Source organism: Phyllobates terribilis, unplaced genomic scaffold (genome assembly GCF_046119375.1).
Source record: "Phyllobates terribilis strain yellow unplaced genomic scaffold, ASM4611937v1 Scaffold_155__1_contigs__length_4435156, whole genome shotgun sequence".
NCBI lineage: Eukaryota > Metazoa > Chordata > Amphibia > Anura > Dendrobatidae > Phyllobates > Phyllobates terribilis.
Window position 1 is genome coordinate 2,811,009 of NW_027362915.1, and position 144,179 is coordinate 2,955,187.

The window sequence follows — 144,179 nt, forward strand, 5'->3', positions numbered from 1 at the left end:
ATAGTATCACACAGGATATGATTAGATGCACAGCTCAGCAGACAGTATCACACAGGATAGGCTTAGATACACAGCTCAGCAGGCAGTATCACACAGGAAAGGATTAGATACACAGCTCAGCAAACAGTATCACACAGGAGAGGATTAGATACATAGCTCAGCAGACAGTATCACACAGGAGAGGATTAGATACACGGCTCAGCAGACGGTATCACACAGGATAGGATTAGATACATAGCTCAGCAGATGGTATCACACAGGATAGAATTAGATACACTGCTCAGCAGACAGTATCACACAGGGCAGGATTAGATACACGGTTCAGCAGATGGTATCACACAGGATAGAATTAGATACACGGCTCAGCAGACAGTATCACACAGGAGAGGATTAGATACACTGCTCAGCAGATAGTATCACACAGGAGAGGATTAGATGCACAGCTCAGCAGACAGTATCACACAGGAGAGTATTAGATACACGGCTCATCAGACAGTATCGCACAGGAGAGGATTAGATACACAGCTCAGCAGACAGTATCACACAGGAGAGGATTAGATACATAGCTCATCAGACAGTATCACACAGGACAGGATTAGATACACGGCTCAGCAGACAGTATCACACAGGAGAGGATTAGATACACAGCTCAGCTGACAGTATCACACAGGAGAGGATTAGATACACAGCTCAGCAGACAGTATCACACAGGAGAGGATTAGATACACAGCTCAGCAGACAGTATCACACAGGAGAGGATTAGATACACAGCTCAGCTGACAGTATCACACAGGAGAGGATTAGATACACAGCTCAGCAGACAGTATCACACAGGACAGGATTAGATACACAGCTCAGCAGACAGTATCACACAGGAGAGGATTAGATACATAGCTCATCAGACAGTATCACACAGGACAGGATTAGATACACAGCTCAGCAGACAGTATCACACAGGAGAGGATTAGATACACAGCTCAGCTGACAGTATCACACAGGAGAGGATTAGATACACAGCTCAGCAGACAGTATCACACAGGAGAGGATTAGATACACAGCTCAGCAGCCGGTATCACACAGGAGAGGATTAGATACACTGCTCAGCAGACGGTATCACACAGGAGAGGATTAGATACACGGTTGAGCAGACAGTATCACACAGGGTAGGATTAGAGATACAGCTCAGCAGACAGTATCACACAGCATAGGATTAGATACACAGCTCAGCAGACAGTATCACACAGCATAGGATTAGATACACAGCACAGCAGTCAGTATCACACAGGAGAGGATTTGATACACAGCTCAGCAGACAGTATCACACAGGAGAGGATTAGATACACGACTCAGCAGACAGTATCACACAGGAGAGGATTAGATACACAGCTCAGCTGACAATATCACACAGGATAGGATTAGATATACAGCTCAGCAGACAGTATCACACAGGAGAGGATTAGATACATGGCTCAGCAGACAGTATCACACAGGACACGATTAGATACACAGCTCAGCAGACAGTATCACACAGGAGAGGATTAGATACACGGCTCAGCAGACAGTATCACACAGGATAGGATTATATACATGGCTCAGCAGACAATATCACACAGGATAGGCTTAGATACACAGCTCAGCAGGCAGTATCACACAGGAAAGGATTAGATACACAGCTCAGTAAACAGTATCACACAGGAGAGGATTAGATACATAGCTCAGCAGACAGTATCACACAGGAGAGGATTAGATACACAGCTCAGCAGACAGTATCACACAGGAAAGGATTAGATACACAGCTCAGCAGATGGTATCACACAGGATAGGATTAGATACACAACTCAGCTGACAGTATCACACAGCACAGGATTAGATACAAAGCTCAGCAGATAGTATCACACAGGAGTGGATTAGATACACGGCTCAGCAGACAGTATCGCACAGGGCGGGATTAGATACACGGCTCAGCAGACAGTATCACACAGGATAGGATTAGCTACACAGTTCATCAGACAGTATCACACAGGAGTGGATTAGATACACGGCTCAGCAGACAGTATCGCACAGGGCGGGATTAGATACACAGCTCAGCAGACAGTATCACACAGGAGTGGATTAGATCCACGGCTCAGCAGACAGTATCGCACAGGGCGGGATTAGATACACGGCTCAGCAGACAGTATCACACAGGATAGGATTAGATACACTGCTCAGCAGATAGTATCACACAGGATAGGATTAGATGCACAGCTCAGCAGACAGTATCACACAGGAGAGGATTAGATACACAGCTCAGCAGAGAATATCGCACAGGAGAGGATTAGATACATAGCTCAGCGGACTGTATCACACAGGACAGGATTAGATACACAGCTCAGCAGACAGTATCACACAGGAGAGGATTAGATACACGGCTCAGCAGACATTATCACACAGGAGAGGATTAGATACACAGCTCAGCAGATGGTATCACACAGAAAAGGATTAGATACACAGCTCAGCAGACAGTATCACAAAGGATAGGATTAGATACACAGCTCAGCAGCTGGTATCACACAGGATAGGTTTAGATACACTGCTCAGCAGATGGTATCACACAGGATATGATTAGATACAGGGCTCAGCAGACAGTATCACACAGGAGAGGATTAGTTACACGGCTCAGCAGATGGTATCACACAGGATAGGATTAGATACACAGCTCAGCAGACAGTATCACACAGGGCAGGATTAGATACACGGTTCAGCAGACAGTATCACACAGGGTAGGATTAGATACACGGCTCAGCAGACAGTATCACACAGGAGAGGATTCGATACACAGCTCAGCAGACAGTATCACACAGGAGTGGATTAGATACACTGCTCAGCAGACAGTATCACACAGGATAGGATTAGATACACAGCTCAACAGACAGTATCACACAGGAGAGGATTAGATACATGGCTCAGCAAACAGTATCACACAGGATAGGATTAGATACACAGTTCACCATCACTGCGTCATAATAGCACTGCAGTATGTGGTGAGGGACTACAACTCCCAGCAAGTGACAGTGCAGGCACCGATCATGTAACTAAACCATCACTGCGTCATAATAGCACTGCAGTATGTGGTGAGGGACTACAACTCCCAGCAAGTGACAGCGCAGGCACCGATCATGTAACTAAACCATCACTGCGTCATAATAGCACTGCAGTATGTGGTGAGGGACTACAACTCCCAGCAAGTTTATTTCTTTTTATTTTACACGCTGCTGTTTTCCACAGTGAATTACCAGAAAGATCTGCACCATAATCATGGAGTGCAAATTTGCTGTTGTGGATTTTCTTGCGGATTCTTGCTAATTTGCTCTGATTTTCTATGGAAATCCTCCAGGAACAATCTGCCACATTTGAACAGATCTTCAGGCCTCATTCAGACATCTGTAGTTTTCTGGTACATTAAAAAAAAGGAAAAAAAACAAAACTGATTTTCATCAAAGGGATCGATCCGAATTGTATCAATGTTTGTTACTATATGCAAATAAAAAAATATATATATATGGATATGTGAACTGCCCCATAGATGATAAAGGTGCGTATTATGTCTGTCAATAACATGGATGTAAAAAAACAGACGTCTGAATGAGACGTTCACCCCACAAGATCATCTAGCAATAGTGCAGCTCTGACCTGACACATCGCATTCACAGAAAGGCTCCTGATCAGCACATATGATGTCTGTGATCTATAAAGAGTCCTCCACATTGTACCCACTACATATACATTCACAATAAAGCTGCCCCCGTAACATCAACTGCCCCACACCTACCACATATAGCCAGGTCCCCGCTCCCCCACACACAGTATATAGCCAGGTCCCCGCTCCCCCACACAAAGTATATAGCCAGGTCCCCGCTCCCCCACACACAGTATATAGCCAGGTCCCCGCTCCCCCACACACAGTATATAGCCAAGCTCCCCGCTCCCCCACACAAAGTATATAGCCAAGATCCCCGCTCCCCCACACAAAGTATATAGCCAGGTCCCCGCTCCCCCACACACAGTATATAGCCAGGTCCCCGCTCCCCCACACAAAGTATATAGCCAAGATCCCCGCTCCCCCACACACAGTATATAGCCAGGTCCCCGCTCCCCCACACAAAGTATATAGCCAAGGTCCCCTCCTCCATGTATAGCATATTTATCCAGGTCCCCGCTCCCCCACACACAGTATATAGCCAAGATCCCCGCTCCCCCACACAAAGTATATAGCCAGGTCCCCGCTCCCCCACACACAGTATATAGCCAGGTCCCCGCTCCCCCACACAAAGTATATAGCCAAGGTCCCCGCTCCCCCACACAAAGTATATAGCCAGGTCCCCGCTCCCCCACACAAAGTATATAGCCAGGTCCCCGCTCCCCCACACAAAGTATATAGACAAGGTCCCCGCTCCCCCACACAAAGTATATAGCCAGGTCCCTGCTCCCCCACACACAGTATATAGCCAGGCCCCCGCTACCCCACACAAAGTATATAGACAAGGTCCCCGCTCCCCCACACAAAGTATATAGCCAGGTCCCCGCTCCCCCACACAAAGTATATAGCCAGGTCCCCGCTCCCCCACACAAAGTATATAGCCAGGTCCCTGCTCCCCCACACACAGTATATAGCCAGGTCCCCGCTCCCCCACACAAAGTATATAGCCAGGTCCCCGCTCCCCCACACAAAGTATATAGACAAGGTCCCCGCTCCCCCACACAAAGTATATAGCCAGGTCCCTGCTCCCCCACACAAAGTATATAGACAAGGTCCCCGCTCCCCACACAAAGTATATAGCCAGGTCCCCGCTCCCCCACACAAAGTATATAGCCAAGGTCCCCGCTCCCCCACACAAAGTATATAGCCAGGTCCCCGCTCCCCTACACAAAGTATATAGCCAAGCTCCCCTCCTCCATGTATAGCATATTTATCCAGGTCTCCCTCCCCCACACAAAGTATATAGCCAAGATCCCCGCTCCCCCACACAAAGTATATAGACAAGGTCCCCACTCCCCCACACAAAGTATATAGCCAGGTCCCCGCTCCCCCACACAAAGTATATAGCCAAGGTCCCCGCTCCCCCACACAAAGTATATAGCAAGGCCCCCGCTCCCCCACACAAAGTATATAGCCAAGCTCCCCTCCTCCATGTATAGCATATTTATCCAGGTCTCCCTCCCCCACATATAGCAAAGAGAACCAAGTCCAGCACCCCCTCCCCCACCACACAGCATACGGTATATAGACAAGACCCCCACACACAGCATACGGTATATAGACAAGTCCCCCACACACAGCATACGGTATATAGACAAGACCCCCACACACAGCATACGGTATATAGACAAGTCCCCCACACACAGCATACAGTATATAGACAAGTCCCCCACACACAGCATACGGTATATAGACAAGTCCCCCACACACAGCATACGGTATATAGACAAGTCCCCCACACACAGCATACAGTATATAGACAAGTCCCCCACACACAGCATACGGTATATAGACAAGACCCCCACACACAGCATACAGTATATAGACAAGTCCCCCACACACAGCATACAGTATATAGGCAAGTCCCCCACACACAGTATACGGTATATAGACAAGTCCCCCATACACAGCATACGGTATACAGACAAGTCCCCCATACACAGCATACGGTATACAGACAAGACCCCCACACAGCATACAATATATAGACAAGTCCCCCACACACAGTATACGGTATATAGACAAGTCCCCACACACAGCATACAGTATATAGACAAGTCCCCACACAGCATACAGTATATAGACAAGTCCCCCACACACAGCATACGGTATATAGACAAGTCCCCCACACACAGCATAAGGTATATAGACAAGTCCCCCACACACAGCATACAGTATATAGACAAGTCCCCCACACACAGCATACGGTATATAGACAAGTCCCCCCCACACAGCATACGGTATATAGACAAGTCCCCACACACAGCATACAGTATATAGACAAGTCCCCCACACACAGCATACGGTATATAGACAAGCCCCCCACACAGCATACGGTATATAGACAAGTCCCCCACACACAGCATACGGTATATAGACAAGTCCCCCCCACACAGCATACGGTATATAGACAAGTCCCCCACACACAGCATACAGTATATAGACAAGTCCCCCACACACAGCATACGGTATATAGACAAGTCCCCCACACACAGCATACAGTATATAGACACGTCCCCTACACACAGCATACAGTATATAGACAAGTCCCCTACACACAGCATACAGTATATAGACAAGTCCCCCACACACAGCATACGGTATATAGACAAGTCCCCCACACACAGCATACAGTATATAGACAAGTCCCCTACACACAGCATACAGTATATAGACAAGTCCCCCACACACAGCATACGGTATATAGACAAGTCCCCCACACACAGCATACAGTATATAGACAAGTCCCCCACACACAGCATACAGTATATAGACAAGTCCCCACACACAGCATACGGTATATAGACAAGTCCCCCACACACAGAATACAGTATATAGACAAGTCCCCACACACAGCATACAGTATATAGACAAGTCCCCCACACACAGCATACGGTATATAGACAAGTCCCCCACACACAGCATACGGTATATAGACAAGTCCCCACACACAGCATACGGTATATAGACATGTCCCCCACACACAGCATACGGTATATAGACAAGTCCCCCACACACAGCATACGGTATATAGACAAGTCCCCCACACAGCATACAGTATATAGACAAGTACCCCACACAGCATACAGTATATAGACAAGACCCCCACACAGCATACAGTATATAGACAAGTCCCCTACACAGCATACAGTATATAGACAAGTCCCCCACACACAGCATACGGTATATAGACAAGTCCCCCACACACAGCATACAGTATATAGACAAGTCCCCCCACACAGCATACAGTATATAGACAAGTCCCCCCACACAGCATACGGTATATAGACAAGTCCCCCCCACACACAGCATACGGTATATAGACAAGTCCCCCCACACAGCATACAGTATATAGACAAGTCCCCCCCACACAGCATACGGTATATAGACAAGTCCCCCACACACAGAATACAGTATATAGACAAGCCCCCACACACAGCATACGGTATATAGACAAGTCCCCCACACACAGCATACGGTATATAGACAAGTCCCCCACACAGCATACGGTGTATAGACAAGTCCCCCCCTACACAGCATACAGTATATAGACAAGTCCCCCACACACAGCATACGGTATATAGACAAGTCCCCCACACACAGCATACAGTATATAGACAAGTCCCCCCACACAGCATACAGTATATAGACAAGTCCCCCACACACAGCATACGGTATATAGACAAGTCCCCCACACACAGTATACAGTATATAGACAAGTCCCCCCACACAGCATACGGTATATAGACAAGTCCCCCACACACAGTATACGGTATATAGACAAGTCCCCCACACACAGCATACGGTATATAGACAAGTCCCCCACACACAGCATACAGTATATAGACAAGTCCCCCATACACAGCATACGGTATATAGACAAGTCCCCCATACACAGCATACGGTATATAGACAAGTCCCCCACACACAGCATACGGTATATAGACAAGTCCCCCCCACACAGCATACGGTATATAGACAAGTCCCCCACACACAGAATACAGTATATAGACAAGTCCCCCCCACACAGCATACAGTATATAGACAAGTCCCCCCCACACAGCATACAGTATATAGACAAGTCCCCCACACACAGCATACGGTATATAGACAAGTCCCCCCCACACAGCATACGGTATATAGACAAGTCCCCCACATAGCATACGGTATATAGACAAGTCCCCCACACACAGCATACAGTATATAGACAAGTCCCCCACACAGCATACGGTATATAGACAAGTCCCCCACACACAGCATACGGTATATAGACAAGTCCCCCACACACAGCATACGGTATATAGACAAGTCCCCCACACATAGCATACAGTATATAGACAAGTCCCCCACACACAGCATACAGTATATAGACAAGTCCCCCACACAGCATACGGTATATAGACAAGTCCCCCACACACAGCATACGGTATATAGATAAGTCCCCCACACACAGCATACGGTATATAGACAAGTCCCCCACACATAGCATACAGTATATAGACAAGTCCCCCACACACAGCATACGGTATATAGACAAGTCCCCCCCACACATCATACGGTATATAGACAAGTCCCCCCCACACAGCATACGGTATATAGACAAGTCCCCCACACACAGCATACGGTATATAGACAAGTCCCCCACACACAGCATACGGTATATAGACAAGTCCCCACACACAGCATACAGTATATAGACAAGTCCCCCACACACAGCATACCGTATATAGACAAGTCCCCCACACACAGCATACAGTATATAGACAAGTCCCCCACACAGCATACGGTATATAGACAAGTCCCCCACACACAGCATACAGTATATAGACAAGTCCCCCACACACAGCATACGGTATATAGACAAGTCCCCCACACACAGCATACGGTATATAGACAAGTCCCCCACACACAGCATACGGTATATAGACAAGTCCCCCCCACACAGCATACGGTATATAGATAAGTCCCCCACACACAGCATACGGTATATAGACAAGTCCCCCACACACAGCATACGGTATATAGACAAGACCCCCACACACAGCATACAGTATATAGACAAGTCCCCCACACACAGCATACAGTATATAGACAAGTCCCCCACACACAGCATACGGTATATAGACAAGTCCCCCACCTCCCACACACGGTATACAGACAAGTCCCCCCCACACACACACAGCATACGGTATATAGACAAGTGCATAGCTGTGGTAGGGTAGGAGTGGGAGGAGCCTTCCTTCTCTTGTCAGTTCTGGCCCTGCAGTGGGGCCCACCGGGGAATTCCCCAGCAGGCCAGTCCGAGCCTGGTCACATGCTGGCTAGAGTCTCAGACACCTCTCTGAGTAGCCCACTGATAGAAGTGGATGAGAATCTAGTCGGCATTTGACCTCAACTATTACATCATAACACCGGCTTTATCTTTTTAAAGCTTTGTAACCTTTACTCACTTTATGAATCAGCCATAGATAAAACTCAGTAAGGATGGGTTGCTACTGTGTGCAATTTGCCAGCCAGCCCAGAACAGCGGTGACCTGAGCCGACAGCAGCGACTTGAGTAGACTGTGGCCACCTGAGCCAACAGCAGCATTTAAATTGAGCTATCGCCAGGAAATGGATGACAATGGCAGTCAGGGGAATGGTGAAGGCCTGCATGGCTGCCATCTTGGTACTCCTGTGAAGTTCATCCACAGTCTGGACTTAATCTTATAAACTGTACACTGCATTACTAGAGGATTACTGTATATAGAATAAGCAGTCAAGAGATCGCAGGTTCAAGTGCCCTAAGGGGACATAAAAAAATAAAGTAAAAATGGAAAAAAAAGAAAAAAGTTTTACAAAGGAAAAAAAATAAACAAAAATGTTAAATCACCCCTTTTTTCCAAGGTAAAAAAAAAAGAAATTAAAAAAGAAACATTTTATATTGTCGTGTCTGTAAAAGTCCAACCTATCAAAGCCCAAATTATTTAAACCGCACGTTAAATAGCGGAAAAATAAATGAAGAAGCCAGAATTGCCGTATTATGGTGTCACCAAACAGTAATAAATAACCCGGTATTGTGTCACCATTTTGTGAGACCCGGCATTTGTTCCATGTTTCTGCTGATGAATCTGGGCGAGGTTCGCTTTCTGCTCGCCGACCTGCGGGGGTTATTGATGCCATTCTCTGCCGTCTACAAACTTTTCATCTCTTTTTGATGCATTTTTTGGGAGGTAAAATTACCCAAAAAGAAAAAAAAATTGGGTGTTTAGATTATCTTTGCTGTTGGGCATTTGCTGTAGGGGTTAATATATTTATGATTTGATAGATCGGACTTTTTGTCAGTTTGTCAATACTAAATAAATAAATATATATATATAATCTTTTAGTCTTGCTTTGTATTGACAAATGGAGGTAGGAAATTTAAAAGGATTTTTTTTATATATATAAATTTCAATTTTAATCCTTTTCTATCACATTATTTTTTGGTCCCGTTGGGCAACTTGAACCAAAAATCCACAACTCATTGGAATTGCGACACTTAAATTCTGAGGATGTCGGGAAGGGGATAAAGAGAATAAAGTAACTGCAGAATGCTTCCGTTTTGTGTACACAGCTCCTGTGCTGACTTAGTGTTCTCTTTGGTTACACCACACACCCATTCTGTGTCCGGCCCCCACAGATCGCCATCTCCATATATATGGGGGGATTTCCTCATGTGACGACCCCTCTGCCGATGTATACAGATCACATGTGGCTTCACCTTCAGCTTTGATCTCCGCAGTCTTCAGTTCCGGATCCTCCAGGATGAGGGATAAATCTTTCTTGCTCTTCATTCCCCTCCGTGGCTGATACAGCAGCTCCACCGCGCCGACGTTCCCCTCATAGGGAGGAATCGCTCCGCAAAGACTGTTCTCAGCCACAGGACGATCCGCCGGATACAGGAGGAAAGTTCTCGTCTCTGCAATGAAGGATTATTCCACTTTTCTGCCATTTGTAAGATCTCTGCTTGTTGTCTGAGAATAAAATCATTCTTGTTAATGTCCAGAACCTGAAAAAAATCTAATCCTGACAGCAGCGGAGCATTTATTACAATGGTATTCAGTCTAGACGATCCCCCTCCTGTCCTGACCGTTTGCTACAATGTATCAGTGCAGGGAAAATCTATCAGTTTGGACTTGGTTTCCCTTACAGAGGATTGTCCAGGCCAGACACCATTGTACCCAGTGGCGTCCCTCCAATGGCGGCAGGCCACGCGACTGCTATGGGGCCCGTGAGCTGGGGGGGCCCCATAGCAGTCGCCTGCACTGTGTACCCCCGCATCGGGTCCCCCTCCTGCACCCAGGCAAGAGGCGGGGCCCTGAGCAGGCGGGGGGCTTACTCGCCGTCGGGCATCCCAGCGTACTATGGGCCCCCCCGCCTGCTCAGGGCCCCGGCCGGCACAATACTTACCTCTTCCCATGTCCTAGACGCTAGAATGTATGGGATCTTCCAGGTGTGATGTCATTTCCGGGGGCGTGTTCTAGTTCAGCAACAGACGCCAGAGTCTCATGCAGAGACAGAGCTGCCGGTGAAGCTGCAGGAGGAGGTCAGTATCCTAAGCTGAGAAACAGGAGATTGTTCTATTAATTGCTGGTCTGATGTCTTTTCTTCTTGTTGTTTTTGGGGTGAGGGGGCTTGATACTTGCGAGTGAGGGATTTGGGGGGTTAATGCTGGAGGGCAGTCTGGTGGGGTTAATTAATGCTTGTGGAGATCTTAGGGGGGCTCTGGGGAATAATGCAGGGATAATGCGTGCTTGTGGGGGCCCTAAGGGAATGCTGCGGGCTTATAAGGGCTCTGGGGGGGATGCTGCGGGCTTGTGGGGGCCCTAAGGGGGATTCTGCGGTCTTGTGGGGGCTCTGGGGGGGGGGGGTGCTGCGAGCTTGTGGGGGCCCTGGGGTGGGGGGATGCTGCGGGCTTGTGGGGGCTCTGGGGGCGGAATGCTGTGGGCTTGTGAGGCCCTGGGGGGGATGCTGTGGGCTTGTGGGGCCCTGGGGGGGATGCTGTGGGTTTGTGGGTGCTCTGAGGGGGATGGTCCGGGCTTGTGGGGCCCTGGGGGGGATGCTGTGGGCTTGTGGGGGCCCTGGGGGGATGCTGTTGGCTTGTGGGGCCCTGGGGGGGATGCTGTGGGCTTGTGGGGGCCCTTGGTGTGATACTGCGGGCTTGTGGGTGCTCTGGGGGGGATGCAGCGGGCTTGTGGGACCCTGGGGGGGATGCTGCGGGCTTGTGGGACACTGGGAGGGATGCTGTGGGCTTGTGGGTGCTCTGGGGGGGGGGGATGCTGCGGGCTTGTGGGTGCTCTGGGGGGATGCTGCGGGCTTGTGGGGGCTCTGGGGGGGATGCTGCGGGCTTGTGGGAGCTCTGGGGGGATGCTGCAGGCTTGTGGGAGCTCTGGGGGGGGTGCTGCAGGCTTGTGGGGGCTCCAGGGGGATGCAGCAGGCTTGTGGGGGCCCCGGGGGGGATGCAGCGGGCTTGTGGGGCCTCTGTATGGGGTCCAGCCTGCATATGGCATTACATGGGGACCAGGCAGTATTCTCTATGGTGAATTATATGGGGTCCAGTATTTTGTATGGATCATTATATGGGGCTCATAATACTGTATGGAGGACTATGTGGTGCCCATAATATTGTATGGAGGACTTAGTGGTGCCATAACACTGTATGGAGGACTATACTGTCCGGTCTGCACTGTGCGCTGTGAGGATTCACCGGTTTCTGAGCTATTGTAGAATTTACAATAGATATCACTCATGAAATGTAAGAAGTCAGTGAAATGTTTGGCATTGTACTATATCTATAGCTATAATTTCTCTGCTGTATCTGTGCATCATGAATGGTTGGATGTGTTAAAGGGGCCACTGAGACTCTTTCGCCCGGGGCCCACGAAAACCTGGAGGAGGGAGCATCATGTGACACTCCCTCTCCCATCATTCCTCCTCTGCGTCTGACGCAGCGGCATGATGACGCGCCACGCTGTGTCAGACAGTGGAGCTGGCAGCTTCCGAGGTGATCAGCTGCAGAGACTGAAGCAGCAGGGAACGAGGAGCGGTAAGTATGTATTTATTTATAAATCAGTGTGTACTGATAATACTGGAGGACTGGGGCTGCATTTTACCCTACGGGTGGTTGGGACTGCATTTTACCCTATGGGGGGCTGCATTATACTGCGTACAGGACCATGGGGGAATGCATTATACTGAGTGGAGAACCATGGCGAGTGTCTTATACTGTGTGGAGGACCATGGGGGAGTGCATTGTACTGTGTGGAGGACCATGGGGGAGTGCATTGTACTGTGTGGAGGACCATGGGGGAGTGCATTGTACTGTGTGGAGGACCATGGGGGAGTGCATTATACTGTGTGGAGGACCACGAGGAGTGCATTGTACTGTGTGGAGGACCACGTGGGAGTGCATTATACTGCGTAGAGGACCACGAGGGAGTGCATTATTCTGCGTGGAGAACCATGGGGAGTGCATTATACTGCGTGGAGAACCATGGCGAGTGCCTTATACTGTGTGGAGGACCATGGCGAGAGTCTTATACTGTGTGGAGGACCATGGCGAGTGCATTATACTCTATGTAGTGTGGAGAGGTGTGGTGCAGTTGGGAGATCATACTGTGTTGTTGTCATCATACTTTACCCTGGGAGTTGAGGTCGGGTACAGTAGGGTCATTATACTGTGCATATGGAGGAATTCACCATGGGGGTATCATACCGTGTTTGGGGGGCACTTTTGTTGGCACCACACTTTATGGGCAATGAAAAAGGGATCTAGGACTTCAGCAGGAGGAAAATTACTATGTAAAGGCTGGAAGGTTGTGAGATCTGCTCTTCTGTGACCCCGACAATTATTTACATTTTTACATTGTTTTGTTGGGGGGGGGGGCCCAATTAGAACTTCTGCTCTGGGACCCCATGATTCCTATGTACGCCCCTGATTGTACCAAATCCTCAGCTGTGCTGGTACTAAGGATTTGGACACTCAGACATTTTGGGCTAAATATATACATACAAATATTTTTTCAATAACGTTTCATAAACAATTTGGCTTTTTTATTTCCTTTGCATTGCTAGTTGCAGAATGAGCTCACTGAGAATTTATCAGTGAGCTCATTCTGACCTTCTCTGTGCTGATTATGTTCACAGACCAGCATGAAAGTTGGGCTGATCTCTGATGCAGTCATAAATCATCGCAGAAATAAAAGCGCTGGAAACTCCACATCATAAGGAGCTCACTGACTGAATCTCAAGTTAACTCATTCTGCAGCCATCAATGTGCTGCTGGGAAACAAAAAGCTGGTAAAGGCCGAACAGAGCAAATGTTACAAGAAGTAAAATAGTAAAAAGTCTTTTTAGACCAATGTACATGTATTTAAAGGGATTGTCCGGTGTGAAGCTGAAGGCTGCAGTCATCTGTGTGACTCTCTGTGACTGCAGACTTGTAATCCTCACATCATGTAGACTGCGCGCTGCCAGCATTATTCTCAGCCCAGAGATGGCAGAAGCCCCTGTATCATGTGTACAGGAATTGTGCCCCCTCTCCCCGAGGAGCAGCAGTGCCTCGTCCTCCAGATACATGAGGGTCCCATCGGGGAGATCCGCATGTACCGGCCATGATGTCATCTCCATGGATACGGCATCAATGTGCAGAGCAGAAGACCCCTGTAAGGGAGAGCTCAGACGTGGGGGGATTGATGTGGATGTGAGGAGCAGATCCCCCCATATTCACAGATTATCGCACAATACATGTGGCCTTGCACAGGAAAAACTGTGAGGAAAGAAGAAATCAGATTTCTTACAATATAGAATAATGTCCTCCTGCCCTCGCTCATGTCCAGTATTATTTATCCCCTGACCTTTTGGGTGGGGAACCCCTCCTGAGCCCCCTCCATTATATAGGAGCCATATATCTGCTCCATTACTGGCAGAAGGTAAGGAGCCAATCACACTGCACGGCTTCTACTTCCTGCTCTAAGCCCCGCCCACCTGCCTTCCCTTGAGATCTCCATGACAACCCTTGTGTGACTACAGTGACAGGCCACGCCCCCGAGGATTCTGACCAGTGCGGATGTCTCCATATTGCTGAGGACTGTGAGCGGCTGATGGGCGGAGCCAGCAGCGATGTGAGGGGCGGAGCCAGCAGCGATATGAGGGGCGGAGCCAGCAGCGACATGAGGGGCGGAGCCAGCAGCGACATGAGGGGCGGAGCCAGCAGCGATATGAGGGGCGGAGCCAGCAGCGATATGAGAGGCGGAGCCAGCAGCGATGTGAGGGGCGGAGCCAGCAGCGATATGAGGGGCGGAGCCAGCAGCGACATGAGGGGCGGAGCCAGCAGCGACATGAGGGGCGGAGCCAGCAGCGACATGAGGGGCGGAGCCAGCAGCGATATGAGGGGCGGAGCCAGCAGCGATATGAGAGGCGGAGCCAGCAGCGATGTGAGGGGCGGAGCCAGCAGCGATATGAGGGGCGGGGCCAGCAGCGACATGAGGGGCGGAGCCAGCAGCGACATGAGGGGCGGAGCCAGCAGCGATATGAGGGGCGGAGACAGCAGCGATATGAGGGGCGGAGCCAGCAGCGATATGAGGGGCGGAGCCAGCAGCGATATGAGGGGCAGAGCCAGCAGCGATATGAGGAGCGCTCACAGCACTGACAGGAGCAGGTGTGTATGCAGCCAGTTCCTCTGCTGTGGGTGTTGTGTTGTGTGAGCTTCGCCGTGTATATATTATACACATATATATATATATATATATATATATATACATACACAGTTGAAATCAGAAGTTTCCATACACTGTATAAATAGACACATCTGCAGGTTTTTCTCAATATCTGACATGAAATCAGAATAAACCTTTCCCATTTTAGGTCAATTAGGATTACCATCATTTTTAATATTTGCCAAATGCCAGAATAATGAGCGTCTCTTGTAAGGGGCATTAAAAGAGTCTTGTTATACCACTCTGACCTCCACGTGTCTTGTAAGGGGCATTAAAACCGTCTTGTTATACCACTCTGACCTCCACGTCTCTTCAGAGGGGCATTAAAACCGTCTTGTTATACCACTCTGACCTCCACGTCTCTTCTGAGGGGCATTAAAACCATCTTGTTATACCACTCTGACCTCCACGTCTCTTGTAAGGGGCATTAAAACCGTCTTGTTATACCACTCTGACCTCCACGTCTCTTCTGAGGGGCATTAAAAGCGTCTTGTTATACCACGCTGACCTCCACGTGTCTTGTAAGGGGCATTAAAACTGTCTTGTTATGCCACTCTGACCTCCACGTCTCTTGTGAGGGGCATTAAAAGCATCTTGTTAAGCTACTGGGACCTCCACGACTCTTCGAACGGGCATTGCATTTCCTCATAATTTTTGGAAGCTTTTGCTTGGAAGGCATAAGCAAATACTATGGGAGACCCACTCCCCAATAATGGGAATAATGTTTTTAAGATGCTGTACTGTATGGCTCTTGTAAGGGGCATTAAAACCATCTTGTTTAGCTACTGTGACCTCCACGTCTCTTCAAAGGGGCATTAAAAGCGTCTTCTTAAGCCACTCTGAACTCCACAGCTCTTCCAAGGGGCATTGAAATGTTGTTTTTAATTACCTTACCTCTAATCTCCACGACTCTTCCAACGGGCATTGCATTTCCTCCTAATTTTAGTCAGCTTTTGCTTTTCAATGCAAAGGTGAAAACTAAGGGAGACACACTCCCCAATAATGGGTAGAAGGTTTTTAGTACGCTGTAATCCACGTCTGTTTCCAGGGGCATTGCAGTTCCTTATAATTTTTGGAAAGCCTTCCATTCACTGCTTAGGCCAACAGTGCACAGGAGACCCAGTTGCCATAAATGGAAAAAAAGGTTTAGTTAAGGCCCTCTGACCTCCATGTCATTTCCAAGGGGCATTGGAGTGCCTCAAAAGTTTTGGTAGGCATTGCACTCACTGTATGCCCTATAACTGTGTAGCCGAACCGCTCCTTTTGTTACAGAAACATATCCTACAAGACATATGTGGTTGACTGGCCTGATATTGATGTGAATGGTACCTGTTCCTCCTGCTCTTTCTCCTTTGTCACTACCTCATCCATCATTTATCACTTGAAGCTTTGTTTTAACGAGAGTCATAGAACTTGGATAGTAGCAGGAAAACATCCAGCAATCCTCGGAGGAGGTAGGATATGCGCCAAAACGCTGACCACCTCAGGCCTAGCCGCTACTACATACATGCGCTTGCATTCCTTGAAAACAAAGCAGATGCTAACTTCTATCATCCTCATCATGCTCCTCACCTTGGCACTCTCAACTCCCCTGATAGAGAAGCCAGGGCCCACCGGAGAAGTCGGGTTCTTTGGTGGGCTCGTCCAATGCTGCCCTAAAGCAGGCCAGTCTATGGACACCTGGCCGCGGGGCGGCTGGGGACCGAGTGTGGACACCCGGCCGCCCCCTGGCGGTTGGGGACCGAGCATGGACACCCGGCCGCCGGGCGGCTGGGGACTGAGTATCGATACCTCGCTGCCGAAGCAGCCATGAGGTAGTGGCCAGCTCTGGCCTCCACATGCCTAAAAGGCCCAATTTCAAGTGCACGCATGCTAGCAGTATGGTATTGCAGCCTCGGGGTGGGTTGGTGGCAGGTTGCACACTTATGCTTGCATTCCAACAAAACAAAGCAGATGCTAACTTCTATCATCATCATGCTCCTCACCTTGGCATTCTCACCTCCCCTGATGGAGTCGGGTTCTCTAGTGGGCTCGTCCAATGCTGCCCTAAAGCAGGCCAGTCTAAGAAAAGTGTGTGGGGATGTTCCGCGGAGAAATCGGGGTGGCTGGGGACCGTCTATGGACACCCCGCCGCCCCCAGGCGGCTGGGGACCAGGTGTGGACACCCGGCCGCCGGGCGGCTGGGGACTGAGTATGGATACCTCGCTGCTGAAGCAGCCATGAGGTAGTGGCCAGCTTCGGCCTCCTCAAAACTAAAAGGCCCAATTTCAAGTGCAAGCTAGCAGTATGGTATTGCAGCCTGGGGGTGGGTGGGTGGTTGGCTGCATATTTGCGCTTGCATTGCAAGGAATGGGGGAGGTACAATTGAACACTGCCCCGGGACAAGGACTTGCACGGGGATAGTTGCAAGTCTGCATCTTCTGATGCGGCAAGGATCACTTCTGATGGGCACACTTTTAGGCAGTGACCTGGGAGTCAGAGATCCTTCCAGGGGTCTTCCCCATGCTGTTCCCATGTCTTTTCAGCACTGTATGCATGTGTCACACAGCACATGGCCAGATAAGGTTGTAAAATGTTAAAATGACATTTCCCGGTGAATGCATTTGTCACAGTTGAAAGCAATACAAAAGTGCAAAAACGCATAAAAAATGCTACTTGTGAACATAGCCCAAGGTGTGGAGGAGTATTTTTGTTTTTGGTTATTTATTTTACCTTATACACAAGTCTTTACCCTGGAAAAGAAATTCCTTAACATATTTCACAGGAAAAAAGTTTCACTTTCGTTTTTGAACATTTTCTTATGAGCCTGTAAAAGTGGCTTAATACCTCTGACCACGTTGTTGACAACAGTGACCTGGGGGTCAGAAATGCTTCCTGGGGCGATCCCCATGCTGTCCCCATGTCATCTGAGCACTGTCACTATCATTTTGGGCACTTTTTAGGCTTTCTACAGACTGCCGGGGGTGCCGCCGCAAAAATGCTCGGGTCTCCCATAGACTAACATGGGCTCGTTGCTCGGGTCGAGCACCCGAGTATCACGGCGAGCTCGGGCCGAGCTTCGAGCACCCGAGCATTTTAGTGCTCGCTCAACACTATTTATAATGGGAGCACAAGCTAGTGACTGATTTATATTCTCAGTGGAGCAGGATTCATTGTGGTGAATGATATACTCATGGGCACAGTGTGGCACATATTTGCATTTGGTGGCACAGTGGGCGGCATTATTTATTTAAGTCGCTTATATTTGTAACATTTTTGTTTTTCAGGAGTGCGGTGATCTGCTGAAAAGTGCGGAGCAGCCGAAACCTGGACAGCAAACTGCAAAGACGAATCATGGCGGGAAGTCGTCACGAAAGACTGGACTAGGTAAAGAAGAGAAGAAAGAGAGCGACTGCAGTGTATAAACTGGAGGGTTAGGTGGGGCCCATTATATTATAATAAATCTATGTGGGGCCCATTATATTATAACAAATCTATGTGGGGCCCATTATATTATAATAAATCTATGTGGGGTCCATAATATTATAATAAATCTATGTGGGGCCCATTATATTATAATAAATCTATGTGGGGTCCATAATATTATAATAAATCTATGTGGGGTCCATAATATTAAAGGGACGGATATGTGGGGCCCATTATATTATAATAAATCTATGTGGTGCCCATTATATTAAAGGGAAAGCTATGTGGGGCCAATTATATTAAAGGGAAAGCTATGTGGGGCCCATTATATTAAAGGGAAAGGTATGTGGGGCCCATTATATTAAAGAGAAAGCTATGTGGGGCCCATTATATTAAAGAGAAAGCTATGTGGGGCCCATTATATTAAAGAGAAAGCTATGTGGGGCCCATTATGTTAAAGAGAAAGCTATGTGGGGCCCATTATATTAAAGGGAAAGCTATGTGGGGCCCATTATATTAAAGGGAAAGCTATGTGGGGCCCATTATGTTAAAGAGAAAGCTATGTGGGGCCCATTATATTAAAGAGAAAGCTATGTGCGGCCCATTATATTAAAGAGAAAGCTATGTGGGGCCCATTATATTAAAGAGAAAGCTATGTGGGGCCCATTATATTAAAGAAAAAGCTATGTGGGGCCCATTATATTAAAGAAAAAGCTATGTGGGGCCCATTATATTAAAGGGAAAGCTATGTGGGGCCCATTATATTAAAGGGAAAGCTATGTGGGGCCCATTATATTAAAGAGAAAGCTATGTGGGGCCCATTATATTAAAGGGAAAGCTATGTGGGGCCCATTATATTAAAGGGAAAGCTATGTGGGGCCCATTATATTAAAGAGAAAGCTATGTGGGGCCCATTATATTAAAGAGAAAGCTATGTGGGGCCCATTATATTAAAGAGAAAGCTATGTGGGGCCCATTATGTTAAAGAGAAAGCTATGTGGGGCCCATTATATTAAAGAGAAAGCTATGTGGGGCCCATTATATTAAAGAGAAAGCTATGTGGGGCCCATTATATTAAAGGGAAAGCTATGTGGGGCCCATTATGTTAAAGAGAAAGCTATGTGGGGCCCATTATATTAAAGAGAAAGCTATGTGGGGCCCATTATATTAAAGAGAAAGCTATGTGCGGCCCATTATATTAAAGAGAAAGCTATGTGGGGCCCATTATATTAAAGAGAAAGCTATGTGGGGCCCATTATATTAAAGAAAAAGCTATGTGGGGCCCATTATATTAAAGAAAAAGCTATGTGGGGCCCATTATATTAAAGGGAAAGCTATGTGGGGCCCATTATATTAAAGGGAAAGCTATGTGGGGCCCATTATATTAAAGGGAAAGCTATGTGCGGCCCATTATATTAAAGAGAAAGCTATGTGGGGCCCATTTTATTAAAGAGAAAGCTATGTGGGGCCCATTATATTAAAGAGAAAGCTATGTGGGGCCCATTATATTAAAGGGAAAGCTATGTGGGGCCCATTATATAATAATAAAATCTATGTGGTGCCCATTATATTAAAGGGAAAGCTATGTGGGGCCCATTATATTAAAGAGAAAGCTATGTGGGGCCCATTATATTAAAGGGAAAGCTATGTGGGGCCCATTATATTAAAGGGAAAGCTATGTGGGGCCCGTTATCTTAAAGGGACATCTACGTAGGGCCCATTATATTAAATGGATGGCTATGTGGGGCCCATTATATTAAAGAGAGAGCTATGTGGGGCCCATTATATTAAAGAGAAAGCTATGTGGGGCCCATTATATTAAAGAGAAAGCTATGTGGGGCCCATTATATTAAAGGGAAAGCTATGTGGGGCCCATTATATTAAAGAGAAAGCTATGTAGGGCCCATTATATTAAAGGGAAAGCTATGTGGGGCCCATTATATTAAAGAGAAAGCTATGTGGGGCCCATTATATTAAAGGGAAAGCTATGTGGGGCCCATTATATAATAATAAAATCTATGTGGGGCCCATTATATTAAAGGGAAAGCTATGTGGGGCCCGTTATCTTAAAGGGACATCTACGTATATGATAAATTCTATATGGGGCCCATGATATTTAATGGAAGGCTATGTGAGGCCCATTATATTAAATAGAGAGCTATGTGGGGACCAATACATTAAAAAGAAAGCTATATTGGGGCCCACTATGTTATCTGGAAGGTTTTGTGGGGCCCTCTGTATTAAATTGAGGGCTATGTGAGGCCTATTAAATTAAATGGAAAGCGTTGCGGGGCCCATAATATTATATGGAGGGCTATGTGAGGCGCATTTATCAAATAAAGGGCTATGTAGCGCCAATTATATTAAATGGAAGCCTATGTTTTGTCCATTATATTAAATAGAGATGTATCTTGGCTCCATTATAATAAATGGAAGGCAATGTAGGGACCATTATATTAAATGGAGGGTTATGTGGGGCCCATTATATTAAATGGAAGCCTATATGGAGCCCAGTAAATTAAATGTAAAGCTATGTGGGGCCCAATATTTTAAATGGAAGGTTAAGTGGGGCCAATTGTATTAAATAGAGGGCTATGTGGTGCCCAATATAAAACATGGAAGGCTTTTTGGTGCCCATTATATTAAATAGAGGGATATTTTGGCCCCATTTTATTAAATGGAAGGCTATGTCAGGTCCAATATATTAAATGGAGTCCAGTGCGGCCTATTATATTAAATTGACGGTTATGTGGGGTTCAATAAATTAAATGAAAAGCTATGTGGAGCCCAATAAATTAAATTATAGTACATGGAAGGCAATGTGCGGCTCATTATACTATATAGAGGGCTATGTGGGGGCCATTATACTTTATAGAATTCTATGTGGGGGTCCATTATACTTTTGCCAATGGCAAATTGTGTGTTCCGGTGGCACTCCAAAGGTAAAGGGTGTGCTCCGGTGGCACTCCAACGTCATAGGGTGTGCTCTGGTGGCACACCAATGGCAAAAAGGCCAAAGAGTAGACTCTGGTGGCAGACTGAGCAGCCCTAGAGTGCGCCCCAGTGATAAGCAATAAGGCCAAAGAATGTACCCTGGTGGTAGGCTAAAAAGCCCTAGAGTGCGCCCCAGTGGTAAGCAATAAGGCCAAAAAGAGCACCCCGGTGGCAGGCTAAAAAAGCCTAAAATGAGTGCCCCGGTGGTAAGCAAAATGGTCAGAGTGTACCCCGGTCGCAGTTAAAAAGCCCAAGTTGGGTGCCTCGGTGGTAAGCTAAAAGGCCAAAGAGTGCACCCCGGTGGAAGTTAAAAAGCCCAAGATGGGTGCCCCGGTGGTAAGCAAAAAAGGTCACATATTGGGCCCCTCTGGTAGGCCTACGGGAAATAGAGTTCTCCGATGGCACACCAACGGTAAAGGGTGTGCCCGATGGTACTCCAATGGTAAAGGGTGTGCTTCAGTGGCATGCCAGTGGCAAAAAGTGTACTCCGGTGGCATGCTAATGGTGAAAGGTGTGCTCTGTTGGCACCCCAACTGTAAAGAGTGTGTTCCAGTGGCACCCCAGCAGCCAATGCTGTACTTCGGTGGCAGACCATCGGGAAATGGTGTGATATGTAAGGCTCATCATAACAAAAGGGAGGGCTATGTGGGACCCATTATTTTATATGGAAAGCAAGGTGGGGCCCATTATATTAATTAGGGGCTTATGTGGGGCTCTTTATATTAAATAAAAACATATGTGGGTCCCATTAAATAAAATGGAAGGCTATGTGGACCCCATTAAATTAAATGGAAGGCTATGTGGACCCCATTAAATTAAATGGAAGGCTATGTGGGGCCCATTATATTAAATGGAAGCCTATATGGGGCCCAATAAATTAAATGAAAAGCTACAGTATGTACAGCAATAATAAAAATGGTAATAATACAGGGTGGGCTATTTATATGGATACACCTAAATTAAATGGGAATGGTTGGTGATGTCAACTTCCTGTTTATGGCACATTAGTATATGGGAGGGGGAAACTTTTCCAGATGGGTGGTGACTATGGCGGCCATTTTGAAGTCGGCCATTTTGGATCTAACTTTATTTTTTTCAATGGTAAGAGGGTGATGTGACACATCAAACTCATTGAGAATTTCATAACAAAATACAATGGTGTGCTTGGTTTTAACATAACTTTATTCTTTCATGAATTTTTTACAAGTTTATGACCACTTATAAAATGTGTTTAAAGTGCTGCCCATTGTGTTGGATTGTCAATGCAACCCTCTTCTCCCACTCTTGACACACTGATAGCAACACCGCAGAAGAAATGCTAGCACAGGCTTTCAGTATCCGTTGTTTCAGATGCTGAAAGGTTATATGGGGCCTATTAAAATAAATGGAAGACTATGCAGGACCTCTTGTAATAACTAGAAGGCAATTTGTGGCCCATTATATTAAACTAGATGGTGGCCCGATTCTAACTCATCGGGTATTCTAGAATATGTATGCGGCCGGCCGCGACCAATCAGCGAACCGTGTTAGTGAGGACCGGAGAGCATGTTTAAATTTGGCGCCAAAACCGTTGATTGGTCACGGCTGGCGGCCGCGACCAATCAGCGAATCGTATTAGTGAGAACCGGGGAGCGGGTACTTCCACTGTGAGCAGCCGGGAGATGACCGGCTGCTCGCAGCAGAAGTATCCCGACCGGTGGCGCCGCTCCCCGGTCCTCCCTTCACACTTTCCGTCGGAAGATCAGCGGCCCTAACCGCTGATCTCCCGACGGTAGCCGCATGGAGGTCAGCGGCGCCGCTGGTCGGGGTACTTCTGCTGCGAGCAACCGGGAGTTGACCGGCTAGCGCCGGTCATCTCCCGGCTACATCGCCGCTGACCTCCGTGCGGCAGATGAGCTGCTAATGGCCGCCATCTTTTTCTGAAATCCCACGTTGCTGATTGACCACGGTCGGACCAATCAGCGACGCAGGACTTCCTGGACAGAAGGACAGACAGACAGACATGATAAGACGATTATATATATTAAATGTAAGGTTATGTAGTGCCCAATATATTCAATGAAAAACTATATGGGCCCATTATATAAAACAAAAAGCTAAGTGTGGCCCATTTTATTAAATGGATGATGGCGTGCTTCCGGTGGCAAGCCAGCGGGACAGTGGCGTGCTCCGGTGGCAAGCCAGCGGGAAAGTGGCGTGCTCCGGTGGCAAGCCAGTGGGAAAGTGGCGTGCTCCGGTGGCAAGCCAGCGGGAAAGTGGCGTGCTGCGGTGGCAAGCCAGCGGGAAAGTGGCGTGCTCCGGTGGCAAGCCAGCGGGAAAGTGGCCTGCTCCGGTGGCAAGCCAGCGGGAAAGTGGCGTGCTCCGGTGGCAATCCAGCGGGAAAGTGGCGTGCTCCGGTGGCAAGCCAGCGGGACAGTGGCGTGCTCCGGTGGCAAGCCTGCGGGAAAGTGGCGTGCTCCGGTGGCAAGCCAACGGGAAAGTGGCGTGCTCCGGTGGCAAGCCAACGGGAAAGTGGCGTGCTCCGGTGGCAAGCCAACGGGAAAGTGGCGTGCTCCGGTGGCAAGCCAACGGGAAAGTGGCGTGCTCCGGTGGCAAGCCAACGGGAAAGTGGCGTGCTCCGGTGGCAAGCCAACGGGACTGTGGCGTGCTCCGGTGGCAAGCCAACGGGAAAGTGGCGTGCTCCGGTGGCAAGCCAACGGGAAAGTGGCGTGCTCCGGTGGCAAGCCAACGGGAAAGTGGCGTGCTCCGGTGGCAAGCCAACGGGAAAGTGGTGTGCTCCGGTGGCAAGCCAACGGGAAAGTGGCGTGCTCCGGTGGCAAGCCAACGGGAAAGTGGCGTGCTCCGGTGGCAAGCCAACGGGAAAGTGGCGTGCTCCGGTAGCAAGCTAACGGGACTGTGGCGTGCTCCGGTGGCAAGCCAACGGGAAAGTGGCGTGCTCCGGTGGCAAGCCAACGGGAAAGTGGCGTGCTCCGGTGGCAAGCCAACGGGAAAGTGGCGTGCTCCGGTGGCAAGCCAACGGGAAAGTGGCGTGCTCCGGTGGCAAGCCAACGGGAAAGTGGCGTGCTCCGGTGGCAAGCCAACGGTAAAGTGGCGTGCTCCGGTGGCAAGCCAACGGGACTGTGGCGTGCTCCGGTGGCAAGCCAACGGGAAAGTGGCGTGCTCCGGTGGCAAGCCAACGGGAAAGTGGCGTGCTCCGGTGGCAAGCCAACGGGAAAGTGGCGTGCTCCGGTGGCAAGCCAACGGGAAAGTGGCGTGCTCCGGTGGCAAGCCAACGGGAAAGTGGCGTGCTCCGGTGGCAAGCCAACGGGAAAGTGGCGTGCTCCGGTGGCAAGCCAACGGTAAAGTGGCGTGCTCCGGTGGCAAGCCAACGGGACTGTGGCGTGCTCCGGTGGCAAGCCAACGGGAAAGTGGCGTGCTCCGGTGGCAAGCCAACGGGAAAGTGGCGTGCTCCGGTGGCAAGCCAACGGGAAAGTGGCGTGCTCCGGTGGCAAGCCAACGGGAAAGTGGCGTGCTCCGGTGGCAAGCCAACGGGAAAGTGGCGTGCTCCGGTGGCAAGCCAACGGGAAAGTGGCGTGCTCCGGTGGCAAGCCAACGGGAAAGTGGCGTGCTCCGGTGGCAAGCCAACGGGAAAGTGGCGTGCTCCGGTGGCAAGCCAACGGGACTGTGGCGTGCTCCGGTGGCAAGCCAACGGGAAAGTGGCGTGCTCCGGTGGCAAGCCAACGGGAAAGTGGCGTGCTCCGGTGGCAAGCCAACGGGAAAGTGGCGTGCTCCGGTGGCAAGCCAACGGGAAAGTGGCGTGCTCCGGTGGCAAGCCAACGGGAAAGTGGCGTGCTCCGGTGGCAAGCCAACGGGAAAGTGGCTGCTCCGGTGGCAAGCCAACGGGAAAGTGGCGTGCTCCGGTGGCAAGCCAACGGGACTGTGGCGTGCTCCGGTGGCAAGCCAACGGGACTGTGGCGTGCTCCGGTGGCAAGCCAACGGGAAAGTGGCGTGCTCCGGTGGCAAGCCAACGGGAAAGTGGCGTGCTCCGGTGGCAAGCCAACGGGAAAGTGGCGTGCTCCGGTGGCAAGCCAACGGGAAAGTGGTGTGCTCCGGTGGCAAGCCAACGGGAAAGTGGCGTGCTCCGGTGGCAAGCCAACGGGAAAGTGGCGTGCTCCGGTGGCAAGCCAACGGGAAAGTGGCGTGCTCCGGTGGCAAGCCAACGGGACTGTGGCGTGCTCCGGTGGCAAGCCAACGGGAAAGTGGCGTGCTCCGGTGGCAAGCCAACGGGAAAGTGGCGTGCTCCGGTGGCAAGCCAACGGGAAAGTGGCGTGCTCCGGTGGCAAGCCAACGGGAAAGTGGCGTGCTCCGGTGGCAAGCCAACGGGAAAGTGGCGTGCTCCGGTGGCAAGCCAACGGGAAAGTGGCGTGCTCCGGTGGCAAGCCAACGGGACTGTGGCGTGCTCCGGTGGCAAGCCAACGGGAAAGTGGCGTGCTCCGGTGGCAAGCCAACGGGAAAGTGGCGTGCTCCGGTGGCAAGCCAACGGGAAAGTGGCGTGCTCCGGTGGCAAGCCAACGGGAAAGTGGCGTGCTCCGGTGGCAAGCCAACGGGACTGTGGCGTGCTCCGGTGGCAAGCCAACGGGAAAGTGGCGTGCTCCGGTGGCAAGCCAACGGGAAAGTGGCGTGCTCCGGTGGCAAGCCAACGGGAAAGTGGCGTGCTCCGGTGGCAAGCCAACGGGAAAGTGGCGTGCTCCGGTGGCAAGCCAACGGGAAAGTGGCGTGCTCCGGTGGCAAGCCAACGGGACTGTGGAGTGCTCCGGTGGCAAGCCAACGGAAAAGTGGCGTGCTCCGGTGGCAAGCCAACGGGAAAGTGGCGTGCTCCGGTGGCAAGCCAACGGGAAAGTGGCGTGCTCCGGTGGCAAGCCAACGGGAAAGTGGCGTGCTCCGGTGGCAAGCCAACGGGACTGTGGCGTGCTCCGGTGGCAAGCCAACGGGAAAGTGGCGTGCTCCGGTGGCAAGCCAACGGGAAAGTGGCGTGCTCCGGTGGCAAGCCAACGGGAAAGTGGCGTGCTCCGGTGGCAAGCCAACGGGAAAGTGGCGTGCTCCGGTGGCAAGCCAACGGGAAAGTTGCGTGCTCCGGTGGCAAGCCAACGGGAAAGTGGCGTGCTCCGGTGGCAAGCCAACGGGAAAGTGGCGTGCTCCGGTGGCAAGCCAACGGGAAAGTGGCGTGCTCCGGTGGCAAGCCAACGGGACTGTGGCGTGCTCCGGTGGCAAGCCAACGGGAAAGTGGCGTGCTCCGGTGGCAAGCCAACGGGAAAGTGGCGTGCTCCGGTGGCAAGCCAACGGGAAAGTGGCGTGCTCCGGTGGCAAGCCAACGGGAAAGTGGCGTGCTCCGGTGGCAAGCCAACGGGAAAGTGGCGTGCTCCGGTGGCAAGCCAACGGGAAAGTGGCGTGCTCCGGTGGCAAGCCAACGGGAAAGTGGCGTGCTCCGGTGGCAAGCCAACGGGAAAGTGGCGTGCTCCGGTGGCAAGCCAACGGGACTGTGGCGTGCTCCGGTGGCAAGCCAACGGGAAAGTGGCGTGCTCCGGTGGCAAGCCAACGGGAAAGTGGCGTGCTCCGGTGGCAAGCCAACGGGAAAGTGGCGTGCTCCGGTGGCAAGCCAACGGGAAAGTGGCATGCTCCGGTGGCAAGCCAACGGGAAAGTGGCGTGCTCCGGTGGCAAGCCAACGGGACTGTGGCGTGCTCCGGTGGCAAGCCAACGGGAAAGTGGCGTGCTCCGGTGGCAAGCCAACGGGAAAGTGGCGTGCTCCGGTGGCAAGCCAACGGGAAAGTGGCGTGCTCCGGTGGCAAGCCAACGGGAAAGTGGCGTGCTCCGGTGGCAAGCCAACGGGAAAGTGGCGTGCTCCGGTGGCAAGCCAACGGGAAAGTGGCGTGCTCCGGTGGCAAGCCAACGGGACTGTGGCGTGCTCCGGTGGCAAGCCAACGGGAAAGTGGCGTGCTCCGGTGGCAAGCCAACGGGAAAGTGGCGTGCTCCGGTGGCAAGCCAACGGGAAAGTGGCGTGCTCCGGTGGCAAGCCAACGGGAAAGTGGCGTGCTCCGGTGGCAAGCCAACGGGAAAGTGGCGTGCTCCGGTGGCAAGCCAACGGGAAAGTGGCGTGCTCCGGTGGCAAGCCAACGGGAAAGTGGCGTGCTCCGGTGGCAAGCCAACGGGAAAGTGGCGTGCTCCGGTGGCAAGCCAACGGGAAAGTGGCGTGCTCCGGTGGCAAGCCAACGGGACTGTGGCGTGCTCCGGTGGCAAGCCAACGGGAAAGTGGCGTGCTCCGGTGGCAAGCCAACGGGAAAGTGGCGTGCTCCGGTGGCAAGCCAACGGGAAAGTGGCGTGCTCCGGTGGCAAGCCAACGGGACTGTGGCGTGCTCCGGTGGCAAGCCAACGGGAAAGTGGCATGCTCCGGTGGCAAGCCAGCGGGAAAGTGGCGTGCTCCGGTGGCAAGCCAACGGGAAAGTGGCGTGCTCCGGTGGCAAGCCAACGGGAAAGTGGCGTGCTCCGGTGGCAAGCCAACGGGAAAGTGGCGTGCTCCAGTGGCAAGCCAACGGGACTGTGGAGTGCTCCGGTGGCAAGCCAACGGGAAAGTGGCGTGCTCCGGTGGCAAGCCAACGGGAAAGTGGCGTGCTCCGGTGGCAAGCCAATGGGAAAGTGGCGTGCTCCGGTGGCAAGCCAACGGGACAGTGGCGTGCTCCGGTGGCAAGCCAACGGGACAGTGGAGTGCTCCGGTGGGAAGCCAACGGGACAGTGGCGTGCTCCGGTGGCAAGCCAACGGGACAGTGGCGTGCTCCGGTGGCAAGCCAACGGGACAGTGGCGTGCTCCGGTGGCAAGCCAACGGGACAGTGGCGTGCTCCGGTGGCAAGCCAACGGGACAGTGGCGTGCTCCGGTGGCAAGCCAACGGGAAACTGGCGTGCTCCGGTGGCAAGCCAACGGGACTGTGGCGTGCTCCGGTGGCAAGCCAACGGGACTGTGGCGTGCTCCGGTGGCAAGCCAATGGGACTGTGGCGTGCTCCGGTGGCAAGCCAACGGGAATGTGGCGTGCTCCGGTGGCAAGCCAACGGGAAAGTGGCGTGCTCCGGTGGCAAGCCAACGGGAAAGTGGCGTGCTCCGGTGGCAAGCCAACGGGAAAGTGGCGTGCTCCGGTGGCAAGCCAACGGGAAAGTGGCGTGCTCCGGTGGCAAGCCAACGGGAAAGTGGCGTGCTCCGGTGGCAAGCCAACGGGAAAGTGGCGTGCTCCGGTGGCAAGTCAACGGGACTGTGGGGTGCTCCGGTGGCAAGCCATAGGGACTGTGGCGTGCTCCGGTGGCAAGCCAACGGGACTGTGGCGTGCTCCGGTGGCAAGCCAACGGGACTGAGGCGTGCTCCGGTGGCAAGCCAATGGGAAAGTGGCGTGCTTCGGTGGCAAGCCAACGGGAAAGTGGCGTGCTCCGGTGGCAAGCCAACGGGAAAGTGGCGTGCTCCGGTGGCAAGCCAACGGGAAAGTGGCGTGCTCCGGTGGCAAGCCAATGGGAAAGTGGCGTGCTCCGGTGGCAAGCCAACGGGAAAGTGGCGTGCTCCGGTGGCAAGCCAACGGGACTGTGGCGTGCTCCGGTGGCAAGCCAACGGGACGGTGGCGTGCTCCGGTGGCAAGCCAACGGGAATGTGGCGTGCTCCGGTGGCAAGCCAACGGGAAAGTGGCGTGCTCCGGTGGCAAGCCAACGGGAAAGTGGCGTGCTCCGGTGGCAAGCCAACGGGAAAGTGGCGTGCTCCGGTGGCAAGCCAACGGGAAAGTGGCGTGCTCCGGTGGCAAGCCAACGGGAAAGTGGCGTGCTCCGGTGGCAAGCCAACGGGAAAGTGGCGTGCTCCGGTGGCAAGCCAACGGGACTGTGGCGTGCTCCGGTGGCAAGCCAACGGGACTGTGGCGTGCTCCGGTGGCAAGCCAACGGGACTGTGGCGTGCTCCGGTGGCAAGCCAACGGGACTGAGGCGTGCTCCGGTGGCAAGCCAAGGGGAAAGTGGCGTGCTCCGGTGGCAAGCCAACGGGAAAGTGGCGTGCTCCGGTGGCAAGCCAACGGGAAAGTGGCGTGCTCCGGTGGCAAGCCAACGGGAAAGTGGCGTGCTCCGGTGGCAAGCCAACGGGAAAGTGGCGTGCTCCGATGGCAAGCCAACGGGAAAGTGGCGTGCTCCGGTGGCAAGCCAACGGAAAAGTGGCGTGCTCCGGTGGCAAGCCAACGGGAAAGTGGCGTGCTCCGGTGGCAAGCCAACGGGAAAGTGGCGTGCTCTGGTGGCAAGCCAACGGGAAAGTGGCGTGCTCCGGTGGCAAGCCAACGGAAAAGTGGCGTGCTCCGGTGGCAAGCCAACGGGAAAGTGCCGTGCTCCGGTGGCAAGCCAACGGGAAAGTGCCGTGCTCCGGTGGCAAGCCAACGGGAAAGTGGCGTGCTCCGGTGGCAAGCCAACGGGAAAGTGGCGTGCTCCGGTGGCAAGCCAACGGGAAAGTGGCGTGCTCCGGTGGCAAGCCAACGTGAAAGTGGCGTGCTCCGGTGGCAAGCCAACGGGAAAGTGGCGTGCTCCGGTGGCAAGCCAACGGGAAAGTGGCGTGCTCCGGTGGCAAGCCAACGGGAAAGTGGCGTGCTCCGGTGGCAAGCCAACGGGAAAGTGACGTGCTTCGGTGGCAAGCCAACGGGAAAGTGGCGTGCTCCGGTGGCAAGCCAACGGGAAAGTGGCATGCTTCGGTGGCAAGCCAACGGGAAAGTGGCATGCTCCGGTGGCAAGCCAACGGGACTGTGGCGTGCTTCGGTGGCAAGCCAGCGGGAAAGTGGCGTGCTCCGGAGGCAAGCCAACGGGAAAGTGGCGTGCTCCGGTGGCAAGCCAACGGGAAAGTGGCGTGCTCCGGTGGCAAGCCAACGGGAAAGTGGCGTGCTGCGGTGGCAAGCCAATGGGAAAGTGGCGTGCTCCGGTGGCAAGCCAACGGGAAAGTGGCGTGCTGCGGTGGCAAGCCAACGGGAAAGTGGCGTGCTCCGGTGACAAGCCAACGGGAAAAGGTGTGCTCCGGTGGCAAGCCAACGGGAAAGTGGCGTGCTCCGGTGGCAAGCCAACGGGAAAAGGTGTGCTCCGGTGGCATGCTAATGGTAAAGGTGTGCTCCAGTGGCATTCTAACGGTAAAGGTGTGCTGCGGTCATATGCTAATGGTAAAGGTGTGCTCCGGTGGCATGCTAACGGGAATAGGCGTGCTCCGATGGCATGCTAACGGGAATAGGTGTGCCCGGTGGCATACTAACGGGAAAAGGTGTGCTACGGTGGCATGCTAGCGGGAAATGGCGTGCTTCGGTGGCATGATAACGAGAAAAGGGGTACTCCATTGGCACCACAATGGTCAAGGGACTTGGAAATGTCACATGTGAAGTCATACTCGCATAGTGTCTGTTGTTGCAGGGATCAAAAGAGCGACCCGGTGGAACAAGATGTGGACACTGTGCGGCAGATGGTGGTTTAAGGACAGCAAACAGCAAAATAAGACCAACCAACAGCAAGAAAACAATCCAAGAATTACCGCAGCAGACAAGTAAGTGATTGTGATTCTTTTAAACGGTGATGTATGATCAGATGAAGTGGAATGCAGTAAGTTTGGAAATATGATTAACATGTTAATAAAGTGTCTGAAATGTATGAGCGAGAAAGAGAAAAAGGTGGATTGTTACAGGGGGACAGCTGAGAGTAGGGAGTTGCAGAGAAAGTCCTTGTGACAGGTTTAGGATGTATACGGCTGTTTATTGCCTCCTCCACATACAAAGGCAGGAGATGAGACTATCAAACTATTGAACTTGGAGTTGTCAGTAATGTTGGAGGTGAAATTAATAAAGCAAGTAAAATGGGAAAGAAAAAAAGGGGTTGTATGTTTGCCTGGTCAGAGGGATGTTTGCCTGGTCATGGGGATGCTTGTCTGGTCAGGGGGATGTTTGCCTGGTCAGGGGGATGTTTGCCTGGTCAGGGGGATGTTTGTCTGGTCAGGGGGATGTTTGCCTGGTCAGGGGGATGTTTGTCTGGTCAGGGGGATGTTTGTCTGGTCAGGGGGATGTTTGTCTGGTCAGAGGGATGTTTGCTTCACGTTGGGGAAGAGGGAAAGGACTGAATGATCCGGCACCTGTCCTATCCACAGGATGGTCAGCTAGTGCCGCCATTGGGAAAGAGCTGACCTAGTGTCACTATCAATCATCAGAGTCTGCAGTACAACTGATTAGGGGTCCAGCAGGGGGGCGCTGATGACACAGGTGGACCTTGGGGCGGTTTTCCGGTTGCAGACGCTGCACCTAGAGGGTTTTCTTCATGTAATTATCCTCCTCACATTGCAGACTTGTGAACTTTATACATTTTCTTCATTTGCTTATTTTCTTCCTTCTCTCCCAAACACGTTGCTGAAGTGCTGTCTCACCCCCACTGCCCCCATCCAGAAGCTTCTTGTGGCTGCTGTTCAGTGAGATTTGTCCTCTATATACTAGCAGTCTGTGTATGGGCCTGTCTCTGTCTGATCCTCTCTGCTCTCCACCCCTGCACTCAGACATGGGAAACCCTGTACTCGGATTACTTCACATCTTGGTGAACAACTGCTGAAAGGACCCTATAAAGGAGCCTGTACCAGGCAGGTGACAGCGGAGCAGCATTGTGCTTGTGGGGGCAATCGGGCGGTGGAGTCAGAAATTGGGGAATACTTGGGTGCTCTCTGGACGGACAATATTAGTGCTGCAGTAATTTCCCACAAGTTTTTGCACAGAGCGGCCACTAATATAGAATAAAGTAAAACAATTGTGCCCTGTAAATAATGGCTGTGCTTTGCTACAAATGCTTCATGTTTGCAGGAGGTTTTTTTTTCTTTAATAAATTTTATTTAGTTTATAATTGATTTTTTCTCTTTCTGCTAGATATCAGGACATGATAGAGGCCGTACGGGACTGGTATAAGAAGTTCTTGGCTGAGAAGGAAAGAAGCTTCATTCCTCCATAAGCTGCAGTTCTTTGTGTCCAGTCGGGAGCTCTATTAGTAAGTAGATTTTATCACCGGCGCAGACATTTCCGGGAAGGTTCCAATTGGCCGAATACAAAATGTTCATTAAACTCTTCATTTGAAATAAACGTCTGGTTATCATCCACAATACTTAATACCGGTCACTTGTCACAAATTTGTATATTTTTTACCTGTTATAAAATGCTGCTGATCCCTTGAATCTTTTCTTTTTTTTTGTCATTTTAGTCCCAGGTCTTTTCACATCACTCGTTTTGCAGGTTCTTTAATGCTACAGCACTTATGTTATTGGGGTCATTTTTGTGCAGTTTGCAGTTACATGATTTTTTATACTTGTTTTTTTTAGCTTTGTCTTGTTATTACATCACATTCATCTTTTTCCTCTCTTGCTTTCCTGGACTGAAGGAAACATATCTCCAAGTCATTCTGAGCTGCCGGCAGGAGAGATGGACCCTCAGGAGCCTCCTAGTCTTCAGAATCCACATGAAGGAGAAGTCCAAGAACAAGAAAGGCCTCTGACAGCAGAGCAACCTGTCCACCAAAAAGTCCCAGAAGAAGAAGCGATGGTCCCGCAGCTCATCGGTGTTTTTCCTAAATGTGGTTTATACTTTTACTGATTGTAATTTTCTTGGTCGATACCAGATAAAGTTTTGGATGACAACTGTCTGTACTTGTGATTTATTTTACATTTCTCCTTTTTTCTTCTTGCTTCCCCTCCAGTGAGATCTGGCTTAGGTGATAAAAGCCTTTCTCTATCCGGCATTTTTTCAGCAGGCTGGAGAAAGACTTTCTGGATGATAACTTGCCTTAGTCTCAGATGCCCATACACTAGTTAGCTTTAGACCGGACGCTTGTCCACACAACACATCCCGACTCCCCCATATACATGAATGTGGTTATATGTGTGGGGGAGATGGCCCCATACACAGCACATGGTTGGCTGCTCCAGCAAAAATCCTTGGGTTTGACCTACCTTCCTGTAATATATATGGGGGGCCATTAGTTGGATGTTTGCAGGACCCCTCTTTGTCCGACAGCTTCCCTACCCCACACATAGCAAGCAGTGTACATACAAGCTCCCTTCCCGCACATACAGTATATATAGCATATAAAGAAAAAACCTAGAAGTCTGAACTGAAACATAAATTGATGTGCATGCAAAATGTAAATGCATGTTCACACAAGGCCACTAGACAAAGAAAAACCAAAGACAAGCAAAATACACAAGTAACCGGAAGTGAATGGGTAAATCGCAAAGTGCAAAAATAATAAATAATGAAGGGTATTTAGTTAACATAATTTTGATAAAAATAATGCAAAAGCTATCCCGCCACATCACGGCAACCCTTATGGGACAGTCCTAACTCTAATATTAAAACCTTACCATTTGTCAAGTGACGTACATATGGATAAGGGCAGAGAGACTGACCCCCTAGTAGAAGCATAGACCTGAGGCAGAATAAACATTTCAGCTCAGACAAAGGGTGGCCACACCCTAATATGCACTAAAGCACACTGAACTACAAAGAAAAAAACCTAGAAGTCTGAACTGAAACATAAATTGCAGGCAAAATGTAAATGCATGTTCACATAAGGCCACTAGACAAAGAAAAACCAAAGGTAAGCAAAATACCCAAGTAACCGGAAGTAAATGGGTAAATCGCAAAGTGCAAAAATAATAAATAATGAAGGGTATTTAGTAGTGAAGAGCGAGCACTAAAATGCTCGGGTGCTCGAAGTTCAGGCCGAGCTCGCCATGATACTCGGGTGCTCGACCTGAGCCACGAGCCCAATGTTAGTCTATGGGAGACCCGAGCATTTTCGCGGCTGCATCCCCGGCTGTCTTTTAAAAGCCTAACAAGTGCCCAAAACGATAGTGACAGTGCTCAAATGACATGGGGACAGCATGGGGATCGCCCCAGGAAGCATTTCTGACCCCCAGGTCACTGCTGTCAACAATGTGGTCAGAGGTATTAAACCACTTTTAAGGGCTCACAATAAAACGTTCAAAAACTAAACTGAAACTGCTTTCCTGTGAAATATGTTAAGGAAGTTCCTTTCCAGGGTAAAGACTTGTGCATAAGGTAAAATAAATAACCAAAAAAAAAAATACTCCTCCACACCTTGGGCTATGTTCACAAGTAGCATTTTTAATGCGTTTTTGCACTTTTGTATTGCTTCAACCGTGACAAATGCATTCAACGGGAAATGTAATTTTAACATTTACAGCCTTATCTGGCCATGTGCTGTGTGACACATGCATACAGTGCTGAAAAGACATGGGGACAGCATGGGAAAGACCCCTGGAAGCATCTCTGACTCCCCGGTCACTGCCTAAAAGTGTGCCCATCAGAAGTCATCCTTGCCGCATCAGAAGATGCAGACTTGCAACTATCCCCGTGCAAGTTCTTGTCCCAGGGCAGGGTTCAATTGTACCTCCCCCATTCCTTGCAATGCAAGCGCAAATATGCAGCCAACCACCCACCCACCCCCAGGCTGCAATACCATACTGCTTGCTTGCACTTGAAATTGGGCCTTTTAGGCATGTGGAGGCGGAATCTGGCCACCATGTCATGGCAGCGTTGGCGGCCTGGTATCCATACTCAGTCCCCAGCCGCCCGGCGGCGGGGTGTCCACACTCGGTCCCCAACCGCCAGGTGGCGGCCGGGTGTCCATACTCAGTCCCCAGCCGCCCGGGGGCAGCCGGGTGTCCATAAACGGTCCCCAGCCACCCCTATTTCTCCTTGGAACAACCCCTCACACACTTTTCTTAGCCCGGCCTGCTTTAGGGCAGCATTGGATGAGCCCACCAGAGAACCAGACTCCTCCGGTGGGCCCTGGCTTCTCCATCAGGGGAGTTGAGAGTGACAAGGTGAGGACCATGATGATGATGATACAAGTTAGCATCTGCTTTGTTTTCTTGGAATGCAAGCGTAAGTGTGCAGCCTGCCACCCACCCACCGCCAGGCTGCATTACCATACTGCTTGCTTGCTTGCACTTGAAATTGGGCCTTTTTAGGCACGTGGAGGCGGAATCTGACCACCGAGTCATGGCTGCATTGGCGGCCTGGAATCCATACTCAGTCCCCAGCCGACCGGCTGCCAGGTGTTCACACTCGGTCCCCAGCCGCCAGGGGGCGGCCGGGTGTTCACACACGGTCCCCAGCCCCCTGGGGGCAGCCGGGTGTCCATAAACGGTCCCCAGGGGCCCCTATTTCTCCTTGGAACATCCCCCCACACACTTTTCTTAGCCTGGCCTGCTTTAGGGCAGCATTGGACGAGCCCACCAGAGAACCAGACTCCTCCAGTGGGCCCTGGCTTCTCCCTCAGGGGAGTTGAGAGTGCCAAGGTGAGGACCATGATGATGATGATACAAGTTAGCATCTGCTTTGTTTTCTTGGAATGCAAGCGCATGTATGTAGTAGCGGCTAGGCCTGAGGTGGTCAGCGTTTTGGCGCATATCCTACCTCCTCCGAGGATTGCTGGATGTTTTCCTGCTACTAACCCAGTTCTATGACTCCCATTAAAACAAAGCTTCAGGTGATGAATGATGGATGAGGTGGTGGCAAAGGAGAAAGAGCAGGAGGAACAGGGACCATTCACATCAATATCAGGCCAGTCAACCACATATGTCTTGTAGGATATGTTTCTGTAACAAAAGGAGCGGTTTGGCTACACAGTTATAGGGCATACAGTGAGTGCAATGCCTACGAAAAATTTTGAGGCAATCGAATGTACCTTGGAAATGACATGGAGGTCAGAGGGCCTTAACTAAACCGTTTTTTTCTATTTATATCAACTGGGTCTCCTGTACACTGTTGGCCTAAACAGTGAATGGAAGGCTTTCCAAAAATTATGAGGAACTGCAATGCCCCTTGAAACAAACGTGGATTACAGCGTACTAAAAACCTTCTACCCACTATTGGGGAGTGGGTCTCCCTTAGTTTTCGCCTTTGCATTGAAAAACCAGGGGAGGAGTCCTGAGGAGATAATTTGCATATTTCCACTGCATTTTGGGGTAAGTGAAGAGTCTCCGCGAGCTCAAAGAACACTGGATTTTGGCTGTTGGAGCTGAAAAGAGGACATCGGTAAACCAGGGGAGGAGTCCTGAGGAGATAATTTGCATATTTCCACTGCATTTTGGGGTAAGTGAAGAGTCTCCGCGAGCTCAAAGAACACTGGATTTTGGCTGTTGGAGCTGAAAAGAGGACATCGGTAAACCAGGGGAGGAGTCCTGAGGAGATAATTTGCATATTTCCACTGCATTTTGGGGTAAGTGAAGAGTCTCCGCGAGCTCAAAGAACACTGGATTTTGGCTGTTGGAGCTGAAAAGAGGACATCGGTAAACCAGGGGAGGAGTCCTGAGGAGATAATTTGCATATTTCCACTGCATTTTGGGGTAAGTGAAGAGTCTCCGCGAGCTCAAAGAACACTGGATTTTGGCTGTTGGAGCTGAAAAGAGGACATCGGTAAACCAGGGGAGGAGTCGTGAGGAGATAATTTGCATATTTCCACTGCATTTTGGGGTAAGTGAAGAGTCTCCGCGAGCTCAAAGAACACTGGATTTTGGCTGTTGGAGCTGAAAAGAGGACATCGGTAAACCAGGGGAGGAGTCCTGAGGAGATAATTTGCATATTTCCACTGCATTTTGGGGTAAGTGAAGAGTCTCCGCGAGCTCAAAGAACACTGGGTTTTGGCTGTTGGAGCTGAAAAGAGGACATCGGTAAACCAGGGGAGGAGTCCTGAGGAGATAATTTGCATATTTCCACTGCATTTTGGGGTAAGTGAAGAGTCTCCACGAGCTCAAAGAACACTGGATTTTGGCTGTTGGAGCTGAAAAGAGGACATCGGTAAACCAGGGGAGGAGTCCTGAGGAGATAATTTGCATATTTCCACTGCATTTTGGGGTAAGTGAAGAGTCTCCGCGAGCTCAAAGAACACTGGATTTTGGCTGTTGGAGCTGAAAAGAGGACATCGGTAAACCAGGGGAGGAGTCCTGAGGAGATAATTTGCATATTTCCACTGCATTTTGGGGTAAGTGAAGAGTCTCCGCGAGCTCAAAGAACACTGGATTTTGGCTGTTGGAGCTGAAAAGAGGACATCGGTAAACCAGGGGAGGAGTCCTGAGGAGATAATTTGCATATTTCCACTGCATTTTGGGGTAAGTGAAGAGTCTCCGCGAGCTCAAAGAACACTGGATTTTGGCTGTTGGAGCTGAAAAGAGGACATCGGTAAACCAGGGGAGGAGTCGTGAGGAGATAATTTGCATATTTCCACTGCATTTTGGGGTAAGTGAAGAGTCTCCGCGAGCTCAAAGAACACTGGATTTTGGCTGTTGGAGCTGAAAAGAGGACATCGGTAAACCAGGGGAGGAGTCCTGAGGAGATAATTTGCATATTCCCACTGCATTTTGGGGTGAGTGAAGAGTCTCCGCGAGCTCAAAGAACACTGGATTTTGGCTGTTGGAGCTGAAAAGAGGACATCAGTAAACCGTGCGCCGGTTTTGAAGCTTTTTTTTTAAGCTTTTTTCACTGTTTTCAGAACATTAACAGTAAGAACATGGAAGAGTCCAGGAGCCATTTGGTGAGCTGCATATCCTGCTACATGTTCACAGACTTGCCAGTGGAAAAGCCAAACTTCACATGCCAGAAATGCAAGCTTGTGTCCCTGTTGGAGGAAAAGTTGCGAAATCTAGAAGAGAGGTTAACTACCTTGAAAATCATTAAGGAAGGTGAAGAGTTCTTAGACAGAGCAGAATTATCTCTTCATGATTCAGAAAGAGAAGAAATTCGAACTGCACCTGAGGAAACAGAGGAATGGAAGCATGTGACCCACAGAAGCAGGAGGATCGAGAGGCAGTCAGCACCCATACTGCTCAGGAACCAGTACCAGGCTGTCACGCAGGAGAACCATGAAGAAATACAGCAAGATAAGACTTTGCCAGCAATGAATAACCTTGTAAGCCCTCAGAATCCTCCTGGATGGAGAAAGAAGAATGTTGTGAAGAAAAAACGGAGAGTGGTGGTCATGGGGGATTCCCTGTTAAGAGGAACAGAGGCCGCTATCTGCAGACCAGACATAACCTCAAGAGAAATGTGCTGTCTTCCAGGAGCAAAAATTAAAGATGTGTCTGACAGGATATCAAGACTCTTCAGACCTACAGATCACTACCCATTCCTGCTAATACATGTGGGGACAAATGACACCGCAAGAAAGGACCTGGAAACCATCTGCAGTGACTTTGAAGACTTAGGCAAGAAAGTGAAAGAATTGGGAGCGTAGGTGGTCTTCTCATCCATCCTCCCAGTGGATGGCCATGGAACAATGAGGTGGAATAAGATTCTACAGGTGAACAACTGGCTACGTCGATGGTGCCATCAACAAGGATTTGGATTTCTGGATCACGGAATGAATTACCTATACGATGGACTACTTGCTAGAGATGGGGTGCACCTTACGAAGACTGGAAAACATGTATTTGGAAGTCGCCTTGCTACACTCATCAGAAGAGCTTTAAACTAGAACAATGTGGGAAGGGAAGCAAAAGGCCAGAAAAAGCCATACAGCTGACAAATACTATTGAGATCTCTGCTACTGGAAGTGGAAAGGAAGAACAAAGACAAAACAATTTAAATAATAAAAATATGGGAGGAAGAGAAACCAATCACAAACTAAAATGTTTTTATACAAATGCACAAAGCATGGGCAACAAACAAGGAGAATTGGAACTACTAATGCAGGAAAAGAAATATGATGTCATTGGAATCACTGAAACTTGGTGGGACGATACACATGATTGGAATAAAAGGCTAAAAGGATACAACTTATTTGCAAGAAACAGACTTGATAAACGAGGAGGAGGTGTTGCATTGTATGTTAGAAAAGCGTATATCTGCACAGAGACTGAAGCTTCAGAGACTGGGAGTTCTGTGGAAACTGTTTGGGTAAGAATACAAGGAGAGAACAACGGAAAGGACACCATTGTAAGCATTTACTACAGGCCACCTGGGCAAGCTGAAGATATGGATGAACTTTTTATGTATCAAATGACCAAGTTCTCCAAAAAATATGACGTAGTGGTCATGGGAGATTTCAACTATCCAGACATTTGTTGGGAATCTCTCTCAAGTAAAACTAACAGGTCAAGCAAATTCTTATCCTCTCTTGCTGACAACTTTATCTTCCAAAAGGTAGGGGAGAAAACAAGGGGATCTGCTACTTTGGATCTAATCCTTATAAACAGGGAGGAAATGGTTGAGGAGGTAAAGGTGGCTGGGACCCTAGGAGGCAGCGATCATGCTATTATAGAATTTTGGATAACTAGAGGAGGAAGACATGTGAAGACTCAAACTTCAAGGTTAGATTTTAGAAAGGCAGATTTTAAGAGACTCAGAAAGAGAATAGGAGGGATCCAATGGCTGGATGTCCTTAAGGACAAAAATGTCCAGGAAGGATGGGAAATTTTAAAAATGAGATTCTCAAAGCACAATCGTTAACAATCCCGAAAAGTAGGAAGAATGGGAAGCATTTAAGGAAACCAGGATGGATGAACACAGAACTTAAACACATGCTAAAAAGAAAGAAAGAAATGTTTATTAAATGGAAAGAGGGAGGCATATCTAAAGAAGATTATAATGCAGTCTGCAGATCCTGCAGGGCACGTATCAGGTTAGCTAAAGCTGACAATGAATTAAGGCTTGCAAGAGATATCAAAAGCAATAAAAAAGAATTTTGGGGGTATGTCAAAAGTAAAAGAAAAGTCAAAGATGCTATAGGATTTTTACAGGATGAAAATGGAGAAATGGTAAGAGAGGATGCTGAGAAGGCCGAACTTTTTAATTCCTATTTTGCATCTGTTTTCTCTCAGAAAGAAAATGTAACATCAACTGATCTTCACTGTCCTTTCAAAGGAATAGAAGAATCCAAGTTATCTGTAAACAGAAAGATTGTGAGGGAATATTTAGCTAACATAAATGAGTTCAAGTCTCCAGGTCCAGATGAATTACACCCCAGAGTACTGAAGGAGATCGTAGAAGAAATTTTAGAACCACTCTCCATAATCTTTGAAAATTCTTGGAGAACAGGAGAAGTCCCAGAAGACTGGAGAAGAGCAAATGTTGTTCCTATCTTCAAAAAGGGGAAGAAGGTGGACTCAGGCAACTATAGGCCGGTGAGTCTGACTTCTATACCAGGAAAGATCTTTGAACAAATTATTAAACAACATGTATGTAAGTACATGGATAAGAATGAAGTGATTAACCAGAGTCAGCATGGGTTTGTAACTAACAAGTCATGTCAGACTAACTTAATTTCCTTCTATGACAGAATCACTGACTGGGTGGATCAGGGAAATGCTGTAGATATAGTATATCTTGACTTCAGCAAAGCATTTGACAAAGTATCTCACACCATCCTTATTGAAAAAATGACCAAATATGCAATGGACCAGGCAACTGTTAGGTGGATTCATAACTGGCTTAGTGATCGGACTCAAAGGGTGGTTGTAAATGGCTTCACATCCAGCTGGCTGAATGTCTCAAGTGGGGTACCACAGGGCTCCGTCCTGGGACCTGTATTGTTCAACATCTTTATCAATGATTTAGATGAAGGAATTGAGGGTAAACTGATTAAATTTGCTGATGACACAAAGCTAGGAGGGATAGCTAATACTAGAGAAGAGAGAGAGAGGATTCAAAAAGACCTAAATAAACTGGAGCAGTGGGCAGCAAACAACAGAATGTTTTTTAACAGGGAAAAATGCAAAGTACTACATCTGGGCAATAAAAATGAAAAAAGCATATACAGAATGGGAGGAATAGAGCTAAGCAACAGTACATGTGAAAAAGACTTAGGTATACTAATAGATCATAGACTGAACATGAGTCAACAGTGTGATGCCGCAGCAAAAAAGGCAAATACAATTCTGGGATGTATTAACAGAAGCATACAGTCTAGATCACGTGAAGTCATTATCGGTCTTTACTCCTCTTTGGTCAGACCTCATCTGGAATACTGTGTACAGTTTTGGGCACCACATTTTAAAAAAGACATAGACAAACTGGAGCAAGTTCAGAGAAGAGCGACCAGAATGGTGACTGGTCTGCTAACTATGTCCTATGAGGAACGGTTGCAGGATTTGGGAATGTTTAGCTTGCAAAAAAGAAGACTGAGAGGAGACTTAATAGCTGTCTACAAATATGTCAAGGGCTGTCACATTGTAGAAGGATCATCTTTATTCTCATTTGCACAAGGAAAGACTAGAAGCAATGGGATGAAACTAAATGAGAGGAGACACAGATTAGATATTAGAAAAAACTTTTTGACAGTTAGGGTGATTAATGAGTGGAACAGGCTGCCATGAGAGGTGGTGAGTTCCCCTTCAATGGATGTCTTCAAACAGAGGCTGGACAGACATCTGTCTGAGATGATTTAGTGAATCCTGCTTTGAGCAGGGGGTTGGACCAGATGACCCAGGAGGTCCCTTCCAACTCTACCATTCTATGATTCTATGATTCTAATACAGGGATCACCAGTGACATTATGCACAGCTCTGTGTAACGGGTCTGGGAGGCGGAACCTCTGAGCAACTTATACAAGGGGGCGGTCCTTGTAAGGAAGCGGGTGGCGACCAGGGAAGACAGGCAGGTAGTCACAGCAGGTGAGCGGGACAGTCTCTGGGTAAACGGGCAGGAGGTCACGGCAAGTGACCGGGACAGTCTCTGGGTAAACGGGCAGGAGGTCACAGCAAGTGACCGGGGCAGTCTCTGGGTGAACGGGCAGGAGGTCACGGCAAGTGACCGGGACAGTCTCTGGGTAAACGGGCAGGAGGTCATGGCAAGTGACCGGGACAGTCTCTGGATAAAGGGTAGGTACGACCTGTGACGGCTGAGCCTCCAGGTAGGCTAGCAGGCAGATGGCAGATGTGTGCTCCCAGGTGAGCAGGCGAGAGTCTCTGGATAAGCAGGTGGTCACAGCATGTGACGGCGGAGCCTCCAGGTAGGTTAACAGGCAGGTAGCAGATGAGCGCTCCCAGGTGAGTGGACCAGAGTCTCTGGACTGGCAGGTGGTCACAGCACGTGACGGCGGAGCCTCCAGGTAGGCTAACAGGCAGGTAGCACATGAGCGCTCCCAGGTGAGCGGGCAAGAGTCTCTGGACTGGCAGGTGGTCACAGCACGTGACGGCGGAGCCTCCAGGTAGGCTAACAGGCAGGTAGCAGATGAGCGCTCCCAGGTGAGCGGGCAAGAGTCTCTGGACTGGCAGGTGGTCACAGCACGTGACGGCGGAGCCTCCAGGTAGGCTAGCAGACAGGTAGCAGGTGAGCGCTCCCAGGTGAGCGGGCAAGCTGGTCCATAGACAGACTGACAGATGTCGGAAGGCAGACCGTCGGACCTCAGGCTAGCAAACAGGTAAGCGGATAACAGGCAGGAATCAGACAGCAAACTGGCAGGAAACTGGCAAGTAACTGAAAACGGGACCTGAGGGCTGAAGCAGAGTAGTGAACAGTGCAACAACATTGCTCGGGCACCTCCATTTTGGAGGAGGTGCCTTATATATGGTGAAGTCCTCCGGCCATTGGCCGGGGACTCCTTAGGACGGCGCGCGCGGCCCCTTTAAGAGGGGGGGAGCGCGCACGCCCTAAGCACCGTGGCCGGGAAGGAGCGCGCGCTGCCAGCAGAGCGGGAGGAGGACGCCGGGCTCGGAGCGGAGAGGTGAGGGGAACAGCGTCCCTGCCTAGCAGGAGGCAGGGACGCCGACGCTACACTCTGTATATAGTGTCAGTGTGTGTGTGTGTGTATAGGAAATACAGGGATCACCAGTGACATTATACACAGGAGCTCTGTATATAGTGTCAGTGTACAGGTAATACAGTGATCACCAGTGACATTATGCACAGGAGCTCTGTATATAGTGTCAGTGTGTGTGTGTATAGGTAATACACATACTCACCAGTGATGTCTCTAGGTGAAGTTCTTTAACTGCAGACTGATATATCACATCTTCTATACAGGACTTATTTCTGCAGAAAATAACCTAGTTAGATATAACTGATCACTTCCAGAGCACAATCCACACTTTTCCCAAGATTTCTACACTGCATGAAATGACAAAAAAAGAAACATAGCACTGCACTACACAGTAACAGTGATCCAGTGTCATTCTGTGCCTGCTCATCTGTCAGCAGACATATTTGTCTGATGGCAAAGATCTAAGAGAGATGAAGACAGAAGACCTATGGATTCCATTGGGAGTGAGGATTTTTCTTTATTAAAGACGGAGTCCCTAAATGTGTTTTATTTTTAATAATAAAAAAAAAAAATTCTGTCTTTTTTTTTTCTGTTTACTAGAAATTGATGGTGACTATGTCTAATTTGGCGTGAAACCATGAATTTCGGGCTTAGTACCAGCTGATAAGGCAAAGATGGCCTGGTACTAACCCTATTATTACCCAGGTTGCCACTCACCACCAGGGCCGCTGGAAGAGCCGGGTAAAGCACCTGGAAATGGTGCCATGATGAATGCGCCATTTTCAGGGGTGGCTGCGGGCTGCGATTTTCAGCGTGGAGGGCCAAGAACGCTTGGGCCTTACCATGCTGCGAATCCCAGCCCCCAGCAGCCTGGTTTTATCTGGCTGGCGATCAACATATGGTGGGAAAAAAAAAAGTTAAGTTTAAAACAAATATTCGGCTTCTCTGTCTTTTGATCGCCAGCCAAGGTAAAACCAGGCAGCTGGGGGTGGCAGTACGTAGCTGTCTGCTTTATCTGCGGTGAGAATCAAAAATTCATTTTTAAAATTTTCTTTTCACACTTTTATATGTGACAGACCCAACAGTCAATCGCAGATGCTGTCAAAGAGGATGGGCTTCTGTGATTGGCTGTTTGAGTAATGTACAATCAGCCCATACATTCTAGTATGGTACTATGTATGGGCAGCTTTCAGGTTACTCAAGCAGCCAGTCACAGACACCCATTCTCTGGGTCAGCCTCTGTGATTGGCTGTTGGGACTGTCACATATAGAAGTGTGAAAATAAATAAATAATAAAACAAAAATGACATAGCGCTCTGCAGAATTTTTGATTCTCAGCGCAGATAGAGGTGGCAGCCCGTAGCTGTCTGCTTTATCTGCCTGGTTTTACCTTGACTGGCGATCAAAAGTCAGGAAAGCCCAATGTTTTTTTTAAATTATTTAAAAAAATAATAAAAAAAAAATGCGTGGGCTCCCGCCATATTTTGATCGGGGGGCTGGTGGCTGGGATTCTCAGCATGGTAAGGCCCAAGCATTCTGGGCCCCCCACGCTGAAAATGGCAGCCTGCAGCCACCCCTGGAATTGGCGCATTCATCGTAGCGCCATTTCCAGGCACTTTATCCGGCTCTTCCAACGGCCCTGGTGGGGGGTGGCACGCTGGGTAATAATGGAGTTAATACCAGCTTTGTATTATCAGCTGGCACTAAGCCTGAAATTCATGGCATCACGCCAAACTACACATGGCCACCATGAATTTCCAGTAAACAGAAAAAAACACAATTTTTTAATAAAAATAAAACACAAAACACATGTAGGGACTCCATCTTTAATTAAAAACAAAATCCTCGCTCTGACGTAATCCACGGATCTTCTGTCTCCAGCTCTGCTACATCTTTGCCATCAGACAAATATGCCTGCTGACAGAGATGAGCAGGCACAGAATGACACTAGAACCCAGTTGTCAGAGAAGTGCTCAGCTGGCCTCCAGCCACCGACCATGTTTTCCTGTGCGTTGCAAATAATGCATACTTTCAAACGCATGCCTATTTTTGCTATGCAAGTCTACGGTACATTGCGTCTGCACTGATTTACAACGGATCCGTTGTAACGCACAGCATAAACGCAATGTTAACCCAGCCTAACAGCAGCGAGAAGGGGAGACGGAGCCCTGGAGACCGCCTAGTCAGTCTACTGGTGGTACTATCATGCCCATTGCCCAGTATGTACTGCCAGCCTCTGTGGTATTAGCATTCAAGCTCACATGGCATGTCCTGCCAGCCAGCCACTGGTGTTAGTACTAGCATGATAGTACCACACCACCAGTGGCTGGGCAATGGGCATGCATGATGGTACCACCAGTGGCTGGCAGGACATGCTGGGCATGATTCATGCCTAGTATGTCCTGCCAGCCTCCTTGGTACTATCATGCCCACCCACTATGTCCTGCCAGCCCCTGGTGATAGTACATGCTGCTGGGCATAGTACCAGTAACCAGAGGCTGGCAGCAGGACATGCTGGGCAATGGGCATGATGAGAACCATGCCCATTGTCCAGTAGTATTTACTGCCAGCCCCGGCCAGGGGTCCTCCCAGTCACCCCTCCCCCCTATCCCTTCCTCCCCTCCCCTCCCCTCCCCGTTTCATACTGACGCGTCGAGATGAGCGGCAGCCGCTGCCTGGAGCGACGCAGGGTCCGTACTCCACAGCGCGCACAGGAAGCAGTCCCAGGGCAATGACGTCATCACCCTGAGACTGACCTCCTGCGCACGCGCCGGCAGTGTCGCTGCGCAGAGGAGGCAGAGGGCCCATCACTAATCATATCGGCAGTGCTGCGAACCGGGGGGGGGCCCTCTGTTCTCTGTACAGGGCCCAGGGGTGTAGGGGGCGGGGCCATCGGGACCCGGGGGTTTTCCCGATCCTCCGGTGGGCCAGTCCCCCTTGCAGAGGGGCATATGTATACATGCAGGTCGGCCACATCCCAGTGGTGCAGACACATCCACACTGCACCCTGTATACTTGTGCACTGCCGTCTGCTGCAGTGGTAGGAGCCGCCTGAATGCATCTTCTTCCTGCCGGAGAGGAGCTTGTGGGCCTGTGCGGTGAGGAGGTGGACGCTGCGCACCTCCTGAGAAGTATATGGCACTCCATGTATCTGTGCACATAGTATACCACTCTAGTGTATAGCAGAAAGGAGACATCGACCAGTCCAGGCATGTGGGTGATGCACATAATTATTATATTGATAACCAGGTGGAAGAGGAGGAAATGCAAAAAAAGGGGGGAATTAAAAACTATACGCAAAGGGGACGTCGAGACAGGAATTACAATTAACACCAGTGGGAATGGATCATGATTAGAACAGCAAAGGGATAATACAGAGAATCAAGCCACAAATTAATCCAGTATATAAAAATATATATACATATCATTAGTTAGATATATCTGTACATATGATTGTTTAATTATCATAAACTTTCCATAAAGTGCAAGTGCCTCCAAAGAATAAATCTACATAAATTATATATCTCATATGTGAACAAATACAGGTGTTTCTCACTAAATTAGAATATAATCAAACAGTTATTGTTTATTTCTGTTAATGCTGATGATTATGGCTATACGAGTTTCACTTTTTTGTATTGAAGAACTGAAATAAATTAACTTTTTGATGATATTCTAATTTAGTGAGATGCACCTGTATATGTATATATACAAGGGCTGGTCCCTTATTATTTGGATGTCGGTGTGAATCCTGTAGAGAGTAGTGCACTGACTTGGGCATATGTGCTGTTGACAGATATGTATTTGTATCCACTTTAAGCATTTTTAAAAAAGGTGACCACATGTGCATTGTACTCACGCTATAGCAGATGCAGATCCCACTCCTGAATGGCGTCCACCCGACGTATGTTTCGGCTTCTTGTCTTCGTCAGGGGGTGGCATCATTCGGAAAGAGCTAAGAGTTAAACGGCCAACTATAGCCAATCAGGATGGAGGTATGTCTCCACCAACCAATGGGTGCTGAGGAGGCGCGGCGCGATACACAACGCGCACCAACGCTACGAGGAAACTATGTGACCTGTGATGCTGCGAGCACGTGATGGAGACACTTGATCGGGGGTCACGGGGCACATATAGATACAGTCGGGGAGGATGATGTGGAGACGTTCATGTGTATTGCCTCTTCAGCAGACATCTAATCTACTGATTGAGTGTGGATATATCGGATAAAGTGGAAAATCTTCTTAATTTATAATGATGGATAACGAGTATAGGTTACATATTACAGCAATACACAGGAATAGGGGGTAGTGAGTGTTACATGTATATAAGCATAGGCGGATTATAATGAGGACGATCTGGGCTACCGCCCGGGGCCCCGAACCTCCAGGGGGCTCCGGGGTGTCTATGGCCAGATTGTCCTCATTATATGTGCGGCGCCACGGCACATACCGGCAGACAGTGGGGGGGGGGGGCCCAGGATCGCTCCCCCAGCAGCGGCACACAGCCGCTGCTTCTTCTTCGGCCGGGCCAGCACTGCAGCAGTTAACTTCCCTGTGCTGGCCCGGCCGCGTCACTGCTAGGAGACACGGCCCTGTGCGCGGCCGTGTCTCCTAGCTGTGACGTCACGCAGTGCGCACCCGGCCTGCAGTGCTGCACCGGAAAAGAGCTGGAGCCGAGTCGGGGGATGGTGAGTGTGTGTGTGTGTATGTATATGTATGTATGTGTGTGTGTGTGCAGGCAGATGTCATTGTGTGATGTCTGTTTATATGTATTTTTATGTTTCAAATGTGTTTATGCGTGTATGTACAGTACAGACCAAAAGTTTGGACACACCTTCTCATTTAAAGATTTTTCTGCATTTTCATGACTTTGAAAATTGTACATTCACACTGAAGGCATCAAAACTGTGAATTAACACATGTGGAATTATATACTTAACAAAAAAGTGTGAAACAACTGAAAATATGTCTTATATTCTAGGTTCTTCAAAGTAGCCACCTTTTGCTTTGATGACTGCTTTGCACACTCTTGGCATTCTCTTGATGAGCTTCAAGAGGTAGTCATCGGAAATGGTTTTCACTTCACAGGTGTGCCCTTTCAGGTACAATAAGTGGGATTTCCTGCCTTATAAATGAGGTTGGAACCATCTGTTGTGTTGTGCAGTTGTCTGCTGGATACACAGCTTATAGTCCTACTGAATAGACTGTTAGAATTTGTATTATGGCAAGAAAAAAGCAGCTAAGTAAAGAAAAACGAGTGGCCATCTTTACTATTAGAAATGAAGGTCGGTCAGTCCGAAAAATTGGCAAATTTTGAAAGTGTCCATAAGTGCAGTTGCAAAAATTATCAAGAGCTACAAAGAAACTGGCTCACATGAGGACCGCCCCAGGAAAGGAAGACCAAGAGTCACCTCTGCTTCAGAGGATTAATTTATCCGAGTCACTAGCCTTAGAAATCGCAGGTTAACAGCAGCTCAGATTAGAGACCAGGTCAATGCCACACAGAGTTCTAGCAACAGACACATCTCTTCAACAACTGCTAAGAGGAGACTTTGTGCAGCAGGCCTTCATGGTAAAATAGCTGCTAGGAAACCACTGCTAAGGACAAGCAACAAGCAGAAGAGACAAGTTTGGGCTAAAGAACACAAGGAATGAACATTAGACCAGTGGAAATCTGTGCTTTCGTCTGATGAGTCCAAATTTGAGATCTTTGGTTCCAACCACCGTGTCTTTGTGCGACGCAGAAAAGGTGAACGGATGGACTCTACATGCCTGGTTCCCACCGTGAAGCATGGAGGAGGAGGTGTGATGGTGTGGGGGTGCTTTGCTGGTGACAATGCTGGGGATTTATTGAAAATTGAAGGCATACTGAACCAGCATGGCTACCACAGCATCTTGCTGCATCATGCTATTCCATCCGGTTTGAGTTTAGTTCGACCATCATTTATTTTTCAACAGTACAATGACCCCAAACACACCTCCAGGCTGAGTAAGGGCTATTTGACCAAGAAGGAGAGTGATGGGGTGCTACGCCAGATGATCTGGCCTCCACAGTCACCAGACCTGAACCCAATCGAGATGGTTTGGGGTGAGCTGGACTGCAGAGTGAAGGCAAAAGGGCCAACAAGTGCTAAGCATCTCTGGGAACTCCTTCAAGATTGTTGGAAGACCATTTCTGGTGACTACCTCTTGAAGCTCATCAAGAGAATGCCAAGAGTGTGCAAAGCAGTCATCAAAGCAAAAGGTGGCTACTTTGAAGAACCCAGAATATAAGACATATTTTCAGTTGTTTCACACTTTTTTGTTAAGTATATAATTCCACATGAGTTAATTCATAGTTTTGATGCCTTCAGTGTGAATGTACAATTTTCATAGTCATGAAAATACAGAAAAATCTTAAAATGAGAAGGTGTGTCCAAACTTTTGGTCTGTACTGTATATGTCTGTATATGTTTGTGTGTGCGTGACTGCGTGCGGCCTCCTGCTGAGTATATATGGCGCCGTGCGGCCTCCTGCTGTCTCTGGGGGGGCGCCGTGCGGCCTCCCGCTGTGTATAGATGGCGCTGTGCGGCCTCCTGCTGTCTATGGGGGGGGCGCCGTGCGGCCTCCCGCTGTGTATAGATGGCGCCGTGCGGCCTACTGCTGTCTCTTGGGGGGGGCGCCGTGTAGCCTCCCGCTGTGTATATATGGCGCCGTGCAGCCTCCCGCTGTGTATAGATTGCGCCGTGCGGCCTCCCGCTGTGTATAGATGGCATTGTGCGGCCCCCTGTGTATAGATGGCATCGTGCGGCCTTCCGCTGTTTATAGGTGGCGCCGTGGGGCCTCCCGCTGTGTATAGGTGGCGCCGTGCGGCCTCCCGCTGTGTATAGGTGGCGCCGCCCGCTGTGCATAGGTGGCGCCGTGCGGCCTCCCGCTGTGTATAGGTGGCGCCTCCCGCTGTGTATAGGTGGCGCCGTGCGGCCTCCCGCTGTGTATAGGTGGCGCCGTGCTGCCTCCCGCTGTGTATAGGTGGCGCCGTGCGGTCTCCCGCTGTGTATAGGTGGCGCCGTGCGGCCTCCCGCTGTGTATAGGTGGCGCCGTGCGGCCTCCCGCTGTGTATAGGTGACGCCGTGCGGCCTCCTGCTGAGTATAGATGGCGCCGTGCGGCCTCCTGCTGTCTTTGGGGTCGGGTGCGCCGTGCGGCCTCCTGCTGAGTATAGATGGCGCCGTGCGGCCTCCTGCTGTCTCTGTGAGGGGGGCGCTGTGCGGCCTCCCGCTGTGTATAGATTGCGCCGTGCGGCCTCCTGCTCTCTCTGGGGGGGGCGCTGTGGGCCTCCCGCTGTGTATAGGTGGCGCCGTGTGGCCTCCCGCTGTGTATAGATGGCGCCGTGCGGCTTCCCGCTGTGTATAGATGGCTACGTGCGGTCTCCCGCTGTGTATAGATGGCTACGTGCGGCCTCCCGCTGTGTATAGATGGCTACGTGCGGCCTCTCGCTGTGTATAGATGGCTTAGTGCGGCCTCCCGCTGTGTATAGATGGCTACGTGCGGCCTCCCGCTGTGTATAGATGGCTACGTGCGGCCTCCCGCTGTGTATAGATGGCTACGTGCGGCCTCCTGCTGTGTATAGATGGCTAGGTGCGGCCTCCAGCTGTGTATAGATGGTTACGTGTGCTCAATATTGAGTCATACAATTAATGTAAGGCTATGTGCCCACGATGCAGAAATGCTCCGGATTTTTTTTGAGCGTTTCCGCATCTCCCTGGCAGAAAAAACGCATGTGGATTGTACATGCGGATTGTACATGCTTTTTTCCTGCCTGGGACTTGCTGATGTGAAGCGTTCTTCACTTGCATTTCCGCATGCGGGTTGACAAGCGCTTTCCAAGCGATTTTAGCATCACTTGAAAAGTGCTTGACAACTTGGTCACACTATATAAATACATGCAACCGGCATGGATTTATATAGTGTGACCATAAAAGAATGGTAAAAAAATAAATATATAATTACCTTCTGATGGCCTGCTGACGTCAGCGGTCGCGTGACCCGTCACATGACTAAATGACGTCACGGCAGGTCCTTTTCAGACCATCGCGAGCTGCTGGCAAGCCAGGACGCATCGGATAAAGACACCGGGGGCCATCAGAAGGTAAGTATAATATTTATTTTTTATTTTATTCTTTTTTTACAGGTTCTATGGTACCCGGGTCCGGAGGAGATTCTCCTGTCCTCCACACCCGGGTACCATCCGCACATTGAAGCGCATGGATTCTGCATGTACAGATCCAGTGATGCGGATTCCATGTGTTCTAATGCAAGTCAATGGCGGCGAAAGCGCCGTGCTTCCACAAAATAATTGGTAGTGCAGCGGATTTTTCCGCAATGATAATTCGCAGCGGAAATTTACACAGCATGTGCACAGCACATGCGGATTATCATTGGGGAACATGGCCGACCTTCTATCAAGCGTTTTTAAGCGTTTCTGCAGCGGAATTGCCACTGTGGAAACGCTTAAAAAACGCATAGTGGTCACACAGCCTAAAAAAAATTATTATAATTAATATTGTGTTCTCCCCGCCTCAGTCCTCACAGCACAACGCAGAACACGAGCTCCTCATCACCAGTCCTCCTGTCCCGGCACAATGTGCGCACTGCTGCAGCTGCAGGTGGAATAGTGTCCACTGGACTGAGAAGGCCCCGCCCCTTCCGGTGATGTCATGATTCCATGAAATCACTCCTCCCCCTCAAGAAATCAACTCCAATCTAGACGCTCCGCTGCTGCTGAGGCGTGGTGACGCTGTAGCTGGGTGATTGCAGTCAGAGTAGTGGTGTTTGGTGTCTGCACTACAGGTAAGAAGATGGGAATGTGCCAAGGTGATTACTACATTCAGGACAATAAGTAGCTAGCTGTAGGTGTGCAGAATCCCACTCCCAATATTGTCAGGGTCTCGCACCCCCTCGTGTCGTGGGCTGTCAGGCTCCCGCACCCCCTCGTGTCGTGGGCTGTCAGGCTCCCGCACCCCCTCGTGTCGTGGGCTGTCAGGCTCCCGCACCCCCTCGTGTCGTGGGCTGTCAGGCTCCCGCACCCCCTCGTGTCGTGGGCTGTCGGGGCTCCCGCACCCCCTCGTGTCATGGGCTGCCAGGCTCCCGCACCCCCTCGTGTCGTGGGCTGTCAGGCTCCCGCACCCCCTCGTGTCGTGGGCTGTCAGGCTCCCGCACCCCCTCGTGTCGTGGGCTGCCAGGCTCCCGCACCCCCTCGTGTCGTGGGCTGCCAGGCTCCCGCACCCCCTCGTGTCGTGGGCTGCCAGGCTCCCTCACCCCCTCGCGTCGAGGGCTGTCAGGCTCCCGCCCCCCGTCGTGTCATGGGCTGTCAGGCTCCCGCACCCCCTCGTGTCGTGGGCTGTCAGGCTCCCGCACCCCCTCGTGTCGTGGGCTGTCAGGCTCCCGCACCCCCTCATGTCGTCGGCTGTCAGGCTCCCGCACTCTCCCCTTGTCGTTGTCTGTGGAGAAGATTAATACATATTTTCATTTTTCAGGTTTTCTCTTATAAAACAAGATCTCTGAGCTTCTGTCTTTGACCGAAAAAATTGCGTCTGACAAGTCGCTGCTGTCTGCAGAAATTAACACAAACATGGAGGAAGCGCTGTATGAACAGATGCTGATGAAGGTACGAAGATGAATTGGAGAGGCCAGCAATCACCGGGTGAATGTCTCCTCCGTCAGCCGCCGGGGGCGCGGCAGTCTCCAACATTTACCTAATGTGTATTGTTGGCTTTAGACCCCTCACAGTTGTACTATTTTGGTGCAGGAAAAATCAGTTTGCAGAACCATCCTGTTCATGTTACTCACTGATTCTCACTTGTTGCCTCATTTCAGGCCAAATAGGAGATGGAGAGCAGAATACTGAACTTACCAGAAAGCAGACAGATCAGACCCCAGCCGGGTGAGATGGGCGTCCTCTGATTATTATCCAGATTACTTTGTGCATATTATGTGACAGATACCACAGTGGGGCAGTGGGGTCTTATTGACTGCAACGGTCACATGATGCAACCAACGTGGGGGGTCACATAATTTCTTATGCAGTTGATTACATGTAAATGCTGCTTGGCTTTTGCCGATTTTATTGTGTTTTTGTTCACTTTTTGTTTTTATTTCTGTGTTAGGTTTCTGCATTAAAACTCGCACATCCAAAAATACCAAAATCTTTATTAACATCTGCAAGTCGAACCAGATCCCAGCGGCCCCGGACCTGACGGAGCAGGAGTTAGTCAGCATCCTGGAATCTGATGATCCCTCCGGCTATCGAGTCCCCATGAGCCTTGGAGAGCCCCACGTTGAAGTTGATAATAGTACGTTTTTTTTTAATACAGCGCTTCTCTTTTTAAAGGGATAGTCCAGAGATATCCTTAAAGGGGTTAAAATAGCAAGTATTACAACTTACTAATCCTCAATGGTCAAAGATACCATCTCCACAGGTTCTGGTAGGTCCACTTCCAGTCTGCGGAATAAAGTTTGACATCTTGTTGTTGACTTTTGAACTTTTTTGGTTTAGATTTGGGACTTAGAGGGATTGTCCACTACTTGGATTCCCCTTTAAGAACTTATACCACTTATTCATAGCAGCCCTACTAAGGTCAATGGATTGAGTCGGCACCGCAAAGTATCTAAGTCCTGGTGCACTTTGTCCTACAGGTAGAGGCGGCTGCTCGGCGTACGACATAGTGATTAATGGCACCTTCTTTGAGAAAATTACGGTAACTGCAATTGCTTATTCCGACATACGAGCTGTCTGCTCTCCTTTGTGTCAGCTCCTTACTTTGTATTTTTTTTATTAGAATAATGAGCTTTTCAGGGAATTTTTTATCACCGTGGCCATGGAGGGACTAGAGAACAAGTACGAAATGGAGCTGTCAAGAGGTAACGACCGCATCACTGATCTTTTCCTTGATTTTTCCATCGACCACACAAGGACTTGTTCTTTCGTGGAGCAAGTTTACCATATAATATATTGAACATTTTTATGTACCAACCTGTTGTATGGCACCGTATCAAATGCCTTTGAAAAGTCCAGATAGACAACATCCACTAAGTTTCCCTGGTCCAACCTGAACTTACCTCCCCATAGAATCTTTTCAGATTAGTTTGCAGGACAGATCCCTCATAATCATATGTTTAGGTTATTCTTATTGAGGTGCTCCAGGTTAGTATCTCTTAGAAAACCCTCAAAGTTGTTGCCCACAGTACAAGTTAAACTTACCGACCTATAAATTCCAGGCTCAGATGTTATCCCCTTCTTGAATATTGGTACCACATTTGCTATGTGGGTGTAACCCTGGTGGATATGGACCCACTGCCCCACGGGAGGGTTGTGACTAGGTGTCTACTGGGTCTCCACTAGAACCTCTGGTGGTGAGGATAGACTGGGCCTCCGGTAGACACCAGGTACCACTTCAGTGCAGTTCCCGGGACTGCAGCAGCATTCCGGAGGTACCAGGGTACCAGACTCAGGAGAGCGAAGACAAGGACTAGGTCAGACAGTCCGAGATCAGGGCAGGAAGCACAGGTTCAGGATAGAGAAAAATGGCAAGGGGGACAGGGGTTTTTGATACCAGAAAACTCCTTTAACGCTTGCAACCTCTGTTGCTTGACTGCTACTCAAACAGTCAAATCAGTCAGTAAGAATTTAGGGAACTTCCATGGCGATATTTTGCATCAGTATTTGTTAGCAGACGCCAGGAGTGGATCCAAAACAGAAGAGGTGAAAGTGTTTCAGTTACTATTTTTCACTGTGTTTGTTCCCCTCTGGTTTTCAGCTTACAAATACTGATGTAAATTAGTGCCCAAAATACTCACTGTGTGAATGAGACGAGGAAGCTGCTTGTAGTACTGTAATAGAAGTCCTTATTCTGAGGATGAGTTCTGTAATTCTTGTCTTCTCTGCTCCATCAAACTCCCCAGAGCAGGGGCAACCCCTGGAGCAAAACTTCTGGCGGCAGATGTCCAGACGTATGACTCAGTGATGTGTGATGGACCCCGACTCCCAAACAAAATGAATCAGACACATACAAAATAAATACACAAATCATTGCAATTAGGTGTCAAACGTTCTCAACTTTATTTAAATTTACATGACACCGAAAATGGCACAACCCTCGACTCACGAAGAGTCACCCTCCAGCTCTCAGGAGAGGAAAACCCCCTGTGGAGGAAACCTCTAGGGAACCATGGCTGGAGGGCTGCCCTTCCCTTGGGCTTAGAGAGTTAGTGCCGATATATGACGGAGTTTTAGAATTTCTACATATTTACAGAGAACGACATAACAAATATAGACTATTAATGTGATAAACTGGATGTGGGAGAGATCTGGCTGCGATATCTGTCACCACATTTATTGCTGGAACGAATTTAGTTGATCTGATTTCCCAGGTGGATCTACCACTTCTCCCTTACAGATCCAGCTCCGTCTCTCAAGATGTTGGGTACTTGGTTACAGGGGTTGCTCATTATGGATAACCCCTAATAGGATGAGTATCCCCTCCCCCTCCCAATTTATCACCCATTAAAGTCAAGGATCCATCTATGAACTCCCAAAGAAGAGCAGCTCTTTGTACATAGTAACAGAAGGGGATCCTGTTTTGGGGACCCCCCCTCTGTTACCTTCCCTTCCCCCCGGGGTGTCTAAGAAGACAACCCCTTTCCCTGCTAGAACCTCCAAATTACACCAACATTGGCACATTACGTGGGGTGGTCAAGCTCAAGGTCCTCAGGCGCATCATCAGTAATGGCGCTGATCATGGCAGCGCGGCATTCTTTTATGGAATCTTCTTTATGACACTTGTTTATGCCCTCACAATAGTTGTCATGGTTACTACAAGGGCTATTACTGATGCAGGGTCCAAGTATTAACCCTTTCATCATTGGTAATTCACTTTCATTATGGAGGCAAATAACTGCACTTGTTACCAAGCAGGAGTCTTATCATTACGGCTTCCCTTAGGCACCATAAGAAATAAAGATTATAGAACATACGTACAAGTGTTTCAGGAGTGTTTTGCACTTTTTAGATCCATAGATTGGGCTTATAACTAGCACTTTACAAAGCGGAAAATTAAGAGGAAATTACTTGTAAAATAATATTATAGGGAATTGCATTTCAAGCATTTTCCTAATGTGCATTCTGCATACTTGCATAGTTACATAGGTTGAAAAAGTTTTAACTTTAATGTCCTTGGTCTATCTCCAAAGTTATACATTTTCTATTACTAGATTATTTATAACCCACAATGTCATGTTTTGTTAAAAAAGTATCCAGCCCTTCTACAAATGCTGTTATACTATCTGCCATTACTATATCTTGTGGTTGGCATTCCACAGTCTGACTGCTCTAACTGTAAAGAATCCTTTCCTATTAAGTTGCCAGAATCGCCTCACCTCCGCTTGTTATGAATGTTCCTGGTGCTTTGTAAGGTCCTGGAAAGTGATAAGTCATGTGCCAGTACTATGCATTGACCACATATGTATTTATACATATAAATGTATATTTATGAAGGAGATGATAATTACCCTTCATAGAGGTGTTATGATCATTCATAAATTGCTTTCATAGGTTTGATCTCCAGGATTAGGAGAGATTTGGGGTGTAAACGTAATAAACAATGAGTAAAACATCAAAGCAAACGAAAAAGGGTTTGTGACCCAAACTGGTAGGTGAGACCGGCTAGCCCCATATTATACAAGGTCACAACCAGGTTTCGCCTGAGGAGGGCAGCACTAATGAGTCCTCAGGAGCGCATAACCCTGAAATATGCAGCGATTCTACACTACCCATTATAAAAGGGTTTCATATGCTACTTACTACCATGTTTTAGCTAAGATACAAGGCATACTTGTAAGGAGAGATGAAAAAGGTGATGGGGGACAACATATAAATATACTGAGGAACTCTATACACTAGTGGCCAAAATTGAGGCAACACCCCCAAGATTTATGAATTTTTAGCATTTTGCCAATACAAATACAAATTTCATGAATGTTTTTGATTTCACAGTAAAGTTTTTAAGTAGAAATAAAATCTCATATAGAAACACAATATTAGCAGGAAATTTGTTCATTTGTCAACAAATTGGAGACTATTGTCACTCAGATGACTGTGGGAGAAAAGCCATTGATTTGTCCTATTTTCATATCTAACACTAAATGTTAATACTCAGTTGGACAGCCCTCGGCCTTGATGACTGCCTGGCATCTACTTGGCATGCTATCTACCAGTTTGTGTAAATCAGATGGTGTGATGATATGAAGCCATGATTTGATGATGGCTGCAATGAGTTCCTGCTTGTGTGAAGCCCGCTGTTTTGACACCGCTCTTTTGAGCCGAGCCCAGAGATTCTCAATAGGATTGAGATCTGGGCTGTTTCCTGGCCAATTCAATAGCTGGACATTTTTGTCCTTGAACCAAGAGAGACATTTTTTAGCTGTATGGCATGGGGCTCCATCTTAAAATAAACGGTGTCCCTTCACCAAATACATCACGTGCCGAAGGAATGAGTTTAGGCTGAAGGACTTCCTTGATGTACTTTTCAGCATTAACTGTTCCTTCAATTACCTGCAGCCTACCACCTGCATCTCTGGACACGCAGCCCCCTACCATAACACTCAGAGGAGGCTTCATGGTGGGTACTGTACCCTCTGGCAACCAGTCCTCTCCAGGTCGTCGTCGAACGTAGCGGACACCGTCGCTGCCAAAGATGGATATGCGTGTCTCATCGCTCCATATAACATTTCACCATTGTTCAATGGTCCATTTACAATGTTCTTTGGCCCCTGCAGACGTTTCTGACGCTGTGAGGCATTCAAAAATGGCTTTTTACCTGGTATTCTGGCTCTTAACCCTGCATTTACCAATCGTCGTCGAACCGTCCGATCGGACACTGTCACTCCGTTGTTGACAAGCTCCTTGTTGATGTTAACAGCCGTTTATTTCCTGTTATTTAGGGCGATTCTAACAATTCTTCTATCAGTCTGAGGAGTTGTAGCCTTCTTCCTTTCTCTACCTGGTTTATTCTTTATCGAACCAGTCTCTTGAAACCGCTTACACACTTTGAGAACGAAAACATGTAATTGCTTACCTTCTGATGACAAACTGGCTTTAAAATATAAAAACCGCATTTTAATCGCACAATATCTGTCTTACAACCCACACCCAGGTCACTATAAACCAACATAGAATACATATGGTAGAAGAGGGCGTGTGTACAAGTAAGTAGGTCAGTGAAAGCCTCCATTAAATATTGGTGATGGTGAAAAGCTGAAGGTGTTGCCTCAATTTTGGCCACTAGTGTATAACACAAAATATAAACAAAAAAGAAAGGGAAGAACATTTCTGCACAAAAAACGTATCGCTCGGCAGGAAAATCCCGTTGATGTTGCGTTTTTTGAGATTTTTTTTCCCTTTCTTTAGAAACGCTGCAAAAATACTGAAAGAATAGACATGAAACTGCTTCAAATCTGCAAGGATTCACTTTTCCTGCTTTTCCTGGTACTATCAAGCATAGCGTTTTTGGGAACTTGGAGCTCTATATTACAAATATGTCCGTCCCTCCAGTTGAAAGAAATTAACATTTTCCTGGAGGGAAGTTTATATTTTACATTATGTCAGTTTTTGTCTATCGATGATAAAGTGCAGTTTGCAGCAATTTTTATTGTGACATATACCCAAATCATTCATGAAAATATTTCACATTCAACGCGCGTCGGGCGGGCCTGCGTCCTCTCACATGCCAGGGCTGAGTTTCAGTTCCAGTCCGACCCTGTTAATCATCTATGGTTTCCCTTCAGAGTGGAAAATGCTGAAAAATCGGAAGTTCCTGGGATCCATTTTTGAACAGAATATCAGAACCAAATCAAAACCGATGATTCATAATAGGGGTAAGTCCCAACTCTAAGGTACAAGTCTATGGCATACAGTCTGTAAAAGACGACAGAGTAGGGTGCTGTTGAGCATCGACGGCTTCTTCTCTGATGTTCCTCGCTCATCCATGCAGTACATAGTCGGCCATTCAATTGATTGGATATCTTATAATACCACATTTCCCCTAGGGACACAAAGTATGACGAGCGCCACTCCTCCTGGTGATAGGTTATACCCAACAGATGGGGCAGCGCCACTCCTCGTGGTGATGGGTTACACCCAACAGATGGGGGAGCGCCACTCCTCGTGGTGATGGGTTACACCCAACAGATGGGGGAGCTCCACTCCTCTTGGTGATGGGTTATACCCAACAGATGGGGGAGCGCCACTCCTTGAGGTGATAGGTTATACCCAACAGATGGGGGAGCGCCACTCCTCGTGGTGATGGGTTATACCCAACAGATGGGGGAGCGCCACTTCTCGTGGTGATGGGCTGCACCCAACAGATGGGGGAGCTCCACTCCTTGTGATGATGGGTTACACCCAACAGATGGGGGAGCTTCACTCCTTGAGGTGATGGGTTATACCCAACAGATGGGGGAGCGCCACTCCTCGTGGTGATGGGTTATACCCAACAGATGGGGGAGTGCCACTCCTCGTGGTGATGGGTTATACCCAACAGATGGGGGAGCCCCACTCCTCGTGGTGATGGGTTAAACCCAACAGATGGGGGAAGTTGCAGAATGGCTTGTTATGGTGCAAGAACAATGTGGACATTGTTTTTTTTGTTTTTGTTTTAACTATTATGCCTTTATGTTCTTTATTTTTTTCCTACAGACCCTCCCAGCTAACTCCAAGCAAGTCCCTAATCTCAGAAGTTGAAAGGTTTGGGTTTCTTTGAGGTTTAATGCATGCATTTACTTTTTTTAGAATCCCATCTTACAAAAGATATAGGATATCCAACTTCTTGGACTCCAAGAATAAGGGGGCTGCAGCCTGGAAGTAACCCCGCTGCCCTTTTTAAAGAATATGCTGGTGTGGGGCAGCTACCCGGATATTCACTATGCAGGAGAACTGCAGCTAAGCCCATTCACTTTGCTGGATCTATGCTGTCGTTCCGCTGCACAGTGGAGGCCATGATGCCAATGTGCAGGGAATGACTGTGAAAGGGGCTGTTCCTCATTACCAGCATCAGTGCCCCTTTATTATATTAGAGATCGACCCCAACAGATCATAAATTGATGGTGTACCCTTGCAATATACTGCTGCCTTCCTTTTTTTTATCAGTTCACCCGTGAAACCAGATTACATGATTGTGGCGGAACCTCCTGTAGGACACCCAAGTTTTCTGGTGGCTGAAATCTCTTTACCTAAAGTGGTGAGACCCTTAGATGTGGTTTAGGATTGTGACCTTTTTGTATTTCATGTGATTTCCAATAGTCTTCCCTTATTAAAAGTCTGTGCCAACCTCGTGCTACCGGTCCTCCTCTGCCAACTTTTATCATCACAGCTTTGATGTGTCCACAGTAGCCAATTGCTGGCAGCTGTGACACATTTGCTGGATGATGATGATCTAATTTTTTTTTCATACCATGGTGGGTTGTTTGCAAGCTGTTGGAATGGGAAAGAAGATCTCTGTAAACGACTCTGTCAGCAGAGAACAACTGTTCAAACCAAGCACAGACGCCCAGTGCTTCACGGCGGGACCAGTCATTTATATAAGCCTTCCCCCCTGCTTGTTTCCCCTCCATCTCCACCATCACCTCTTCTTTGACAGTTCTGGCTTCATAGATCCAGAGAGGAGATAGAGGGAAAACAAGCTGGTGGGAAGATGTATATATTATTATTGTTATTTAATTATATAGTGCCATTGATTCCATGGTGCTGGTGCATATAAATGATGTTATAATGATGATAGAAATGATGAAAGAGGCTTGTTGCAATAGTGTAGAACACACCGCTCTTTATTTTTTCTATATTAATGCGACATTTGGAGGAATCGCACAGAAAATGCTTTAAATGTATTTATTTTTTAATTTGATTTTTCTCACGTCCATGATTCACATTGCGTTAAATGAGGCATAATGAAGATTAAGAATGTTTCAGCTAATGTAGCCTTCATCAGACAGGATAATGTAGCTTGAGGGGACCCACTTGGTTAAATATAGGGGTCAGTTCTGGTCTTCCCAAAAAGCAGATTAAGTAGTCACCACACGGGAATCTGGTGATTACTGGGTTTGCTTTTGGGGACCCCAGATTTCTTCATATAACCGAGTGGGCCTTCTGCCTAATGAAGGCTACATTATGTGAAATTCTGGTACCATTCATTATGCCTCACTTAAAGGGGTTGCCTGGCACTTTAATATTGATGACCTATCCTAAGGATATTCCATTAGTATTAAAGTGGTGGACAACCCCTTTTAATGCAGTGTGAATCCTAAAAAATATTTTTCAGCCTTTTCTGTGAGCAGTTCCTCCACGTGTCAGATTTAATGTAGGAGACGTGTGGAGCTACACAGTAACTTCTAGTTGGCCACGTATCAAGATAAAAGTTTAGATTTTTGTGCACTTGTTGGTTACAACTTTCTTTCCCGTACAGAAGCATTCAGCGACATAAGCGTCGTTACCACGCTGGTCTTCTCTTTACAGTCTTCTGCTAGATCTCTTGTGTTGGACTTGGGTGAAGACAGAATAGTCAGACGTCCCGATTTGTATCATCTAGACGTCTTCATTCCTTACAATATCATCCAAGAACAAAGTGGAGCTCAGTTCAACAAGGACAGTAAGGTGAGACAATTAAGCAAAGCTGGACATGTCTTATAGCCCATTCTGAAATCATCTTCTTAAAGAGGTTCTCTGAGAAAATGTATAAAATAAAATTTTAAAAAATGTATACATTTATTTAGCAAAAATAAATTGTTTTAATTAGTGAATAATTCTATGTGAATACTTTTATGCCCAAAAATGGCAAAAGTATTCTCGGAGTGATACCTTTATTGGCTAACCAGAAAAAAAAAATATATATGCAAGCTTTCAGAGCACAGAGGCTCCTTCTTCAGGCAATATTACAAATGAATTCATAACATTTGTAATCCTGCCTGAAGAAGGAGCCTGTGTGCTCTGTAAGTTTGCATATATATATTTTTTTTCTGGTTAGCCAATAAAGGTATCACTCCGAGAATACTTTTGCCATTTTTGGGCATAAAATTATTTCCATCAAATTTTCTGGCTAACACGGTACCACAATATAAATTTGTATTGTACATCACAATTAGGGGATAATAATTGCGTATGAACATAATGGCCAACGATGTCAGCAGCCATCCATCCTAGATGGGTGAAAGTAAACTGTTTGAGACGGACTTCTCTGACCTACCTGTCGGAATCAAGAACGTGCATCTATGTCATCGATTGACTGACTGATCACGTCCATGAGTCAACATGTTGTAAACCTGTCATGATGAGTGAGCAGATAGGATGCTGCCCCTCACCCTGACAGGCACTTATCTATCACAACATATAGTTGCCCAGAGACATCTGAATGCATCGGCTTTCCTTTATGCCATTCATCAAACATGTCGTATATTTTGTGTATAGCGAGTCACAAGCCTCACACTGCTCTGCGTCTTATCATTTGGTTCTATGAGCTGCAGTAAAACGTGACGTATATTCCAGGTGCTGACGATCACAATGCCGGTCCAGCCAGCATAGCGGTGGGCTCAGAAGATCAGCTTTGGAAAATGTTCCTCTTATATAGATCCAGTGGATCCTACTTACATTTGCTGCTGTTTACATTGTATGGTTACAATTCTATTTACACTTCATTATGACTCCAGAATAAATTTTTGTCTTTCTTATACTTGCCGTATATTTTTCCCAAGGAAGGGGTTTAGGTATTGTGCTTTTTTTTTTTTTATTTCTACTGTAATATTTCATAATATCTGTGAATAAGTCTTGAAAATAATTTGCATTGAAAAGGTTGAGATCCTCTGAATCTACAGGGATTTTTAGGAATTAAAAATCTACAGCAGTAAATCTGCAGCAGAATTTACATTTTGCACCATGTCTGGATTTAGTAGCAGCTGCCCCTTTAAATGGAATATGTCAGCAGGTTTTTGCTATCCCATTTGAGAGCAGCATAATCCGAGGCCCTGATTCCAACGATGTATCACTTACTGGGCTGCTTGGTGTTATTTTGATAAAATTGCAGGTTTTTTTTCTCATGCAGATCTCTGAATGCTGAGCTCTGTATAATAACCCCACCCACACCTCTGATTGGCAGCTTTCTGTGTACACTGTATATAAACTGCCAATCAGTGGTGGGGGGCGTGGTTGGACTACCTGGCTGCAGGTTTACTAGTCCTCTAGTGATAATCTTCTGCTAATAAAAGTGTGATTTTTATCAAAACTACAACAAGCAGCCCTGTAAGTGAGACGTCCCTAGAATCAGGGTCTTTGTCTCTACATCATGCTGCTCTCAACAACAACCAATATATAGTACATCCGACAAGGGGTCAATGTGTTAAAAAAGACCTTTATTATAATAATTTGGGTACATGGCGGGAAAGAAAAGAGCACACACACATATATATAGTAATACCATATAATAGTGAGGAGGTGTAATGTAAATATTTGAATTGCAGAGACACCAGGGCTAAATAGTAGTAGCTCCAATTGTGCTAATGCATACTGATAGTATATCCTAGGTCACATAGTAAAAGGATATAATCCCAAATAATAAAAGCCAATATAGGCATTCCCAAGATAATGACCTTATGGTATATACATATCAAGGGATGTATTATATCCAAGTAGGTTAATTCCCAAGTAACAATAATGTTGTATTGGATTCATTCATACCTGGTATATATTGTCTGCACGTCTTGCCATAGCTCTGGGCTCGGTGGTCCTACTCCTAGTGTGGCGCTCACCCCATCATGCTGCTCTCAGAATAGCCAAGAAAAACCTGCTGACAGATTCCCTTTACAAATAGCTGAAATGGCTCCTAGATACCAGAGAAGGAAAACGTTATTAAAACGGTTTTGTTTCCTAAATAGGAAAGCAAATTAAACACCACTGGATAATGTGGTGTGTGAAACCGTCCATTGGATTGCTGTTTCGGGTGGGCTCAGGAGCAGAGCCCCCATCCTACACAGCTGACATCTTGCTGTAACAGCAGCGGCCAGAGCGGAGCGTCAATCACTGCTGTTTAACCATTTATATGCCGTCAATCACTGATAGCAAGTTAAATAGCGCAATCGCCGGTACGCTATACAATGTTACTAGAATTTTTTTTTTTACTTTTCCATTTCCTTGAATTACTTGTTGTGATTTGCGGATCCATTGACTGGCCAAGTGGAAGGGCTGCAGCCGATCATTCATGTCCGTAGCAGATACACATTTACATGTGGAAATAGGCCCTTATAGAAATCAATCAATAGAACGTATACCTGGATATCCAGGTTTATCCTTTGCATACATTTAAAGAGGTATAAGTCATGGCATATTACTAGGATGTCATTCTTGGGGGTCTGACAGCCTAATTTAGAAAGAAGTGGATGCATTATTTTTTTCGCGCTCCCAATTTAACAATTTGAGTACAGTTGGATCTATTGTTTTTTTTATTTTTTGCACTATGGGTGGGTGGTTGGGAGCACAGCTGTGCAGGAAAAAAAAAGCTTACAGGTTCTCAATTCCTTCATTCTTGGGATCGGTGGCGGAACCACAGGTCGGACCATCGCCAATCAAGATATTATATCCCTTCACACTCATCATTGCTCACAATTAACAATTTGAGTACGTGCATTTTTTTAGGGTATTTTTTTTAGGGTATTTTTGCTCAATGGGTGGGAGCACAACTGTGCAGGAAAAAAAGCTGATAGGTTCCCCATTTCTTCATTCTCAGAATCAGTGGATGGAACATCGCCAATCACAATATTATATCCTTCACACTAATCGTTGCTCCCAATTATCAATTTGAGTACGGTTATACCTATTGTTTTTTTAGGGGTTTTTTTTGCACTGTGGGCGGTTGGGAGCACAGCTGTGCAGGAAAAAAAAAGCTGATAGGTTCCCCATTCCTTCATTCTCAGGATCAGTGGTGGAACCAGAGGGTGGATCATCTCCAATCAAAATATTATATTATTCACAATAATCATTGCTCCTAGTTAACAATTTGAGTACGGTTGAACCCATTGTGTTTTTTTAGGGTTTTTTTTTTTTTGCACTATGGGTGCAAGTTATAGTAATATGTGTCACCTTAAAAAAAAAACTGATAGTGTCTCCTGATTGTTCAGACACAAATATATCTGTTGAAAATAGTCTGGTATTCACCAGTAAATTATAACTGTGGTTTTGCTGTTCCACGGTAAAAAATCTCTATTATCCTGCTTTTGGCATTTTTTGCCGCAAAGAAAAACAGTAATAGTTTCTCCCTGATTGTTCAGATTGTTTAAAAGAGTCGGGTGTAGGCCAGAGAAATAGAACTGTGATTTTCCTCTTCCACGGTTCTAATCTACTTTATTACCCTTTTTCCATTGATAGTGCGAGTGTAAGCTATTTTACTTACTTTACAATGGGCAAGGCGCGTGGCAAGGGACATGGAAGTGGACGTTCTGGTGATGGTACATGCAGAGGACGGGGCCGTGGCCAAGGTGAAAATGTGCCACAACCAACAGCCATATCTTCTCGCTCCCACTTCTTGACCGAATTACTAGGGAAGCACAGAACAACACCAGTATTGCGAACTGATCAGTGTGAACAGGTTATTAATTGGATAGCAGACCACCACTTCCGGTCTGTCTTCCACACGGTCAACTCTTAGTAGCCGTGAGTCTCGACCGCATACTCCTCCTCACCCTGATGCTCCTTCCTCCCACCATGCCGAGTATCGTCAGACAGCAACTGATCCCACACTTGGACACTCTGAAGAGCTGTTCACTGGTCCATTTCCAGATTTGTGCCCCTCGCCTGCTCCGCTTGAAGTGGTGGAAGAGGAGATCCCATGTAGAGATGCCCAAATATTTGAACAGCCACGGCCACAGGAAGTCAACGCTGGCAATTTGTCACAAGAGGTTGACGATGACGAAACACAATTGCCAAGAAGTGAGGAGGAGGATCGTGGTGCGCAAGTGGAAGAGGAGGAGGTGGTGGATGATCCAGTAACTGACCCAACGTGGCAGGAGGACATGCAGAGCAAGGCCAGCAGCAGACCGGGTGAGGGAGACAGAGTACCCCAACAGGCAGGAAGAAGCAGTGTGGTGGCCGCACACAGAAGGCCGGCAACAGTTCCCCGTAACACCAACACGAGGGACGTTGCCAGTACAACATGTGGGTCTTCCAGAGTCTGGAATTTTTTTAAAGACTCTGCTGATAACCCCAAAAAGGCCATTTGTACCACCTGCCATGCCAGCATCAGCAGGGGTGACAAAACTACCAGCCTGACCACCACCAGCATGATCAGGCACATGGCAGTAAAGCACCCGACTTTGTGGGGCGAACCCCAGGGTCCACGACCAGTGTCAGCAGGTGTCACCTGTTGTGTGTGCATGGCAATCCCCTGTCCATACTGCATGCAAAGATGCCCCCTCCTCTCAGTCTTTATGGCAGTCTCTCAAGTGTGTGCAAAGCAGTCATCAAAGCAAAAGGTGGCTACTTTGAAGAATCTAGAATATAAGACATATTTTCAGTTGTTTCACACTTTTTTGTTAAGTATATAATTCCACATGTGTTAATTCATAGTTTTGATGCCTTCAGTGTGAATGTACAATTTTCATAGTCATGAAAATACAGAAAAATCTTTAAATGAGAAGGTGTGTCCAAACTTTTGGTCTGTACTGTATGTACCATCTTGACCAACTTTGAGGAGTCCACCAAGATGGTGAGTGGCGATGACTCCATCATTAGCGTCAGCATTCCACTTGTCTGTCTTTTGCAATGCTCTCTGCAGAGAATTAAAGAGGAGGCATTGCAGCCAGAGTATGATGAGATGGATCAAGAAGCCGTAGCGGTCTATTACACACAGCCCAGCCTCATCTCATCCCAACGTGCATTGGGGGACAATGAGGGAGAGGAGGAGGAAGAACAGGAGCTTGTATCATGCGCTGTAGGCGGTAGTACCTGTACAACTGTCATACCGTCGGTTCAGCGTGGGTGGCCTGAGGACAGGGGGGAGGAGGAGGAGGAGAGCATGGTCATTCGTCATCTTGGTGTGGACACGGAAGTCTTGCCCGTTACCAGTCTGGCGCGCATGGCTGACTTTGTTACTCTGCCTTAACCGTGACCCTCGCGTTGTCAAAATGTTGGGTGACAGTCATTACTGGTTGGTGACACTTTTAGACCCCCGCTACAAGGAGAACGTTCACTCTCTTATTCCTGAGGTGGAGAGGTCTACAAAAATGGGGCAGTACCAGAAGGCCCTTGCTGCAGAACTGTTAAAAAAAAATTCCATCTGAAGACACTAGCGGCAGAGGTCACAGTTCGTTGACCAACCAAGGCGTACAAGCGAGAGAGAGGCAACTCCAATCCAGCAGAGGCAGGGGAACACTGTCAACATTCTGGGACAGTTTTCTGAGACCTGCCCAGCTTACAGGCCCTGAGGCGCGGGGTACTCTCACAAGGAGTGGAAAGTTTCAAAAGATGGTGAGGGAGTACCTTGCCGACCGTACCAGCGTCCTCCGTGATTCCTCTGTGCCTTTTAATTATTGGGTATCCAAGCTGGACACTTGGAATGAAATCGCTCTGTACACCTTGGAGGTCCTGGCCTGCCCTGCCGCTAGCGTGTTATCGGAGCGTGTTTTTAGTGCTGCTGGGGTAATTATAACTGATAAGCGCACTCGCCTGTCAGCTGACAATGCTGACAAGCTGACCCTTATCAAAATGAACAAGAGCTGGATTGGGCCAGACTTCTCATCACCACCAAATGACAGCAGAGTAACATAAAGTCAAATCCACTGTGTTATTTCGGGAGGTGTATTCAAATGCACCACTTCACACCCACACATGGGTATACGCTTCCTCATTTCGGCTGTTTTATGTTCTTCTCCTTATCCTCAGCCTCCACCACCACTATACCACCAGGGTGACCGTGGTCCGTGTTGCCATTATTGAAAGTTCCTCAGTCCTTATTTTTGTCAGCTTTTGCTTGGAAGGCATAAGCAAAGACTGTGGGAGACCCACTCCCCAATAATGGGAATAATATATTTAAAATGCTGTACTGTATGGCTCTTGTAAGGGGCATTAAAAGCGTCTTGTTAAGCTACTGCGAACTCCACCACTATTCCGAGGAGCATGAAAAGCGTCTTGTTAAGCTACTGTGACCTCCACCACTTTTCCGAGGGCCGTTAAAAGCGTCTTGTTAAGCTACTGGGACGTCCACCACTTTTCCGAGGAGCATTAAAACCGTCTTGTTAATCTACTGGGACTTCCACGTCTCTTCCAAGGGGCATTCAAACCGTCTTGTTAAGCTACTGCGATCTCCACCACTTTTCCGAGGGGCATTAAAAACGTCTTGTTAAGCTAGTTGGACCTCCACGTCTCTTCCAAGGGGAATTCAAACTGTCTTGTTAAGCTACTGGGACATCCACGTCTCTTCCAAGGGGCATTCAAACCGTCTTGGTAAGCTACTGCGACCTCCACCTCTTTTTCGAGGGGCATTAAAAGCGTCTTATTAAGCTACTGGGACCTCCACCACTTTTCCGAGAAGCATTAAAACCGTCTTGCTAAGCTACTGGGACCTCCACGTCTCTTCCAAGGGGCATTCAAACCGTCTTGTTAAGCTACTGGGACCTCCACGTCTCTTCTGAGGGGCATTAAAAGCGTCTTGTTAAGCTACTGTGACCTCCACCACTTTTCCGAGGGGCATTAAAACCGTCTTGTTAAGATACTGGGACCTCCACGTCTCTTCCGAGGGGCATTCAAACCGTCTTGTTAAGCTACTTGGACCTCCACGTCTCTTCCGAGGGGCATTAAAAGCGTCTTGTTAAGCTACTGTGACCTCCACCACTTTTCCGAGGGGCATTAAAACCGTGTTGTTAAGCTACTGGGACCTCCACCACTTTTCTGAGGAGCATTAAAACCGTCTTGTTAAGCTACTGGGACCTCCACGTCTCTTCCAAGGGGCATTCAAACCGTCTTGTTAAGCTACTGGGACCTCCACGTCTCTTCTGAGGGGCATTAATAGCGTCTTGTTGAGCTACTGTGACCGCCACCACTTTTCCAAGGGGCATTAAAACCGTCTTGTTAAGCTACTGGGATCTCCACTTTTCTTCTGAGGGGCATTAAAAGCTTTTTCTTAAGCTACTGTGACCTCCACCACTTTTCCGAGGGGCATTAAAACCGTCTTGTTAAGCTACTGGGACCTCCACCACTTTACCAAGGGGTATTAACACCGTCTTGTTAAGCTACTGGGACCTCCACATCTCTTTTGAGGGGCATTAAAAGTGTCTTGTTAAACCACTCTGAACTCCACAGCTCTTCCAAGGGGCATTGATATGTTGTTTTTAATTAATTCTAACCTCCACGACTCTTCGAACGGGCATTGCATTTCCTCTTAATATAATGTTTGTAATATGCTGTACTGCATGGCTCTTGTAAGGGGCACTGCGAGTTCCTCTGTCCTAATTTTTGGCATCTTTTGCTTGGAAGGCATAAGAAAAGACTATGGGAGACCCACTCCCCAATAATGGGAATAATGTTTGTAATATGCTGTACTGCATGGCTCTTGTAAGGGGCATTGCAAGTTCCTCCGTCCTAATTTTTGGCAGCTTTTGCTTGGAAGGCATAAGGAAAGACTATGGGAGACACATTCCCAATAATGGGAATAATGTTTGTAATATGCTGTACTGCATGGCTCGTGTAATGGACATTGCTAGTTCCTCCGTCCTAATTTTTGGCAGCTTTTGCTTGGAAGGCATAAGCAAATACTATGGGAGACCCACTCCCCAATAATGGGAATAATGTTTGTACTATGCTGTACTGTATGGCTCTTGGAAGGGGCATTCAAATCGTCTGGTTAAGCTACTGGGACCTCCACGTCTTTTCCGAGGGGCATTAAAACCATCTTGTTAAGCTACTGTGACATCCACGTCTGTTCAAAGGGACATCAAAAGTCTTCTTAAGCCACTCTGAACTCCACAGCTCTTCCTAGGGGCATTGAAATGTTGTTTTTAATTACCTCTTACCTCCACGACTCTTCCAACGGACATTGCATTTCCTCCTAATTTTAGTCAGCTTTTGCTTTTCAATGCAAAGGCGAAAACTAAGGGAGACCCACTCCCCAATAGTGGGTAGAAGGTTTTTAGTACGCTGTAATCCATGTCTGCTTCAAGGGGCATTGCAGTTCCTCATAATTTTTGGAAAGCCTTCCATTCACTGCTTAGGCCAACAGTGTACAGGAGACCCAGTTGCTATAAATGGAAAAAAACGGTTTAGTTAAGGCCCTCTGACCTCCATGTCATTTCCAAGGTACATTGGAGTGCCTCGAAATTTTTGGTAGGCATTGCACTCACTGTATGCCCTATAACTGTGTAGCCAAACTGCTCCTTTTGTTACAGAAACATATCCTACAAGACATATGTGGTTGACTGGCCTGATATTGATGTGAATGGTCCCTGTTCCTCCTGCTCTTTCTCCTTTGCCACCACCTCATCCATCATTCATCACCTGAAGCTTTGTTTTAACGGGAGTCATAGAACTGGGATAGTAGCAGGAAAACATCCAGCAATCCTCGGAGGAGGTAGGATATGCGCGAAAACGCTGACCACCTCAGGCCTAGCCGCTACTACATACATGCGCTTGCATTCCAACAAAACAAAGCAGATGCTAACTTGTATCATTATCATCATGGTCCTCACCTTGTCACTCTCAACTCCCCTGATGGAGGAGCCAGGGCCCACCGGAGGAGTCTGGGGACCGTTTATGGACACCCGGCTGCCCCCAGGCGGCTGGGGACCGTGTGTGAACACCCGGCCGCGGGGCGGCTGGGGACCGAGTATGGACTCCCGGCCGCCCCCTGGCGGCTGGGGACCGAGTGTGGACACCTGGCAGCCGGGCGGCTGGGGACTGAGTATGGATTACAGGCCGCCAATGCTGCCTCGACGCGGTGGTCAGATTCCGCCTCCACGTGCCTAAAAAGGTCCAATTTCAAGTGCAAGCAAGCAAGCAGTATGTTATTGCAGCCTGGCGGTGGGTGGGTGGATGGCAGGCTGCACACTTTGCTTGCATTCCAAGAAAACAAAGCAGATGCTAACTTGTATCATCATCATCATGGTCCTCACCTTGTCACTCTCAACTCCCCTGATGGAGAATCCAGGGCCCACCGGAGGAGTCTGGTTCTCTGGTGGGCTCGTCCAATGCTGCCCTAAAGCAGGCCGGGCTAAGAAAAGTGTGTGGGGGGATGTTTCAAGGAGAAATAGGGGCGGCTGGGGGCCGTTTATGGACACCCGGCTGCCCCCAGGCGGCTGGGGACCGAGTATGGACACCCGGCCGCCCTCTGGCGGTTGGGGACCGAGTGTGGACACCCCGCCGCCGGGCGGCTGGGGACTGAGTATGGATACCAGGCCGCCAACGCTGCCATGACATGGTGGCCAGATTCCGCCTCCACATGCCTAAAAGGCCCAATTTCAAGTGCAAGCAAGCAGTATGGTATTGCAGCCTGGGGGTGGGTGGGTGGTTGGCTGCATATTTGCGCTTGCATTGCAAGGAATGGGAGAGGTACAATTGAACCCTGCCCTGGGACAAGAACTTGCACGGGGATAATTGCAAGTCTGCATCTTCTGATGCTTCAAGGATGACTTCTGATGGGCACACTTTTAGGCAGTGACCGGGGAGTCAGAGATGCTTCCAGGGGTCTTCCCCATGCTGTCCCCATGTCTTTTCAGCACTGTATGCATGTGTCACACAGCACATGGCCAGATAAGGTTGTAAAATGTTAAAATGACATTTCCCGGTGAATGCATTTGTCACGGTTGAAGCAATACAAAAGTGCAAAAACGCATAAAAAATGCCACTTGTGAACATAGCCCAAGGTGTGGAGGAGTATTTTTTTTTTTGTTATTTATTTTACCTTATACACGAGTCTTTACCCTGGAAAGGAACTTCCTTAACTGAAAGCAGTTTCAGTTTAGTTTTTGAACGTTTTATTGTGAGCCCTTAAAAGTGGCTTAATACCTCTGACCACGTTGTTGACAGCAGTGACCTGGGGGTCAGAAATGCTTCCTGGGGCGATCCCCATGCTGTCCCTATGTCATTTTAGCACTGTCACTATCGTTTTGGGCACTTGTTAGGCTTTTAACAGACAGCCGGGGATGCCGCCGCGAAAATTCTCGGGTCTCCCATTGACTAACATTGGGCTCGTGGCTCAGGTCGAGCAACCGAGTATCATGGCGAGCTCGGCCCGAGCTTCGAGCCCCCGAGCATTTTAGTGCTCGCTCTTCACTACTAAATACCCTTCATTATTTATTATTTTTGCACTTTGCGATTTACCCATTCACTTCCGGTTACTTGGGTATTTTGCTTGTCTTTGGTTTTTCTTTGTCTAGTGGCCTTGTGTGAACATACATTTACATTTTGCATGCACATCAATTTATGTTTCAGTTCAGACTTCTAGGTTTTTTCTTTGTAGTTCAGTGTGCTTTAGTACATATAAGGGTGTGGCCGCCCTTTGTCTGAGCTGAAATGTTTATTCTGCCTCAGGTCTATGCTTCTACTAGGGGGTCAGTCTCTCTGCCCTTATCCATATGTACGTCACTTGACAAATGGAAAGGTTTTAATATTAGAGTTAGGACTGTCCCATAAGGGTTGCCGTGATGTTGCGGTATAGCTTTTGCATTATTTTTATCAAAATTATGTTAACTAAATACCCTTCATTATTTATTATTTTTGCACTTTGCGATTTACCCATTCACTTCCGGTTACTTGGGTATTTTGCTTGTCTTTGGTTTTTCTTTGTCTAGTGGCCTTGTGTGAACATGCATTTACATTTTGCATGCACATCAATTTATGTTTCAGTTCAGACTTCTAGGTTTTTTCTTTATATGCTATATATGCTGTATGTGCGGGAAGGGAGCTTGTATGTACACTGCTTGCTATGTATGGGGGAGGGAAGCTGTCGGACAAAGAGGGGTCCTGCAAACATCCAACTAATGGCCCCCCATATATATTACAGGAAGGTAGGTCAAACCCAAGGATTTTTGCTGGAGCAGCCGACCATGTGCTGTGTATGGGGCCATCTCCCCCACACATATAACCACATTCATGTATATGGGGGAGTCGGGATGTGTTGTGTGGACAAGCGTCCGGTCTAAAGCTAACTAGTGTATGGGCACCTGAGACTAAGGCAAGTTATCATCCAGAAAGTCTTTCTCCAGCCTGCTGAAAAAATGCCGGATAGAGAAAGGCTTTTATCACCTAAACCAGATCTCACAGGAGGGGAAGCAAGAAGAAAAAAGGAGAAATGTAAAATAAGACACAAGTCCAGACAGTTGTCATCCAAAACTTTATCTGGTATCGACCAAGAAAATTACAATCAGTAAAAGTATAATCCACATCTAGGAAAAACACAGATGAGCTGCGGGACCATCGCTTCTTCTTCTGGGACTTTTTGGCGGACAGGTTGCTCTGCTGTCGGAGGCCTTTCTTGTTCTTGGACTTCTCCTTCATGTGGATTCTGAAGACTAGGAGGCTCCTGAGGGTTCATCTCTCCTGCCGGCAGCTCAGAGTGACTTGGAGATATGTTTCCTTCAGTCCAGGAAAGCAAGAGAGGAAAAAGATGAATGTGATGTAATAACAAGACAAACCTAAAAAAAAACATGTATAAAAAATCATGTAACTGCAAACTGCACAAAAATGACCCCAATAACGTAAGTGCTGTAGTATTAAAGAACCTGCAAAACGAGTGGTGTGAAAAGACCTGGAACTTGTCAGAAATATGTAATGTTTTGTCTAAAATGACAAAAAAAAAGAAAAGATTCAAGGGATGAGCAGCATTTTATAACAGGTAAAAAATATACAAATTTGTGACAAGTGACCGGTATTAAGTATTGTGGATGATAACCAGACGTTTATTTCAAATGAAGAGTTTAATGAACGTCTTGTATTCGGCCAAATGGAACCTTCCCGGAAATGTCTGCACCGGTGATAAAATCTACTTACTAATAGAGCTCCCGACTGGACACAAAGAACTGCAGCTCATGGAGGAATGAAGCTTCTTTCCTTCTCAGCCAAGAACTTCTTATACCAGTCCCGTACGGCCTCTATCATGTGCTGATATCTAGCAGAAAGAGAAAAAATCAATTATAAACTAAATAAAATTTATTAAAGAAAAAAAAACCTCCTGCGAACATGAAGCATTTGTAGCAAAGCACAGCCATTATTTACAGGGCACAATTGTTTTACTTTATTCTATATTAGTGGCCGCTCTGTGCAAAAACTTGTGGGAAATTACTGCAGCACTAATATTGTCCGTCCAGAGAGCACCCAAGTATTCCCCAATTTCTGACTCCACCGCCCGATTGCCCCCACAAGCACAATGCTGCACCGCTGTCACCTGCCTGGTACAGGCTCCTTTATAGGGTCCTTTCAGCTGTTGTTCACCAAGATGTGAAGTAATCCGAGTACAGGGTTTCCCATGTCTGAGTGCAGGGGTGGAGAACAGAGAGGATCAGACAGGGACAGGCCCATACACAGACTGCTGGTATATAGAGGACAAATCTCGCTGAACAGCAGCCACAAGAAGCTTCTGGATGGGGGCAGTGGGGGTGAGACAGCACTTCAGCAACGTGTTTGGGAGAGAAGGAAGAAAATAAGCAAATGAAGAATATTTATAAAGTTCACAAGTCTGCAATGTGAGGAGGATAATTACATGAAGAAAACCCTCTAGGTGCAGCGTCGGCAACCAGAAAACCGCCCAAGGTCCACCTGTGTCATCAGCGCCCCCCTGCTGGACCCCTAATCAGTTGTACTGCAGACTCTGATGATTGATAGTGACACTAGGTCAGCTCTTTCCCTATGGCGGCACTAGCTGACCATCCTGTGGATAGTACAGGTGCCGGATCATTCAGTCCTATCCCTCTTCCCCAACGTGAAGCAAACATCCCTCTGACCAGACAAACATCCCCCTGACCAGACAAACATCCCCCTGACCAGGCAAACATCCCCCTGACCAGGCAAACATCCCCCTAACCAGACAAACATCCCCCTGACCAGACAAACATCCCCCTGACCAGGCAAACATCCCCCTGACCAGGCAAACATCCCTCTGACCAGGCAAACATCCCTCTGACCAGGCAAACATACAACCCCTTATTTTCTTTCCCATTTTACTTCCTTTATTAATTTCTCCTCCAACATTACTGACAACTCCAAGTTCGATAGTTTGATAGTCTCATCTCCTGCCTTTGTATGTGGAGGAGACAATAAACAGCCGTATACATCCTAAACCTGTCACAAGGACTTTCTCTGCAACTCCCTACTCTCAGCTGTCCCCCTGTAACAATCCACCTTTTTCTCTTTCTCGCTCATACATTTCAGACACTTTATTAACATGTTAATCATATTTCTAAACTTACTGCATTCCACTTCATCTGATCATACATCACCGTTTAAAAGAATCACACTCACTTACTTGTCTGCTGCTGTAATTCTTGGATTGTTTTCTTGCTGTTACTTGGTCTTATTTTGCTGTTTGCTGTCCTTAAACCACCATCTGCCGCACAGTGTCCACATCTTGTTCCACCGGGTCGCTCTTTTGATCCCTGCAACAACAGACACTATGCGAGTATGACTTCACATGTGACATTTCCAAGTCCCTTTACCATTGTGGTGCCAATGGAGTACCCCTTTTCTCATTATCATGCCCCCGAAGCACACCATTTCCCGCTAGCATGCCACAGTAGCACACCTTTTCCCGTTAGTATGCCACCGGGCACACCTATTCCCGTTAGCATGACATCGCAGCACACCTATTCCCGTTAGCATGCCACCGGAGCACACCTTTACCATTAGCATGTCACGTCTCCACGTCTCTTCCAAGGGGCATTCAAACCGTCTTGTTAAGCTACTGGGACCTCCACCACTTATCTGAGGGGCATTAAAAGCTTCTTGTTAAGCTGTTGTGACCTCCACCACTTTTTCGAGGGGCAATAAAACCGTCTTGTTAAGCTACTGGGACCTCCACGTCTCTTCCGAGGGGCATTCAAACTGTCTTGTTAAGCTACTGGGACCTCCACGTCTATTCCAAGGGGCATTCAAACCGTTTTGTTAAGCTACTGCGACCTCCACGTCTCTACCAAGGGGCATTCAAACCGTCTTGTTAAGCTACTGCGACCTCCGCCACTTTTTCGAGGGGCAGTAAAAGCGTCTTATTAAGCTACTGGGACCACCACCACTTTTCTGAGAAGCATTAAAACCGTCTTGTTAAGCTACTGGGACCTCCACGTCTCTTCCAAGGGGCATTCAAACCGTCTTGTTAAGCTACTGCGACCTCCACTTCTCTTCTCAGGGGCATTAAAAGCGACTTGTTAAGCTACTGTGACCTCCACCACTTTTCCGAGGGGCATTAAAACCGTCTTGTTAAGCTACTGGGACCTCCACGTCTCTTCCAAGGGGCATTCAAACCGTCTTGTTAAGCTACTGGGACCTCCACGTCTCCACCAAGGGGCATTCAAACCGTCTTGTTAAGCTACTGCGACCACCACTTTTTCGAGGGGCAGTAAAAGCGTCTTATTAAGCTACTGGGACCTCCACCACTTTTCCGAGAAGCATTAAAACCGTCTTGTTAAGCTACTGGGACCTCCACGTCTCTTCCAAGGGGCATTCAAACCGTCTTGTTAAGCTACTGGGACCTCCACGTCTCTTCCAAGGGGCATTCAAACCATCTTGTTAAGCTACTGGGACCTCCACGTCTCTTCTGATAGGCATTAAAAGCATCTTGTTAAGCTACTGTGACCTCCACAACTTTTCCGAGGGGCATTAAAACCATCTTGTTAAGCTATTGGGACCTCCACGTCTCTTCCAAGGGGCATTCAAACCGTCTTGTTAAGCTACTGGGACCTCCACCACTTATCTGAGGGGCACTAAAAGTGCCTTGTTAAGCTGCTGTGACCTCCACCACTTTTTCAAGGGGCAATAAAACCGTCTTGTTAAGCTACTGGGACCTCCACGTCTCTTCCGAGGGGCATTCAAACCGTCTTGTTAAGCTACTGGGACCTCCACGTCTCTTCCAAGGGGCATTCAAACCGTCTTGTTAAGCTACTGCGACCTCCACCACTTTTCCAAGGGGCATTAAAACCGTCTTGTTAAGCTTCTGGGACCTCCACCACTTTTCCGATGGGCATTAAAAGCATCTTGTTAAGCTACTGGGACCTCCACCACTTTTCTGAGGAGCATGAAAACCGTCTTGTTAAGCTACTGGGACCTCCACGTCTCTTCCAAGGGGCATTCAAACCGTCTTGTTAAGCTACTTGGACCTCCACGTCTCTTCCGAGGGGCATTAAAAGCGTCTTGTTAAGCTACTGTGACCTCCACCACTTTTCCGAGGAGCATTAAAACCGTCTTGTTAAGCTACTGGGACCTCCTCGTCTCTTCCAAGGGGCATTCAAACTGTCTTGTTAAGCTACTGGGACCTCCACTTCTCTTCTGAGGGGCATTAATAGTGTCTTGTTAAGCTACTGTGACCTCCACCACTTTTCCGAGGGGCATTTAAACCGGCCAGTTAAGCTACTGGGACCTCCACGTCTCTTCCAAGGAGCATTCAAACAGTCTTGTTAAGCTACTGGGACCTCTACCACGTTTCTGAGGGGCATTAAAATCATCTTGTTAAGCTACTGGGACCTCCACCACTTTTCTGAGGAGCATTAAAACCGTCTTGTTAAGCTGCTGGGACCTCCACGTCTCTTCTGAGGGGCATTAATAGCGTCTTGTTAAGCTACTGCGACCTCCACGTCTCTTCCAAGGGGCATTCAAACCGTCTTGTTAAGGTACTGTGACCTCCACGTCTCTTCCAAGGATCATTCAAACCGTCTTGTTAAGCTACTGCGACCTCCACCACTTTTCCAAGGGGCATTAAAACCATCTTGTTAAGCTACTAGGATCTCCACGTTTCTTCTGAGGGGCATTAAAAGCGTCTTCTTAAGCTACTGTGACCTCCACCACTTTTCTGAGGGGCATTAAAACCGTCTTGTTAAGCTACTGGGACCTCCACATCTCTTTTGAGGGGCATTAAAAGTGTCTTGTTAAACCACTCTGAACTCCTCAACTCTTCCAAGGGGCATTGATATGTTGTTTTTAATTAACTTTAACCTCCACGACTCTTCGAACGGGCATTTCATTTCCTCTTAATTTTTGGCTGCTTTTTCTTGGAAGGCATAAGCAAATACTATGGGAGACCCACTCCCCAGTAATGGGAATAATGTTTGTAATATGCTGTACTGCATGGCTCTTGTAAGGGGCACTGCAAGTTCCTCCATCCTAATTTTTGGCAGCTTTTGCTTGGAAGGCATAAGCAAAGACTATGGGAGACCAACTCCCCAATAATGGGAATAATGTTTGTAATATGCTGTACTGAATGGCTCTTGTAAGGGGCATTGCAAGCTCCTTCGTCCTAATTTTTGGCAGCTTTTGCTTGGAAGGCATAAGCAAAGACTATGGGAGACCCACTCCCCAATAATGGGAATAATGTTTGGAATATGCTGTACTGCATGGCTCTTGTAAGGGGCATTGCAAGTTTCTCCATCCTAATTTTTGGCAGCTTTTGCTTGGAAGGCATTAGCTATGACTATGGGATACACACTCCCCAATAATGGGAATAATGTTTGTACTATGCTGTACTGTATGGCTCTTGGAAGGGGCATTAAAAGCCCCTTTTCCGAGGGGCATTCAAAACGTCTGGTTAAGCTACTGGGACCTCCACGTCTTTTCCGAGGGGCATTAAAACCATCTTGTTAAGCTACTGTGACCTCCACGTCTGTTCAAAGGGACATCAAAAGTCTTCTTAAGCCACTCTGAACTCCACAGCTCTTCCTAGGGGCATTGAAATGTTGTTTTTAATTACCTCTAACCTCCACGACTCTTCCAACGGACATTGCATTTCCTCCTAATTTTAGTCAGCTTTTGCTTTTCAATGCAAAGGCGAAAACTAAGGGAGACCCACTCCCCAATAGTGGGTAGAAGGTTTTTAGTACGCTGTAATCCACGTCTGTTTCAAGGGGCATTGCAGTTCCTCATAATTTTTGGAAAGCCTTCCATTCACTGTTTAGGCCAACAGTGTACAGGAGACCCAGTTGATAGAAATGGAAAAAACGGTTTAGTTAAGGCCCTCTGACCTCCATGTCATTTCCAAGGTACATTCGAGTGCCTCAAAATTTTTGGTAGGCATTGCACTCACTGTATGCCCTATAACTGTGTAGCCAAACCGCTCCTTTTGTTACAGAAACATATCCTACAAGACATATGTGGTTGACTGGCCTGATATTGATGTGAATGGTCCCTGTTCCTCCTGCTCTTTCTCCTTTGCCACCACCTCATCCATCATTCATCACCTGAAGCTTTGTTTTAATGGGAGTCATAGAACTGGGATAGTAGCAGGAAAACATCCAGCAATCCTCGGAGGAGGTAGGATATGCGCCAAAACGCTGACCACCTCAGGCCTAGTCGCTACTACATACATGCGCTTGCATTCCAAGAAAACAAAGCAGATGCTAACTTGTATCATCATCATCATGGTCCTCACCTTGGCACTCTCAACTCCCCTGATGGAGAAGCCAGGGCCCACCGGAGGAGTCTGGTTCTCTGGTGGTCTCGTCCAATGCTGCCCTAAAGCAGGCCAGGCTAAGAAAAGTGTGTGGGGGGATGTTCCAAGGAGAAATAGGGGCCCCTGGGGACCGTTTATGGACACCCGGCTGCCCCCAGGGGGCTGGGGACCGTGTGTGAACACCCGGCCGCGGGGCGGCTGGGGACCGAGTATGGACACCCGGCCGCCCCCTGGCGGCTGGGGACCGAGTGTGAACACCTGGCAGCCGGGCGGCTGGGGACTGAGTATGGATTCCAGGCCGCCAATGCTGCCATGACTCGGTGGTCAGATTCCGCCTCCACGTGCCTAAAAAGGCCCAATTTCAAGTGCAAGCAAGCAAGCAGTATGGTAATGCAGCCTTGCGGTGGGTGGGTGGCAGGCTGCACACTTACGCTTGCATTCCAAGAAAACAAAGCAGATGCTAACTTGTATCATCATCATCATGGTCCTCACCTTGTCACTCTCAACTCCCCTGATGGAGAAGCCAGGGCCCACCGGAGGAGTCTGGTTCTCTGGTGGGCTCGTCCAATGCTGCCCTAAAGCAGGCCAGGCTAAGAAAAGTGTGTGAGGGGATGTTCCAAGGAGAAATAGGGGCGGCTGGGGACCGTTTATGGACACCCGGCTGCCCCCAGGCGGCTGGGGACTGAGTATGGACACCCGGCCGCCACCTGGCGGTTGGGGACCGAGTGTGGACACCCCGCCACCGGGCGGCTGGGGACTGAGTATGGATACCAGGCCGCCAACGCTGCCATGACATGGTGGCCAGATTACGCCTCCACATGCCTAAAAGGCCCAAGTTCAAGTGCAAGCAAGCAGTATGGTATTGCAGCCTGGGGGTGGGTGGGTGGTTGGCTGCATATTTGCGCTTGCATTGCAAGGAATGGGGGAGGTACAATTGAACCCTGCCCTGGGACAAGAACTTGCACGGGGATAGTTGCAAGTCTGCATCTTCTGATGCGTCAAGGATGACTTCTGATGGGCACACTTTTAGGCAGTGACTGGGGAGTCAGAGATGCTTCCAGGGGTCTTTCCCATGCTGTCCCCATGTCTTTTCAGCACTGTATGCATGTGTCATACAGCACATGGCCAGATAAGGTTGTAAAATGTTAAAATTACATTTCCCAGTGAATGCATTTGTCACGATTGAAGCAATACAAAAGTGCAAAAACGCATTAAAAATGCTACTTGTGAACATAGCCCAAGGTGTGGAGGAGTATTTTTTTTTTTGGTTATTTATTTTACCTTATACACAAGTCTTTACCCAAGAAAGGAACTTCCTTAACATATTTCACAGGAAAGCAGTTTCAGTTTAGTTTTTGAACGTTTTATTGTGAGCCCTTAAAAGTGGCTTAATACCTCTGACCACATTGTTGACAGCAGTGACCTGGGGGTCAGAAATGCTTCCTGGGGCGATCCCCATGCTGTCCCCATGTCATTTGAGCACTGTCACTATCGTTTTGGGCACTTGTTAGGCTTTTAAAAGACATCCGGGGATGCCGCCGTGAGAATGCTTGGGTCTCCCATAGACTAACATTGGGCTCGTGGCTCAGGTCGAGCACCCGAGTATCATGGCGAGCTCGGCCCGAACTTCGAGCACCCGAGCATTTTAGTGCTCGCTCTTCACTACTAAATACCCTTCATTATTTATTATTTTTGCACTTTGCGATTTACCCATTTACTTCCGGTTACTTGGGTATTTTGCTTGCCTTTGGTTTTTCTTTGTCTAGTGGCCTTATGTGAACATGCATTTACATTTTGCCTGCAATTTATGTTTCAGTTCAGACTTCTAGGTTTTTTCTTTGTAGTTCAGTGTGCTTTAGTGCATATTAGGGTGTGGCCACCCTTTGTCTGAGCTGAAATGTTTATTCTGCCTCAGGTCTATGCTTCTACTAGGGGGTCAGTCTCTCTGCCCTTATCCATATGTACGTCACTTGACAAATGGTAAGGTTTTAATATTAGAGTTAGGACTGTCCCATAAGGGTTGCCGTGATGTGGCGGGATAGCTTTTGCATTATTTTTATCAAAATTATGTTAACTAAATACCCTTCATTATTTATTATTTTTGCACTTTGCGATTTACCCATTCACTTCCGGTTACTTGGGTATTTTGCTTGTCTTTGGTTTTTCTTTGTCTAGTGGCCTTGTGTGAACATGCATTTACATTTTGCATGCACATCAATTTATGTTTCAGTTCAGACTTCTAGGTTTTTTCTTTATATGCTATATATACTGTATGTGCGGGAAGGGAGCTTGTATGTACACTGCTTGCTATGTGTGGGGGAGGGAAGCTGTCGGACAAAGAGGGGTCCTGCAAACATCCAACTAATGGCCCCCCATATATATTACAGGAAGGTAGGTCAAACCCAAGGATTTTTGCTGGAGCAGCCGACCATGTGCTGTGTATGGGGCCATCTCCCCCACACATATAACCACATTCATGTATATGGGGGAGTCGGGATGTGTTGTGTGGACAAGCGTCCGGTGTAAAGCTAACTAGTGTATGGGCACCTGAGACTAAGGCAAGTTATCATCCAGAAAGTAATTCTCCAGCCTGCTGCAAAAATGCTGGATAGAGAAAGGCTTTTATCACCTAAGCCAGATCTCACTGGAGGGGAAGCAAGAAGAAAAAAGGAGAAATGTAAAATAAGACACACGTCCAGACAGTTGTCATCCAAAACTTTATCTGGTATCAACCAAGAAAATTACAATCAGTAAAAGTATAAACCACATTTAGGAAAAACACAGATGAGCTGCGGGACCATCGCTTCTTCTTCTGGGACTTTTTGGCGGACAGATTGCTCTGCTGTCGGAGGCCTTTCTTGTTCTTGGACTTCTCCTTCATGTGGATTCTGAAGACTAGGAGGCTCCTGAGGGTCCATCTCTCCTGCCGGCAGCTCAGAATGACTTGGAGATATGTTTCCTTCAGTCCAGGAAAGCAAGAGAGGAAAAAGATGAATGTGATGTAATAACAAGACAAACCTAAAAAAAAACATGTATAAAAAATCATGTAACTGCAAACTGCACAAAAATGACCCCAATAACGTAAGTGCTGTAGCATTAAAGAACCTGCAAAACGAGTGGTGTGAAAAGACCTGGAACTTGTCAGGAATATGTAATGTTTTGTCTAAAATGACAAAAAAAAAAGAAAAGATTCAAGGGATCAGCAGCATTTTATAACAGTTAAAAAATATACAAATTTGTGACAAGTGACCGGTATTAAGTATTGTGGATGATAACCAGACGTTTATTTCAAATGAAGAGTTTAATGAACGTCTTGTATTCGGCCAATTGGAACCTTCCCGGAAATGTCTGCGCCGGTGATAAAATCTACTTACTAATAGAGCTCCCGACTGGACACAAAGAACTGCAGCTCATGGAGGAATGAAGCTTCTTTCCTTCTCAGCCAAGAACTTCTTATATCAGTCCCGTACGGCCTCTATCATGTGCTGATATCTAGCAGAAAGAGAAAAAATCAATTATAAACGAAATAAAATTTATTAAAGAAAAAAAAACCTCCTGCAAACACGAAGCATTTGTAGCAAAGCACAGCCATTATTTACACAGCACAATTGTTTTACTTTATTCTATATTAGTGGCCGCTCTGTGCAAAAACTTGTGGGAAATTACTGCAGCACTAATATTGTCCGTCCAGAGAGCACTCAAGTATTCCCCAATTTCTGACTCCACCGCCCGATCGCCCTCACAAGCACAATGCTGCACCGCTGTCACCTGCCTGGTACAGGCTCCTTTATAGGGTCCTTTCAGCTGTTGTTCACCAAGATGTGAAGTAATCAGAGTACAGGGTTTCCTATGTCTGAGTGCAGGGGTGGAGAGCAGAGAGGATCAGACAGAGACAGGCCCATACACAGACTGCTGGTATATAGAGGACAAATCTCACTGAACAGCAGCCACAAGAAGCTTCTGGATGGGGGCAGTGGGGGTGAGACAGCACTTCAGCAACGTGTTTGGGAGAGAAGGAAGAAAATAAGCAAATGAAGAAAATTTATAAAGTTCACAAGTCTGCAATGTGAGGAGGATAATTACATGAAGAAAACCCTCTAGGTGCAGCGTCCGCAACCGGAAAACCGCCCCAAGGTCCACCTGTGTCATCAGCGCCCCCCTGCTGGACCCCTATTCAGTTGTACTGCAGACTCTGATGATTGATAGTGACACTAGGTCAGCTCTTTCCCTATGGCGGCACTAGCTGACCATCCTGTGGATAGGACAGGTGCCGGATCATTCAGTCCTTTCCCTCTTCCCCAACGTGAAGCAAACATCCCTCTGACCAGACAAACATCACTCTGACCAGACAAACATCCCTCTGACCAGACAAACATCCACCTGACCAGAAAAACATCCTCCTGACCAGGCAACCATCCCCCTGACCAGGCAAACATCCCCCTGACCAGGCAAACATCCCCCTGACCAGGCAAACATCCCTCTGACCAGGCAAACATCCCCCTGACCAGGCAAACATCCCCCTGACCAGGCAAACATCCTCCTGACCAGACAAACATCCCCATGACCAGGCAAACATCCTCCTGACCAGGCAACCATCCCCCTGACCAGGCAAACATCTCCCTGACCAGGCAAACATCCCCCTGACCAGACAAACATCCCCATGACCAGGCAAACATCCCTCTGACCAGGCAAACATACAACCCCTTTTTTTCTTTCCCATTTTACTTGCTTTATTAATTTCACCTCCAACATTACTGACAACTCCAAGTTCAATAGTTTGATAGTCTCATCTCCTGCCTTTGTATATGGAGGAGGCAATAAACCGCCGTATACATCCTAAACCTGTCACAAGGACTTTCTCTGCAACTCCCTACTCTCAGCTGTCCCCCTGTAACAATCCACCTTTTTCTCTTTCTCGCTCATACATTTCAGACACTTTATTGACATGTTAATCATATTTCCAAACTTACTGCATTCCACTTCATCTGATCATACATCACCGTTTAAAAGAATCACAATCACTTACTTGTCTGCTGCGGTAATTCTTGGATTGTTTTCTTGCTGTTGCTTGGTCTTATTTTGCTGTTTGCTGTCCTTAAACCACCATCTGTCGCACAGTGTCCACATCTTGTTCCACCGGGTCGCTCTTTTGATCCCTGCAACAACAGACACTATGCGAGTATGACTTCACATGTGACATTTCCAAGTCCCTTGACCATTGTGGTGCCAATGGAGTACCCCATTTCTCGTTATCATGCCACCGAAGCACACCATTTCCCGCTAGCATGCCACCGTAGCACACCTTTTCCCGTTAGTATGCCACCGGGCACACCTATTCCCGTTAGCATGCCATCGGAGCACACCTATTCCCGTTAGCATGCCACCGGAGCACACCTTTACCATTAGCATGTGACCGCAGCACACCTTTACCGTTAGAATGCCACTGGAGCACACCTTTACCATTAGCATGCCACCGGAGCACACCTTTTCCCGTTGGCTTGCCACCGGAGCACGCCACTTTCCCGTTGGCTTTCCACCGGAGCACGCCACTTTCCCGTTGGCTTGCCATCGGAGCACGCCACTTTCCCATTGGCTTGCCATCGGAGCACGCCACTTTCCCGTTGGCTTGCCACCGGAGCACGCCACTTTCCCGTTGGCTTGCCACCGGAGCACGCCACTTTCCCGGTGGCTTGCCACCGGAGCACGCCACTTTCCCGGTGGCTTGCCACCGAAGCACGACACAGTCCCGTTGGCTTGCCACCGGAGCACGCCACAGTCCCGTTGGCTTGCCACCGGAGCACGCCACTTTCCCGTTGGCTTGCCACCGGAGCACGCCACTTTCCCGTTGGCTTGCCACCGGAGCACGCCACTTTCCCGTTGGCTTGCCACCGGAGCACGCCACTTTCCCTTTGGCTTGCCACCGAAGCACGCCACTTTCCCGTTGGCTTGCCACCGGAGCACGCCACTTTCCCGTTGGCTTGCCACCGGAGCACGCCACTTTCCCGTTAGCTTGCCACCGGAGCACGCCACTTTCCCGTTGGCTTGCCACCGGAGCACGCCACTTTCCCGGTGGCTTGCCACCGGAGCACGCCACTTTCCCGGTGGCTTGCCACCGAAGCACGACACAGTCCCGTTGGCTTGCCACCGGAGCACGCCACAGTCCCGTTGGCTTGCCACCGGAGCACGCCACTTTCCCGTTGGCTTGCCACCGGAGCACGCCACTTTCCCGTTGGCTTGCCACCGGAGCACGCCACTTTCCCGTTGGCTTGCCACCGGAGCACGCCACTTTCCCGTTGGCTTGCCACCGAAGCACGCCACTTTCCCGTTGGCTTGCCACCGGAGCACGCCACTTTCCCGTTGGCTTGCCACCGGAGCACGCCACTTTCCCGTTGGCTTGCCACCGGAGCACGCCATTTTCCCGTTGGCTTGCCACCGGAGCACGCCACTTTCCCGTTGGCTTGCCACCGGAGCACGCCACTTTCCCGTTGGCTTGCCACCGGAGCACGCCACTTTCCCGTTGGCTTGCCACCGGAGCACGCCACTTTCCCGTTGGCTTGCCACCGGAGCACGCCACTGTCCCGTTGGCTTGCCACCGGAGCACGCCACTGTCCCGTTGGCTTGCCACCGGAGCACGCCACTGTCCCGTTGGCTTGCCACCGGAGCACGCCACTGTCCCGTTGGCTTGCCACCGGAGCACGCCACTGTCCCGTTGGCTTGCCACCGGTGCACGCCACTTTCCCGTTGGCTTGCCACCGGAGCACGCCACTTTCCCGTTGGCTTGCCACCGGAGCACGCCACTTTCCCGTTGGCTTGCCACCGGAGCACGCCACTTTCCCGTTGGCTTGCCACCGGAGCACGCCACTTTCCTGTTGGCTTGCCACCGGAGCACGCCACTTTCCCGTTGGCTTGCCACCGGAGCACGCCACTTTCCCGTTGGCTTGCCACCGGAGCACGCCACAGTCCCGTTGGCTTGCCACCGGAGCACGCCACTTTCCCGTTGGCTTGCCACCGGAGCACGCCACTTTCCCGTTGGCTTGCCACAGGAGCACGCCACTTTCCCGTTGGCTTGCCACCGGAGCACGCCACTTTCCCGTTGGCTTGCCACCGGAGCACGCCACTTTCCCGTTGGCTTGCCACCGGAGCACGCCACTTTCCCGTTGGCTTGCCACCGGAGCACGCCACTTTCCCGTTGGCTTGCCACCGGAGCACGCCACTTTTCCGTTGGCTTGCCACCGGAGCTCGCCACTTTCCCGTTTGCTTGCCACCGGAGCACGCCACTTTCCCGTTGGCTTGCCACCGGAGCACGCCACTGTCCCTTTGGCTTGCCACCGGAGCACGCCACTGTCCCGTTGGCTTGCCACCGGAGCACGCCACTTTCCCGTTGGCTTGCCACCGGAGCACGCCACTTTCCCGTTGGCTTGCCACCGGAGCACGCCACTTTCCCGTTGGCTTGCCACCGGAGCACGCCACTTTCCCGTTGGCTTGCCACCGGAGCACGCCACTTTCCCGTTGGCTTGCCACCGGAGCACGCCACTTTCCCGTTGGCTTGCCACCGGAGCACGCCACTTTCCCGTTGGCTTGCCACCGGAGCACGCCACTTTCCCGTTGGCTTGCCACCGGAGCACGCCACTGTCCCGTTGGCTTGCCACCGGAGCACGCCACAGTCCCGTTGGCTTGCCACCGGAGCACGCCACAGTCCCGTTGGCTTGCCACCGGAGCACGCCACAGTCCCGTTGGCTTGCCACCGGAGCACGCCACTTTCCCGTTGGCTTGCCACCGGAGCACGCCACTTTCCCGTTGGCTTGCCACCGGAGCACGCCACTTTCCCGTTGGCTTGCCACCGGAGCACGCCACTTTCCCGTTGGCTTGCCACCGGAGCACGCCACTGTCCCGTTGGCTTGCCACCGGAGCACGCCACTGTCCCGTTGGCTTGCCACCGGAGCACGCCACTGTCCCGTTGGCTTGCCACCGGAGCACGCCACTGTCCCGTTGGCTTGCCACCGGAGCACGCCACTGTCCCGTTGGCTTGCCACCGGAGCACGCCACTTTCCCGTTGGCTTGCCACCGGAGCACGCCACTTTCCCGTTGGCTTGCCACCGGAGCACGCCACTTTCCCGTTGGCTTGCCACCGGAGCACGCCACTTTCCCGTTGGCTTGCCACCGGAGCACGCCACTTTCCTGTTGGCTTGCCACCGGAGCACGCCACTTTCCCGTTGGCTTGCCACCGGAGCACGCCACTTTCCCGTTGGCTTGCCACCGAAGCACGCCACTTTCCCGTTGGCTTGCCACCGGAGCACGCCACTTTCCCGTTGGCTTGCCACCGGAGCACGCCACTTTCCCGTTGGCTTGCCACCGGAGCACGCCATTTTCCCGTTGGCTTGCCACCGGAGCACGCCACTTTCCCGTTGGCTTGCCACCGGAGCACGCCACTTTCCCGTTGGCTTGCCACCGGAGCACGCCACTTTCCCGTTGGCTTGCCACCGGAGCACGCCACTTTCCCGTTGGCTTTCCACCGGAGCACGCCACTTTCCCGCTGGCTTGCCACCGAAGCATGCCACAGTCCCGCTGGCTTGCCACCGGAGCACGCCACAGTCCCGTTGGCTTGCCACCGGAGCACGCCACTTTCCCGTTGGCTTGCCACCGGAGCACGCCACTTTTCCGTTGGCTTGCCACCGAAGCACGCCACTTTCCCGTTGGCTTGCCACCGGAGCACGCCACTTTCCCTTTGGCTTGCCACCGGAGCACGCCACTTTCCCGTTGGCTTGCCACCGGAGCACGCCACTTTCCCGTTGGCTTGCCACCGGAGCACGCCACTTTCCCGTTGGCTTGCCACCGGAGCACGCCACTTTTCCGTTGGCTTGCCACCGGAGCACGCCACTTTCCCGTGGGCTTGCCACCGGAGCACGCCACTTTCCCGTTGGCTTGCCACCGGAGCACGCCACTTTCCCGTTGGCTTGCCACCGGAGCACGCCACTTTCCCGTTGGCTTGCCACCGGAGCACGCCACTTTCCCGTTGGCTTGCCACCGGAGCACGCCACTGTCCCGTTGGCTTGCCACCGGAGCACGCCACAGTCCCGTTGGCTTGCCACCGGAGCACGCCACAGTCCCGTTGGCTTGCCACCGGAGCACGCCACAGTCCCGTTGGCTTGCCACCGGAGCACGCCACAGTCCCATTGGCTTGCCACCGGAGCACGCCACTTTCCCGTTGGCTTGCCACCGGAGCACGCCACTTTCCCGTTGGCTTGCCACCGGAGCATGCCACTTTCCCGTTGGCTTGCCACCGGAGCACGCCACTTTCCCGTTGGCTTGCCACCGGAGCACGCCACTGTCCCGTTGGCTTGCCACCGGAGCACGCCACTGTCCCGTTGGCTTGCCACCGGAGCACGCCACTGTCCCGTTGGCTTGCCACCGGAGCACGCCACTGTCCCGTTGGCTTGCCACCGGAGCACGCCACTGTCCTGTTGGCTTGCCACCGGTGCACGCCACTTTCCCGTTGGCTTGCCACCGGAGCACGCCACTTTCCCGTTGGCTTGCCACCGGAGCACGCCACTTTCCCGTTGGCTTGCCACCGGAGCACGCCACTTTCCCGTTGGCTTGCCACCGGAGCACGCCACTTTCCTGTTGGCTTGCCACCGGAGCACGCCACTTTCCCGTTGGCTTGCCACCGGAGCACGCCACTTTCCCGTTGGCTTGCCACCGGAGCACGCCACAGTCCCGTTGGCTTGCCACCGGAGCACGCCACTTTCCCGTTGGCTTGCCACCGGAGCACGCCACTTTCCCGTTGGCTTGCCACAGGAGCACGCCACTTTCCCGTTGGCTTGCCACCGGAGCACGCCACTTTCCCGTTGGCTTGCCACCGGAGCACGCCACTTTCCCGTTGGCTTGCCACCGGAGCACGCCACTTTCCCGTTGGCTTGCCACCGGAGCACGCCACTTTCCCGTTGGCTTGCCACCGGAGCACGCCACTTTTCCGTTGGCTTGCCACCGGAGCTCGCCACTTTCCCGTTTGCTTGCCACCGGAGCACGCCACTTTCCCGTTGGCTTGCCACCGGAGCACGCCACTGTCCCTTTGGCTTGCCACCGGAGCACGCCACTGTCCCGTTGGCTTGCCACCGGAGCACGCCACTTTCCCGTTGGCTTGCCACCGGAGCACGCCACTTTCCCGTTGGCTTGCCACCGGAGCACGCCACTTTCCCGTTGGCTTGCCACCGGAGCACGCCACTTTCCCGTTGGCTTGCCACCGGAGCACGCCACTTTCCCGTTGGCTTGCCACCGGAGCACGCCACTTTCCCGTTGGCTTGCCACCGGAGCACGCCACTTTCCCGTTGGCTTGCCACCGGAGCACGCCACTGTCCCGTTGGCTTGCCACCGGAGCACGCCACAGTCCCGTTGGCTTGCCACCGGAGCACGCCACAGTCCCGTTGGCTTGCCACCGGAGCACGCCACAGTCCCGTTGGCTTGCCACCGGAGCACGCCACTTTCCCGTTGGCTTGCCACCGGAGCACGCCACTTTCCCGTTGGCTTGCCACCGGAGCACGCCACTTTCCCGTTGGCTTGCCACCGGAGCACGCCACTTTCCCGTTGGCTTGCCACCGGAGCACGCCACTGTCCCGTTGGCTTGCCACCGGAGCACGCCACTGTCCCGTTGGCTTGCCACCGGAGCACGCCACTGTCCCGTTGGCTTGCCACCGGAGCACGCCACTGTCCCGTTGGCTTGCCACCGGAGCACGCCACTGTCCCGTTGGCTTGCCACCGGAGCACGCCACTTTCCCGTTGGCTTGCCACCGGAGCACGCCACTTTCCCGTTGGCTTGCCACCGGAGCACGCCACTTTCCCGTTGGCTTGCCACCGGAGCACGCCACTTTCCCGTTGGCTTGCCACCGGAGCACGCCACTTTCCTGTTGGCTTGCCACCGGAGCACGCCACTTTCCCGTTGGCTTGCCACCGGAGCACGCCACTTTCCCGTTGGCTTGCCACCGGAGCACGCCACAGTCCCGTTGGCTTGCCACCGGAGCACGCCACTTTCCCGTTGGCTTGCCACCGGAGCACGCCACTTTCCCGTTGGCTTGCCACAGGAGCACGCCACTTTCCCGTTGGCTTGCCACCGGAGCACGCCACTTTCCCGTTGGCTTGCCACCGGAGCACGCCACTTTCCCGTTGGCTTGCCACCGGAGCACGCCACTTTCCCGTTGGCTTGCCACCGGAGCACGCCACTTTCCCGTTGGCTTGCCACCGGAGCACGCCACTTTTCCGTTGGCTTGCCACCGGAGCTCGCCACTTTCCCGTTTGCTTGCCACCGGAGCACGCCACTTTCCCGTTGGCTTGCCACCGGAGCACGCCACTGTCCCTTTGGCTTGCCACCGGAGCACGCCACTGTCCCGTTGGCTTGCCACCGGAGCACGCCACTTTCCCGTTGGCTTGCCACCGGAGCACGCCACTTTCCCGTTGGCTTGCCACCGGAGCACGCCACTTTCCCGTTGGCTTGCCACCGGAGCACGCCACTTTCCCGTTGGCTTGCCACCGGAGCACGCCACTTTCCCGTTGGCTTGCCACCGGAGCACGCCACTTTCCCGTTGGCTTGCCACCGGAGCACGCCACTTTCCCGTTGGCTTGCCACCGGAGCACGCCACAGTCCCGTTGGCTTGCCACCGGAGCACGCCACTTTCCTGTTGGCTTGCCACCGGAGCACACCACTTTCCCGTTGGCTTGCCACCGGAGCACGCCACTTTCCCGTTGGCTTGCCACCGGAGCACGCCACTTTCCCGTTGGCTTGCCACCGGAGCACGCCACTTTCCCGTTGGCTTGCCACCGGAGCACGCCACTTTCCCGTTGGCTTGCCATCGGAGCACGCCACTTTCCCGTTGGCTTGCCACCGGAGCACGCCACTTTCCCGTTGGCTTGCCACCGGAGCACGCCACTTTCCCGCTGGCTTGCCACCGGAGCACGCCACTTTCCCGCTGGCTTGCCACCGGAGCACGCCACTTTCCCGCTGGCTTGCCACCGGAGCACGCCACTTTCCCGCTGGCTTGCCACCGGAGCACGCCACTTTCCCGCTGGCTTGCCACCGCAGCACGCCACTTTCCCGCTGGCTTGCCACCGGAGCACGCCACTTTCCCGCTGGCTTGCCACCGGAGCACGCCACTTTCCCGCTGGCTTGCCACCGGAGCACGCAACTGTCCCGCTGGCTTGCCACCGGAAGCACGCCACTTTCCCGCTGGCTTGCCAAGGGAGCACGCCATCATCCATTTAATAAAATGGGCCACACTTAGCTTTTTCTTTTATATAATGGGCCCATATAGTTTTTCATTGAATATATTGGGCCCTACATAACCTTACATTTAATATATATAATCGTCTTATCATGTCTGTCTGTCTGTCCTTCTGTCCAGGAAGTCCTGCGTCGCTGATTGGTCCGATCGTGGTCAATCAGCGACGTGGGATTTCAGAAAAAGATGGCGGCCATTAGCAGCTCATCTGCCGCACGGAGGTCAGCGGCGATGTAGCCGGGAGATGACTGGCGTTAGCCGGTCAACTCCCGGTTGCTCGCAGCAGAAGTACCCCGACCAGCGGCGCCGCTGACCTCCATGCGGCTACCGTCGGGAGATCAGCGGTTAGGGCCGCTGATCTTCCGACGGAAAGTGTGAAGGGAGGACCGGGGAGCGGCGCCACCGGTCCGGATACTTCTGCTGCGAGCAGCCGGTCATTTCCCGGCTGCTCGCAGTGGAAGTACCCGCACAGGCAGCGCCGCTCCCCTGTCCTCTCTAATACGATTCGGCGGCCACGACCAATCAGCGATATTGGCTCCAAATTTAAACACCGCTCTGCACAGAGGTCAGTGGCGATGCAGCCGGTCATCTCCCGGCTGCTTGCAGCAGAAGTACCCTGACCTGCGGCGCCGCTGACCTCCATGCGGCTACCGTCCCTAGATCAGCGGCTAGGGCTGCTGATCTCCCGACGGCAAGTGTGAAGGGAGGACCGGGGAGCGGCGCCGCCGCTCCCGGCTGCTCACAGTGGAAGTACCCGCTCCCCGGTTCTCACTAATACGATTCGCTGATTGGTCGCGGCCGCCAGCCGTGACCAATCACCGGTTTTGGCGCCAAATTTAAACATGCTCTCCGGTCCTCACTAACACGGTTCGCTGATTGGTCGCGGCCGGCCGCATACATATTCTAGAATACCCGATGAGTTAGAATCGGGCCACCATCTAGTTTAATATAATGGGCCACAAATTGCCTTCTAGTTATTACAAGAGGTCCTGCATAGTCTTCCATTTATTTTAATAGGCCCCATATAACCTTTCAGCATCTGAAACAACGGATACTGAAAGCCTGTGCTAGCATTTCTTCTGCGGTGTTGGTATCAGTGTGTCAAGAGTGGGAGAAGAGGGTTGCATTGACAATCCAACACAATGGGCAGCACTTTAAACACATTTTATAAGTGGTCATAAACTTGTAAAAAATTCATGAAAGAATAAAGTTATGTTAAAACCAAGCACACCATTGTATTTTCTTATGAAATTCTCAATGAGTTTGATGTGTCACATCACCCTCTTCCCATTGAAAAAAATAAAGTTAGATCCAAAATGGCCAACTTCAAAATGGCCGCCATAGTCACCACCCATCTGGAAAAGTTTCCCCCTCCCATATACTAATGTGCCATAAACAGGAAGTTGACATCACCAACCATTCCCATTTAATTTAGGTGTATCCATATAAATAGCCCACCCTGTATTATTACCATTTTTATTATTGCTGTACATACTGTAGCTTTTCATTTAATTTATTGGGCCCCATATAGGCTTCCATTTAATATAATGGGCCCCACATAGCCTTCCATTTAATTTAATGGGGTCCACATAGCCTTCCATTTAATTTAATGGGGTCCACATAGCCTTCCATTTTATTTAATGGGACCCACATATGTTTTTATTTAATATAAAGAGCCCCACATAAGCCCCTAATTAATATAATGGGCCCCACCTTGCTTTCCATATAAAATAATGGGTCCCACATAGCCCTCCCTTTTGTTATGATGAGCCTTACATATCACACCATTTCCCGATGATCTGCCACCGAAGTACACCATTGGCTGCTGGGGTGCCACTGGAACACACTCTTTACAGTTGGGGTGCCAACAGAGCACACCTTTCACCATTAGCATGCCACCGGAGTACACTTTTTGCCACTGGCATGCCACTGAAGCACACCCTTTACCATTGGAGTACCATCGGGCACACCCTTTACTGTTGGTGTGCCATCGGAGAACTCTATTTCCCGTAGGCCTACCAGAGGGGCCCAATATGTGACCTTTTTTGCTTACCACCGGGGCACCCATCTTGGGCTTTTTAGCTTCCACCGGGGTGCACTCTTTGGCCTTTTAGCTTACCACCGGGGCACCCAACTTGGGCTTTTTAACTGCGACCGGGGTACACTCTGACCATTTTGCTTACCACCGGGGCACTCATTTTAGGCTTTTTTAGCCTGCCACCGGGGTGCACTTTTTGGCCTTATTGCTTACCACTGGGGCGCACTCTAGGGCTTTTTAGCCTACCACCAGGGTACATTCTTTGGCCTTATTGCTTATCACTGGGGCGCACTCTAGGGCTGCTCAGTCTGCCACCAGAGTCTACTCTTTGGCCTTTTTGCCATTGGTGTGCCACCAGAGCACACCCTATGACGTTGGAGTGCCACCGGAGCACACCCTTTACCTTTGGAGTGCCACCGGAACACACAATTTGCCATTGGCAAAAGTATAATGGACCCCCACATAGAATTCTATAAAGTATAATGGCCCCCACATAGCCCTCTATATAGTATAATGAGCCGCACATTGCCTTCCATGTACTATAATTTAATTTATTGGGCTCCACATAGCTTTTCATTTAATTTATTGAACCCCACATAACCGTCAATTTAATATAATAGGCCGCACTGGACTCCATTTAATATATTGGACCTGACATAGCCTTCCATTTAATAAAATGGGGCCAAAATATCCCTCTATTTAATATAATGGGCACCAAAAAGCCTTCCATGTTTTATATTGGGCACCACATAGCCCTCTATTTAATACAATTGGCCCCACTTAACCTTCCATTTAAAATATTGGGCCCCACATAGCTTTACATTTAATTTACTGGGCTCCATATAGGCTTCCATTTAATATAATGGGCCCCACATAACCCTCCATTTAATATAATGGTCCCCACATTGCCTTCCATTTATTATAATGGAGCCAAGATACATCTCTATTTAATATAATGGACAAAACACAGGCTTCCATTTAATATAATTGGCGCTACATAGCCCTTTATTTGATAAATGCGCCTCACATAGCCCTCCATATAATATTATGGGCCCCGCAACGCTTTCCATTTAATTTAATAGGCCTCACATAGCCCTTAATTTAATACAGAGGGCCCCACAAAACCTTCCAGATAACATAGTGGGCCCCAATATAGCTTTCTTTTTAATGTATTGGTCCCCACATAGCTCTCTATTTAATATAATGGGCCTCACATAGCCTTCCATTAAATATCATGGGCCCCATATAGAATTTATCATATACGTAGATGTCCCTTTAAGATAACGGGCCCCACATAGCTTTCCCTTTAATATAATGGGCCCCACATAGATTTTATTATTATATAATGGGCCCCACATAGCTTTCCCTTTAATATAATGGGCCCCACATAGCTTTCTCTTTAATATAATGGGCCCCACATAGCTTTCCCTTTAATATAATGGGCCCCACATAGCTTTCTCTTTAATATAATGGGCCCCACATAGCTTTCTCTTTAATATAATGGGCCCCACATAGCGTTCTCTTTAATATAATGGGCCCCACATAGCTTTCCCTTTAATATAATGGGCCCCACATAGCTTTCTCTTTAATATAATGGGCCCCACATAGCTTTCTCTTTAATATAATGGGCCCCACATAGCTTTCCCTTTAATATAACGGGCCCCACATAGCTTTCCCCTTAATATAATTGGCCCCACATAGCTTTCCCTTTAATATAATTGGCCCCACATAGCTTTCCCTTTAATATAATGGGCACCACATAGATTTATTATAATATAATGGGCCCCACATATCCGTCCCTTTAATATTATGGACCCCACATAGATTTATTATAATATTATGGACCCCACATAGATTTATTATAATATTATGGACCCCACATAGATTTATTATAAGATAATGGGCCCCACATAGATTTATTATAATATAATGGGCCCCACCTAACCCTCCAGTTTATACACTGCAGTCGCTCTCTTTCTTCTCTTCTTTACCTAGTCCAGTCTTTCGTGACGACTTCCCGCCATGATTCGTCTTTGCAGTTTGCTGTCCAGGTTTCGGCTGCTCCGCACTTTTCAGCAGATCACCGCACTCCTGAAAAACAAAAATGTTACAAATATAAACGACTTAAATAAATAATGCCGCCTACTGTGCCACCAAATGCAAATATGTGCCACACTGTGCCCATGAGTATATCATTCACCGCAATGAAGTCTGCTCCACTGAGAATATAAATCAGTCACTAGCTTGTGCCCCCGTTATAAATAGTGTTGAGCGAGCACTAAAATGCTCGGGTGCTCGAAGCTCGGCCCGAGCTCGCCGTGATACTCGGGTGCTCGACCTGAGCAACGAGTCCATGTTAGTCTATGGGAGACCCGAGCATTTTTGCGGAGGCACCCCCGGCAGTCTGTAGAAAGCCTAAAAAGTGCCCAAAATGATAGTGACAGTGCTCAGATGACATGGGAACAGCATGGGGATCGCCCCAGGAAGCATTTCTGACCCCCAGGTCACTGTTGTCAACAACGTGGTCAGAGGTATTAAGCCACCTTTACAGGCTCATAAGAAAATGTTCAAAAACGAAAGTGAAACTTTTTTCCTGTGAAATATGTTAAGGAATTTCTTTTCCAGGGTAAAGACTTGTGTATAAGGTAAAATAAATAACCAAAAACAAAAATACTCCTCCACACCTTGGGCTATGTTCACAAGTAGCATTTTTTATGCGTTTTTGCACGTTTGTATTGCTTTCAACTGTGACAAATGCATTCACCGGGAAATGTCATTTTAACATTTTACAACCTTATCTGGCCATGTGCTGTGTGACACATGCATACAGTGCTGAAAAGACATGGGAACAGCATGGGGAAGCATCTCTGACTCCCAGGTCACTGCCTAAAAGTGTGCCCATCAGAAGTGATCCTTGCCGCATCAGAAGATGCAGACTTGCAACTATCCCCGTGCAAGTCCTTGTCCCAGGGCAGTGTTCAATTGTACCTCCCCCATTCCTTGCAATGCAAGCGCAAATATGCAGCCAACCACCCACCCACCCCCAGGCTGCAATACCATACTGCTAGCTTGCACTTGAAATTGGGCCTTTTAGTTTTGAGGAGGCCGAAGCTGGCCACTACCTCATGGCTGCTTCGGCAGCGAGGTATCCATACTCAGTCCCCAGCCGCCCGGCGGCCGGGTGTCCACACCTGGTCCCCAGCCGCCTGGGGGCGGCGGGGTGTCCATAGACGGTCCCCAGCCACCCCGATTTCTCCGCGGAACATCCCCACACACTTTTCTTAGACTGGCCTGCTTTAGGGCAGCATTGGACGAGCCCACTAAAGAACCCGACTCCATCAGGGGAGGTGAGAATGCCAAGGTGAGGAGCATGATGATGATAGAAGTTAGCATCTGCTTTGTTTTGTTGGAATGCAAGCATAAGTGTGCAACCTGCCACCAACCCACCCCGAGGCTGCAATACCATACTGCTAGCATGCGTGCACTTGAAATTGGGCGTTTTAGGCATGTGGAGGCCAGAGCTGGCCACTACCTCATGGCTGCTTCGGCAGCGAGGTATCGATACTCAGTCCCCAGCCGCCCGGCGGCCGGGTGTCCATGCTCGGTCCCCAGCCGCCAGGGGGCGGCCGGGTGTCCACACTCGGTCCCCAGCCGCCCCGTGGCCAGGTGTCCATAAACGGTTCCAAGCCGCCCCGATTTCTCCGCGGAACATCCCCACACACTTTTCTTAGACTGGCCTGCTTTAGGGCAGCATTGGACGAGCCCACCAAAGAACCCGACTTCTCCGGTGGGCCCTGGCTTCTCTATCAGGGGAGTTGAGAGTGCCAAGGTGAGGAGCATGATGAGGATGATAGAAGTTAGCATCTGCTTTTTTTCAAGGAATGCAAGCGCATGTATGTAGTAGCGGCTAGGCCTGAGGTGGTCAGCGTTTTGGCGCATATCCTACCTCCTCCGAGGATTGCTGGATGTTTTCCTGCTACTATCCAAGTTATATGACTCTCGTTAAAAAAAAGCTTCAAGTGATAAATGATGGATGAGGTAGTGGCAAAGGAGAAAGAGCAGGAGGAACAGGGACCATTCACATCAATATCAGGCCAGTCAACCACATATGTCTTGTAGGATATGTTTCTGTAACAAAAGGAGCGGTTTGGCTACACAGTTATAGGGCATACTGTGAGTGCAATGCCTACCAAAACTTTTGAGGCACTCCAATGCCCCTTGGAAATGACATGGAGGTCAGAGGGCCTTAACTAAACCTTTTTTTCCATTTATGGCAACTGGGTCTCCTGTGCACTGTTGGCCTAAGCAGTGAATGAAAGGCTTTCCAAAAATTATAAGGAACTGCAATGCCCCTGGAAACAGACGTGGATTACAGCGTACTAAAAACCTTCTACCCATTATTGGGGAGTGTGTCTCCCTTAGTTTTCACCTTTGCATTGAAAAGCAAAAGCTGACTAAAATTAGGAGGAAATGCAATGCCCGTTGGAAGAGTCGTGGAGATTAGAGGTAAGGTAATTAAAAACAACATTTCAATGCCCCTTGGAAGAGCTGTGGAGTTCAGAGTGGCTTAAGAAGACGCTTTTAATGCCCCTTTGAAGAGACGTGGAGGTCACAGTAGCTTAACAAGACGGTTTTAATACCCCTTACAAGAGCCATACAGTACAGCATCTTAAAAACATTATTCCCATTATTGGGGAGTTGGTCTCCCATAGTATTTGCTTATGCCTTCCAAGCAAAAGCTTCCAAAAATTATGAGGAAATGCAATGCCCGTTCGAAGAGTCGTGGAGATCCCAGTAGCTTAACAAGACGCTTTTAATGCCCCTCACAAGAGACGTGGAGGTCAGAGTGGCATAACAAGACAGTTTTAATGCCCCTTACAAGACACGTGGAGGTCAGAGTGGTATAACAAGACGCTTTTAATGCCCCTCAGAAGAGACGTGGAGGTCAGAGTGGTATAACAAGACGGTTTTAATGCCCCTTACAAGAGACGTGGAGGTCAGAGTGGTATAACAAGATGGTTTTAATGCCCCTCAGAAGAGACGTGGAGGTCAGAGTGGTATAACAAGACGGTTTTAATGCCCCTCTGAAGAGACGTGGAGGTCAGAGTGGTATAACAAGACGGTTTTAATGCCCTTTACAAGACACGTGGAGGTCAGAGTGGTATAACAAGACGGTTTTAATGCCCCTTACAAGACACGTGGAGGTCAGAGTGGTATAACAAGACTCTTTTAATGCCCCTTACAAGAGACGCTCATTATTCTGGCATTTGGCAAATATTAAAAATGATGGTAATCCTAATTGACCTAAAATGGGAAAGGTTTATTCTGATTTCATGTCAGATATTGAGAAAAACCTGCAGATGTGTCTATTTATACAGTGTATGGAAACTTCTGATTTCAACTGTGTATGTATATATATATATATATGTGTATAATATATACACGGCGAAGCTCACACAACACAACACCCACAGCAGAGGAACTGGCTGCACACACACCTGCTCCTGTCAGTGCTGTGAGCGCTCATGTCGCTGCTGGCTCCGCCCCTCATATCGCTGCTGGCTCTGCCTCTCACATCGCTGCTGGCTCCGCCTCTCATATCGCTGCTGGCTCCGCCTCTCATGTCGCTGCTGGCTCCGTCCCTCATGTCGCTGCTGGCTCCGCCCCTCATGTCGCTGTTGGCTCAGCCCCTCATATCGCTGCTGGTTCCGCCCCTCACATCGCTGCTGGCTCCGCTCCTCATGTCGCTGCTGGCGCTCCGCCCCTCATGTCGCTGCTGGCTCCGCCCTTCATATCGCTGCTGGCTCCGCCCCTCACATCGCTGCTGGCTACGCCCATCAGCCGCTCACAGTCCTCAGCAATATGGAGACATCCGCACTGATCAGAATCCTCGGGGGCGTGGCCTGTCACTGTAGTCACACAAGGGTTGTCATGGAGATCTCAAGGGAAGGCAGGTGGGCGGGGCTTAGAGCAGGAAGTAGAAGCCAGTAATGGAGCAGATATATGGCTCCTATATAATGGAGGGGGTTCAGGAGGGGTTCCCCACCCTAAAGGTCAGGGGATAAATAATACTGGACATGAGCGAGGGCAGGAGGACATTATTCTATATTGTAAGAAATCTGATTTCTTCTTTCCTCACAGTTTTTCCTGTGCAAGGCCACATGTATTGTGCGATAATCTGTGACTATGGGGGGGATCTGCTCCTCACCTCCACATCAATCCCCCCACGTCTGAGCTCTCCCTTACAGGGGTCCTCTGCTCTGCACATTGATGCCGTATCCATGGAGATGACATCATGGCCGGTACATGCGGATCTCCCCGATGGGACCCTCATGTATCTGGAGGTCGAGGCACTGCTGCTCCTCGGGGAGAGGGGGCACAATTCCTGTACACATGATACAGGGGCTTCTGCCTTCTCTGGGCTGAGAATAATGCTGGCAGCGCGCAGTCTACATGATGTGAGGATTACAAGTCTGCAGTCACAGAGAGTCACACAGATGACTGCAGGCCTTCAGCTTCACACCGGACAATCCCTTTAAATACATGTATATTGGTCTAAAAAGACTTTTTACTATTTTGCTTCTTGTAACATTTGCTCTGTTCGGCCTTTACCAGCTTATTGTTTCCCAGCAGCACATTGATGGCTTCAGAATGAGTTAACTTGAGATTCAGTCAGTGAGCTCCTTATGATGTGGAGTTTCCAGCGCTTTTATTTCTGCGATGATTTATGACTGCATCAGAGATCAGCCCAACTTTCATGCTGGTCTGTGAACATAATCAGCACAGAGAAGGTCAGAATGAGCTCACTGATAAATTCTCAGTGAGCTCATTCTGCAACTAGCAATGCAAAGGAAATAAAAAAGCCAAATTGTTTATGAAACGTTATTGAAAAAATATTTGTATGTATATATTTAGCCCAAAATGTCTGAGTGTCCATATCCTTAGTACCAGCACAGCTGAGGATTTGGTATAATCAGGGGCGTACATAGGACGCAGAAGTTCTAATTGGGCCCCCCCCCCCAGCAACAAAAATGTAAATAATTGTCGGGGTCGCAGAAGATCAGATCTCACAACCTTCCAGCCTTTACATAGTAATTTTCCTCCTGCTGAAGTCCTAGATCCCTTTTTCATTGCCCATAAAGTGTGGTGCCAACAAAAGTGCCCCCCAAACACGGTATGATACCCCCATGGTGAATTCCTCCATATGCGCAGTATAATGACCCTACTGTACCCGACCTCAACTCCCAGGGTAAAGTATGATCCCCCAACTGCCCCACACGTCTCCACACTCCATAGAGTATAATGCACTCAGTATAAGACTCTCGCCATGGTTCTCCACACAGTATAAGGCACTCGCCATGATCCTCCACGCAGTATAATGCACTCCCTCGTGGTCCTCCACGCAGTATAATGCACTCCCACGTGGTCCGCCACGCAGTATAATGCACTCCCTCGTGGTCCTCCACACAGTACAATGCACTCCCCGTGGTCCTCCACACAGTATAATGCACTCCCCCATGGTCCTCCACACAGTATCATGCACTCCCCCATGGTCCTCCACACAGTACAATGCACTCCCTCATGGTCCTCCACACTGTACAATGTACTCCCCCATGGTCCTCCACACAGTATAAAGCCCCCGTCTCACATAGCGATATCGCTAGCGAGATCGCTGCTGTGTCACGGTTTTGGTGACTCACCAGCGACCTCACCAGCGATGTCGCTATGTGTGACACTTTGCAACGATCAGGCCCCTGCTGTGAGGTCGCTGATCGCTGCAAAGTGTCCTGGACCATTGTTTGGTCTTTGGCCTCCCGCTGGCCAGCACACATCGCTGTGTGCGACCAGCGGGACCAACGGTCTGGCTGGTAACCATGGTAAACATCGGGTTACTAGGGGCACGCGCGCACTTAGTAACCCGCTGTTTACCATGGATACCACTCTGCTACGGTGCGCGGAGGCTACCGTTCACCTTAGCAGAGTGGTATCCATGATAAACAGCGGGTTACTAGGGGCACACGCGCACTTAGTAACCCGATGTTTACCATAGTTACCAGCCTGCTCCTGCTTAAGCAGCAGGCTGGTAACGGGAGCAGGACATCGTGGAACGATTCTTTCCACGATATCGCTGCTCCCCTGATCGCTGGTGAGCCTGCCTGTTTGACAGCTCCCCAGCGATGTATTAGCGATGCAGCAACGATCCCTGACAGGTCGTATCGTTGTCGGAATCGCTGCTGCATCGCTTAGTGTGACGGGGCCTTAAGACACTCGCCATGGTTCTCCACTCAGTATAATGCATTCCCCCATGGTCCTGTACGCAGTATAATGCAGCCCCCCATAGGGTAAAATGCAGCCCCCCCCACCCGTAGGGTAAAATGCAGCCCCAGTTCTCCAGTATTATCAGTACACACTGATTTAAAAATAAATACATACTTACCGCTCCTCGTTCCCCGCTGCTTCAGTCTCTGCAGCTGATCACCTCAGCAGCTGCCAGCTCCACTGTCTGGCACAGCGTGGCGCGTCATCATGCCGCTGCGTCAGACGCAGAGGAGGAATGATGGGAGAGGGAGTGTCACATGATGCTCCCTCCTCCAGGTTTTCGTGGGCCCCGGGCGAAAGAGTCTCAGTGGCCCCTTTAACACATCCAACCATTCATGATGCACAGATACAGCAGAGAAATTATAGATATAGACATAGTACAATGCCAAACATTTCACTGACTTCTTACATTTCATGAGTGATATCTATTGTAAATTCTACAATAGCTCAGAAACCGGTGAATCCTCACAGCGCACAGTGCAGACCGGACAGTATAGTCCTCCATACAGTGTTATGGCACCACATAGTCCTCCATACAGTATTATGAGCCCTATATAATGCTCCATACAAAATACTGGATCCCATATAATTCACCATAGAGAATACTGCCTGGTCCCCATGTAATGCCATATGCAGGCTGGACCCCATACAGAGGCCCCACAAGCCCGCTGCATCCTCCCCGGGGCCCCCACAAGCCGGCTGCATCCCCCCAGGGCCCCCCTCAAGCCTGCATCACCCCCCCCAGAGCCCCCACATGCCTGCAGCATCCCCCCCATAGACCCCACAAGCCTGCAGCATCCCCCCCAGAGCACCCACAAGCCCACAGCATCCCCTCCAGGGCCCCACAAGCCCGCAGAATCCCCCCCAGGGCCCCACAAGCCCGCAGCATCCCCTTAGGGCCCCCACAAGCCCGCAGCATCCCCCCGGGGCCCCCACAAGCCCTGGACCGTACCTGCATCACCACCAGTAAAGGTATTGAAGTTTACCCTTGTGTGTGTGCCTGTACTTCCTCTGGAACCGTCCTGCCGTCTCCCTCCTGCTTCCACCATCTTTCTACACCTCTACACTGCCCTGAGGCCTGCTCTACTTGTGGGGAGCCGTCCCATCATAGCTGCCCCTAACATCAGCCTCAGTGGACTGTCGCAGCGCTGGTAACCTCTTACCAGAATCCACAGGTGGCATCACGACAATTTCCCCTATAAGCATCCCCCCCCCCTTTGAGTGACCGCCCTGGGCCACGGACTGGGCCAGCCACCGTGATATCCCCCGGCAACCAGAGGCCCGGCTGCCGAGTGCCCCACGGCCCTGGGGGCGAGTCACTATGCACAGTGGTTCATGAATTAATATTCACAGTGACCCTCCATCCTGTGATTAAAAGGGTCCATACATTTGACACCTCCGTCTGACTCCCAAAGTCTCCTCCGCACAGATCGATATTAAGATGGCCACCGCAATGGCATGGGGAGTGCAGCGGTGAGTCCAGAGCGCAGCTCCTCGCTCTAAAATGCCCATCAGAAAGAAGAGGTCAGACATTTATTTTCTATGAGCGCTCTATTATCCTATTTATCAAACATCAGCACTACAAGAATCCGTCCTGAGCCGTGCTGGGATCTTTGAACGTGGGCCCCCGGGAGGATCGGGCCCCTCATGGTGGAGCAGATCACACTCATTATAATCCATCACTGATAGAAGATACATAAACAACAACACAGGATGATTGTAAAACAGTGAGGTAATATTTTATTGAGCCACCAAACACACAATAAACACATCGAACAGTCCCAGCAAATACCTAATATGGTGCAAATTACAGAGTCTCACCCTTCCGCTGACTCGCTGGGATTAAAGCAGCTGCCAATCCGAGGGGCTTCTGGGGCTGACTACCCCCACCAATGGCACCCCCACCAAAGAGCACCCACAAAGAGGAGGTAACAACAAGCTTAGAAAGCTGACAGTCCATTGAGGTACGTGGCCAGGAGACCAGAAAGTTCCAACCTGGCTTCTCCAAACATATCCATGGAACTAGGTGACTGGAAGGTCCCGACTTGGCTTTTTCCGAGCATATTCACGAGTTCCAGGTGGCCGGAGTGTCCCAACCTGGCTACTCCAAACATCTCCATGGGACCAGGTGACTGGTGGGTCCCAACCTGGTTTTCCCAGATGTATCCATGGGTTCTATAGTAGTCAATGGAGCAGATTTGTATTCCTCCAGCCGGGGCTGTGGTCCCTTAAGCTGGCATCCTGTAGAAACCAAATCTGTGTCCCTCTTAATGGATTCATGGTGTTCTGTAGAGTTGTCCCATAGAGTGTTCCTGGCAGTGGTTTTGTAAAAAGACTCCTTTATGTAGTTCACAACTGTCCTTCTTCATGACTTCATCCACAGGTCAAGAGAAAGGGGTGGTGTTACTAATTCTCATTACTGGAGCATCCACAGTTCATCCCCCAATGTTGACTTGCAAACATTGCAAACATTGAAGGATAAACTATAAATTCCGAAACAATGCAAGTCAACAAATTGCATGGACTTATAAAATGGTAATCAACATATTTAGCAAACATCCATTGTTCAAAGAGCCTGCGTCCCTGTATTGTAAAGATAACAGTACAATAAACCAGAAGAGTTGATATAAGAGGTAAATAACCATTTATCAATTAACAAATATCACCTCAACCTACAAGATGAGTCAACATTCGGACTAATGACAAAAGATCATGTGCGTTGACCAACCGAAGAAAGAAACACATAAATTCAATAGTTAATAATTCAGGCAATAGTCTATCATTCTGGGCCTATGGAATTTACATCTGGATCATTACGATTAAATGCTGTGTCGTCCCAGGCCCCTTTAGTTTTAGGGACTGGCAGGGGTCCTTTACAGTTGCTCTCCCACTAGTTCATCCTTCTTTCCTTTACTCCATTTCAATAAAATATTTGGAAATATACAAAGTAAAAACTCAAATATAATTTTTTTTCTTACATTAAAACTAGATTTTATTAAAATAAACCCCCAAAAAACAAGAACAAAAAAACTAAACCTGATTAACATCGCAGAGAACAACAACCCAAACTGTACAACGATCACATGATTTATCCAGCACGAAAAACAGCATCAAGAATAAAATAGTAATAATTAATGGCAAAATTGTAGCTTTTGTTCATTTTGTCTCTATACTGCACGATAAACGCTGGAAAGAAAAAATATAAGAACCTTTCCTGGGGTTTTGCCATTGAATGCTGGAAAAAATAAAAACACATCAGCAGAATTGTTTTTTTATTAATCTCACGCAAAAGAAAAATGGAATAAAAATTATAAAAACTTTGTCTGTTCCCCAAAATGTTACCAGTGAATCCTATAGCTGCTCCGCATGGACCCAAACTGGTAAACTAAAAACTCCTGCATGCCCCGTGTGTGTGTATGTATATATATATATATATATATACATACACATATATATATACTCCTCTGTACTATATACACGACAGAGCTCACACACCACAACACGCTCCGCTGCGGCGCCACAAAAAGAGCGCACCTGGCTGCACACACACCTGCTCCTGTCACCTGTATACACAGTTGAAACCAGAAATTTACATACACTATATAAATGTTAGAACCCTCCTGTTTGTTTTTTCCATCTTGTGTTTTGCGGTCACAAGACCATCTGCCTTTATATTCCAGCTCCGCCCTTTTGGCTGTGTTGGACTTCAGTGTTGTTTGACTGCTTTTCTAGCCAGGTGCTTCTGTGCCTTTCTCTGTCAGTTCGCTTGGTCCTTCTGGGACCTCTAGTACCTTTTTGTCAGTTTATCTTTTTGTGTTTTGTAACAACTTCTCTGTTTAGGAGATGTCCCATTTTTGTTCCACTCCTTAGTTCTTTTAGGGACCCCTCTCCTTTATGCTATAGGTCTTCGTTCAGACTAGCCGAGGACTAAGGCGGGTCTGTTCGCTAGGAACAGGCAGCCCGCTACATCGTAGGGATTCAGCTTAGTCTTACTGTAGGGATAGCTTTCTCCTTTCTTTCCTTAGTACTTGTTGCAGATCATAACAATAAAAAGACACATCTGCCTGTTTTTCTAAATATCTGACATGAAATCAGAATAAACCTTCCCGTTTTAGGTCAATTAGGATTACCATAATTTTTAAGATTTGCCAAATGCCAGAATAATAAGAGAGAGAGAGAATGTTTTAAAGCATTTTTATTACTTACTGCAAAGTCATAAGTTTACATACACTAATATTGCTATACCTTTAAACAATTCTGGACTGCTCATATGATGATGTCATGTGTTTGGAAACTTCTGAGTTTTTTTGGCAACATCTCAGTTAATTAGAGACACACCTGTGGATGTTTTTTAATGCACACCTGAAACACACTGCTTCTTTGTGTAGCATCATGGGAAAGTCTAAAGAAATCAACCAAGATATCAGAAAGAGAATTGTGGACTTGCACAAGTCTGGCTTATCCTTGGGTACAATTTCTAGATACCTGAAAGTGTCTCGTTAATCTGTACAAACAATTATATGCAAGTACAAACAAGATGGGAATGTCCAGCCATCATACCGCTCAGGAAGGAGACGGGTTCTGTGTCCCAGAGATGAACGTGCTTTGGTCCGATATGTGCATATCAAGGACAAAAGCAAAAGATCTTGTGAAGATGATAGGGGAGGTTGATAAGATTGTGTCAATATCCACAGTGAAATGAGTACTGTATCAATATAGGCTGAAAGGCCACTGTGCCAGGAAGAAGCCATTACTCCAAAAGAAAGATAAAAAAGCCAGATTAATGTTTGCAAATGCACACAGGAACAAAGACCTTAATTTTTGGAGACATGTCCCGTGGTCTGATGAAACTAAAACTGAACTTTTTGGGCATAGTGACCATCGTTACTTTTGGAAGAAAAAAGGAGAAGCTTGGAAGCCTAAGAACACCATCCCAACTGTGAAACATGGGGGTGGCAGCATCATGTGGGGTTGATTTCCTGTAGGAGGGACTGGCGATAGCGCCACTCACAGGCATCACGTGACCCCCCGGCTGCAGCCGGCTCTTTCTTCCGCTGATGTCACGTCAAATGAGGGGTGACATTAGAGTCGCGGACCCCGCGGTGGATGCTGGGCTGTGGGCAGGGGTTACCCCGCGCGTCCCACCCAGCATCCTCCGCGCCCCACTCCCAATGAATGAGGAGAGGGAAAGAGGGAAACTTTTGACTTAGCAGTAAGTAATAAAAATGTCCTAAAACATTCTCTCTCTCTCATTATTCTGGCATTTGGCAAATATTACAAATGATGGTAATCCTAATTGACCTAAAAAGGGAAAGGTTTATTCTGATTTCATGTCAGATATTGAGAAAAACCTGCAGATGTGTCTATTTATACAGTGTATGGAAACTTCTGATTTCAACTCTGTATATATATATATGTATATGTGTGTACATTATATACACGGCGAAGCTCACACACCACAACACCCACAGCAGAGGAACTGGCTGCACACACACCTGCTCCTGTCAGTGCTGTGAGCGCTCATGTCGCTGCTGGCTCCGCCCCTCGTGTCGCTGTTGGCTCCGCCCCTCATGTCGCTGCTGGCTCCGCCCCTCATATCGCTGCTGGCTCCACCTCTCATATCGCTGCTGGCTCCGCCCCTCATGTCGCTGCTGGCTCCGCCCCTCATATCGCTGCTGGCTCTGCCCCTCACATCGCTGCTGGCTCCGCCCATCAGCCGCTCACAGTCCTCAGCAATATGGAGACGTCCGCACTGATCAGAATCCTCGGGGGCGTGGCCTGTCACTGTAGTCACACAAGGGTTGTCATGGAGATCTCAAGGGAAGGCAGGTGGGCGGGGCTTAGAGCAGGAAGTAGAAGCCGTGCAGTGTGATTGGCTCCTTACCTTCTGCCAGTAATGGAGCAGATATATGGCTCCTATATAATGGAGGGGGCTCAGGAGGGGTTCCCCACCCAAAAGGTCAGGGGATAAATAATACTGGACATGAACGAGGGCAGGAGGACATTATTCTATATTGTAAGAAATCTGGTTTCTTCTTTCCTCACAGTTTTTCCTGTGCAAGGCCACATGTATTGTGCGATAATCTGTGAATATGGGGGGGATCTGCTCCTCACATCCACATCAATCCCCCCACGTCTGAGCTCTCCCTTACAGGGGTCTTCTGCTCTGCACATTGATGCCGTATCCATGGAGATGACATCATGGCCGGTACATGCGGATCTCCCCGATGGGACCCTCATGTATCTGGAGGACGAGGCACTGCTGCTCCTCGGGGAGAGGGGGCACAATTCCTGTACACATGATACAGGGGCTTCTGCCATCTCTGGGCTGAGAATAATGCTGGCAGCGCGCAGTCTACATGATGTGAGGATTACAAGTCTGCAGTCACAGAGAGTCACACAGATGACTGCAGCCTTCAGCTTCACACCGGACAATCCCTTTAAATACATGTATATTGCTCTAAAAAGACTTTTTACTATTTCTCTTCATGTAACATTTGCTCTGTTCGGCCTTTACCAGCTTTTTGTTTCCCAGCAGCACATTGATGGCTGCAGAATGAGTTAACTTGAGATTCAGTCAGTGAGCTCCTTACGAAGTGGAGTTTCCAGCTCTTTTATTTCTGCGATGATTTATGACTGCATCAGAGATCAGCCCAACTTTCATGCTGGTCTGTGAACATAATCAGCACAGAGAAGGTCAGAATGAGCTCACTGATAAATTCTCAGTGAGCTCATTCTGCAACTAGCAATGCAAAGGAAATAAAAAAGCCAAATTGTTTATGAAACGTTATTGAAAAAATATTTGTATGTATATATTTAGCCCAAAATGTCTGAGTGTCCATATCCTTAGTACCAGCACAGCTGAGGATTTGGTACAATCAGGGGCGTACATAGGAATCATGGGGCCCCATAGCAGAAGTTCTAATAGGGCCCCCCAACAAAAAAATGTAAAAATGTAAATAATTGTCGGGGTCACAGAAGAGCAGATCTCACAACCTTCCAGCCTTTACATAGTAATTTTCCTCCTGCTGAAGTCCTAGATCCCTTTTTCATTGCCCATAAAGTGTGGTGCCAACAAAAGTGCCCCCCAAACACGGTATGATACCCCCATGGTGAATTCCTCCATATGCACAGTATAATGACCCTACTGTACCCGACCTCAACTCCCAGGGTAAAGTATGATGACACCAACACAGTATGATGCCCCAACTGCCCCACACCTCTCCACACTCCATAGAGTATAATGCACTCGCCATGGTCCTCCACACAGTATAAGACTCTCGCCATGGTCCTCCACACAGTATAATGCACTCCCATGGTCCTCCACGCAGTATAATGCACTCCCTCGTGGTCCTCCACGCAGTATAATACAGTCCCCATGGTCCTCCACGCAGTGTAATGCACTCCCCATGGTCCTCCAAGCAGTATAATGCACTCCCTCGTGGTCCTCCACGCAGTATAATGCACTCCCTCGTGGTCCTCCACGTAGTATAATGCACTCCCTCGTGGTCCTCCACGCAGTATAATGCACTCCCACGTGGTCCTCCACACAGTATAATGCGCTTCCCCATGGTCCTCCACACAGTATAAGACACTCGCCATGGCTCCCCACTCAGTATAATGCATTCCCCCATGGTCCTCCACACAGTATAATGCACTCCCACGTGGTCCTCCACACAGTACAATGCACTCCCCCATGGTCCTCCACACAGTATAAGACACTCGCCATGGATCTCCACACAGTGTAATGCACTCCCCCATGGTCCTCCACACAGTACAATGCACTCCCCCATGGTCCTCCACACAGTACAATACACTCCCCCATGGTCCTCCACACAGTATAAGACACTCGCCATGGATCTCCACTCAGTATAATGCAGCCCCCCATAGGGTAAAATGCAGCCCCAGTCCTCCAGTATTATCAGTACACACTGATTTAAAAATAAATACATACTTACCGCTCCTCGTTCCCTGCTGCTTCAGTCTCTGCAGCTGATCACCTCAGCAGCTGCCAGCTCCACTGTCTGACACAGCGTGGCGCGTCATCATGCCGCTGCGTCAGACGCAGAGGAGGAATGATGGGAGAGGGAGTGTCACATGATGCTCCCTCCTTATTTCTTTGAGCAGTATATATATATATATATATATATACACATACATACATACACACTACCGTTCAAAAGTTTGGGGTCACCAAGACAATTTTGTTTTTTCCATGAAAACTCATACTTTTATTCATCAAATGAGTTGAAAAATTAATAGAAAATAGTCCAGACGTTGACAAGGTTAGAAATAATGATTTTTATTAGAAAGAATAATTTCTGCTTCAAACTTTGCTTTCGTCTCAGAATGCTCCCTTTGGGGCAATTACTGCATTGCAGACCTTTGGCATTCTAGCTGTTAATTTGCTGAGGTAATCTTGAGAAATTTCCCCCCATGCTTCCTGAAGCCCCTCACACAAGTTGGATTGGCTTGATGGGCACTTTTTGCGCACCATACGGTGAAGCTGCTCCCACAACAGCTCAATGGGGTTGAGATCTGGTGACTGCGCTGGACACTCCATTACAGATAGAATACCAGCTGCCTGCTCCCTAAATAGTTCATGCATAATTTGGAGGTGTGCTTTGGGTCATCTTCCTGTTGTAGGTTGAAATTGGCTCCAATCAAGCGCTGTCCACAGGGTATGGCATGGCGTTGCAAAATGGAATGATAGCCTTCCTTATTCAAAATCCCATTTACCTTGTACAAATCTTCCACTTTACCAGCACCAAAGCAACCCCAGACCATCACATTACCTCCACCATGCTTGACAGATGGCGTCAGGCACTCTTTCAGCATCTTTTCAGTTGTTCTGCGTCTCACAAATGTTCTTCTGTGTGATCCAAACACCTCAAACTTTGATTTGTCTGTCCATAAAACTTTTTTCCAATCTTCCTCTGTCCAATGTCTCTGTTCTTTTGCCCATATTAATCTTTTCCTTTTATTAGTCAGTCTCAGATATGGCTTTTTCTTTGCCACTTTGCCCTGAAGGCCAGCATCCCGGAGTCGCCTCTTCACTGTAGACGTTGACACTGGCGTTTCGCGTGTACTCTTTAATGAAGCTGCCAGTTGAGGAGCTGTGAGACGTCGATTTCTCACACTAGAGACTCTAATGTATTTGTCTTGTTGCTCAGTTGTGCTGCGGGGCTCCCACTTCTCTTTCTACTCTGGTTAGAGCCTGTTTGTGCTCTCCTCTGAAGGGAGTAGTACACACCGTTGTAGGAAATCTTCAGTTTCTTGGCAATTTCTCACATGGAATAGCCTTCATTTCTAAGAACAAGAATAGACTGTCGAGTTTCACATGAAAGTTCTCTTTTTCTGGCCATTTTGAGAGTTTCGTAGAACAAACAAATGCAATGCTCCAGATTCTCAACTAGCTCAAAGGAAGGTCAATTTTATAGCTTCTCAAATCAGCCAAACCGTTTTCAGCTGGGCTAACATACTTGTGCAAGGGTTTTCTAAACATCCATTAGCCTTCTTACACAGTTAGCAAACACAATGTACCATTAAAACACTGGAGTGGTGGTTGTTCGAAATGGGCCTCTATACACCTATGTAGATATTGCAATAAAAACAAGACGTTTACAGCTAGAATAGTCATTTACCACATTAACAATGTATAGAGTGTATTTCTGATTCATTTAATGTTAGCTTCATTGAAAAAAATTTGCTTTTCTTTCAAAAATAATGAAAGGTCAATACATTTCCAGGAGGAACAATATGGGAATATCAATAAAAAAAAAAAAATGTTCCAGAATAACTATTTCCCATGTTGTTCCTCTTGAAATGTCTTCACTTTACATTTCCAGGAGGAACAACATTGGAACAGAAAAAAAAATATGTTCCAGAATTGTTATTTTATAGGTTGCGTCAGTGAGGCGTGTCCCTACACAATGTCCCTGTCCAATCAGGGCTGACAATGTTTGTCACGCCCTATTATAAGGTAAATACATTTCCAAGAGGAACAACAGGGGGAATGACTATTTTAGAACACATTTTGTTTTTTATTTTTTTATTTATTTTTGCTGTTCACCTGTTGTTCCTCCTGGAAATGTACTAACCTTACAACAGGGCGTGACTAACATTGTCAGTAGTGATTAGAGAGGGACATTCTGTGTAGAGACACGCCCCATTGACACACCCACTTACTTTTCAATAGGGCGTGGCTATCGTAATCAGCAGCACTGATAGGACAGAAACATTCTCAAAGACAAAGGAACGGTAACATGTAGTTGTCAATTTGGTCATACATTTCCAGGAAGAATAACAGAGGAAAAATATTCCCAAATTATTGTTTTTTGGGGGAAGTATCAGTGATATGTCAGGACAGATCCTTTATGTAAATCCAATGCACTAAACTATAACATTGTCGATTTAGTCATACATTTCCAGGAAGAATAACAGAGGAGTGGCACAATTTTAAGAAGAAAAAAAAATGCTGCAAAATCCATCTCACTAATCTATAACATTGGGCCAATAAAATACCTGAAATGTTGGAAATAAGTGTCATTTTGGATCAAATACTGATTAATTCTCCTGTCTTGTCCTCTGTTATTCCTCTTGGGAATGTGTGCATCAATTAATAACTTGGCACAATCATTCCCATTTAAAACAGAGTGTGACTAATATTGTCAGTACTGATTGGACACTCATGAATAATGGAACGATAAGACCCAGTTGCCTATTTAGTCATTTCCAGGAGGAATAATAGAGGAACGGCAATTTTTTTTTTAAAGTCAAGTTCTTTTCACTGATCTATATAACAATGGGCCGATAAAGTAAAATAAAATTTTAAAATATTTTATCTAAATACTGATTATTTTTCCCGTCTTGTCCCCTCAAATTTTTTGAGTCACTCAATTAGTGCAGAAGTTGGAGAGACTTTGGGTGCAGTATTTCCTACATGCCAGGGGGGGCGCTGATCACAGCCTGCGTCCTGGCACTATGCGGTCTGGGAATAGTGCAGATTCCCTGGTGGTCACAGACAGGGGCTAGTCCTGACAGGGCACTTGACTCAGTGACAAGGACAGATATAGCCCTGGATGACGTATCCTCCGGGGGGCCGGACCACCCTGCTGACACAGGAGAATGCTCTTCTCTTAGTGCTGGGCTTATACTATACACTTTCTTTACAATTCTGTAGCATTTTTTATGCTGTTCCTCTATTATTCCTCCTGGAAATGTGTAAATTACTTGACAAGAAGGGTGCTCCTTTTTTAATGTGTGGTGAGTCTCTACACAGTTTGATATTTTTACCATGAAATTGTATCACCCAGTTATCAGTTGAGACATTCATTTCCAGGAGGGATAACAGAGAATTCAAATTAAACTTAGCTCTTTTTTTACATATCTGTTTCGGGAGGCTTATTTCATAGAGCTCTAGTTTGTGCACATCCCCTGTAATCCCTCCTGGAAATGTAAGGACTCTACTTTCTGCACTTCCTCTTTAATTCCCACTGGAAAAGTAAGAACTTTACTTTATGCACTTCCTCTGTAATCCCTCCTGGAAATGTAAGAATTTTACTTCATGCACTTCCTCTGTAAATCCTCCTGGAAATGTAAGAACTCTACTTTATGCACTTCCTCTGTAATCCCTCCTGGAAATGTAAGAACTTTACTTTATGCACTTCCTCTGTAATCCCTCCTGGAAATGTATGAACTCTACTTTATGCACTGCCTCTGTAATCCCTCCTGGAAATGTAAGAACTTTACTTTATGCACTTCCTCCATAAATCCTCCTGGAAATGTAAGAACTTTACTTTGTGCACTTCCTCTGTAATCACTCCTGGAAATGTAAGAACTTTACTTTATGCACTTCCTCTGTAATCCCTCCTGGAAATGTAAGAACTTTACTTTATGCACTTCCTCTGTAATCCCTCCTGGAAATGTAAGAATTTTACTTCATGCACTTCCTCCATAAATCCTCCTGGAAATGTAAGAACTTTACTTTGTGCACTTCCTCTGTAATCACTCCTGGAAATGTAAGAACTTTACTTTATGCACTTCCTCTGTAATCCCTCCTGGAAATGTAAGAACTTTACTTTATGCACTTCCACTGTAATCCCTCCTGGAAATGTAAGAAATCTACTTTGTGCACTTCCTCTGTAATCTCTCCTGGAAATGTAAGAACTTTACTTTATGCACTTCCTCTGTAATCCCTACTGGAAATGTAAGAACTTTACTTTATGCACTTCCTCTGTAATCCCTCCTGGAAATGTAAGAACTTTACTTTATGCACTTCCTCTGTAATCCCTCCTGGAAATGTAAGAATTCTACTTTGTGCACATCCCCTGTAATCCCTCCTGGAAATGTAAGAATTTTACTTCATGCACTTCCTCTGTAAATCCTCCTGGAAAAGTAAGAACTCTACTTTGTGCACATCCCCTGTAATCCCTCCTGGAAATGTAAGAACTTTACTTTATGCACTTCCTCTGTAATCCCTCCTGGAAATGTAAGAATTTTACTTTATGCACTTCCTCTGTAATCCCTCCTGGAAATGTAAGAATTTTACTTTTTGCACTTCCTCTGTAAATCCTCCTGGAAATGTAAGAACTCTACTTTGTGCACATCCCCTGTAATCCCTCCTGGCCTGGAAATGTAAGGACTCTACTTTCTGCACTTCCTCTTTAATTCCCCCTGGAAATGTAAGAACTTTACTTTATGCACTTCCTCTGTAATCCCTCCTGGAAATGTAAGAACTTTACTTTTTGCACTTCCTCTTTAATTCCTCATGGAAATGTAAGAACTTTACTTTATGCATTTCCTCTGTAATCCCTCCTGGAAATGTAAGAACTTTACTTTTTGCACTTCCTCTGTAAATACTCCTGGAAATGTAAGAACTCTTCTTTGTGCACATCCCCTGTAATCCCTCCTGGAAATGTAAGAACTCTACTTTGTGCACTTCCTCTGTAATCCCTCCTGGAAATGTAAGGACTCTACTTTCTGCACTTCCTCTTTAATTCCTCATGGAAATGTAAGAACTTTACTATATGCACTTCCTCTGTAATCCCTCCTGGAAATGTAAGAACTTTACTTTGTGCACTTCCTCTGTAAATCCTCCTGGAAATGTAAGGACTCTACATTGTGTACTTCCTCTTTAATTACTCCTGGAAATGTAAGAACTTTACTTTATGCACTTCCTCTGTAATCCCTCCTGGAAATGTAAGAACTTTACTTTATGCACTTCCACTGTAATCCCTCCTGGAAATGTAAGAAATCTACTTTGTGCACTTCCTCTGTAATCTCTCCTGGAAATGTAAGAACTTTACTTTATGCACTTCCTCTGTAATCCCTCCTGGAAATGTAAGAACTTTACTTTATGCACTTCCTCTGTAATCCCTCCTGGAAATGTAAGAACTTTACTTTATGCACTTCCTCTGTAATCCCTCCTGGAAATGTAAGAACTTTACTTTATGCACTTCCTCTGTAATCCCTCCTGGAAATGTAAGAACTCTACTTTGTGCACATCCCCTGTAATCCCTCCTGGAAATGTAAGAACTTTACTTTATGCATTTCCTCTGTAATCCCTCCTGGAAATGTAAGAACTTTACTTTATGCACTTCCTCTGTAATCCCTCCTGGAAATTTAAGAACTTTACTTTATGCACTTCCTCTGTAATCCCTCCTGGAAATGTAAGAACTTTACTTTATGCACTTCCTCTGTAATCCCTTCTGGAAATGTAAGAACTCTACTTTGTGCACATCCCCTGTAATCCCTCCTGGAAATGTAAGAATTTTACTTTATGCACTTCCTCTGTAATCCCTCCTGGAAATGTAAGAACTTTACTTTATGCACTTCCTCTGTAATCCCTCCTGGAAATGTAAGAACTTTACTTTATGCACTTCCTCTGTAATCCCTCCTGGAAATGTAAGAACTTTACTTTATGCACTTCCTCTGTAATCCCTCCTGGAAATGTAAGAACTTTACTTTATGCACTTCCTCTGTAATCCCTCCTGGAAATGTAAGAACTCTACTTTGTGCACATCCCCTGCAATCCCTTCTGGAAATGTAAGAACTTTACTTTATGCATTTCCTCTGTAATCCCTCCTGGAAATGTAAGAACTTTACTTTATGCACTTCCTCTGTAATCCCTCATGGAAATGTAAGAACTTTACTTTACGCACTTCCTCTGTAATCCCTCCTGGAAATGTAAGAACTTTACTTTATGCAGTTCCTCTGTAATCCCTCCTGGAAATGTAAGAACTCTACTTTGTGCACATCCCCTGTAATCCCTCCTGGAAATGTAAGAATTTTACTTCATGCACTTCCTCTGTAAATCCTCCTGGAAAAGTAAGAACTCTACTTTGTGCACATCCCCTGTAATCTCTCCTGCAAATGTAAGAACTTTACTTTATGCACTTCCTCTGTAATCCCTCCTGGAAATGTAAGAATTTTACTTTATGCACTTCCTCTGTAATCCCTCCTGGAAATGTAAGAATTTTACTTTTTGCACTTCCTCTGTAAATCCTCCTGGAAATGTAAGAACTCTACTTTGTGCACATCCCCTGTAATACCTCCTGGAAATGTAAGGACTCTACTTTCTGCACTTCCTCTTTAATTCCCCCTGGAAATGCAAGAACTTTACTTTATGCACTTCCTCTGTAATCCCTCCTGGAAATGTAAGAGCTTTACTTTTTGCACTTCCTCTGTAATCCCTCCTGGAAATGTAAGAACTCTACTTTATGCACTTCCTCTGTAATACCTCCTGGAAATGTAAGAACTCTACTTTGTGCACTTCCTCTTTAATTCCTCATGGAAATGTAAGAACTTTACTTTATGCATTTCCTCTGTAATCCCTCCTGCAAATGTAAGAACTCTACTTTGTGCACATCCCCTGTAATCCCTCCTGGAAATGTAAGAACTCTACTTTGTGCACTTCCTCTGTAATCCCTCCTGGAAATGTAAGGACTCTACTTTCTGCACTTCCTTTTTAATTCCTCATGGAAATGTAAGAACTTTACTATATGCACTTCCTCTGTAATCCCTCCTGGAAATGTAAGAACTTTACATTGTGCACTTCCTCTGTAAATCCTCCTGGAAATGTAAGGACTCTGCTTTGTGCACTTCCTCTTTAATTACTCCTGGAAATGTAAGAACTTTACTTTATGCACTTCCTCTGTAATCCCTCCTGGAAATGTAAGAACTTTACTTTATGCACTTCCTCTGTAATCCCTCCTGGAAATGTAAGAACTTTACATTATGCACTTCCACTGTAATCCCTCCTGGAAATGTAAGAAATCTACTTTGTACACTTCCTCTGTAATCCCTCCTGGAAATGTAAGAACTTTACTTTATGCACTTCCTCTGTAATCCCTCCTGGAAATGTAAGAACTTTACTTTATGCACTTCCTCTGTAATCCCTCCTGGAAATGTAAGAAATCTACTTTGTGCACTTCCTCTGTAATCCCTCCTGGAAATGTAAGAACGTTGTGCATTTCCTCTGTAATTCCTCCTGGAAATGTAAGAACTTTACATTATGCACTTCCTCTGTAATCCCTCCTGGAAATGTAAGAACTTTACTTTATGCACTTCCTCTGTAATCCCTCCTGGAAATGTAAGAACTTTACTTTTTGCAATTCCTCTGTAAATACTCCTGGAAATGTAATGACTCTACTTTGTGCACTTCCTCTTTAATTCCTCATGAAAATGTAAGAACTTTACTATACGCACTTCCTCTGTAATCCCTCCTGGAAATGTAAGGACTCTACTTTCTGCACTTCCTCTTTAATTCCTCATGGAAATGTAAGAACTTTACTATATGCACTTCCTCTGTAAATCCTCCTGGAAATGTAAGAACTTTACTTTATGCACTTCCTCTGTAATCCCTCCTGGAAATGTAAGAACTTTACTTTGTGCACTTCCTCTGTAAATCCTCCTGGAAATGTAAGGACTCTACTTTGTGCACTTCCCCTTTCATTACTCCTGGAAATGTAAGAACTTTACTTTATGCACTTCCTCTGTAATCCCTCCTGGAAATGTAAGAACTTTACTTTATGCACTTCCTCTGTAATCCCTCCTGGAAATGTAAGAACTTTACTTTATGCACTTCCTCTGTAATCCCTCCTGGAAATGTAAGAACTTCACTTTATGCACTTCCTCTGTAATCCCTCCTGGAAATGCAAGAACTTTACTTCACTTCCTCCGTAATCCCTCCTGGAAATGTAAGAAATCTACTTTGTGCACTTCCTCTGTAATTCCTCCTGGAAATGTAAGAACGTTGTGCATTTCCTCTGTAATTCCTCCTGGAAATGTAAGAACTTTACTTTATGGACTTCCTCTGTAATCCCTCCTGGAAATGTAAGAACTTTACTTTTTGCACTTCTTCTGTAATTCCTCCTGGAAATGTAAGAACTTTACTTTATGGACTTCCTCTGTAATTCCTCCTGGAAATGTAAGAACTTTACTTTATGCACTTCCTCTGTAATCCCTCCTGGAAATGTAAGAACTTTGCTTTATGCACTTCCTCTGTAATCCCTCCTGGAAATGTATGAACTTTACTTTATGCACTTCCTCTGTAATCTCTCCTGGAAATGTAAGAACTTTACTTTATGCACCTCCTCTGAAATCCCTCCTGGAAACGTAAGAAATCTACTTTGTGCACTTCCTCTGTAATCCCTCCTGGAAATGTAAGAACTCTACTTTGTGCACTTCCTCTGTAATCCCTCCTGGAAATGTAAGGACTCTACTTTCTGCACTTCCTTTTTCATTCCTCATGGAAATGTAAGAACTTTACCATATGCACTTCCTCTGTAATCCCTCCTGGAAATGTAAGAACTTTACTTTGTGCACTTCCTCTGTAAATCCTCCTGGAAATGTAAGGACTCTACTTTGTGCACTTCCTCTTTAATTACTCCTGGAAATGTAAGAACTTTACTTTATGCACTTCCTCTGTAATCCCTCCTGGAAATGTAAGAACTTTACTTTATGCACTTCCTCTGTAGTCCCTCCTGGAAATGTAAGAACTTTACTTTATGCACTTCCACTGTAATCCCTCCTGGAAATGTAAGAAATCTACTTTGTACACTTCCTCTGTAATCCCTCCTGGAAATGTAAGAACTTTACTTTATGCACTTCCTCTGTAATCCCTACTGGAAATGTAAGAACTTTACTTTATGCACTTCCTATGTAATCCCTCCTGGAAATGTAAGAAATCTACTTTGTGCACTTCCTCTGTAATCCCTCCTGGAAATGTAAGAACGTTGTGCATTTCCTCTGTAATTCCTCCTGGAAATGTAAGAACTTTACATTATGCACTTCCTCTGTAATCCCTCCTGGAAATGTAAGAACTTTACTTTATGTACTTCCTCTGTAATCCCTCCTGGAAATGTAAGAACTTTACTTTTTGCAATTCCTCTGTAAATACTCCTGGAAATGTAAGGACTCTACTTTGTGCACTTCCTCTTTAATTCCTCATGGAAATGTAAGAACTTTACTATACGCACTTCCTCTGTAATCCCTCCTGGAAATGTAAGGACTCTACTTTCTGCACTTCCTCTTTAATTCCTCATGGAAATGTAAGAACTTTACTATATGCACTTCCTCTGTAAATCCTCCTGGAAATGTAAGAACTTTACTTTATGCACTTCCTCTGTAATCCCTCCTGGAAATGTAAGAACTTTACTTTGTGCACTTCCTCTGTAAATCCTCCTGGAAATGTAAGGACTCTACTTTGTGCACTTCCCCTTTAATTACTCCTGGAAATGTAAGAGCTTTACTTTATGCACTTCCTCTGTAATCCCTCCTGGAAATGTAAGAACTTTACTTTATGCACTTCCTCTTTAATCCCTCCTGGAAATGTAAGAACTTTACTTTTTGCACTTCCTCTGTAATCCCTCCTGGAAATGTAAGAACTTCACTTTATGCACTTCCTCTGTAATCCCTCCTGGAAATGCAAGAACTTTACTTCACTTCCTCCGTAATCCCTCCTGGAAATGTAAGAAATCTACTTTGTGCACTTCCTCTGTAATTCCTCCTGGAAATGTAGGAACGTTGTGCATTTCCTCTGTAATTCCTCCTGGAAATGTAAGAACTTTACTTTATGGACTTCCTCTGTAATCCCTCCTGGAAATGTAAGAACTTTACTTTTTGCACTTCTTCTGTAATTTCTCCTGGAAATGTAAGAACTTTACTTTATGGACTTCCTCTGTAATTCCTCCTGGAAATGTAAGAACTTTACTTTATGCACTTCCTCTGTAATCCCTCCTGGAAATGTAAGAACTTTGCTTTATGCACTTCCTCTGTAATCCCTCCTGGAAATGTATGAACTTTACTTTATGCACTTCCTCTGTAATCTCTCCTGGAAATGTAAGAACTTTACTTTATGCACTTCCTCTGTAATCCCTCCTGGAAATGTAAGAACTTTACTTTATGCACTTCCTCTGTAATCTCTCCTGGAAATGTAAGAACTCTACTTTGTGCACTTCCTCTGTAATCCCTCCTGGAAATGTAAGGACTCTACTTTCTGCACTTCCTTTTTAATTCCTCATGGAAATGTAAGAACTTTACTATATGCACTTCCTCTGTAATCCCTCCTGGAAATGTAAGAACTTTACATTGTGCACTTCCTCTGTAAATCCTCCTGGAAATGTAAGGACTCTACTTTGTGCACTTCCTCTTTAATTACTCCTGGAAATGTAAGAACTTTACTTTATGCACTTCCTCTGTAATCCCTCCTGGAAATGTAAGAACTTTACTTTATGCACTTCCTCTGTAATCCCTCCTGGAAATGTAAGAACTTTACTTTATGCACTTCCACTGTAATCTCTCCTGGAAATGTAAGAAATCTACTTTGTACACTTCCTCTGTAATCCCTCCTGGAAATGTAAGAACTTTACTTTATGCACTTCCTCTGTAATCCCTCCTGGAAATGTAAGAACTTTACTTTATGCACTTCCTCTGTAATCCCTCCTGGAAATGTAAGAAATCTACTTTGTGCACTTCCTCTGTAATCCCTCCTGGAAATGTAAGAACGTTGTGCATTTCCTCTGTAATTCCTCCTGGAAATGTAAGAACTTTACATTATGCACTTCCTCTGTAATCCCTCCTGGAAATGTAAGAACTTTACTTTATGCACTTCCTCTGTAATCCCTCCTGGAAATGTAAGAACTTTACTTTTTGCAATTCCTCTGTAAATACTCCTGGAAATGTAATGACTCTACTTTGTGCACTTCCTCTTTAATTCCTCATGAAAATGTAAGAACTTTACTATACGCACTTCCTCTGTAATCCCTCCTGGAAATGTAAGGACTCTACTTTCTGCACTTCCTCTTTAATTCCTCATGGAAATGTAAGAACTTTACTATATGCACTTCCTCTGTAAATCCTCCTGGAAATGTAAGAACTTTACTTTATGCACTTCCTCTGTAATCCCTCCTGGAAATGTAAGAACTTTACTTTGTGCACTTCCTCTGTAAATCCTCCTGGAAATGTAAGGACTCTACTTTGTGCACTTCCCCTTTAATTACTCCTGGAAATGTAAGAACTTTACTTTATGCACTTCCTCTGTAATCCCTCCTGGAAATGTAAGAACTTTACTTTATGCACTTCCTCTGTAATCCCTACTGGAAATGTAAGAACTTTACTTTATGCACTTCCTATGTAATCCCTCCTGGAAATGTAAGAAATCTACTTTGTGCACTTCCTCTATAATCCCTCCTGGAAATGTAAGAACGTTGTGCATTTCCTCTGTAATTCCTCCTGGAAATGTAAGAACTTTACATTATGCACTTCCTCTGTAATCCCTCCTGGAAATGTAAGAACTTTACTTTATGTACTTCCTCTGTAATCCCTCCTGGAAATGTAAGAACTTTACTTTTTGCAATTCCTCTGTAAATACTCCTGGAAATGTAAGGACTCTACTTTGTGCACTTCCTCTTTAATTCCTCATGGAAATGTAAGAACTTTACTATACGCACTTCCTCTGTAATCCCTCCTGGAAATGTAAGGACTCTACTTTCTGCACTTCCTCTTTAATTCCTCATGGAAATGTAAGAACTTTACTATATGCACTTCCTCTGTAAATCCTCCTGGAAATGTAAGAACTTTACTTTATGCACTTCCTCTGTAATCCCTCCTGGAAATGTAAGAACTTTACTTTGTGCACTTCCTCTGTAAATCCTCCTGGAAATGTAAGGACTCTACTTTGTGCACTTCCCCTTTAATTACTCCTGGAAATGTAAGAGCTTTACTTTATGCACTTCCTCTGTAATCCCTCCTGGAAATGTAAGAACTTTACTTTATGCACTTCCTCTTTAATCCCTCCTGGAAATGTAAGAACTTTACTTTTTGCACTTCCTCTGTAATCCCTCCTGGAAATTGAAGAACTTCACTTTATGCACTTCCTCTGTAATCCCTCCTGGAAATGCAAGAACTTTACTTCACTTCCTCCGTAATCCCTCCTGGAAATGTAAGAAATCTACTTTGTGCACTTCCTCTGTAATTCCTCCTGGAAATGTAGGAACGTTGTGCATTTCCTCTGTAATTCCTCCTGGAAATGTAAGAACTTTACTTTATGGACTTCCTCTGTAATCCCTCCTGGAAATGTAAGAACTTTACTTTTTGCACTTCTTCTGTAATTTCTCCTGGAAATGTAAGAACTTTACTTTATGGACTTCCTCTGTAATTCCTCCTGGAAATGTAAGAACTTTACTTTATGCACTTCCTCTGTAATCCCTCCTGGAAATGTAAGAACTTTGCTTTATGCACTTCCTCTGTAATCCCTCCTGGAAATGTATGAACTTTACTTTATGCACTTCCTCTGTAATCTCTCCTGGAAATGTAAGAACTTTACTTTATGCACTTCCTCTGTAATCCCTCCTGGAAATGTAAGAACTTTACTTTATGCACTTCCTCTGTAATCTCTCCTGGAAATGTAAGAACTCTACTTTGTGCACTTCCTCTGTAATCCCTCCTGGAAATGTAAGGACTCTACTTTCTGCACTTCCTTTTTAATTCCTCATGGAAATGTAAGAACTTTACTATATGCACTTCCTCTGTAATCCCTCCTGGAAATGTAAGAACTTTACATTGTGCACTTCCTCTGTAAATCCTCCTGGAAATGTAAGGACTCTACTTTGTGCACTTCCTCTTTAATTACTCCTGGAAATGTAAGAACTTTACTTTATGCACTTCCTCTGTAATCCCTCCTGGAAATGTAAGAACTTTACTTTATGCACTTCCTCTGTAATCCCTCCTGGAAATGTAAGAACTTTACTTTATGCACTTCCACTGTAATCCCTCCTGGAAATGTAAGAAATCTACTTTGTACACTTCCTCTGTAATCCCTCCTGGAAATGTAAGAACTTTACTTTATGCACTTCCTCTGTAATCCCTCCTGGAAATGTAAGAACTTTACTTTATGCACTTCCTCTGTAATCCCTCCTGGAAATGTAAGAAATCTACTTTGTGCACTTCCTCTGTAATCCCTCCTGGAAATGTAAGAACGTTGTGCATTTCCTCTGTAATTCCTCCTGGAAATGTAAGAACTTTACATTATGCACTTCCTCTGTAATCCCTCCTGGAAATGTAAGAACTTTACTTTATGCACTTCCTCTGTAATCCCTCCTGGAAATGTAAGAACTTTACTTTTTGCAATTCCTCTGTAAATACTCCTGGAAATGTAATGACTCTACTTTGTGCACTTCCTCTTTAATTCCTCATGAAAATGTAAGAACTTTACTATACGCACTTCCTCTGTAATCCCTCCTGGAAATGTAAGGACTCTACTTTCTGCACTTCCTCTTTAATTCCTCATGGAAATGTAAGAACTTTACTATATGCACTTCCTCTGTAAATCCTCCTGGAAATGTAAGAACTTTACTTTATGCACTTCCTCTGTAATCCTCCTGGAAATGTAAGAACTTTACTTTGTGCACTTCCTCTGTAAATCCTCCTGGAAATGTAAGGACTCTACTTTGTGCACTTCCCCTTTAATTACTCCTGGAAATGTAAGAACTTTACTTTATGCACTTCCTCTGTAATCCCTCCTGGAAATGTAAGAACTTTACTTTATGCACTTCCTCTGTAATCCTTCCTGGAAATGTAAGAACTTTACTTTATGCACTTCCTCTGTAATCCCTCCTGGAAATGTAAGAACTTTACTTTATGCACTTCCTCTGTAATCCCTCCTGGAAATGTAAGAACTTTACTTTATGCACTTCCTCTGTAATCCCTCCTGGAAATGTAAGAAATCTACTTTGTGCACTTCCTCTGTAATCCCTCCTGGAAATGTAAGAACGTTGTGCATTTCCTCTGTAATTCCTCCTGGAAATGTAAGAACTTTACATTATGCACTTCCTCTGTAATCCCTCCTGGAAATGTAAGAACTTTACTTTATGCACTTCCTCTGTAATCCCTCCTGGAAATGTAAGAACTTTACTTTTTGCAATTCCTCTGTAAATACTCCTGTAAATGTAAGGACTCTACTTTGTGCACTTCCTCTTTAATTCCTCATGGAAATGTAAGAACTTTACTATACGCACTTCCTCTGTAATCCCTCCTGGAAATGTAAGGACTCTACTTTCTGCACTTCCTCTTTAATTACTCATGGAAATGTAAGAAATTTACTATATGCACTTCCTCTGTAAATCCTCCTGGAAATGTAAGAACTTTACTTTATGCACTTACTCTGTAATCCCTCCTGGAAATGTAAGAACTTTACTTTGTGCACTTCCTCTGTAAATCCTCCTGGAAATGTAAGGACTCTACTTTGTGCACTTCCCCTTTAATTACTCCTGGAAATGTAAGAACTTTACTTTATGCACTTCCTCTGTAATCCCTCCTGGAAATGTAAGAACTTTACTTTATGCACTTCCTCTGTAATCCCTCCTGGAAATGTAAGAACTTTACTTTATGCACTTCCTCTGTAATCCCTCCTGGAAATGTAAGAACTTTACTTTATGAACTTCCTCTGTAATCCCTCCTGGAAATGCAAGAACTTCACTTCCTCCGTAATCCCTCCTGGAAATGTAAGAAATCTACTTTGTGCACTTCCTCTGTAATTCCTCCTGGAAATGTAAGAACGTTGTGGATTTCCTCTGTAATTCCTCCTGGAAATGTAAGAACTTTACTTTATGGACTTCCTCTGTAATCACTCTTGGAAATGTAAGAACTTTACTTTTTGCACTTCTTCTGTAATTCCTCCTGGAAATGTAAGAACTTTACTTTATGGACTTCCTCTGTAATTCCTCCTGGAAATGTAAGAACTTTACTTTATGCACTTCCTCTGTAATCCCTCCTGGAAATGTAAGAACTTTGCTTTATGCACTTCCTCTGTAATCCCTCCTGGAAATGTATGAACTTTACTTTATGCACTTCCTCTGTAATCTCTCCTGGAAATGTAAGAACTTTACTTTATGCACCTCCTCTGAAATCCCTCCTGGAAACGTAAGAAATCTACTTTGTGCACTTCCTCTGTAATCCCTCCTGGAAATGTAAGAACTCTACTTTGTGCACTTCCTCTGTAATCCCTCCTGGAAATGTAAGGACTCTACTTTCTGCACTTCCTTTTTCATTCCTCATGGAAATGTAAGAACTTTACCATATGCACTTCCTCTGTAATCCCTCCTGGAAATGTAAGAACTTTACATTGTGCACTTCCTCTGTAAATCCTCCTGGAAATGTAAGGACTCTACTTTGTGCACTTCCTCTTTAATTACTCCTGGAAATGTAAGAACTTTACTTTATGCACTTCCTCTGTAATCCCTCCTGGAAATGTAAGAACTTTACTTTATGCACTTCCTCTGTAATCCCTCCTGGAAATGTAAGAACTTTACTTTATGCACTTCCTCTGTAATCCCTCCTGGAAATGTAAGAAATCTACTTTGTGCACTTCCTCTGTAATCCCTCCTGGAAATGTAAGAACGTTGTGCATTTCCTCTGTAATTCCTCCTGGAAATGTAAGAACTTTACATTATGCACTTCCTCTGTAATCCCTCCTGGAAATGTAAGAACTTTACTTTATGCACTTCCTCTGTAATCCCTCCTGGAAATGTAAGAACTTTACTTTTTGCAATTCCTCTGTAAATACTCCTGGAAATGTAATGACTCTACTTTGTGCACTTCCTCTTTAATTCCTCATGAAAATGTAAGAACTTTACTATACGCACTTCCTCTGTAATCCCTCCTGGAAATGTAAGGACTCTACTTTCTGCACTTCCTCTTTAATTCCTCATGGAAATGTAAGAACTTTACTATATGCACTTCCTCTGTAAATCCTCCTGGAAATGTAAGAACTTTACTTTATGCACTTCCTCTGTAATCCCTCCTGGAAATGTAAGAACTTTACTTTGTGCACTTCCTCTGTAAATCCTCCTGGAAATGTAAGGACTCTACTTTGTGCACTTCCCCTTTAATTACTCCTGGAAATGTAAGAACTTTACTTTATGCACTTCCTCTGTAATCCCTCCTGGAAATGTAAGAACTTTACTTTATGCACTTCCTCTGTAATCCCTACTGGAAATGTAAGAACTTTACTTTATGCACTTCCTATGTAATCCCTCCTGGAAATGTAAGAAATCTACTTTGTGCACTTCCTCTATAATCCCTCCTGGAAATGTAAGAACGTTGTGCATTTCCTCTGTAATTCCTCCTGGAAATGTAAGAACTTTACATTATGCACTTCCTCTGTAATCCCTCCTGGAAATGTAAGAACTTTACTTTATGTACTTCCTCTGTAATCCCTCCTGGAAATGTAAGAACTTTACTTTTTGCAATTCCTCTGTAAATACTCCTGGAAATGTAAGGACTCTACTTTGTGCACTTCCTCTTTAATTCCTCATGGAAATGTAAGAACTTTACTATACGCACTTCCTCTGTAATCCCTCCTGGAAATGTAAGGACTCTACTTTCTGCACTTCCTCTTTAATTCCTCATGGAAATGTAAGAACTTTACTATATGCACTTCCTCTGTAAATCCTCCTGGAAATGTAAGAACTTTACTTTATGCACTTCCTCTGTAATCCCTCCTGGAAATGTAAGAACTTTACTTTGTGCACTTCCTCTGTAAATCCTCCTGGAAATGTAAGGACTCTACTTTGTGCACTTCCCCTTTAATTACTCCTGGAAATGTAAGAGCTTTACTTTATGCACTTCCTCTGTAATCCCTCCTGGAAATGTAAGAACTTTACTTTATGCACTTCCTCTTTAATCCCTCCTGGAAATGTAAGAACTTTACTTTTTGCACTTCCTCTGTAATCCCTCCTGGAAATTGAAGAACTTCACTTTATGCACTTCCTCTGTAATCCCTCCTGGAAATGCAAGAACTTTACTTCACTTCCTCCGTAATCCCTCCTGGAAATGTAAGAAATCTACTTTGTGCACTTCCTCTGTAATTCCTCCTGGAAATGTAGGAACGTTGTGCATTTCCTCTGTAATTCCTCCTGGAAATGTAAGAACTTTACTTTATGGACTTCCTCTGTAATCCCTCCTGGAAATGTAAGAACTTTACTTTTTGCACTTCTTCTGTAATTTCTCCTGGAAATGTAAGAACTTTACTTTATGGACTTCCTCTGTAATTCCTCCTGGAAATGTAAGAACTTTACTTTATGCACTTCCTCTGTAATCCCTCCTGGAAATGTAAGAACTTTGCTTTATGCACTTCCTCTGTAATCCCTCCTGGAAATGTATGAACTTTACTTTATGCACTTCCTCTGTAATCTCTCCTGGAAATGTAAGAACTTTACTTTATGCACTTCCTCTGTAATCCCTCCTGGAAATGTAAGAACTTTACTTTATGCACTTCCTCTGTAATCTCTCCTGGAAATGTAAGAACTCTACTTTGTGCACTTCCTCTGTAATCCCTCCTGGAAATGTAAGGACTCTACTTTCTGCACTTCCTTTTTAATTCCTCATGGAAATGTAAGAACTTTACTATATGCACTTCCTCTGTAATCCCTCCTGGAAATGTAAGAACTTTACATTGTGCACTTCCTCTGTAAATCCTCCTGGAAATGTAAGGACTCTACTTTGTGCACTTCCTCTTTAATTACTCCTGGAAATGTAAGAACTTTACTTTATGCACTTCCTCTGTAATCCCTCCTGGAAATGTAAGAACTTTACTTTATGCACTTCCTCTGTAATCCCTCCTGGAAATGTAAGAACTTTACTTTATGCACTTCCACTGTAATCCCTCCTGGAAATGTAAGAAATCTACTTTGTACACTTCCTCTGTAATCCCTCCTGGAAATGTAAGAACTTTACTTTATGCACTTCCTCTGTAATCCCTCCTGGAAATGTAAGAACTTTACTTTATGCACTTCCTCTGTAATCCCTCCTGGAAATGTAAGAAATCTACTTTGTGCACTTCCTCTGTAATCCCTCCTGGAAATGTAAGAACGTTGTGCATTTCCTCTGTAATTCCTCCTGGAAATGTAAGAACTTTACATTATGCACTTCCTCTGTAATCCCTCCTGGAAATGTAAGAACTTTACTTTATGCACTTCCTCTGTAATCCCTCCTGGAAATGTAAGAACTTTACTTTTTGCAATTCCTCTGTAAATACTCCTGGAAATGTAATGACTCTACTTTGTGCACTTCCTCTTTAATTCCTCATGAAAATGTAAGAACTTTACTATACGCACTTCCTCTGTAATCCCTCCTGGAAATGTAAGGACTCTACTTTCTGCACTTCCTCTTTAATTCCTCATGGAAATGTAAGAACTTTACTATATGCACTTCCTCTGTAAATCCTCCTGGAAATGTAAGAACTTTACTTTATGCACTTCCTCTGTAATCCTCCTGGAAATGTAAGAACTTTACTTTGTGCACTTCCTCTGTAAATCCTCCTGGAAATGTAAGGACTCTACTTTGTGCACTTCCCCTTTAATTACTCCTGGAAATGTAAGAACTTTACTTTATGCACTTCCTCTGTAATCCCTCCTGGAAATGTAAGAACTTTACTTTATGCACTTCCTCTGTAATCCTTCCTGGAAATGTAAGAACTTTACTTTATGCACTTCCTCTGTAATCCCTCCTGGAAATGTAAGAACTTTACTTTATGCACTTCCTCTGTAATCCCTCCTGGAAATGTAAGAACTTTACTTTATGCACTTCCTCTGTAATCCCTCCTGGAAATGTAAGAAATCTACTTTGTGCACTTCCTCTGTAATCCCTCCTGGAAATGTAAGAACGTTGTGCATTTCCTCTGTAATTCCTCCTGGAAATGTAAGAACTTTACATTATGCACTTCCTCTGTAATCCCTCCTGGAAATGTAAGAACTTTACTTTATGCACTTCCTCTGTAATCCCTCCTGGAAATGTAAGAACTTTACTTTTTGCAATTCCTCTGTAAATACTCCTGTAAATGTAAGGACTCTACTTTGTGCACTTCCTCTTTAATTCCTCATGGAAATGTAAGAACTTTACTATACGCACTTCCTCTGTAATCCCTCCTGGAAATGTAAGGACTCTACTTTCTGCACTTCCTCTTTAATTACTCATGGAAATGTAAGAAATTTACTATATGCACTTCCTCTGTAAATCCTCCTGGAAATGTAAGAACTTTACTTTATGCACTTCCTCTGTAATCCCTCCTGGAAATGTAAGAACTTTACTTTGTGCACTTCCTCTGTAAATCCTCCTGGAAATGTAAGGACTCTACTTTGTGCACTTCCCCTTTAATTACTCCTGGAAATGTAAGAACTTTACTTTATGCACTTCCTCTGTAATCCCTCCTGGAAATGTAAGAACTTTACTTTATGCACTTCCTCTGTAATCCCTCCTGGAAATGTAAGAACTTTACTTTATGCACTTCCTCTGTAATCCCTCCTGGAAATGTAAGAACTTTACTTTATGAACTTCCTCTGTAATCCCTCCTGGAAATGCAAGAACTTCACTTCCTCCGTAATCCCTCCTGGAAATGTAAGAAATCTACTTTGTGCACTTCCTCTGTAATTCCTCCTGGAAATGTAAGAACGTTGTGCATTTCCTCTGTAATTCCTCCTGGAAATGTAAGAACTTTACTTTATGGACTTCCTCTGTAATCACTCTTGGAAATGTAAGAACTTTACTTTTTGCACTTCTTCTGTAATTCCTCCTGGAAATGTAAGAACTTTACTTTATGGACTTCCTCTGTAATTCCTCCTGGAAATGTAAGAACTTTACTTTATGCACTTCCTCTGTAATCCCTCCTGGAAATGTAAGAACTTTGCTTTATGCACTTCCTCTGTAATCCCTCCTGGAAATGTATGAACTTTACTTTATGCACTTCCTCTGTAATCTCTCCTGGAAATGTAAGAACTTTACTTTATGCACCTCCTCTGAAATCCCTCCTGGAAACGTAAGAAATCTACTTTGTGCACTTCCTCTGTAATCCCTCCTGGAAATGTAAGAACTCTACTTTGTGCACTTCCTCTGTAATCCCTCCTGGAAATGTAAGGACTCTACTTTCTGCACTTCCTTTTTCATTCCTCATGGAAATGTAAGAACTTTACCATATGCACTTCCTCTGTAATCCCTCCTGGAAATGTAAGAACTTTACATTGTGCACTTCCTCTGTAAATCCTCCTGGAAATGTAAGGACTCTACTTTGTGCACTTCCTCTTTAATTACTCCTGGAAATGTAAGAACTTTACTTTATGCACTTCCTCTGTAATCCCTCCTGGAAATGTAAGAACTTTACTTTATGCACTTCCTCTGTAGTCCCTCCTGGAAATGTAAGAACTTTACTTTATGCACTTCCACTGTAATCCCTCCTGGAAATGTAAGAAATCTACTTTGTACACTTCCTCTGTAATCCCTCCTGGAAATGTAAGAACTTTACTTTATGCACTTCCTCTGTAATCCCTCCTGGAAATGTAAGAACTTTACTTTATGCACTTCCTATGTAATCCCTCCTGGAAATGTAAGAAATCTACTTTGTGCACTTCCTCTGTAATCCCTCCTGGAAATGTAAGAACGTTGTGCATTTCCTCTGTAATTCCTCCTGGAAATGTAAGAACTTTACATTATGCACTTCCTCTGTAATCCCTCCTGGAAATGTAAGAACTTTACTTTATGCACTTCCTCTTTAATTCCTCATGGAAATGTAAGAACTTTACTATATGCACTTCCTCTGTAAATCCTCCTGGAAATGTAAGAACTTTACTTTATGCACTTCCTCTGTAATCCCTCCTGGAAATGTAAGAACTTTACTTTGTGCACTTCCTCTGTAAGTCCTCCTGGAAATGTAAGGACTCTACTTTGTGCACTTCCCCTTTAATTACTCCTGGAAATGTAAGAACTTTACTTTATGCACTTCCTCTGTAATCCCTCCTGGAAATGTAAGAACTTTACTTTATGCACTTCCTCTGTAATCCCTCCTGGAAATGTAAGAACTTTACTTTATGCACTTCCTCTGTAATCCCTCCTGGAAATGCAAGAACTTTACTTCACTTCCTCCGTAATCCCTCCTGGAAATGTAAGAAATCTACTTTGTGCACTTCCTCTGTAATTCCTCCTGGAAATGTAGGAACGTTGTGCATTTCCTCTGTAATTCCTCCTGGAAATGTAAGAACTTTACTTTATGGACTTCCTCTGTAATCCCTCCTGGAAATGTAAGAACTTTACTTTTTGCACTTCTTCTGTAATTCCTCCTGGAAATGTAAGAACTTTACTTTATGGACTTCCTCTGTAATTCCTCCTGGAAATGTAAGAACTTTACTTCATGTACTTCCTCTGTAATCCCTCCTGGAAATGTAAGAACTTTGCTTTATGCACTTCCTCTGTAATCCCTCCTGGAAATGTAAGAAATCTACTTTGTGCACTTCCTCTGTAATCCCTCCTGGAAATGTAAGAACGTTGTGCATTTCCTCTGTAATTCCTCCTGGAAATGTAAGAACTTTACATTATGCAATTCCTCTGTAATCCCTCCTGGAAATGTAAGAACTTTGCTTTATGCACTTCCTCTGTAATCCCTCCTGGAAATGTAAGAAATCTACTTTGTGCACTTCCTCTGTAATCCCTCCTGGAAATGTAAGAACGTTGTGCATTTCCTCTGTAATTCCTCCTGGAAATGTAAGAACTTTACATTATGCACTTCCTCTGTAATCCCTCCTGGAAATGTAAGAACTTTACTTTATGCACTTCCTCTGTAATCCCTCCTGGAAATGTAAGAACTTTACTTTTTGCAATTCCTCTGTAAATACTCCTGTAAATGTAAGGACTCTACTTTGTGCACTTCCTCTTTAATTCCTCATGGAAATGTAAGAACTTTACTATACGCACTTCCTCTGTAATCCCTCCTGGAAATGTAAGGACTCTACTTTCTGCACTTCCTCTTTAATTACTCATGGAAATGTAAGAAATTTACTATATGCACTTCCTCTGTAAATTCTCCTGGAAATGTAAGAACTTTACTTTATGCACTTCCTCTGTAATCCCTCCTGGAAATGTAAGAACTTTACTTTGTGCACTTCCTCTGTAAATCCTCCTGGAAATGTAAGGACTCTACTTTGTGCACTTCCCCTTTAATTACTCCTGGAAATGTAAGAACTTTACTTTATGCACTTCCTCTGTAATCCCTCCTGGAAATGTAAGAACTTTACTTTATGCACTTCCTCTGTAATCCCTCCTGGAAATGTAAGAACTTTACTTTATGCACTTCCTCTGTAATCCCTCCTGGAAATGTAAGAACTTTACTTTATGCACTTCCTCTGTAATCCCTCCTGGAAATGCAAGAACTTTACTTCACTTCCTCCGTAATCCCTCCTGGAAATGTAAGAAATCTACTTTGTGCACTTCCTCTCTAATTCCTCCTGGAAATGTAAGAACGTTGTGCATTTCCTCTGTAATTCCTCCTGGAAATGTAAGAACTTTACTTTATGGACTTCCTCTGTAATCCCTCCTGGAAATGTAAGAACTTTACTTTTTGCACTTCTTCTGTAATTCCTCCTGGAAATGTAAGAACTTTACTTTATGGACTTCCTCTGTAATTCCTCCTGGAAATGTAAGAACTTTACTTTATGCACTTCCTCTGTAATCCCTCCTGGAAATGTAAGAACTTTGCTTTATGCACTTCCTCTGTAATCCCTCCTGGAAATGTATGAACTTTACTTTATGCACTTCCTCTGTAATCTCTCCTGGAAATGTAAGAACTTTACTTTATGCACCTCCTCTGAAATCCCTCCTGGAAAAGTAAGAAATCTACTTTGTGCACTTCCTCTGTAATCCCTCCTGGAAATGTAAGAACTCTACTTTGTGCACTTCCTCTGTAATCCCTCCTGGAAATGTAAGGACTCTACTTTCTGCACTTCCTTTTTCATTCCTCATGGAAATGTAAGAACTTTACCATATGCACTTCCTCTGTAATCCCTCCTGGAAATGTAAGAACTTTACATTGTGCACTTCCTCTGTAAATCCTCCTGGAAATGTAAGGACTCTACTTTGTGCACTTCCTCTTTAATTACTCCTGGAAATGTAAGAACTTTACTTTATGCACTTCCTCTGTAATCCCTCCTGGAAATGTAAGAACTTTACTTTATGCACTTCCTCTGTAGTCCCTCCTGGAAATGTAAAAACTTTACTTTATGCACTTCCACTGTAATCCCTCCTGGAAATGTAAGAAATCTACTTTGTACACTTCCTCTGTAATCCCTCCTGGAAATGTAAGAACTTTACTTTATGCACTTCCTCTGTAATCCCTCCTGGAAATGTAAGAACTTTACTTTATGCACTTCCTATGTAATCCCTCCTGGAAATGTAAGAAATCTACTTTGTGCACTTCCTCTGTAATCCCTCCTGGAAATGTAAGAACGTTGTGCATTTCCTCTGTAATTCCTCCTGGAAATGTAAGAACTTTACATTATGCACTTCCTCTGTAATCCCTCCTGGAAATGTAAGAACTTTACTTTATGCACTTCCTCTGTAATCCCTCCTGGAAATGTAAGAACTTTACTTTTTGCAATTCCTCTGTAAATACTCCTGGAAATGTAATGACTCTACTTTGTGCACTTCCTCTTTAATTCCTCTTGGAAATGTAAGAACTTTACTATACGCACTTCCTCTGTAATCCCTCCTGGAAATGTAAGGACTCTACTTTCTGCACTTCCTCTTTAATTCCTCATGGAAATGTAAGAACTTTACTATATGCACTTCCTCTGTAAATCCTCCTGGAAATGTAAGAACTTTACTTTATGCACTTCCTCTGTAATCCCTCCTGGAAATGTAAGAACTTTACTTTGTGCACTTCCTCTGTAAATCCTCCTGGAAATGTAAGGACTCTACTTTGTGCACTTCCCCTTTAATTACTCCTGGAAATGTAAGAACTTTACTTCATGCACTTCCTCTGTAATCCCTCCTGGAAATGTAAGAACTTTACTTTATGCACTTCCTCTGTAATCCCTCCTGGAAATGTAAGAACTTTACTTTATGCACTTCCTCTGTAATCCCTCCTGGAAATGTAAGAACTTTACTTTATGCACTTGCTCTGTAATCCCTCCTGGAAATGCAAGAACTTTACTTCACTTCCTCCGTAATCCCTCCTGGAAATGTAAGAAATCTACTTTGTGCACTTCCTCTGTAATTCCTCCTGGAAATGTAGGAACGTTGTGCATTTCCTCTGTAATTCCTCCTGGAAATGTAAGAACTTTACTTTACGGACTTCCTCTGTAATCCCTCCTGGAAATGTAAGAACTTTACTTTTTGCACTTCTTCTGTAATTCCTCCTGGAAATGTAAGAACTTTACTTTATGGACTTGCTCTGTAATTCCTCCTGGAAATGTAAGAACTTTACTTTATGCACTTCCTCTGTAATCCCTCCTGGAAATGTAAGAACTTTGCTTTATGCACTTCCTCTGTAATCCCTCCTGGAAATGTATGAACTTTACTTTATGCACTTCCTCTGTAATCTCTCCTGGAAATGTAAGAACATTACTTTATGCACTTCCTCTGTAATCCCTCCTGGAAACGTAAGAAATCTACTTTGTGCACTTCCTCTGTAATCCCTCCTAGAAATGTAAGAACGTTGTGCATTTCCTCTGTAATTCCTCCTGGAAATGTAAGAACGTTACTTTCTGCACTTCGCCTGTAATCCCTCCTGGAAATGTAAGAACTTTACTTTATGGACTTCCTCTGTAATTCCTCCTGGAAATGTAAGAACTTTACTTTATGCACTTCCTCTGTAATCCCTCCTGGAAACGTAAGAAATCTACTTTGTGCACTTCCTCTGTAATCCCTCCTGGAAATGTAAGAACTCTACTTTGTGCACTTCCTCTGTAATCCCTCCTGGAAATGTAAGAATTCTACTTTGTGCACTTCCTCTGTAATCCCTCCTGGAAATTTAAGAACGTTGTGCATTTCCTCTGTAATTCCTCCTGGAAATGTAAGAACTTTACTTTATGGACTTCCTCTGTAATCCCTCCTGGAAATGTAAGAAATCTACTTTGTGCACTTCCTCTGTAATCCCTCCTGGAAATGTAAGAACGTTGTGCATTTCCTCTGTAATTCCTCCTGGAAATGTAAGAACGTTACTTTCTGCACTTCGCCTGTAATCCCTCCTGGAAATGTAAGAACTTTACTTTATGGACTTCCTCTGTAATTCCTCCTGGAAATGTAAGAACGTTACTTTATGCACTTCCTCTGTAATCCATCCTGGAAATGTAAGAACTTTACTTTATGCACTTCCTCTGTAATCCCTCCTGGAAATTTAAGAAATCTACTTTGTGCACTTCCTCTGTAATCCCTCCTGGAAATGTAAGAATTCTACTTTGTGCACTTCCTCTGTAATCCCTCCTGGAAATGTAAGAACGTTGTGGATTTCCTCTGTAATTCCTCCTGGAAATGTAAGAACTTTACTTTCTGCACTTCCCCTGTAATCCCTCCTGGAAATGTAAGTACTCTACTTTGTGCACTTCCTCTGTAATCCCTCCTGGAAATGTAAGAACTTTACTTTGTGCACTTCCTCTGTAAATCCTCCTGGAAATGTAATGACTCTACTTTTTGCACTTCCTCTTTAATTACTCCTGGAAATGTAAGAACTTTACTTTATGCACTTCCTCTGTAATCCCTCCTGGAAATGTAAGAACTTTACTTTATGCAATTCCTCTGTAATCCCACCTGGAAATGTAAGAACTTTACTTTACGCACTTCCTCTGTAATCCCTCCTGGAAATGTAAGAACTTTACTTTATGCACTTCCTCTGTAATCCCTCCTGGAAATGCAAGAACTTTAATTCACTTCCTCCGTAATCCCTCCTGGAAATGTAAGAAATCTACTTTGTGCGCTTCCTCTGTAATCCCTCCTGGAAATTTAAGAACGTTGTGCATTTCCTCTGTAATTCCTCCTGGAAATGTAAGAACTTTACTTTATGCACTTCCTCTGTAATCCCTCCTGGAAATGTAAGAACTTTACTTTATGCACTTCCTCTGTAATCCCTCCTGGAAATGTAAGAACTTTACTTTTTGCAATTCCTCTGTAAATACTCCTGGAAATGTAAGGACTCTACTTTGTGCACTTCCTCTTTAATTCCTCATGGAAATGTAAGAACTTTACTATACGCACTTCCTCTGTAATCCTTCCTGGAAATGTAAGGACTCTACTTTCTGCACTTCCTCTTTAATTCCTCATGGAAATGTAAGAACTTTACTATATGCACTTCCTCTGTAAATCCTCCTGGAAATGTAAGAACTTTACTTTATGCACTTCCTCTGTAATCCCTCCTGGAAATGTAAGAACTTTACTTTGTGCACTTCCTCTGTAAATCCTCCTGGAAATGTAAGGACTCTACTTTGTGCACTTCCCCTTTAATTACTCCTGGAAATGTAAGAACTTTACTTCATGCACTTCCTCTGTAATCCCTCCTGGAAATGTAAGAACTTTACTTTATGCACTTCCTCTGTAATCCCTCCTGGAAATGTAAGAACTTTACTTTATGCACTTCCTCTGTAATCCCTCCTGGAAATGTAAGAACTTTACTTTATGCACTTGCTCTGTAATCCCTCCTGGAAATGCAAGAACTTTACTTCACTTCCTCCGTAATCCCTCCTGGAAATGTAAGAAATCTACTTTGTGCACTTCCTCTGTAATTCCTCCTGGAAATGTAGGAACGTTGTGCATTTCCTCTGTAATTCCTCCTGGAAATGTAAGAACTTTACTTTACGGACTTCCTCTGTAATCCCTCCTGGAAATGTAAGAACTTTACTTTTTGCACTTCTTCTGTAATTCCTCCTGGAAATGTAAGAACTTTACTTTATGGACTTGCTCTGTAATTCCTCCTGGAAATGTAAGAACTTTATTTTATGCACTTCCTCTGTAATCCCTCCTGGAAATGTAAGAACTTTGCTTTATGCACTTCCTCTGTAATCCCTCCTGGAAATGTATGAACTTTACTTTATGCACTTCCTCTGTAATCTCTCCTGGAAATGTAAGAACATTACTTTATGCACTTCCTCTGTAATCCCTCCTGGAAACGTAAGAAATCTACTTTGTGCACTTCCTCTGTAATCCCTCCTGGAAATGTAAGAACGTTGTGCATTTCCTCTGTAATTCCTCCTGGAAATGTAAGAACGTTACTTTCTGCACTTCGCCTGTAATCCCTCCTGGAAATGTAAGAACTTTACTTTATGGACTTCCTCTGTAATTCCTCCTGGAAATATAAGAACTTTACTTTATGCACTTCCTCTGTAATCCCTCCTGGAAACGTAAGAAATCTACTTTGTGCACTTCCTCTGTAATCCCTCCTGGAAATGTAAGAACTCTACTTTGTGCACTTCCTCTGTAATCCCTCCTGGAAATGTAAGAATTCTACTTTGTGCACTTCCTCTGTAATCCCTCCTGGAAATTTAAGAACGTTGTGCATTTCCTCTGTAATTCCTCCTGGAAATGTAAGAACTTTACTTTATGGACTTCCTCTGTAATCCCTCCTGGAAATGTAAGAAATCTACTTTGTGCACTTCCTCTGTAATCCCTCCTGGAAATGTAAGAACGTTGTGCATTTCCTCTGTAATTCCTCCTGGAAATGTAAGAACGTTACTTTCTGCACTTCGCCTGTAATCCCTCCTGGAAATGTAAGAACTTTACTTTATGGACTTCCTCTGTAATTCCTCCTGGAAATGTAAGAACTTTACTTTATGCACTTCCTCTGTAATCCCTCCTGGAAATGTAAGAACTTTACTTTATGCACTTCCTCTGTAATCCCTCCTGGAAATGTAAGAAATCTACTTTGTGCACTTCCTCTGTAATCCCTCCTGGAAATGTAAGAATTCTACTTTGTGCACTTCCTCTGTAATCCCTCCTGGAAATGTAAGAACGTTGTGGATTTCCTCTGTAATTCCTCCTGGAAATGTAAGAACTTTACTTTCTGCACTTCCCCTGTAATCCCTCCTGGAAATGTAAGTACTCTACTTTGTGCACTTCCTCTGTAATCCCTCCTGGAAATGTAAGAACTTTACTTTGTGCACTTCCTCTGTAAATCCTCCTGGAAATGTAATGACTCTACTTTTTGCACTTCCTCTTTAATTACTCCTGGAAATGTAAGAACTTTACTTTATGCACTTCCTCTGTAATCCCTCCTGGAAATGTAAGAACTTTACTTTATGCAATTCCTCTGTAATCCCACCTGGAAATGTAAGAACTTTACTTTACGCACTTCCTCTGTAATCCCTCCTGGAAATGTAAGAACTTTACTTTATGCACTTCCTCTGTAATCCCTCCTGGAAATGCAAGAACTTTAATTCACTTCCTCCGTAATCCCTCCTGGAAATGTAAGAAATCTACTTTGTGCGCTTCCTCTGTAATCCCTCCTGGAAATTTAAGAACGTTGTGCATTTCCTCTGTAATTCCTCCTGGAAATGTAAGAACTTTACTTTATGGACTTCCTCTGTAATCCCTCCTGGAAATGTAAGAACTTTACTTTTTGCACTTCCTCTGTAATTCCTCCTGGAAATGTAAGAACTTTACTTTATGGACTTCCTCTGTAATTCCTCCTGGAAATGTAAGAACTTTACTTTTTGCACTTCCTCTGTTAATCCTCCTGGAAATGTAAGAACTCTACTTTGTGCACATCCCCTGTAATACCTCCTGGAAATGTAAGGACTCTACTTTCTGCACTTCCTCTTTAATTCCCCCTGGAAATGTAAGAACTTTACTTTGTGCACTTCCTCTGTAAATCCTCCTGGAAATGTAAGGACTCTACTTTGTGCACTTCCTCTTTAATTACTCTTGGAAATGTAAGAACTTTACGCACTTCCTCTGTAATCCCTCCTGGAAATGTAAGAACTTTACTTTATGCACTTCCTCTGTAATCCCTCCTGGAAATGTAAGAACTTTACTTTATGCACTTCCACTGTAATCCCTCCTGGAAATGTAAGAAATCTACTTTGTGCACTTCCTCTGTAATCCCTCCTGGAAATGTAAGAACTTTACTTTATGCACTTCCTCTGTAATCCCTCCTGGAAATGTAAGAACTTTACTTTATGCACTTCCTCTGTAATCCCTCCTGGAAATGTAAGAAATCTACTTTGTGCACTTTCTCTGTAATCCCTCCTGGAAATGTAAGAACGTTGTGCATTTCCTCTGTAATTCCTCCTGGAAATGTAAGAATTTTACATTATGCACTTCCTCTGTAATCCCTCCTGGAAATGTAAGAACTTTACTTTATGCACTTCCTCTGTAATCCCTCCTGGAAATGTAAGAACTTTACTTTTTGCACTTCCTCTGTAAATACTCCTGAAAATGTAAGGACTCTACTTTGTGCACTTCCTCTTTAATTCCTCATGGAAATGTAAGAACTTTACTATACGCACTTCCTCTGTAATCCCTCCTGGAAATGTAAGGACTCTACTTTCTGCACTTCCTCTTTAATTCCTCATGGAAATGTAAGAACTTTACTATATGCACTTCCTCTGTAAATACTCCTGGAAATGTAAGGACTCTACTTTGTGCACTTCCCCTTTAATTACTCCTGGAAATGCAAGAACTTTACTTCACTTCCTCCGTAAACCCTCCTGGAAATGTAAGAAATCTACTTTGTGCACTTTCTCTGTAATTCCTCCTGGAAATGTAAGAACGTTGTGCATTTCCTCTGTAATTCCTCCTGGAAATGTAAGAACTTTACTTTATGGACTTCCTCTGTAATCCCTCCTGGAAATGTAAGAACTTTACTTTTTGCACTTCCTCTGTAATTCCTCCTGGAAATGTAAGAACTTTACTTTATGGACTTCCTCTGTAAGTCCTCCTGGAAATGTAAGAACTTTACTTTATGCACTTCCTCTGTAATCCCTCCTGGAAATGTAAGAACTTTGCTTTATGCACTTCCTCTGTAATCCCTCCTGGAAATGTAAGAACTTTACTTTATGCACTTCCTCTGTAATCCCTCCTGGAAATGTAAGAACTTTACTTTATGCACTTCCTCTGTAATCCCTCCTGGAAATGTAAGAAATCTACTTTGTGCACTTCCTCTGTAATCCCTCCTGGAAATGTAAGAACGTTGTGCATTTCCTCTGTAATTCCTCCTGGAAATGTAAGAACTTTACTTTCTGCACTTCCGCTGTAATCCCTCCTGGAAATGTAAGGACTCTACTTTGTGCATTTCCTCTGTAATCCCTCCTGGAAATGTAAGAACTTTACTTTGTGCACTTCCTCTGTAAATCCTCCTGGAAATGTAAGGACTCTACTTTGTGCACTTCTTCTTTAATTACTCCTGGAAATGTAAGAACTTTATTTTATGCACTTCCTCTGTAATCCCTCCTGGAAATGTATGAACTTTACTTTATGCACTTCCTCTGTAATCCTCCTGGAAATGTAAGAACTTTACTTTATGCACTTCCTCTCTAATCCCTCCTGGAAATGTAAGAACTTTACTTTATGCACTTCCTCTGTAATCCCTCCTGGAAATGCAAGAACTTTACTTCACTTCCTCCGTAATCCCTCCTGGAAATGTAAGAAATCTACTTTGTGCACTTCCTCTGTAATCTCTCCTGGAAATGTAAGAACGTTGTGCATTTCCTCTGTAATTCCTCCTGGAAATGTAAGAACTTTACTTTATGGACTTCCTCTGTAATCCCTCCTGGAAATGTAAGAACTTTACTTTTTGCACTTCCTCTGTAATTCCTCCTGGAAATGTAAGAACTTTACTTTATGGACTTCCTCTGTAATTCCTCCTGGAAATGTAAGAACTTTACTTTATGCACTTCCTCTGTAATCCCTCCTGGAAATGTAAGAACTTTGCTTTATGGACTTCTTCTGTAATCCCTCCTGGAAATGTATGAACTTTACTTTATGCACTTCCTCTGTAATCCCTCCTGGAAATGTAAGAACTTTACTTTATGCACTTCCTCTGTAATCCCTCCTGGAAATGTATGAGCTTTACTTTATGCACTTCCTCTGTAATCTCTCTTGGAAATGTAAGAACTTTACTTTATGCACTTCCTCTGTAATCCCTCCTGGAAACGTAAGAAATCTACTTTGTGCACTTCCTCTGTAATCCCTCCTGGAAATGTAAGAACGTTGTGCATTTCCTCTGTAATTCCTCCTGGAAATGTAAGAACGTTACTTTCTGCACTTCGCCTGTAATCCCTCCTGGAAATGTAAGAACTTTACTTTATGGACTTCCTCTGTAATTCCTCCTGGAAATGTAAGAACTTTACTTTATGCACTTCCTCTGTAATCCCTCCTGGAAATGTAAGAACTTTACTTTATGCACTTCCTCTGTAATCCCTCCTGGAAATGTAAGAAATCTACTTTGTGCACTTCCTCTGTAATCCCTCCTGGAAATGTAAGAATTCTACTTTGTGCACTTCCTCTGTAATCCCTCCTGGAAATGTAAGAACGTTGTGCATTTCCTCTGTAATTCCTCCTGGAAATGTAAGAACTTTACTTTCTGCACTTTCCCTGTAATCCCTCCTGGAAATGTAAGGACTCTACTTTGTGCACTTCCTCTGTAATCCCTCCTGGAAATGTAAGAACTTTACTTTGTGCACTTCCTCTGTAAATCCTCCTGGAAATGTAAGGACTCTACTTTTTGCACTTCCTCTTTAATTACTCCTGGAAATGTAAGAACTTTACTTTATGCACTTCCTCTGTAATCCCTCCTGGAAATGTAAGAACTTTACTTTATGCAATTCCTCTGTAATCCCACCTGGAAATGTAAGAACTTTACTTTACGCACTTCCTCTGTAATCCCTCCTGGAAATGTAAGAACTTTACTTTATGCACTTCCTCTGTAATCCCTCCTGGAAATGCAAGAACTTTAATTCACTTCCTCCGTAATCCCTCCTGGAAATGTAAGAAATCTACTTTGTGCGCTTCCTCTGTAATCCCTCCTGGAAATTTAAGAACGTTGTGCATTTCCTCTGTAATTCCTCCTGGAAATGTAAGAACTTTACTTTATGGACTTCCTCTGTAATCCCTCCTGGAAATGTAAGAACTTTACTTTTTGCACTTCCTCTGTAATTCCTCCTGGAAATGTAAGAACTTTACTTTATGGACTTCCTCTGTAATTCCTCCTGGAAATGTAAGAACTTGACTTTTTGCACTTCCTCTGTTAATCCTCCTGGAAATGTAAGAACTCTACTTTGTGCACATCCCCTGTAATACCTCCTGGAAATGTAAGGACTCTACTTTCTGCACTTCCTCTTTAATTCCCCCTGGAAATGTAAGAACTTTACTTTATGCACTTCCTCTGTAATCCCTCCTGGAAATGTAAGAACTTTACTTTTTGCACTTCCACTGTAAATACTCCTGCAAATGTAAGAACTCTACTTTGTGCACATCCCCTATAATCCCTCCTGGAAATGTAAGAACTCTACTTTGTACACTTCCTCTGTAATCCCTCCTGGAAATGTAAGGACTCTACTTTCTGCACTTCCTTTTTAATTCCTCATGGAAATGTAAGAACTTTACTATATGCACTTCCTCTGTAATCCCTCCTGGAAATGTAAGAACTTTACTTTGTGCACTTCCTCTGTAAATCCTCCTGGAAATGTAAGGACTCTACTTTGTGCACTTCCTCTTTAATTACTCCTGGAAATGTAAGAACTTTACTTTACGCACTTCCTCTGTAATGCCTCCTGGAAATGTAAGAACTTTACTTTATGCACTTCCTCTGTAATCCCTCCTGGAAATGTAAGAACTTTACTTTATGCACTTCCACTGTAATCCCTCCTGGAAATGTAAGAAATCTACTTTGTGCACTTCCTCTGTAATCCCTCCTGGAAATGTAAGAACTTTACTTTATGCACTTCCTCTGTAATCCCTCCTGGAAATGTAAGAACTTTACTTTATGCACTTCCTCTGTAATCCCTCCTGGAAATGTAAGAAATCTACTTTGTGCACT